Here is a 115,488-nt window from a genome sequence, read left to right on the forward strand (position 1 = left end):
TGTACTACTTAAATTTTTCAATTCCCCCTTTTTCTGAATTAACAAGACTTTTATCTCAGAAGTCTAACAACTGTTTTTTTATTTGTGAAAGCAAGACAACTTTTACATTAGTTTACATATCACTAACATCGGAGCTTAAAGGGGAACACCACCCAAATTAAGAATTCCAATATCCTCCTGAGACCATTGCTGTGTCTCAAATTGCATACTTCTGTACTTACATTTAATATTTTGAGTGCATAAGTGCGTTCACACTGAACAGTTTTCTGTGAAAACGGTCAAGAAGTTGAGTGTGGAACTATGGACACTTCTCGCCCTCAATGGTCGCCATCTTGGCTACATAGAAGGAAGGGGAGGGACCACTTTTCAAACTGGAAATGGCGGTCGAGGACTGTGCGACCATGAACGTCGCTGCATTGTACAAATGTAATGGTGTGTCTCAAATCACATACTTCAGTTAGTACACTTCTATGTAGTATACTATGTGCACTATGTACTCATTGGCGTAGTGCGCAAAATTCGACAGGGTAGTGTTGTCTCAAACCAAACATGACCGTTGTGCACTCACCGGAAATGACGACTGCAAATTAGCTAATTGGGAAACTAGCATTAGCATTTGCATTATCGTTCACAGTACCAAATCATTACAGACGGCTAAATTAACCCAACAAACATACTGCTGGCTTATATCCGACAACAGTATAGTGGTGCTTAGTGCAAAAACACGTGTATTTGTACACTTTAGCGGCGTTCACAGTCGCACAGTCCTCAGCCGCTATTTCCAGTTTGAAAAGTGGTCCCTCCCCTTCTGCTACGTCGCCAAGATGGCGACCATTGAGGGCGAGAAGTGTCCATAGTTCCACACTCAGCTTCTTGGCCGTTTTGAGTGCACCATCCAGGTACTCACAGTGCACTGCATTTTCCATACTTCTCAGTGTGAACGCACTTATGCACTCAAAATATTAAGTGTAAATACAGAAGTACATGATTTGAGACATAGCAAAACTTATACATGTGTTTTTTGCACTAAGCACCACTATCCTGTTGTCGGATATAAGCCAGCAGTAGCCTATGTTTATTGGGTTAATTTAGCAGTCTGTTATGATTTGGTACCGCGAACGATAACGCAAATGCTAATGCTAGTTTGCAAATTTGTTATTTTGTTAAAGTGCACAACGGCCGTGTTTGGTTTGAGACAACACTACCATGTCAAAATTCACGCACTACATCAATAAGTACATAGTGCACATTGTATACTACATGGAAGTGTACTAACGGACGTATGTGATTTGAGGCACGCCACATGTGTTCTTGTATCGAACATCACATTTTGGGTTTACTTGACCTTACACTTCATTCTACTTTACTCAGACCTGTTTTGTGCCATCTAGTGGTAGCTAGAGCACAGTACACTAATCCATGTAAAAACAAGATGGCAGCCATTTCTGCCAAGTCAGTCTGCAGCCAATCCCAGCTCAAGAGTGGATAAGGTCCAAAACCTGATCATATTTTATGGTTGACATTTTTTTTTATTTATGATTAATAGTGTTTAATGACAGTTTTATGACAACAAATCTGACCAATTTTAGCAACAGTAGGAAGCTAAGACACCGTTAATTAGAGAGTACTCGTTTGAGGCCATTGGGACATAATTATCGTTTAGATACACATCAGGTCCTACTGATCCCAAACAGCTAAGAGAAATTAAAAATGCATACCAAACAAAAGTTCAGGTCTCAGGAGAATATGTTATTTCCATGGCCTGGAGGAGTGGTTATTAAAATACTCAATAAATGGTGTCTGTAACTTAAAGAAGCCATCAGCTCCTCTATGAGAGAATTTTATTATTTCCAAGCCTAGAAAAAAACATCACATCATTCAGCCGGATTGAAAAGGTGGGTGTTTTTGGAGCTTTCTATGTGAACATTTTTCATGGCAAAATTAATTAATGTGATGATTTTTTTCCGATTCATAAACACTTTTGTCAGAATTCTGAGAAAATGACCTTGTTAATTCAGAAAAACAGAACATTTGTTTTCCCTTAAGTGAAAGCAATAAGTTTATGTAGGTTCGGACTACCTGTATGTTTCTTATATATTATGGTCTTGGGCGGATTTTGAGACAGTATGGGTCCCAGATCAAGGAAGGAGAGAATGAGAGAAATAAGAAACAGGCACAAGTCCATCAAAGAGAGTGGATTTTATGAGCTTGTTAAATGTAATTCTTCATCTGCAAAGTGACTGTGGTCTATTGTTGGCTTCTTGGTTAAAATGCATGACATAAACATGATTGTGGCATCCCTGATTCAACGCCAGCCGCAGTCTTTTGTTGCACGATCCCTCCCCCCTGTTTCCTGTCACCTTTCAACTGTTGACTGTTGAATGGGGGGAAATGCCTGTGATAGTTTAATCTCCCACTACTGCTTTAAAAGTAACTAAGAGAGAAGGGGAAGTCCCTGAAGAATAAAAATAACCATGTAAAGTACCTCAGAACTGTAATCAAGTACAGTTCATTTTTTCCACCACTGTCAATTACATTTGAGCAGCTTTCTTCTTTCCTCGTGGTATCATAACTAATCCCTTCAGTTTTCTGCATTGTATATAAAAATGTTGATGTATGTCAGTTTTGATTGTATTTAAAGCACACGTCAGTATTCTTACTCTGTAGGTTGAATCTTCATTTTTAATTCACTGTTTCCTTTTGTTTGACGTCAGGTTAATTTCACTGTCACATTTTGTTTAAACAACTCAGGAGAGAAGAGAGCTGCTTGAAGGCAAATATAAGAAGTAGGTGCTTTTACTTTTCAGAGGTGTGGACTCGAGTCACATGACTTGGACTTGAATCAGTCTTGAGTCACAAATATTGTGACTTTAGACTTGACAAAATCAAAAAAGATTTGCAACTCTACTTGGACTATAACACCAATGACCTGTGACTTCACTTGGACTTGAGCCTTTTGACTTTAAAATACTTGAAGATTAACAAGTATATTATTGAAAAAGTGCGCCATTTGCTGAATCAACTAACGTTAGCCTATGCATCGCCAGCGAGTCGACGCTTAATTCCCCAGATCTACTTTGTTTGAACAATCCAACATCATCCAGTCAAGTTGCAGGGGAATACCATGAAGAACTAACGTTATGTTAGCACCAGTGGGAAAAGAAGATACCAAAGATAATTTTGTTCACGTACAAAAACTACGCTGTAGTAAAAAAATGAAATAAAAAAATTGCGATGTTCAAAACAAGTGGGTCAAAAATTACAGACAGAGACACAACAACTTCCAACCTTGCTCGACGTTTGAAACTGCATTAAGAACGGAGGAAGGAGTTGAGGGTACTATTAACATAGTTAGCGAGCTGTGGCGACCTCTAGCTCAGTGATTCCCATGTGGTCCAGCCACAAGGGTCCATATGTCTCCTTAGTCATGAGTTCAAGGTCCACATAGTTTAATATATTCTGCGTCATACTTGCATTTGGCCATGACATCAAGCTAGTTTGCTGTCTCTGTCAAGTAGCTGTCTGTTAGTCACTCACTCTACAGGAGGAAACTGCACTTTGAAATAAAAGCTCTACGCCAGAAATTAAATAAAGTGTGGTTTTTTTTTTACTACTTGACACATTCTCGAGTCACTTGCAGTCCATTCAGAATGGATCTGTGATCCACCAGTTGGGAACCACTGCTCTAGCTCACCTGGTAGAATTAGCATCCCATATAGACTGATTTCTTTGCAATGGCAAGGATTTGAATCCAACCCGTGGCCCTTTGCTGTCTCACACTTGTTTTAACAAATAAATACACATTTTAAAAAAGCATTAACAATTTTTATACATTTAAAACGGCATTTTGGCGAGGAGCACATCATGACCTGTTTAGGACTCGATACTCAAAGTTTAGGAATTGGGACTTGACTTGAGACTTGTCACAGACTTGGTCCCACCTCTAGCGATTTTTAGATAGGAATTGTGCAAATTTGCAGGAAAGCGCAATCAGTCTTCTTTCAGCATTGGCAGTATAAAAACAAAACCGGGGAGTGCAGCAAAATGCTGCCTGCCTTATTTTGTCAATACAGAATGTGCCTTTTTCGGGGCAATGGGGGGCATGAGCAAGTAACAAAACGTGTAGCTCAGCGTGTGACGTAAACAGTGACGTGTGAGGGAAGCTGCGCTTGGTCAGTCTTTCTGTGATTCTCTCGTAAGTCGGCCCGTTCTTCACCGTCCCCGTCATCTGACAGTTAATGGCCTCTTCGTTTGCGAGGACAAGGAGGGCGCGCAGTTCCTTCGCAGCTTGACGGCAAAACGTCCCAACATTCGCTGAAAATCTGGCAGTGTAAAAGGGGCTACTGTTACTTTGTGATGTCAGAAGCTATGGCAATAATGACCAATTACATTCCTTGGGCCAGGATAACACACACATACCCACATAACTGTTAAGTGTAACAACTGTAGAAATACACAGTCCCTCAGTTTATAATGATTCTACTCCAAGATACACAATTTAACTCCTAAACCTTTTTTATGCATCTGACCTACTGACCTTGTCTTCTTCCTCATCACAGCCAAATCTGCCTTTCAGTACAGTACAGCAATGACAATGGCAGCCCCAGAAACACCACCACCAACCTCCAGCAACAATGGGCTGTCAGGCTCATCTTTTATTCAGAGGACGAGGGCACGAGGCCCACAGGCAGCCCAGTTCACCACTCCAGTGAGAGGGCAGAATCCAGTCACAGAGACAAGATGAAACTATGACTGGTTATCTTTGTTTTTCCTCCTCAGTTTGGCACAGGGATGACAGGGGATGAACCTGTAATTTAGGACGGGCTGTTTACACTTGAGATTGCTGCAATAAGGTTTATAGAACTCCAGTGGCCTATCAAAAGTGCAAACTCCTGTCTCATAATGAAAATGAGCCGAGGAAAGAGGGGAAAAGATAAGAAGGAAATAACAGGAAGATCGCACGGCAATCAGAGATGGAGCAAGAGTGAAGAGGCAGGCGCGAGGAAAAAGTGGACACTCTTTCCTGTTTACACAAATGGCCGAGCGTGTGGAGGTTAGCGTGTGAGAAATGTGACAGGCCTGTTTGTATAACATGTACAATCTGCTTTCCTTATTAGATGGGTTGCGTGTCGCAGTGTGCCGAAGCGTGTGTTCCAGCGGTCATAGTTTCCACTTTGTTGTATAGGGGTCATTCTGTTTTTTCCTCTCAGCGTCACAGACAGCTGCCCGGTGGCTGGGTTCTCCATCGCCATGGTGATGAAGATGCTGATTGCCCTCCATGCCCTCCACACCTGTTTCACATGACCAAATAAATCTTTCATGTTTGGGCATAATACCCACCCTGCCAGGGTTACCAGCCGGCCAGGGTGATATACTATTACATCTAATGTCTGAAATTCTCTGTTATTGCACCGTGAATTACATCATATGACAGTTTGTCAGGGTTTGTCTACCTGCCCTGACGGTAACATGAGAAAAAATGATTGTGATACCATGGTTGATTTTCTCGGATCAAGATTAACGTCATGGATTTGAACTGATAGCATTAAAGCCTGGACAAACCAGCATCTGAAATGAGGAAATGCTGCAATGAGTCAGTTTAAGTGGAAGTGGTCACTGTGGTCCTGCACTATTTCATACTGATTCCTTTTTGTTTGACATGAGGCACAAAAGCCTACAGTTTTGCTAAATCAATGTCCCATAAGTCACTGTAATCACGTTTGAGCAACACATTCTCATTCCGACCGTGTCACATATCGCCATTTGGTCATTTCAACATCCAGATGCGACTTGAAAGGCACCCTGGGTGCGTTGGTTGTTGAAGTTCTGGGAGACCATGTCAAGTTCTGCCTGTTACATGCATTTTCTTCTTTCAAAATACAGCACCATTTTCACAAGAAATTTACCATTTACATACAGTCTCTTTCAAAATAAATGCACTACAACAACGCACACTGACATTTTTTTCCTCCAACAACAAACACACGTGGTTGGGTTTAGGAAAAAAGAACAGGGTTTGGCTTAAGAATCCTACAGGACACAAGCACTGGTCTCACAGGTGAAACTCTGTGTTTGTTGGACCAATCCATCACAACTCCCACTTGGACTTTCGTTCTTGTCCTGCCACGTTTCCTCCTGATGCCGCTGAGCACCGACCGGCCGCATATCATGCCAACGTTAAAGGACAGCTTTTTTCATCAGTGTCTGACACCGCAAGTCACTGCCATAGCGCTGGATTTCGACGACTTCGACTGGATTGGTTTGAACTATACCAAAGAATTCAGAGTTTTGCAAATTCTTTTTTTTTACAATACATTTTTTAAAATAAAATGTTCAACAGGAAAATCAGAAACAAAATGAAAAAAAATGACAGTAGATAATCTAGCGAGTATTGACAGACATTAATACAAGAAAGAAAGCTATTTAGTCACAGTAATGTGTCAAGCATTAGTGTAAGATGTCACTCACAAGTGTACTACACTGCATCATCAGTGTCCTTGCATGATCTGATTGTTCCCTCCTGACATACATCCGCTGAAGTTGTCCCACTGTTCATTAACCATGTCATTTTTTCAGTTGTCTTCCTAACATCTCAAAATTCTTTGGAATTTATCTGAATCAGCTGCTGCAAAAATTAAGCATAGTGTTACTTCAGGCAGGACACATTGTCAAGCTCAGCTCACATCCCAGCTACATCAGCTGATCTCAAACAGCCCAGTCAACTGATGAAGCAGCTGATTGGTGGAAGGGAGTCAGCTGACAGATCCCATGATTCCTTTCTATGCAACCAATTGGCAAATCTCATTCAGGGCGCCCTATTTAAACCACTCTGTCCTGCCTACTGTTGCTGCTTCCTCTGCAAGCTGTTTTGCAACCTGCCTCCACCCCAGCTCCTCCTTTTCATGCTGTGTCTGACTTATCAATGTCATTTCTGTTTGTCATTGATGCTGCTCTGTTCTGTTCCAGGGAGTCTTTGCAGCTGCTCTCCCTGCTTTAGGCTTTCTATGTATGCGCATGGAAGGGCAGGGAGGTTTGCTCTCTGCCTCAGGATTTCCTTGTTTGCATGTGGAAGGGCAGAGAGGTTTGCTCTCTGCCTCAGGCTTTCAAAGTAAGCACATGAAAAGGTAGAGATGTGTGCTCTCTCTGCCCTCTCTGAACAGTGCTAAAGAAGGGAAATAGCCCATTGTTTAGCACTGTTTATGGAATGATAGCTGGTTGGGAATCCTAGCTCCAATAGCTGGAGCTGGCTACATCTACTTTGGTGAGATTGTTTTGTCAATTTCTGTTTCCGAGTTCTGTTTCCTCCTACTATGAAGTCAATGAACTTACAGGCCTTTAATTCAACTTGTCATCCCTTATGGCAGATCCTAAACCCACAAGGTTGGGAACAACTGCCAAATAGCTAACTCACTGGGCCTATTTATGTAACCAGGGGGTCATAAAGAAATAAAAATGTAAAAACAAAGCCAAAAGGTTATTTTGAAAAAAGAGAGCTCTGTTACTAAAAAAAAGTCAAAACAGACAAAAGGAAGCTCTATTTTAAAACAGGACGGAGAAATTGGAGGAAAAGGAAATGTACTGTGGATCCCAAGGCAAGTGCTTGGGAGTGATTTATCGAGGACGGCGCGAACATTCTCAACCAGTGTGTGGTGAAATGGCAGAGACAGAGAGGGAAGGCCCAGTCAACAACTGAATGACAGCCAGATCACCTCCCACAGGCGACCATGTGCGCCGTAAAACAGAAAACTGCAGCTCATGAGAGCAAGTTGCGTGTGAGCAGCAGAGTGTGTCAGCAAGTGTGTGTTTTTGTCAGACTCATGTGGGGTCTTGTGCAACGTGCTCAAGTCTGAAATGTGACTGTATGTGTTTGCGCGTGCATAAATCACACATGGAGCTGCTTATTGTCATCTGGCATCGATTTTTGGGAGTGCCTTGATGTCCCAATGATTGCCCTCATCACTGATTTCCACCCCCCACTGCTCTTAATGCCATTAACGGGAAGACTGCAGCAGTTCTTACCCAATCTGGGTGCGGAGAGGAAGCCATACATGTGCAGTACGAACTGGCAATGTGGTACTGTACATTTCTAAAGCCCCTCCATCTCCCCCTACCACACAAACACAAATGCTCACATTTTTCTCTCTTAAAAGATGACATCAGAGTTACCTGAGTAGATGCAGCTCTCTGTGTGGTCATGCCTGTTAAAGAGACAATGTGGATTTTTGGGTTTGTTTGCTGTAGCAGAGACAAAGTGCCTCAATATAAACATAAATTGGATAAAATCTAAATTTGTTGAAATGTTTGTACTGTTGTCTGCCAGAAAACGGTGGATTGTCCCCTCTGGATTGGGAGAGACTTACTGCCCCAAGCAAGGAAGTTCAAGTACCTCAGGGTCTTGCTCATGAGTGAGGGCAGAATGGAATGTGAGATGGATCAGTTGTTTGGCGCTGCGTCTGCAGTGATGTGGGCGCTGAAGAGATCTGAGCCAGAAGGCAAAGCTTTTGATATACTGGTCCATCTATGTCCCCAATGCTCACGACCAAAAGAATGAGATCAAGGATACAAGCTGCCGAAATGAGTTTCCTCAGTAGTGGCTGGGGTCAGCCTTAGAGATAGGGTAAGGAGCTCAGACATCCAGAGGGAGCTCATAGTAGAGCCACTACTCCTTTGTATTGAAAGGGGTCAGTTGAGGTGGAACGGGCATCTGAGCAGAATGCCTCCTGGACGCTACCCATTGGAGGTGTTTTCTAGGCACATCCTACTGGTAGGAGAAGGGATTACATATCTTGTCTGGCCAGGGAGCTCCTCGGGGTCCTCCAGGGGGGGCTGAAAAGTGTTGCTGGGAAGAGGGACGTCAGATGCAGAAACGGACCTTTCAACTGAAGAGTAAGATCCTTTTTGTTTAATCCAAAACAGCCCCAAAATTGTTTTTGCCAAACCCACCAGATTCCATTTAAATAAACAATAATTTATCATTGTAAAACAACACTTTATTCCAAATGAACAGAAACATATAAAACACTCAAAGGCTGTCTTGGTTTGTCTTTCCACTGTCCCAACAATCATCAACTCTGGTTTGGTTGAAATAAACCCTTACATCATCCAGTTAGATGTGAAAATAAGCTGCCTCTATACACGCTAAAATTACTGTTTGTATATATGGAGTCTGGTGGGATTGGCGATAGCGATTTTGGGGCTGTTTCTGGTTAAACAAAAGGTCTACCTCTGTAGGGATCCTCTCCGTAATGTTGTCAGATACTGAGCCTGACAGTGGTAGAAACTAGCTGAAGTAAATGGACGTGCATAAATGCCCCAATTGCTTACAATGCATCCAGAAATGTCAGCAGTGCTATTGTGCAATGCTAGACCAAATACAAAAAAATGTTGTTCCCATCAGACACTCCGACACAAAAACATGGGGGAAAAGGGTCTGTTTGAAACATCGTGAACGTACCCTTTAAAGGGTCACAAACCTTAAAGACTTTTCAGATGTTTCACTCTGAAATGTGGTGAAAAACCCCCACAACAGAACAGATTATAAAACTGCTTAATAAATGAGCAAATGTACTTTTCTCTTGTGATAAAAAACACACTGGACCTGAAAGGAGGAGGTCAAGAATGCAAAGAGCCTCTCTGCCTCTATGAGTGTCACATGACTGCTCCACGAACACTCAGAGCTTACTCTCTAGTATCTGTTGCCACATGCAGTAGTAACTAATGTTTCTCATTCCTTTTCTGCTATTCATCCATCTCTCGACATCTTTCTGCTGCTGTCATGCTTTCCCCCGTGCCTCGCCATATTTTTCACTTCTTTATTTGCTGAGCCACAAATGCTCCCAGGTTCCCTTTTCCATGTTACATTTCTAAATCCCACTTCAAGCTGCCAGCAGCCTTTGCCACAAAACTCTCAGCCTTAAGTATTTTCACATTCCCGGACTATTTGCTTTCTTTCTCCATTATTATCTTTATCTGGAGAAGGAAGAAGCGAGCGCAGTATATCATCAGCGTCCGTTATCTCTGTGCTGGTCTTCTCTCATCCTCACCTGATAAATTCAGAGGCCTGCTTGGCAGTTTCCCCACATTCAGTTTCACTGATCTCTCGTCCAAGTGTTTTGGAAATGCAGTAGGTTTCTGTCACGCCCTGGACTTGATTTTAACAAGTTAAATGCAATGCAAAAACCACAAAGGCGCTCATTTGAAAGTCAAAGGCGATGGACGGGAAGAGTTTTCTGCTCACTGAGGAAGATAAAGAACAGTGGAGCAGAGCAGATCCTCACAACAGCAGGGTTATCAGCGTACATGTTATCAGACTGCTCAAGGCCTCGGGAGACACAGTTTAGGATACAGTTTAAATAACTGGAGTTTTATTAGCTGTGTGGGTGTGTGTGTGTGTGTGTGTGTGTGTGCCAAGGCTTCAGATATTTGATACATGAGACTTGCAAAGCGGCGATGTCTAAACTTGCTGCGGATCTGTTTAAATCATGTGACTGAGGACGTTTGAATGTGCCTGCTGCTTCTTTCCAACCTGCGGCTGGTTTGAACTGGTCTCAACCACAACATCCTCTGTTGCTCTGTTGTAAAAGCACATCCTGCACAGTGGTCCAATTACAGAGAGCGTCCTTTAACACCTTCGAGTCTCATGAAACCTCGTGTCCTCCTTGCTTTTCACTGGCTTTCATTTCCTTTCTGTTTGTGTATTTCCTATTTTTATCACACATTATTCCCACAGCAGCATCCTACACTCCCAAATATGTAAAGAAATAGCTAAATAAACTCCAGATATCAATGTTTTATTCATACATTTTTCTTGATTCACATTTTTTTTTTTTTTACATTTTTCTTACTGACAGCATCCTAATAAATGATAATAAATAAATAAAATACAACATACCACACTTTGTTTGGACAAAATAATGAAGCCCCGGATGTATCCAACACTGTCCCGTGTTTATATTTATACAGTTTAATGCAGCTGTGATTTAATTTATAATCCGTTAAAGGAGCAGTACTGGTATCTAACGGTGATGACTGCAGATTACAACCAGTTGAAACTTCTCCGTTGTACAAAGCGTGAACTCTCGGTTAGGATTCCTTAAGTGTTTACTGTTTAGGAGCTGAATTGACCCTTTGCAAATCCCACCCCTCGAATGCAGACTGGCTAATCATAGCTTAGCATCAGACAGCTCCAACAACACAGCTGTGCTCCACTGACTCTAATGCAATCGTTTCAGATTTCCTTCATTTTCAGGCTGGTTTTGTGGATTTGGAGCTAAATGTTGTGCCTGGGGCACGTCATGTATTAATGATACTCGTTACCTGGAGAGGTTGGAAAAAGATATACATTTCTTCCCTGTTCCAAAACCAAAATCAAACCCTGAAAAGTGCAGGGTTAGCTAGCTAGCTACTGAAGATATAACCTACTGAATGTATACACATGCTGCTTTCGATTTTTAATGATTATAACAGTGAAACAAAGACCGACCCTGCTGTACAGGAACCAGTGAAGGGAAGCAGGGAAACTTTGCTGATATTCAACCAGCTGTGTGTCATTACAGTGTGCGCGGATGAATGTTGCTAGGCTTCCCTCAGGGTTCTCCGCCCATCTGGGAGCAGAGGTCCGCTGGCTGAAGCCAAATACTGTTCACCTGCGCACACTATGGTTCAATATCAGCAAAGTTTCCCTTTATATTCATTGTCTTGTGTGGTGATCAGCAGTGATGTGGTGGTTCACTTTTACACTGTGATCTGTAGCCTATAGTTCGTCTTTAGCTTCTAACTATCTTTGTCTTTTTAACCTGTTGTTGCTGCTGAGTCAGTTTGACATCCTGGATATATCCTTCCAACACAGACTGTAGACCCCTCTGTCTGCTTCTCTGGAATCACTCTTTCATTTTCCCAAAAATATATTTCTTCAGGGAGTGCAGTTAGTTACAGTGTGGGCTCCAGGCTTACTGCGACAGCTTGACTGACCAATACAAAGGGGCGGGGCTTAGCGAAAAGTCAGTTCTCGTCATTAATAAAAAAGTAAAAACACTGAATACAGCAGTTTCATGATGCAAATAAGTGTCGTCAGCTCGTCAGGGAGGGACTGTTACTTACAGTGGCCGACGCAGAAATGCAAATATCCCTTTCTAGAACTAGTGTTTAGTTTGTCTGTTCTGAGCTACTGTAGAAACATGGCGTTGTAACATAGTGGACTCAGTGGACGAGGAACCGCTCCTTGTGTAGACATAAACAGTTAATTCCAAAGTAATGAAAACACAATTCTTATTTTCTGTGATTATACACTAAAGAAAACATATTTATATTCCATTTCTACCAATATATCCTCCTAAATCCTACACACTGGACCTTTAATTTCATTCAAATGTTAAGTGCAGCTGCAGAATGATGGGGCCTGGTAAGGAAGTGACGTACAATGATTTTGGAACCGCTTCTTCAAACTGTAACAGAGCAAACAAAGTTAAGATGGACTTGTAGGGAGAGTTGATGGTTCACCTTTGAGGGAGGAAATCTGAACCATGCTGCAAGGAGTTGCAAAGACAAGTTGGATTATTGTAATTTGTTTGTTTCCATAGATTTGTATTTTATCATGTACTATTTTCATCCAAGACCACTTTGGGCAGATGTGTTTTTAGGAATGCTTTAATGTGCTATCCTCTGGGGCTTTTGTGTCATGATAATTCTTTAACTTGTTGTGCTTTTAAATTTCTAATAGAAATCATCAAATCAAAGCCATGGACTTGAATCTCTGGACAGGGATGTCCACATACTTTTGGCTACATTGGGTATGTTGTGTTCAAAGCAGTGAATGTGCTCCAACTGTACTTCTTTCTTTATAGCGCCCCCTTTGGCTGAAACTGGATCATTGCAGCTCACAATTAAGACCACAGAAACACAGTTTGTGTGTGCATAAGACAAAAACGCAAATACAAGATGTTTAAACTTTTTTTTAAATATTATTTTAATACTTTTCTTAAAAAAAGATGTTGTACTCCATAATCTGAACAAGATGAATCTATTGACCTCAATGCCTCACTCACCAACATACCAACAGGTTGTTCTGGGGTAAAATAAATCAAGAGGAAAAAATAGCAAAGGGAAAAGAGAACAAAATAAACTCAAAACAATCAAATATGAAAAGGGAAAAGAAATGAATGAAACATTAAAAAAAAGAAAGAAAAGAAAGCGATTATAGAATCGAAAACACTCACAGATCTCTGGGCCAACCTACGGAAACTGAGAAAACCTCCCGCTTCCAGAAAAACACAATGGCACACGACATCCCAAAAACAGATTATGGACGATGAAAACATTTTTAAAAATAAAAACTAAAAGACAAGAGAGACAAACAAGAACCTATTATACAGACTGGAGAAGCTGTGAGGGAGATAGTGGTGGACGAGATGGCTAAGAGAGACTAAAAACATGTACATGATGAAAGGAAATAATAAAAAAAGAGAGAAGATGCAACTAATGAAAGAGTTAAGTGCAGCTGCAGAATGATGGGGCCTGGTAAGGAAGTGACATACAATGATTTTGGAACCGCTTCTTCAAACTATAACAGAGCAAACTGCTGCGTGACGTTGGATTTAAAAAGGGGATAAAGGAAAATTAAATAGCAATAAAAACATAGCCTTTAATATAAAGTGAAAAGAAGATGCATTTTACATGTAAAAAATGTGAATGAACTTTCAGCACTCAATAGATTGGTTTTGGCATAGAGTTGAGAAAAAAAAAACAGAAAAGGTATGAGAGAGAATAAGACAGACGAAAAACAATCCTCTCAATAGAATCATAAAAAAGTTTTTTTTTCTTCTTTACAGTAAATTCTACAAAATCAAAACCAGAGCTCAGAGATGAACACAGAGACGAGCTTTGCTCCCCGAAATCCAAATTCCTCTCATGTTCGTTTTCGTTGACATTTCGTCGTATATAATATATATTCATGTATCTATTTATATATATAATATGTATAATTTGTAGGGTATGATTGTTAGTTTACAGGCCAGAGCGCTAAGGCAAAGGTCACACTCTGAAACTTTTAAAATGCCATCGTTTCCCTCCTCATCGCCCCCGGGATGTTCAACAGGTCGAAGCCTCCACCTCTCCAATTAGTGACTGAAGAGAGAGAAACAGAAGGAGGTGAAGGGAGGAAAGATGCCTTACAAAAGTGTGTGAATGTGGCCGGGGTGTTGCGTTCCCACTGTGTCCTGAGAAAACAACCGACTCTCAGATGACCACTGGACCTGACAAACTAGACCACACCAGCCCGCCCCCCCTCCCAGTTAAAATCCAACTTAAAATAAAATAAAAACAGAGACGAGATTAGGAGAGAGGAAAAAACAAAAAGTGATCTGTCCATTTGTAATTTGTTCACCCGTTCCTTTAAAACCCTCTTCTCTTCTCTTCGACATTAGAGAACAAGGTTTTTCGTAATTTTTCCACACAATTTCTTAAATTAAATCCTCTTCGCCGCCATTATTTTATTTTAAAAATGTAAAAGTTCTGTCCCCTCCTTTTCATTCTGCCTTTCTCGTTTCCCCCGAGGGAGCCGACTATCTGATTATTTCGCTCTCCGTTTTCCACCTGTCGCTCCGGGAGACCCAGAACCAGCAACCATAAACGCCAAGCCAGACACCAAAACGTATCTGAGGTTGGAGGAAAACAGGGCTGCTTATTTCAGTTTCACTTCCCCCCTCTCATTCACATGACACAAGCCAGCTGTTTCAACTACTGAGAGAAAGGGACAGTTACTATCAAGTCTGTGAGTGTGTGTGAGTGTGTGTGTGAGTGTGTGCGTGTGTGAGCAGCGACCGTGTATATCAGAGCATCGTGGTTTATATGCATGTTTGTACTGATGTTATTTACGTATGTGTGTCTATAGGTCCGTCTCTCACTCCTATCATCTGCTTTTTCCCTTTCAGAACAGATTCTCTTCAAAAATGGCCATCAGGTCGCTCTGGAAGTTGATGTCAATGGTGTCGGCCATCTGCAGGACAGAAGAGAAGAACAAGAAGTGTTAAAGACTTAGTTTAGAAATCAAGAATGAGTGTTTCGTTTTTTAGTTTTGTGCGTACCGCCTCTCTCCTGCGCCTCTCCTGCTCGCGGCGGCGTGCCATCTCCCTCTGGTCGAGAGTGTTCTGCGTCGCAGAGGAGGGTGTGGGCGGCACCTGTGGCTGTGTGGGTGGGGCCTGTGGGGAGTGAGTGGGCGGGGTGGAAGCCGGAGGTGTGGGAGCAAGCGGTGACTGTTGCTCCTGGCGACGGCGGGCATCTTCTTGCGCTCGACGAGCTTGCTCCATGGTGTCCTCGTCATCACGGCTATTAAAAGCAAAACAAAAAACAGGAGTAAAAAGTGAGACCCCGATCATACAGAAAGTGTTTCAGCATTTTTGCCAGAGCGCTCTGAACTCCATGAACTGAAAAAACTTCAACTCAAAGCGGAAAAGCGCCCCACGCCATCTCTTTTTTGGGTCATCTTTTTTCCCATTGTCTGATCGGATGATTTGAGAGGCGGGCCTTCTGTGGTGGTCACGACAAGTTTATAGTTGGTAAACAATGGAAGAGAAACTTGTGGTAGTAGCTGCTGGATACCCAGAGCTATACAGCCCGACGATAGACAGCAGATTGTCAGACTGCCACCAAGTCATCTGTAAATATGCCTGGAAACGTCCATCATGGAGGAGAAGCTCCTGGACCAACTGGTTGTACTCCCCATGATCCACCCTCTTTTTTAGGGTCTCATGTACCCACACAGTTCTCTGTTTCCCTGTGCCCAAAAAACTATTTGCTGACAGCCTCTCACCCTCAACCAGAGCTACACCAAGTACCCTCTGCCTCAACATGTCAGGAACTAGCTACTTATTACTGTGAAATTAAAAAACGGTAGATTGATTACACGGGAGGGTCAATGTAAGGACGTGATGGAGTGGTTGCCGAACCAATACTGGATTTCTCAGACTGACACATAGGGCTGTGAAGGTATGGATTTTACTACTACTACTTACTTACTGTGGTTAAAATGCAACATTACACCATGGTTTGAAAGTTAACTGCCTACACAGAGTGTTACACTCATGTACATCATGAATTTAACTGTACAATTCTCTGACTTATCAGTGAAGTTTAAGAACTACACTGCAGACTGGATGTTCCTCTCTCAGTGACAGAGTAATGTGACGGCTGACTCAAATGAAAGGGTCCAACCTGGGTTGAGTACACATTGGCAGGTCTGCCTCATGGATGTGTGGTATGAACGGTCATCACTGCACTGTATTTTAATGAACTGGTCATTTGGTCGCATCTCTGGCTTGCGTCAAGCCCCAGTTTCACTCCCTGTTCCTCTTCTTACATTTCTCATACTCATACGCCTGCAGTTACATCTACGAACTTCTGTTACAAACAGCAGCACTCCTTTAGTGTGGAGGATTGTGATGTTTACTACAACTTCGGTAGTATCTGCTGCCTTAAGCTTGACACAGCTCTGCGCAATCACCGGAGCAGCAGCTCCAGCCTCTCAACCTGACTGTGGCACGGCAGCCTTCACTGCTGACAGGCTATGTCTATATAATATTTAACAAAATAAAGGTGCGACCAGCTGAGAAAGTTGTGGGAAAAGTTAGTCTGGAGTCCTGTCTCCTGGAAATCACTGACTAAAAGTTGTTTTGGTATGTATAAATAGATCGATTTTTCAAAGCACAACAGTTTTCTTTTAAATTTTACACACTGCAAGCAGCTTTTGCTTTACAGTCTTTCAGTGCAGTATTAAAATACAACTCTGATGTGTCGGCTGATTTGAAGCTTGAAGAACTTGAGTTAAAAGCTGCAGATGAAAGTGTGATTTGTGGGGAATGTCTGGCATTTTGACCTGCGTAAACAATGAGGGCAGATTTATGACCCTTTTTTAAAATGAACACGCAGTGACACTGGACAAGAAGTTCACTGAGAGGATTACCTATCTCAAGGAATGTTCAAGTCTCCGAGTTGTGTTAAATTCTTTACTGAAATTAATGAAAAGCAATCGCTGCTTGGAAAGAAAGCAAGGCATATATGAAAAAATAAAAAATTAAAGTACTCATAAAAAAATGGAGGTGGCTTGTTGAATGTGATGGTAACTGGTGTAATTTTCAAACCTCTGATCATTTCTCAGGAAGTCTCTATCTCCTTCTGAGACAGTGACTCATGCTGATGACTCATTACACACTTCTCCATTGTCCTCCAACCTACCGTAGCTTTTCTTGCTCTCTCCTGGCCTGTTCAGCCTGTGCTTTCAGCTGCCTCTCCCTCTCCTCCTTCTCCCTGGCGGCCCGTCTGAACTGTTCAAAGCTGTCGCTGGAGGAGCGCACGGAGGACGCCGGCGTGGACTGAGACCTCTGAGCCAGGCTGGCCCAGGAACCCATGTTCTTTAACTTCACATCCTGTGAGCAGACAGGAGACAGAAGGGGGTCAGAGAATGACAGCAAACACACAAACCAGAAGGAGTTGTGTGGATCTTCTCATCTCTCACACTCACACACACCTGTGTCTTCTTGGGAGCAATAGGAGTTTTGGGCTCTTGCTTGATTTTGTTGTCTTGCTGGGAGCAGGGTGGAGCTGGGGAGTCAGGGAGGCGAGAACTTGGGCGAGATCCATCCAGTGGCTTCAGGTCTAATCCTGAGGGAGACATAAGTGGGGATTAACAATACATACAGATGTAACTTAAATTATCAGAGAAGGGATCATAAGCAATAATGTCTCCTAAAGTAGCTGTTGTTAAGTTTGGTAGGAAGCACACAAATTTTTCTGAATTCAAAGTAACAAAAAGAATGACACGCCTTTGACTGCAGGTAGCTTCTCGTGCTCTCTGACATGTTCTGACACCTCACTCAGCTCTGGTAACCAGAATTTTGATAAAACAAGATGTTGCTCTCACTGTGTTTGTTGTCGTGTTTGTGTGTGTCTTGACGCATGGCAGGGCTGAACGGCGAGGGGGGCAGGACAGGCGACTGAGAAGGCTTCTCTTCTTTGACTGCCACCAGGTTGGACCTCTGCTCCTACAGGCAGACACAGAGCACATTAACAGACTATTATCAAGACTCAAAAACAAAACAAAAACATGTTTTCAGCATTAAAACTGAGGACTTTTATTAAACCTTCAACTGGCTCAAAATACACCCATGTAAATGAGGCACAGCAGATTTTTTCTGCGAGCACACACAGTCAATACACACACACAGCATTAAAATAAAGGTGCTCGCTCACATGTTTCTTGGTCTGTGAGGGTGACTGCTGTCCCATTGTGTGGAACTGAGGCATCTGAGGAGAATGCATCATCAGGGGAGAGGGACTCTCACGCAGGCAACCTAGAGAAACAGAACAAATATTGCAAAAACTCCTCTTTTTAACTCACAGCAAACATTAAATGTGCAGTACCAGGTATGATAAGACTACGTCTAGTGATTCCAAATCATAATGGTCAATTTTGTAAACAGAAATAATCTCAATCTCAGAATAAAATGATCCAAAAAAGCATAAGTGCTTTAATATTAAAGTACCGTTTACCACTGCAGAGAATACTGCAGTGCTTCAATAGAGACCATCGGCTTGTAGGTTGTAGCTGTCCTTTTTGAGGAAGCTAGCTTGCTCCACAATGTGGCCAGACGCAGGTATGACACAACATATTTAACCTAAGTTTTACTGTCACGGACGACAAACAAGACAACACTGTGCTGTATTTATTAAAAGTAGAGCCCCACTTAGTTCTCCTTGCAAATGCTTTGGGTGGTGTTTAAGATTTAATTTTACTACTTTGCTGCAAAACTGTTCACTTCACTTAGTCTTAACCCCCATCAGCAACTGTTTATTACCTCCACCAAGGAGGTTATGTTTTCGCCGGCGTTGGTCTGTTTGTTTGTCTGCAAAATAACTCAAAAAGTTCTGAACAGATTTTGATGAAATTTTCAGGAAAAGTTGATAATGGGACAAGGAACAGATGAAAGGTTGAAGCGAAGTGGATAAAATAATAAAATGGCGGGAAATCCGAGCTGCTTGGCGGAGGTCTGCCCTCTCCGAGTGCTTTTCTAGTTTATAACCTGTATTCCTGCTTTTACTTCAAGGAACAGTGTGTTAGATTAAGGGGTATTTAGTGTCATCTAGCGTTGAGGATTACAAATGGGAACCAGGTCAAACTTCTCCACAAAGGTCTCTTCCTCTCCAAAACAAACAGACCCAATGATTTAAACCAATAAAAACACAGAATACACTGTACAGCAGATTCATATTACAAATCAGTGTCTCTCCTATACTTTTCAGCATATCGGAATTGGGCCACTAACCCAGCACCTGCCAATGTGCGCTCATCTTCTTACTGAAAACTTTTTACTGTCAGAAAAAAAATATTTGTGGAACAGAAACATATGTTTTTATTCACTCTGATTATTATAACCTCTACCACTTTATAGACTTCTTACCTGTTGAGAAAGGCTCTGCTTTGCTGCGTGGCGATGGCTGTTGTTGATGTTGCATCTGTTGTACCTTCTGCTGCAGGGCCACCCCCTTCTGCTGCTGTGACGCTGACGTATGTGTAGGTGGGAACGGCTGGCGCATGTGCGCGTGGCCTGAGCTGTGTCTCTGTGTCAGGGCGGGGGTCGGGGTTGTCACAGCCTGTGTGTGCATCGACGCCATCAGCTGAGAGGCGCCCTGCGCGGGCGAATGCGTGTGCGTATGCAGCGGCTGCGTTGGCGCGGTGGGTCGGGCCTGGAGTGACTGCAAGAAGGTGTGAACTTGACTGAGGGGCGGGGTTTGAGAACTGGTGGGAGTTGGCTCTTCGTCGTCCTCCAGCAGGGCTTGGGGAGGTTGTGCTGAGAGGGTGCCCAAGATGCCGTGCGACGGGGGTGAAGGGACGCGAGGGCGAGGGACGGGCTGGGGCAGAGTGAGTGGAAGCGTAGGCTGAAGCTGGGGCGAGGTGGCTGGTGGCAGGGAGGGGAGCGAGGACGCGGGGGGCTGTGAGGGTTTTGGAGGAAGTGCTGCTGCTCGGTTGCTAGGTCTCGATGGTTGCTGGGGAAGAGCATTGTGGATCGCTGCAAGAGAGAGATGGAACATGGTCAACAGCAGAAGTAAAATGAATAAATGAATTGCTCTTTAAAGGGTGGACTTCCATAGTTATTTTTTATTACTGTATCAGAAATGGTTTTAAAATGAGTTTTTCACAATTATTTTTGAGATATTAAATCGTGCAACAAAAGTGATTACTGTGAGTCAACAGATTGATGATGGAAATAATGACTGCAATGCAACCCCAAAATGAATACTGTCAGATTCTTGTCCGTTTCTAAAATTAACTACACAGACAGAAGTTGAACTGAAGTCACATACCTGGCGAAGGTATGATGGGATGTTGGTTTAGGAAAGGGTGTGTCTCAGTGGGCGTCTGGCCGGTGGGTGTGTTTGCATTGAGGAGGCCAGACCCGACGGGGGCACCAGCAGTAGTAATGGTTGGATTGGGCTCTGTGTTCGACTGCGTCAGGTGAGGGTTCATGAACTGAGCCAGAGGATCAAATCCGGAGCTCATTAGCTGTGAGGAGTCTAAAGACTGAACAGGAGGAGGGGGGACAAACGGTGGTTTGGACTGGACCACTTGAGGCTGAACCTGGGGCTGAGGCTGAGGAGGGACTGGGCCCGCTCCGCTACTGTGGGTCATTTGGTGCAGCCTCTTGGTGTCTTTGTTAGACAAGACCTTCTTCTGCATCTTGGGAACCAGCCCTGGTGGACGAAGGTATACAATACATACAGAGGAAATGTGAGGAAAGCTGATATGCTGAAGAATTGCTGCTGCTGTTTCTCAAAAACAATACCCTAACGATGTTGTGTGTGCACGACGTTACCATTCTCAGAGTCTTCACTGTCAGAGGAGTCACTGCTGCCTGAAGATGAGGATCCTGTCTTCATCTTTGTCACATTTGTCATTTCCAGAGACTTCTCTACTGCAACAACACACAACCAAAACATTCAGCAACCATTCTGAAGAAAAAAGAAAAACACTGGGGAAAAAGTCTCACTGGGGAGGTCTGTGCAGTGATTCCTCACATTGATTACATTCAAGTAAATGCAGGGAGTTATATTCCTTTACAACACACCCGATGGCTTGTTAATAGGGCTGTTGTACCTGGATGAAATCAAAATAATAATTTAAAGCAAAAGTTTGACATTTTGAGAAATAAGCTTATTCGCTCTGTGGTGGAGAGTTAGATGAGGAGATAATACCCAGATATCAGGATATAGCCAGGACAGAGCCAGGCTAGCTGTTTCCCCCCATTTCAGATCTTTATGCTTTGTAGCCAAATCCAGGGTGTCTACAGGTATCAGAGACTTCATTCAAGACATTTTTAAACCAAATTTAAGACAGATTTTTGGACAAATCATCTTTATCTTAATCAAGCACTGCAGGTGAGTATAAAGCCAAGTAATATAGCCTATATCTAGTCCTGTGCAGAGGAAGGATTTATGTGGGAAAGTGGTTATTTGAGTGTTTCAGCTTGATCAACAATTTGCCATCACGTAAGTGCAAATATATAGAAAAAGACAGGATTACATTCAGTAGTAGGTTTTATAGTTTGTAATTTTAGAAATGAGGACTTTCACACAGAAGAGCCTGAATCATGTTGCGAATTTTTTTTTTTTAAATATATGGATAAATGAAATTAAATGAAATGTTTGTGGAAACTGAGACGTCAGAAATTAAAGACTAATAAATGACTTTTGAGGATTAATATGTATAAATTGAATTAAAGACATTATAAGACAGTTTAAGGACCTGCCGACAACCTTTTATAATTAAAATACAGATATGAAAGTAACACTAATCTTATTATCTAAAGGTGTTTTCACATATAGTCCTTTTTAAATGAACCAAACTCAGTCCTCTTAAAGTGCACCAAAAAATGGACTGAGAGAAAAAAGACTCCGTTCTTTTTGTGTTCACATTATCAGTACATTTAAAAGAGGACTCAGTTCTCTTTCTGGCAACTTCAGCTCTGATGAAGCCTCAGTCCTTTTTCTGTTCATACTATAGCCTATGTATCATATATACTAACATAGTTCTGTTTTTACTTTGACGTGCCACTGCAGTGCGGTTATGAAACCCCTTACTTTCAGATGAACTTAAAATTGGAGGACACCCGTAGTGTTTCTGTGCTGTAGACTGTTGCCATTTGATGTATTTTACGTTCCACATCTGGAGACGTGCAGTATCTTTCGTGGACCAAACTACTCCTCATCCTGAGTCCTTGCGCACGTTACAGGCCGACGTAGTTTCCTCTGTTTTTTCAAGTGTCCCAGTGCATTAGCGTGTGATCTAGAGGGCTAAACACAGCGGCAAAGAGCAAAGTGAACCTGGAGCACTTTGTATTCACAAGGCACAGGTAAAGCGAACTGCACCTTGTAGCGAACCGAGGGGTCTGAGTTCATCTGGAGTGTCCACATAAGCACAAAAAATGCAGAGTCTCCGCTCTGAGTCCGTTCAGAGGGCTGAAAAGGACCAAGTGTAAAAACACCCTTACCCTCCCAGAGAACGCAAACAAGCATATTTCGCAAACTATTTGCAAATATTCCTTCAACATTTTTCAGATAGCATCATACTGTACATAACAATATAGCAAACATGTACTTAATTACACGCAATGTATTCAAACTGATGTTCAAGGAAACCGTGTTCCAGCATTGTCTGTGACATGACAGCAAATGTGTAAATGAAAGTGAAACTAACGATTGTGTTTGCTTTGACTCACTTATTTGGATCACACAAATTGCATTCACAAGCAGTCGATCCTGTGAGATGTATAACAGGATTAACAACTCTTTATACAGTATGTAGCCTTCAAATGTTTCTCTGCCAAACAGTGACATCCCCTTAGAACAGGACCTTAATGTGCTATGAATCAGGTGAGAACTGTCAGAATCACAAAAGTCTCCTGACAACCATACAGGAAGTGCTGAGCACTCATACAAACAGCCTACCTGACGGCTTCTTCTTCTTCTTGAGGCAGCTGGAGACGTATTTCTCCAGCTCTCTCAGCGTGGAGGGCTTCAGCGTCTCGAAGTCGATCTCGATCTCGTCCGGGTTGGAGTTCTTCAGCGAAGGCTCACGCGTTTGGATTATGTGCACCACGCGGCCCAGTTTGTCACCGGGCAGCTTGTTGATGTCCAGGCTCAGCTGGCGCTTCTCCTCGTACGACATCGGCTTGCATCTTTCGACTGACACGCCCCCAAATGCTTCTGGTGGGGAAAACATAACAGCAGGTTGATACTGGGTCATGGTTGAGGACACTTTCAAACAAGAAATCCTGCTTAACACATCTCTCATTACCTATTTCATCTTCTGCTTCAAGAGAGGCTGAGGGGACGAGAGGAGTTGGCACAGGCTGAGGGGGCGCAGCTGGACGACTGTTTTTAACTCCTTCTTTCTTACTGTAATTGTAAAATGATAAGATTAGCTCCAGCTGACACAGCTACAGTAATATTATTTATCTTATTGCCTCTGTGACACCTACCCCGTCTTTTTTCTTTCCTTCTTTCCAATTATTGGATCCTTGCTGCTCTTGCTTTTCTTAGATGTCTGAAGCATCACAGACGGAGGCGCCTCCACAGGTTCCTCAGATCCCATCTTCTTCTTGTGCTTTTCTTTCTTCTTCTCCTTCTTCTCCCGCTCCTTCTTCTTGGGCTTGCTGGCCGGGGGCTGTGAGAGTGCTGCCAGCTGTTCATGGACAGCCTTGAGCTAGAGGACACAAACACACACACACAGTGGGGGTCTTACGAGACGAAAAGACAGCATCCTGCACATTTGCGTCTCCATGTCGCAGCATTCACCCACATTCGGCAAAGCTGTTCTGCGTGGCCCACCCACCTGTTGTCTCATAAGCCTCCCTCCCCCTTCATTTTCCATCCTCTAACCTGTTCCTGTAACTCAGCCAACCGATGTTGCCTTTCGTGTTCTGAGTCTCCTCCCGAGGACTCCGATTCGGACGAACTGGAGCTGTCGTCTTCCGAGACAGCAGAAGGAGGCGGGGCTTGTCGAGTGGAGGGGGCAGGGTGGAGGGCCGATGACGGGGTGGGAACAGGGGTGGGCTCCTCTGGCTCATCAGGCATTTTGGCAAAGCGCATCTCAAAAACGTCCTGTTAGGATAGAGGACAGCAAGACAAACTGTGAACTCTACATGAAGCACAAACCAATACGTTCAATACATACATGGGAACAATGAGCGAGGGTATTTCAGAACTGGATCTAAAATGGAACCAGTTAACAGTTCCCAACCATTCACACTTTTATTCTAGTGGTAGTTTTTGTCATAATTGCTGAAAGTTTTACGATATACACATAGTAGTATGAGACAGTCTGTGGAAAAAAATCACGTTCGTCTGCCTCCTCATAATGCTTCTAATGGCTTTACAGCACATAAATGGAAACAACCAATCAGAGCCATAAACCCTTTTTAGATAGGAACTGTGCAAATTTGCAAGAAAGCCCAATCAGTCTTTTTTTAGCATTGGCAGATTAAAAAAAAAAAACAGGGAATGCAGCAAAATGCCACCTGCCTACTTTTGTTTATACAGAATGCGCCTTTTTCGGGGCAATGGGGGGCGTGAGCAAGTAACAAAATGTGTAGCTCAGTGTGTGACGTAAACAGTGACGTAGGAGGGAAGCCGTGGCTGGTCAGTCCTTCAGCGATTCTCTCGTTAGTCGGCTCATCCTTCACCGTCCCTGCCATCTGACGGTTAATGGCCTCTTCGTTTGAGAGGGCAAGGAGGGCACGCAAATTCTCGTCTCCCCAGTTGCTCATCTTTACAGTGTCTGTCAGGTTTGCGTTTCCCTCTAGCTACTAGCTGCTCGCTAATTCCTGCTATCAGCTGTTTCCTGTTTATCCACCGCCAGTGGGTCACATGTGCGGCGTCATCAACAGCTCCTCCCACAAGTCTTCAACAGCCCCTCCTGTCGCAGAAGGTCGCCTTGGTCTGTTTAAACTACGAGGCGGAAAATTGGGATCAACTCACCAATCCGGCTGTGTGTGTCTAAATGCCCCCAAGCTGCCGGCAAAACGGCCCAACATTCACGGAAAATCTGGCAGTGGAAAAGGGGCTAATGAGTCATTCATGTCAACCACTGCTCATGAACTGTAGCACTGATCAAATATGAATCAAGATTCTGTTATTGTATTGTGCCATTTTCATCCACTTATCTGGGGCCTAATCGCGGGGGCAGCAGGCCAAGCACCCCAGACATCCCTCTCTCCAGCAACACCTTCCAGCTCCTCCTGGGGGACCCCAAGGCGTTCCCAGACCAGATAAGATATGTAATTCCTCCAGTGTGTTCTGGGTCTGCCCGGGGGCCTCCTACCGGTGGGACATGCCTGAAACACCTCTAACAGGAGGCACCCAGGAGGCATCCTGATCAGACGCCCGAACCACCTCAACTGATCCCTTTCGATGTGAAGGAGCAGCGACTCTACCGCGAGCTCCCTCCAGATGTTGGAGCTCCTTACCCTATCTCTAAGGCTGAGCCCAGCCACCCAATGGAGGAAACTCATTTCGGTCGCTTGTATTAGAGGATCGCGGATGTTGAAAACAGTAGAGCCAAACTGAAGCACCGTGATTCACATGATTACAGTGTGTTAGAGACAGTGGATTTTTAATGGCTGATATAATAACGATAGTTTGGATCAGGAAAAAGCTGATAGCCAATTAATCAGCCAATAACACAAAAACAGAAGTTTCTTATCCTTGTACCATGTAGGTCTACAAGGAACTTATGTGGCCTGCTCATAAATGACGGGTAAAATCATTTTTATGTGGGACTGCACTTGAACAGCATGAAAACAGTCTATTGTCCGATAGTTTCAGCAAAAATGACAAAAAGTTATTTTTTATAAAAGTTACCAAGTGTAGCTTTAATTATGTAAACACAAACAACTTACAAATACATACACAATGCACATAGTGTGGGACAAACAGGAGTGGAAGGTAATCTGACCCTGGTCATACAGTGTATATAATATTCATTATGGATTGCACTACATGTGTGACATGATGATTACCTGTAATTTGCGTGCCATGTTGACCACATCATGGTCCGGGGGATTGTACTTGTAACAGTTGGAGAACATCAACCGAACGTCTGCTGCAAGTTCTTGAGGGTCTCTGTATTGTCTGTTGTCTAGCTTTTTCTGCAGGAGACAAACAAACGCACTGCTGTGAACAAAACTTATCCAAATTCTTTAAAATGTATTCTTTATTTGTTGAACCTAAAAAAAAGCTGTGCCCTGCTGAATCAATCAATCAATCAATCAATTTTATTTATAAAGCCCAATATCACAAATCACAATTTGCCTCACAGGGCTTTACAGCATACGACATCCCTCTGTCCTTTGGACCCTCACAGCGGATAAGGGAAAAACTCCTCAAAAAAAAAACCCTTTAACGGGGGAAAAAAACACTACAAACCTCAGGAAGAGCAACTGCTGAAGGAATGGAGTATATTTCAACCTGGATATTTTCTTTGTACCAACCAAACAGCATCTATAAAGTTGACAAGTACCAAAAAGAGACACTGTGCTTTGTTAAAATATGGACCCTTGGGAAACTAGCCTTGAGCTAAAAGGAATACAAATAAACCCCATTTTGACATGTGGATCAAAACCTAGGTATTGTCTTGGCAGCTGAACCTGCTCCATTACATGATAAACCAATCCTAATAAAATCACCTTGATGGTGCTGAGATCCATGGGGTGCTTGATGATGTCGTGGTAGTCGTGGAGGCCAAGAGCTTTTACATCAACAGGCTTGTAGAAGGGCCAAGCATATGCTACATGTTTCTTAGACAGCATCTCTCTGACGAGGCGTGCGCAAAAACGCAACTGATCCTGTCGCTTCTGCGTAACTGTCCCTCCCGTCTCCAAACCGCCTCCCAGGTGATGCTGAGAGTCCGGCTGCGAGGTGTCTTTTTTGGGTGTCTTAGACGGGCGGCTGCTCTCTCGCCGCGGCCGAGTCTCAGCAGAGACGGGAGATGATTCACTGAGCTGGTCGTTGGCTGTGGGCGTGGTGGTGTCTGCTTTCCTCTTCTGGCTCTTTCTTTGCTGTTGGAACATCAGAGATCAGAGATTAGAGAATGACAACACCTGAGCTTGTGATTAATTATTAATAAATAATGACTTCTCCTTACCTTGACGAGGGCGGGGGAGCTCTGCAGCATCGGGGCAGGATGGAGGCCTGGGTGTGTCGGGGCTGGAGGGGGAACAGAGGTCATGCCCTGGGCCAGGACGTCAGGTGTTGAGAGGGGAAATGGGGGACCCAGATGGGGTGCGTGGGAAGCGGGTGTAGGAGGCACACGCGGGGGCTGAGCCTGGGCCAGAGCCATGGGCAGAGCCAGAGGCTGAGCCAGGGACAGGGCAGGAGGGCCTTGAGGGGTGGGTGCAGTCCGGGTGTGCGGGGTGGTTGAAGGGGATGAAAAGCCCCGTGTGTGTGGGGTGGTGGAGGGGGACGATGAGTCTTGGCCTGACTCTGACTTGCTGATCACACCTGGAAGGGAGAACATAAACACAAGAAGATCACAAAGATGAAATAAAGGATAACTAGAATTACCACCTCGCTGCTGTGCACCTCCGTGAACCATTCAAGTTACAGTTCACATTCAACTCTGTCCAGACTTATGTGTAGCCATGACAGCAGATGAGGCTTCAAATATGAATGTTGCTGCAAAGAAGCCATCTCCAACTCGGCAGCATCAAGGTTCTATACAATCAGCAGTTTCAAAGTGGACACCCAAGATTAGTGTCACCAATTCAGTATCAGACCAAATGTCTCCCCTTCTGTTTCTGAGTTATGGGGTTGACTATAGGGCTGCCATGATTAGTCGACTAATCGATGACTAATCGACTATTAAAATAATCGGTGACTATTTTAGTAGTCAACTAATCGGTTTGAGTCATTTTTCATAGAAAAGCACTATAAAAGTACCCCAAAATACTCTTACTGCAGCTTCTTACGTTCAGATATTGGCAGCTTTACACACTCTCCCGTGACAGTGAACTAAAACCCTTTGGCGTGAGTATGAAATAAGACATTAGATGACGTAATTTTGGGGTTTGGGTGAGACAGACCGACATTTTTTAACATTTTAACACATTTTTTGATGAAATGACTAGTCGACTAATCGAAGAAATAATCGACAGATTAGTCGACAGTGAAAATAATCGTTAGTGGCAGCCCTAGTTGACTAATGGCTGAAAAAGGGGTTTGGCATTACACTATAATATCACAGTGCAGCTGACCTGTGACCTTTTGGATATAAAATGTCATCATGTCCTATCACCCATTTGTGTTTTGTCATTTTTAGCATATGCATTCTAGTGTTATAACACAGAACATGTTTTGTGGGGTCACAGTGACCTTTCATTAATTTTTTTTATTCATTCATTTTCCATAAGCGCTTATGCTGTTAGGGGTTGCGGGGGGAATGGAGCCTATCCCAGCTGACATTGGCCGAGAGGCAGGGTACACTCTGGACAGGTCGCCAGAATATCACAGGGCTGACACAGAGAGACAGACAACCATTCACACTCACATTCACACCTATGGGCAATTTAGAGTCACCGATTAACCTGCATGTCTTTGGACTGTGGAGGGAGTCCGGAGCACCAGGAGAAAACCCACACTGACATAAGGAGAACATGCAAAGTCCACACAGAAGGGCTCGAACCCCTCATCCTGAGTTCGAACCAGGAACCCTTTTGCTGTGAGGCAACAATGCTAACCACTGCACCACCGTGCAACCCATCCAAGTTCTCATCAGTCCATCCTTGAGTCCTAGTGGACGTTTGTGCCAAATTTAAGGGGATTCGTGGAATTCTTGTGTAACCTCTTCATGAAAATGGGGTGGACATGAGGTCCCAGTGACCTTGACCTTTGACCCTAACCATCAAATTATATTCAGTTCATTCTTGAGTCCAAGTGGATGTTTGTGCCTAATTTAAAGAAATTCCGATAAGGTGTTTATGAGATATTGTGTTTGCGAGAATGAGATGGATGAGAGGACAACTCAAAAACAGTATGCCTCTGGCCACAGCAGCTGTTGGCACGGAGACATAAAAACACTTATCCACACCTTTAGCTTAAAACTGTCTGAGGGACTACAAAACGTTCAACAATGGTGCAACAAGCCTAAAACAATCAAGGTGTAGCTGATGAAGAGGGAAAACAAGTACAGAAAGCATAAAAACTATACATACAAACTTGGCTGGTTAGGTAAGTACCAGTTACTTGGAACAAAAACAATCACACCTGTCATAACCTTTGCTTCTTAAGGGAGGAGGGATGATTTAACGCAACAAATACAGCACTGACATCCTACAGCCCATATTACATCCTTAACTCATACCTCCTTCTCGTCTGCCTCGACGTCCCTTGGTGACCACAGTGATCTCCTTCTCCTCCTGCGGCATCTCTGTGATCTTGTGGAGAAAGACTTTTTCCAAGGCCTCCGCCATTAGGACAATATCATCCCCAGGCTAAACACACAAACACATGCACATTTTTAGATGGCATGAGCTCTTTGGGCAGATGCTTTCCTTGGGAAGGAAAACATCTTGCTTCATTACCTAAATTCCAAGTTCATGGAAGTCACATGAAACCAGAACTCATGTGGCTAGTGGCTGACCTTGTTGTAGATGTAGCAGTTTGTGAACATTGTGTTGAAGTCTTGGATGCACTCCTGGGCATTCCAGTAGTAATTGTTCTCCAGACGTTTTTTTATCGTGCCCATGTCCATCGGGGTCTTGATGATCTTGTAGTAGTCCTTCGGGGAGGAGAGCAGGTAGAGAGTATTAGATTTTTATCTTTTTCTGACAAAAGAATGTGGAAAAAAGACGAAGTTTGCTTTGTCAAAACTATCATTTATGAGTTGAACATGCATGACTTATATCAACCTTGTCACCAGAACACCAGGTTAGTTTTCGCCAAAACTTCGCTCTGCTGTGCATGTGTTGTGTCCAACTTTAGTGTTGGCTAGTTTGACCATGAGATGCAAGTGCCAGCTAGCTTGACAGCAGTCTTTTTCTCATCAGCAGAGCTAGATCAACTGGTCCTCCTGTGCCTCTGGGTTGGTCCATAGGCAGCGTCGGATGTTTCTGCATCAAGCCAGCCGTCACATACATCTCCGTGGTCAAACCAGCTGCCACAGACTGCCCCCGTATTCTAACTACGTCTGCTTTTCAAAATAAGGTTTTAGAACAGTGTAAATACTACATGGTGATAAGTGAAACTGAATTATTTTCATGGTATTGAACATTGTTGTCAGGCCCTGCAGTCATGCAGAAGAGGCACTTTTAAAACAGCAAAGGTAACCAAAAAACTAAGAAACTGGACACATGCCAGAAGTGACACAGGAAATGATGTAATACCATGCATGAGACGGAATTTTTTGTTGTCACTGGCACACATGTTCACACAATAGCCCATTTCCCCATCTTTACTATTTATAGCCTGGCTCTCCTAGCTGCAACAACAACTTTGGTCCATATTGCAGATGCAACATGCAGGCTACAGTAAAGCTCCTATTGTTGCGGGCGACCCTGCCCTCAGGTTTACCCTCAACCTATGCCTTGCACTCTCATTGGCTGTAGCTTGCTGACAGGTCCCTGAGAGGTCCAGATATATAGCCTGCTAGATATATAGGAAACGTCTTCAATGCATCTGTGAGCCGAGTCTTTGAAGTGTTCACACTTCACATAGCCAACGCCGATTTGCTTCTTATGTGAGGCTTTTGTTTTGGAGCTCCATAAAATGATATTCAAAGAAATTCTGATGCCATCAAAGTGTTTCTGGACTTTCATTACAGGCACGCAAACACACAGACACACAACTCACAGGTAAATTGAGTTTGATGGCATCTACAGGAGCTTGAAAGGGCCATGCAAAGTGGTGTTTCCACAATGTCTTCAACACCTCTTTAAGCAGGAACTGAAAAAGAGCACAATCATACAAAAATCAATTAATTCAAGTCCACACACCAGACACAGTTTACACATGTACAAACACACAAACAGAAATCTCCGTACCTGTAGCTGGTTGGTCTGTCGTTTGGGTCTGGAGGGGTTCCATGTTTCTGGGGGTGGAGGGTTGAAGGAGAGAGTTGGCGGGGCAGAGGGAGGGTTCTGGCTGCTGCCAGCCTCCAGTCCGTCTCCCATCGCGGTGGTGGGTTGCAGTGACTGATAGGACAGTTTGAGTAGATAGGACCTGGCTGGGGCAGGTGGGACCGGGGGAGACCCCCCTCAGGCCATTACACTCCTCACTCAACTATCTGGAAGGACAATCAACAAAAGAATCATCACGGCTGCCACTACTGTTACCATTACTGCGCTTGTTAGTGAAGCCAACTCTGATTCAGTGTCCTCAAAATACAAACCACAACCAATATTAAGCAGTTTCCTTCACTCTCAGTCTTACTGTCACTCCGCAGTGTTTGCATGTTGCTTTAAGACTACACCTTCAATGGCATTGGGTATGTGAGAGGGAGACAACCTGGCAAGGTCAACACCATCTCATCTTTGGGATTGTAGCTGCTCTGAGAGCAACTGAATTTGTCTTAATGTGGTTGAAATTCTCTTCCTTGTTGTAATTCGTCTTAAAAAAGGCATCATGTGCTGAAGACACACGTCTCTGTTTACATGTGCCAACAAATGGATGAATTCCAGACCAATTACAACCTGTTAAATCGATGTCAAAAGCTCAGCATAAATACTGACTCATGGCGTAAGATCAAATAAAGACTGTTCACATGCAGCCTTTCTGCCTCATCAGATGGAAGTGCATGTAAAAAATGTAAACATATTACAGATTTCTACACTTCTACCACTCGAGCTATGAGACATTAGGTATGAATATAACGCCATCAAAATGCAAAAAACACTAACTCTGGTTTACAATAAGTCATACTGTATTACATTAGACTCAAAGTGCACAGATAGTGTGAAGCCACTAAAAGAAATAACAGTGCAGGTGACTATACGATGATGCTGTTGCATGTAAATCATCATCAAAACTTAAGTGTATATCGGTGAACATCCTGTGTTAGCATGAAATTTCCACAAGATATGATTTCTGATCCTTTATGTTACTGTTCATTTTGATGTATTTGTTATTGAATTGCAATACAAAAATATCAATATCATCTAGCATCCCAATAATGTTCAAAATGATCTAAGAGCTTAATACGAAACAAAGAGGCTGGATAAAATAAGGTAAAACCTCACGTTCATAACACACGCAACACTCAGATGCTGTCATATGCAATAATGTATGGCAGGGTGGAGAGTAGAGACTGAAAGGAAGTTGGAAGAGAAATGTCTCAAGCTTTCTTTTTGAAGATCAGTTGCCAGGTAACATTTGAAATAGGACATTAGTTATAAATATGGATGACACAATCTTAAAACAAATAGAAAACAGCTGAACGTATTCCATGAAAAGTAAGAGACTGTTATTTTACTAGTCAGTACAATGTTAGTGGTATCAGCATGCCGTCCATCTGGTAAAGACAGTCATTCCATGTTTGGATATCGATCAGAGTTATAAAAGAAGGAGCCTGGGCTGTAGGTCGACAAAATTTGTTTTTCCAATGGTAATTGGTGAATAAGAGCGTCACTTATCAAGTACATATTAACACGCAATTACTGTGCTGGATAATACCTCTATTTACAAAGGGTCCGCCCAGTTATATCATGCATAAGCAAGGTCAGTCTATTCAATAGTACTATAGCAGAATGTTACAATTTACAGTTAAACCTCAGGTAGACAGTTTTGTTTTGGTGTCACTAGGCCAAAAAAAACATAATTAACTTTGAGCTTATTGTAATTCAAGAGGTCTGAGAGAAAACTAGACTTCTGCACCTCCTCTTGGCTCTGTTTTTAGGCTACAGAAAATCTAGGCTATGATGGGAGACTGGGAAGCTAATGGCAGCCAATCACAGGTCATTTCCGAAGGTATCGGGTGTTCCTAAAGGCCGTTCTACGAATGCACATACTTTCTGTAAAAGCCTGTTTCAATGGTAGATTGATTATTTGAAAAATTGTCGAATACTTGCCACAATTTTTGAATAGTGTTTTTGCTTGTGTTGCCCATCCCTAGTTGCTAATAGTTTAGCCTGCTGCGAACCATAGCCAAAGGCTCATGGCTGCAAATTCATGTTCATGTTGTTGTAGCTAATGTTAACTAGAGCCTCGAATCTCAGTGTGTCCTCCGCCTCGCTCCTTGCCTCTATAGAAAAACGTGCTGGGAGAAGAACATGCAGCAGCTCGAGAGATGAACCCCCAGTCAGCAGCTGAAGAAATCAGAATCCAGCAGCTCAAATCCCAGCACCAGGGGACCGGCAGTACAGACCTCCTGCCTGATCAGCAAACTTTCTGTTGCTGCCATTACACAGGTTAGACCCAGCGCTGCTGCTGGCCACCAGCCCGCTGTGACACCTGGTGCCAAGGGGTTTGCACTGGCCCAATTCGAGCCTTTATAGCTGCCGACTAAAGGTCTAAGACTCCGGAGCTGCTGCCTGCTCTCCTCCAGTCCACAACAAGGGTGAGCAAAGCAGACAAACTGTGGGTTCTGATAAACAGAGACGGGCAAGGAGAGGCTGAGGGGAATGCGCTTCAGGCAACTCTACAATGAAATAAGATTTTTTTTTTTTTTTTTTTTGTTTGCCTTTTCCAGATTTATGCCTACTCCAGCTTTAATGTCAGGTAATCGTGTATTAGTAGAAAGTCTATGGAAATTTTTAACTAGGAAACAGATACTGACCAATCAAAAGCCTTAATAAGGAAAAATAATTTAGCGTGATAACATGATCAGTGCATCACTGCATTATCCAGATGTACTGACGAGGGTTGCAGCGATATACAGGCTTCAGGGTTTACTGTGATACAAAAGTTGACGGTTATCAGGCTGTACATTTGCTTATCTATCATACTGAAAAATAAAAAGGGAAATAAACGAAGAATCAACAAGAAAGAAAATGTTGCCACTGGTGAGCGAAACATTTTCATTATCAAGGCCTTAGTAGACCAAGTAGTCAATTCTGACACATCTGAATGTCAAAAAGACAAATGACTTTCTGGACACTCACGTTTGTTGCTATGCAGCTGCGATCTAATCCAATTGCGGGATCATATCTCAGCTGACAGGGCGACGATTTCCTGAGGTAACACTGGAGGTTTTTCAGTGACACGCTGGGGGGCAAGGAAACCACAACACACAGATAGAGGGCCGAGTGTCACGCCTGAGAGAGAGATATAAAGAAAAGATGGTGCCGGATTAAAATCGGCCGAGTTGTTTTCAACTAACCTCAGAATACACTACCAGGTAAACATTTGGCCAGGCTGTGGGTCCCTAACCCCACTATGGGTTGCCAAAGCTTCATGAGGGAGTCAAAAGGCCTTCTTGATTTTAAGAGGTTAAAGAGGACTTTTTAAAAATATATACAGTTGGCCAAATCTCAGCCTTTCATTAATTTCTGTGAAGAAAACTAAATGAAAATGTTATTTTTAAAGTTTAGTTTGTTATTTAACATATAAACTTAAAATAAATCTTTTTCTTTGTCAGAAAGAGAAACCATTAACTATGTATGGTTATTAAATAAAAAAATACACAATACAGAGAGAGAAAGAATCATATAAAAAGTTACTAAAAATATCAGGAAAACATCTTTCTATTTACAGGAAATAATCTGCTCAAAATTCATTCAAATTGCTCCTTTTACACACACACTTCCTGCAGTTATTGCATTTACTATTTGGGTTAACTGTACAGTTTATCAGTCATTCTATATTGTTGCCATTATGCACTGAATATTAAATGAAAAATCCATTATCATATCACTTAGTCAGGGGTTGTCAGCTTATTTAATAATAGAATTAGGTCTTTTACGGGAAAATGTTGGGAAACATTGCTCTAACCAGATCATTTGAGGCTGCACCTCTTTTCCATTCATCCTGTACAATTTTTAAAAGGGATCCACCAACAGTTAATCAGAGTTAATCAAAAAATGTTTGTGAATTTCTCCTGGGAATGACCTCTCTCTAACTGGAACTGTCCAGATGAGCTGAGACTTACACATTTTGTAATACACAGTACACAATTCTTAACCCAAGACAGCATCTTGACCCAGCTTTGATGCTTTAATGGAGGTTTTTGAGATGTCATAACCCTTCACCTTGCACCCTATCTGATGTTTCTACACCCCTGTAGTGTAATTATCCATATGTTGTGCAAGCAAGAGACCCTTATGAACGTGTCTCCTGATTCTGCTGACAATCTATGTCTTCTCGGACTTTGTTACCCAAGTTAAGGTGCACATATCATGGTTGAATATGGAATGTTTTGGTATGTTCTCTTCATTATTCCCCAGGGAATCAGATAGAACAATGAGAAGGTTTGTAAGAAGAACATTATTATCAGTATTTTAGTGGCTCTGTCAGCTTCGTTTTCAAATATGCATGTAAAAAAATTGTTGGCGTATTATAATTTTTGTGCTATAGTATACCTTGTGTGGATATATATTTTAGTTTTATGAAAAGCTAGCTGACGAGGATGTGAGTTCTGTAATTTCCACGGTCTTATGGATGCATACACTGAACCCTGACCTCGAACCGTTACTGATCTGGATGCCGTTTGATACACAGGGCTCAAAGGTCATTTTTTTGGAAGTTCTCTGAGAGACAGTCTGTCCAGGTACAAGCAGAGACAAGAGCTTGTCTTCAGCCTGTCGTGAGCCGACATTTTCCTCCCTTAATAAATGCTAAATTTCCTCCACAAATACCTAAATCTTTATGTTGAAAGAAAATTAAATTTGTTTATGTGTATGCAAATATTGTGACATACATGCCCATCTTCTGCTACAGGTCCATATCACAAGCTGTTAAAGACATTTTAAATGCTGGGAATCTGGCAAAACAAACAGTGTCACACCAGATAAGGAAACTGTTGTCGTCAACAAGCCTCCAGGCATTAATCTACACCACAAGAATCTACAATAAGCTTCTTAGATGGACTGTGCACGGAAACAGACCTCTTAGTACACAATGTCCAATGTTGTGATTTATGCCCATTTTAACCTGAGGTACCCTTCTACCTTACTGTTAACATATATTAATGTAAATGTGAACTGACTTGTAGACTGTGGCTGACGCTTTAGCCTTAAGGCTTTTAAAAAATCCAACCATACCTGGAGAAGCTACACAGTCTCGACACGATGCAAATGCGTTCACATAGTGTAGAAATGTCGCAGTTAATTTAAATAAAACACCAACGGTCGAGACAGTGAAGCGAAGAAACGCGCTTTGACCCATTAATTATTCTACAAAATTTATCAGCCATTTTGCTACTATTTCGTATCACGTAGCAGATTCTTCATTCCACAGGTGACGTTAGCTAGGAAGCTAACGATGCTAAGTGCCATGAATAACGTTACTTATCGACACAAGTGGACACAAAGACACATTTTTTCAGAAACAACTTCGCTCTCTACCTTCGCCTTGCTAACCTTCCATGACAGTACATCGCCATGTCCACTGTGAGCAGCTGACAGCTCCGCACGTAAATGGCCTTTCAGAATACAACTTGGACGGGATTGATATTCTCGAAATGACGTACGTCGCACTCCACATGAGCTCCTGCGCCATCGCGCGTAAACTACGCTGCCAAGAGGACGTAACTTATGTCACGAATACGGCCTACGGGGCTACAAACAAACAGCCTAGCAGCTAACTGGTTAGCATGATACCGACCTGCAGCTAACGTGCACACTGACAGCACGGAGGGTCCCGTGCCACGAAAACGACCTTAACGCAAGTACCGCGAGGAGGAAGACACAACATGGAATATGCACAATAACACCAAATCGCGCTGATTTAAAAGACAAAAAATCATCTATCTCGTGTGCCCGAACCGGTGCAAGGCCTGCGAAGACAGCTCATGCTCCGCTTGCCGAAGCGCACACTGACAGCGCGCGAAATACGCCCCCGATGTCCGTTGTAAACGTTTTACCGGATCCCCGGGGTTGTACGCTTTCGTTTGATATACCAATGTCATCCATGGAAAGGCGTAAAATGCTATTTTTACCTTCTTCAGTCGGTTGTCAGCGCTCGCAGACCTTCCTCGCCCCAAATCCAGAACAAACAGTCCTTTTCGACGTAAATGACGTCAGACGCACGGGGGCGGGCCGAAGGTGTTGTCAGCAGAAATGTCACCCGCAGCCCCGCCTCCTCCCCCGGGGCAACATCATGCAATACCTCGTAATGATTTCAGCGATACTCAGGTAGGTGTCCTCCACACAGATTGTGTCTTTGGTCCCTTTGCTTTAATAAAGATGCCAGAAATAAATAAGAGAATAAAGATATATTCATTATGCATGCTTTTATTGCGGTTCACCACAAACGTGTGTGGGGTGACTGAGTGCATGTGGTGCATCGCCATTTCTATTTTTCACCTCTTGAAGAACTCTTTATTTAATGTAATGACTTACAACCCACAGAACATCACAATACAGAGAAAAATATATAAATATAAATAGTATGGAAATGTAAAAAAAACAGAAAAGCAATATACTCCCTATCAGCATTTACAACCTATTGGTTCAACATTGTATCAACTATTGCGCCTTCATTGAAAACATGATTAATATTTGCTTTTTTTAATGTTGTTGGTGTATTTAAATCTGTTCATACAACTTAGCAAATACAGTTACAAGGTTGATGACGTATGCTTGTATGAACTGATGTATGAAGCAATTTAAGCCATCAAATTGTCAGTAGTAAACTACATGACAAATAGAGGCATAAGTGTATACATTTAGTGGACACCTCCTTTACCTTACATGTAGAGATTTGTCTGGCAGCACTCAATCTGCCATTGAATATTAATGAAAAACAATGTCAGAAGGTGTTGATGTGCCCTTTCTAAAATCAAATCATTTCATGAAACATTACTCCTTGATTTCCAAAATGTGTTTGATACTTGTGTTTGGGGCAGAGGGAATTGTTATGCCACCTTGTGGTCAAGAATGGTGCCAAATTCAAGGATGCTGTCATGACTAGATATTAAATTAACATCCACATTAATGTAAAGCAACACCAGCCCAGGAAGCTTCACCTGTGGATGTAAATGCGCACCATCACTGCCAACTGCAAGCTTAAGTGTATTCAAAGTTATGTGTTTCAGACATTTTTGACATAGCTGATTTAGTGTCTACATTTTTCAGAGAACCTAGCTTTGAACTTTTGACCTGGAAGGCATCCAGTTTGTTGCCAGTCCAGCTAGTTTCTTATGTTGACTTTAATCAAGCACACGATGTGTTACAATCTTAAATACAAAACATCAAAACAGAGATTTATTCAACAAGTTTATTTCTTACTCAGAGTGAAACAAGTTTGTTACATGACTGATATCCATTCTAAATATTTCACACTTATTCTACAGACAGTCCCCATGATCATCTCAATCACCCCAGCTGTAGAATAAAAAGCCCGCCATGTTCTAGATTTTACCAACAGGTTGGAAAAATCATCCATTCACCGTCATCAATACTGGCAATGGACAGAGCGCTATGACACCATGTAAACTCTGATAAGAAGGAAAGGACACAATATCTCATGACTTTACAATACTCAAGATGTCTTGAACAATTCTAAACCAATTAATCCAGAATAAGAATACTTGGAACAAAAAGGCACAAGAAAAAGTATTAAGAGGAATAGTTTGACATTCTGGGAAATACACAGTCGACTAACACCTCTGAAGAGAGTTGGTAAGCGTACATAACAGTTAGTATAATGCTTTATTTCTTCTTGTTTAACTTAAGAATATTAATAAAAGTATTTCCCAAAATGAGGAGCTATTCCTTTAACAAAAATAAAATGATTCTCAGTCATTAGACAGTGAAAACTGGTGGAGCAAGTATGTGTATTTCTTAATATGCCTGGCAATGAGATGGGTTGAACGGGACTGTGGGGGTCACTGAAGAAGTCACACACAGGTTGCAAGTCATTCATCATTCTTGCCTTCCTCCTCCTCCGCCTCTGCAGCCTCCAATCCTTCCTCCTCTGCAGCCTCCAATCCTTCCTCCTCTGCCTCCGCAGCCTCCAATCCTTCCTCCTCTTCCAGCTCACCTTGTACTCCCTCCTCGCCAATCTCATCGTGCACCACATATCCCTCTTCCTCCTCCTCCTCCTCCTCTCCAACTTCAAAACCTTCCTCCTCTTCCGGGTTCTCCTGATCTTCTCCCTCCTGTCCCTCCCCTCCCTCCTGTCCCTCCATTCCTGGCTCCTCCTCCATCTTTTTCTCCTCTGCTGCTGCTGCCTCTGCTGCTTCTTCCCCCTCAGCCACCGCCTCTTGGCTCGTCTCCCCCTCGGCCACCTGCTCATCCTTGACTGCCGCTGCCTCTGTCTGGCTGTCTGCTGTCTCGCCGGTTAACTCCATCTCAGACACGTCCATCACCATAGAGTCCTCTTGATCCTGGTCGTCTTGGTTACCAGTGAATGGATTTTCACCCTGACAAGGAAAGAACATTTATAGGTACAATTGTTTGTCTATGAGCCCCAGCATTCATGATTAGCTGGACTGAAATCAGGGATATTGATGTCTCTACATGCATGCACACACCTCAAGGGCTTCTTGCTCAAAAGCTCATCCTTCACTTGTGACTAGATGATCTATAGACACATTAACATGGACCTGGCTTTATTTGTGCATGCAAGATGTGCTCTGTATGTAAAATGTACTCTGTTATAAATGCTAGCCTACTTCTTCCCACGGCATTGAAAAATATGCTCAGATTATTTGTGTTGCAATATCACATGATTTAGAATCAAAGCTGTTCTGAAATGGCAGGAGCATCAAAGTCAAAGTGTCATATCATGAAACCAGTGTGGGGTGTATACTTGTTTCGCTTGCACTGTGGTTAAAAACATGCATTTTTTCTGCGACCACAAACTCTTATCTTTACATCAAGTTGCAAAACAAGAGCACTGGTAAGTTTAGTGCAACCGTTCACGCCATTTGTTTTGATTGCTAGCTCATCCCCAGGCACGAGACTCTATACATACCTTGAGGTAGCTCTCCAGCTTCTTGCCAATGAGTTTGTGGTTGAGGATGCTACGTGCTACTGACAGACTGGCCCTCTTGGACTGCTCCATCATACCCTTGAAACACAAATAGAGCAGTCCCAAGTCATACACAGAACAAAGTACAAACATCCAACGAGCAAACATCATTACAGAACATCAACCAGCACTGAGCATCATTTGGTGTGTGAAGCATTATGGCTTTAAAGTTAATGATGATAACTCTGCAATTAAATTAATGTAAAAACACAAGTTTAAGTTCTTCTAGCATTAAATTACAATATTTGTGTGCCCTCTTTGTACAGACACAATTATGTCCCTTGAGTCACTGTATAAAGGAGCTGTATGAGACATTCAGAAGATTGATATGGCAGCAAATCACTATTTACTATGTAAAGAAAGTGCAAATTAAGTCATACTCTGTCTGTTGTAATCTGAGCGTCTCGGTTCTTTGTTGTGGCAGCCGGTCTAGCAGTGCATGTGTGTTAAGGCCCTGACACACCAAGCCGACGGTTGGCCAACAGTCAAAGTCGGGCTGTCGGCGTCAGCAGCTTTTTGACCAATTGAGCATGTTGAATCAGCGGCGGAACTTGTCAGTGAGAGAGATCACTCTGATTGGCTGTGCAGGTTTTATTTCCTCGCCCCTGTAGCGAGTGAATCTGCCTGCAGTGAAACCAGGGCTAACTAGTGCTTCCTCCTCAGGCTCCACTTCACTCAGCTGCCTGACAGACCCGCTGCTTCTTCCCACTTTAACCTGAATAGCCGCAACATGACTGGAGGGAAGCACAGCCTCTGTAGTTTCCCAGCTAGCCCTGCCTCTCCATTTGGATCCAACCGGAGCACCGTGCCCCGGTTTGTTATTCAGGTTAAAGGTCAGGGTTTGTCGGGCAGCTGAGTGAAGTGGAGCCTGTGGAGGAAACACTGGGACCGTCTGGATGTAATAGTCCGTGGAGGTGCTGCGGTGCTCGGCTACACAGATAGTAAACCCCTCGGCTGACAGGATGTATCACTCTCTCATTCCGCTACTTTGTTTATCTCATGCATTCCTCTGACTTCCTGTTATTTCTTCACGCAGGTGCAGAACGTATGCGCTACTTGGCCGTCGGATGTAGTCTTTGTAGTAGGGCTGGGCGATAAATCGATTTTATCGATTAATTCGAATTTGTAGTTTAAGCCGATTTGTTTTAATGAAAATGGAGTTTCTATTTACAATACGCCACCACCGCTCCACGCTGGGCTCCCGTAGTTCATAGTGGGCTCACCCCCCCCCCCCTCAGGGCTGAACTCCGCCGTGCTCGACACAGAGAGCAGAGGAGGATTTTAGACGCGCAACGTGTAGGGACAGAAATGACATGCCATTGTGTCAATAAGATAAATAAGTGTTCCCAACGCCAAGCTGGCAGACCCCCGAACCGTAGTAAAGGGACCTCCGAAGACCATTAGCTCCTTTAGCTTGTGTTAGCTCGTTATGGCAACAACAAATAAACAACGGGACTTTATTTTCAATACTGCAGGGATGATGCACGGCCTCTCTCATCAGTGTCTGACTTTTACATAGAGGGTTATAACTCAAAAACAGCATGCAGAACTGCGTAGGCTTCTTCACTGTGGCTGCTCGATGTAAACAACATAGCACATGCCTCACTTTCTTCCTGGGGCGCATCCGTCTGATATCACACACCACACCCGGCGCACTAACATCTCATATCTCCTACATCAACTACACACACACACCAGGCTCAGCCTGTAACATAAGGCTATTCAGTTTGTTTAATAAAAGGACAAGGTATAGACCTGTTCTATAGGAAAGGTAACCTTAAATGACTTCTGTTGTGATCCAACATGATGGTAGGGGAAACACTGCCGTATCATAAGAAAGGGGTCTGGTGGAAAGCGATGACAGATGCAGTCGCAATGTATATTGCAAGAGATGTGGTGCCCATATATAGGCTACTGTGGAAAAGCTGGGGTTTATTCACATGCTGAAAGTTTTGGACCCCAGGTATGTGCTACCAGGCCGCAAATATTTTTTTATAAGTAGGAGGAGAAAAAAATCAATTTAAATCGTGAATCAGATTTTTTGTGAAAAAATCGGAGATTTTTTTTTAGGCCATATTGCCCAGCCCTAATTTGTAGTGTGTTCAAATGCAACTGACAAAGGGTGACGTGAGGCAACGTAGACGACGCAACAGTTGGCTTTTGTCACCGCTAGTTCTTTGATGGCAGTTTGGTGTGTCAGCACCTTCAGTGCATGCAAGTTCCTGTGTGTGTATCCCACTGGTTAGCTAATTACCACGGCCCTGCACTGCGCTCATGCAGCAGTGACCCATGACAGTGCCACCCCGACCCACAGTAGCGGAGTGGCATCACAGTGGAAATGTAGCACCCATCCTCCAGTTCACGACATTTAACTTTTATATAAAATATTTAGCAATTTAAGGGAAATCTGTCATACCTTCCGGTTGTAGTTGTGGTCTGGAGACTTGATGTGCTTCTGTATCAGATGGGGCTGCATGGGAATGAAAAGGTCACAGGCTGCACAGTGGGCAGCTTCCACCTTCCTCATGAAGTGCTCCATACCGAGCTCTACACAGACAGTGAGAAATATCCGCAATGAGCAATCACTTACATTCTCCCCTTCTTTCACACAAACACACAAACATAACACTTGCTGTTGCTGCTTACCCCTGGTGAGGTCCTGCTCCTTGTACACCTGGCAGATAGCAGCACTGTGGTTTTCCAACTGGCTGACCCTCTGCTCTGTCTTCTTAAATTTGTTCTGCAAATACTCCTACAGAAACAAAACCATAAATGTTTTATTAGTGACCCCCAAATTGTCCAAACAAGAAGTTTAATCCCAATGAGTTATACTGGATAACTGACTGATTACTTTTAGTATGGCTTGGGTGTTTACTTCTCTTTAAATAGGAAAATACCATCAACAACTTAAAATATCATAGAATTAAATATAGTAACCTGGCAAAGAAAACTACATCTATGAATATTTTGATATTTCTGTGCAGACTTGGAAGTTAGGATCTGGGTACAGCCCTGTCCCCTGCCTTACATGATTATCTATACCCTCATTTTAGTGCATTTACAATTGGCATACCCCTTGAATTTTAAGCCCTAATGCAAAAATACAGTGTCCAAAACCACATTTCGGTGTCTGAATGTGACGTTTGACAAATGTCACTCACCTGTAGGAAGTCTGTAGTGGGCTTTGACAGTTGGCCAGAGAGGAACTTAAAGTGGTCCTTGTGGAAGCGACTCTCAAGGTGAGTTTCCATTTCCTCCTTATAGAAGGAACGGAACTTGCAAACAGAGCAGGCAAACATCACCCTGAAAAAAATAAAAAAAAGATCAGACCGAAGATCAGAAAGAGGCACAGTATGAAAAGAGGACGAGTCAGATAACCAAATAATCCAAATTATTACATAATCATAGCTCAGTGATTGCAAAAAAGCCCAGGGGTCAGGGATCTGTAGTAGGTTCTCTCACCTTTCCAGGAAGCCCCTCCTCTTCCTCATTTTTGGGTGCTTCTCCTGACCAGGGGTTGGGGTCTGTTTGCCCTGTGGACTTTTCTTTTCCTCCTGTTTGGGTGAAGCTATGCACAAGTACAAAAGCAAATGTTACTAAGTTCAGGACAAGTAGCTGATGTACACTCACAACGTATATGTCATGAAAGGAGGGGGAAAAAAAAAAAATCAACGAGGAGTAACTGTAGCCTACCTTTATCTCCATCTGCAGGTGTTGTCTCCTATGAGGAAAAGTTTCCCATTACTCATCTTTTTTAGAAAGATTCATTAACAACTTGTAACATGCTACATCTTTTATTCAAAATTAAAAACCAGTCAGAGTTCCTGTCACACAGGCTCAATCTACTCACCGCAGCTGCAGTCTTTGGTTCACTGTCATCGCCATTTTTCTCTGCTTGCTCTATGGAAACAGAGCACATCAACATTAGGCCAAAATCGTCTGCCGAGTAATTTTTTTTTTGTAGTACATTAAGACCTAATTAAAGCACCTTGGGTAGCCTCTGACCCTGTACTCTCTGTCTTGTTCATCTTTGACTCTGGCTCATCAGCTGCAGTAAGCGTCTGCTTTCTCTTCTTCTGGACATCCCGCTGTGGCTTCACCTGCTACAGTAAACAAAATCAAGTTGCACTCACAAATACATTTTCTGATTGAAAATAACATGTGGGCAATACAATCACAACTCATCAATACATCAATTAATTCTACACTTAATGCTTGTCAAAGTTAATTAGCAGACTTGATGTCTTCCTTTTCTGGGCATTCCCTCATTAATAGTGTTAGCCTTATCTTAAGACTACCCAAGAGTGGGGCAAAAGGAAAGAAGGGAAAAAAAATCAAAACAAAATCCACAAAGTGAAATCATTCAACACCCCACAGGTAAACGGGACAAAGAATTGGGCAGGGAGTGTGATCACTTGCCTTTACTGTACAAAAGGGGCAGTTCCATGCGGTATTTCTGACCACAATAAATAAGGGCTGGGCAGAGTTAGAGGGGCAAGTGATATATATCGAATGTGTGTCGGGGATTATTTGTGACAAATTGCTTTGCATAACACATAGCAGGTACTTGCACTTTAGGCTGACTTGCCGGTTGGTTGAGGATATGAAAAGGAGGGAATCAGAAAGGGCTTAACTTTTGCCCAGTGTCTGAGGAGGTCTTATTTGGCTGGAGGTACTTACTTTGTTGAGGGGTCTCTTGCGGCCTCGCTGGCGGCCAGCCCGTGGGCCCCCTCCAAAATGCCTCCCAGGAAAGTCGTGAGGCCCTTGAGTGGAACCCTGGTGGAAGCCCCCACTCTCAGGGTACATGCGGTTGGACAGGAGGGATGGGAGCTTGCCTCTACCACCTCCTGGAGAGTGGCCGCGGTGGGACTGGCCACCACTACCACTTCCCCGCCCGCCTCCGCCTAATGGAGTGGGGTCAGACCTGCGGTTTCCAAACCCTCCTCCAGCTCCTCGACCCCCGGCACTTCCACCCCTTCTGGGGGAACGTCGGCCTGCTCCAGCCCATCCTCCACCTCCAGAACCTCCTCCCTGGCCACTGCTGAAGGACTCCCTCATATTCTGTCGCATTTTAGCGACTCCATAGGAAGAGGAGGGGCTGTCAAAGCCTCCTCCTCCCCCTAGCCCAATTCCCCCTCCGAAGCCCGAGCCTCCTCGCTGACTCAACAGCATGTTGTCCTCACGGCCATTGCCATAACCATAGCTACTGCCGCCAGATCTGTAGAGATCTCGGGAGGAGGAGAGAGCAGAGGTGCGCGAGTCGAATGACTCGTAGTGGTCATACCTGTGGGAGGGAGGGAGAGGGTTGATAGAGAAGAGCAGAGAGCAAGGGAGGCAGGGAGGGCAGTCAGGTTCGGATTTCTCCACCTGCTTTTCCTTCTCCTCCATGGTCTCGCTTTCTCCATTTGTTTTCTTGTCACTCCCAGCTTTATTTCAGAAACCACATTAGATCACAAATGGATGATCCAAAACAAGTGAACACTCTGCTTGTGGTCTTTTATGAAATAGTAATGATTTTTCTCTTATCATTAAGTTTAAAGAAACTCATCCAACCACATTCTTTGTTGGAGGTAACAGTATCCTGCAGATTAGGGGAAATGCAGTTTCTTAGGCTGTGAAACCTTAGACATGACCATGGTCCATCAGAACCAGCAATGTCTTAAGACACGTGCAAGAGGTGAAATATCCCGGAGAGTGACTGGATCATGGCAAATACTCAAGAAAAGGGGATGAAACATAAACTGGGGCTTTTTTTTCAGTGGGCAAGAGTGTTTTAAAGATACAGCAGGCAGCTTTGAATTAACAATTGAGCTTGACAAAATAACAACCAAGCTAACACCTTCACACTCATCTCTCTTGCGTAACCTAAAGCCAGAACACAGGGTTAGGTCACATGGAGGATGAGAGAAACAACGTGTGGGAACAAATAAAAACAAAGGCAAGACAGAGGCAATGTACACAGAGTGCTAGGTAAAGATGGACTGGCTTCATGTGCAAGGGTGTCAATCTGTTACAAATGGAAAAGCTGGTCTTTAATTACACCTCCAACAAGGGGTCATGCATTTTCATGACATCTAAGAATCCAAGCAATTTTCTTCCCAGCAATCAGAGAAACCACAACAAGGCAAATGGGCAGCAATCAAAGCTTCTGCATACGCTGAGGCATTCAAATGCAGCCTGAGAGCCACTCATACTCCTCTCATCCCAAACAGGAAGTGATGCATATATTTTTTTTTAACCAAGACTGGGTGTAAAGACCAAGTAAATGCCTTAGCAGGCTCAAACAGCCCAATTTACGTTAGAAACCAAAATGTTCTGAAACAATAACAACCAACTTTCCAATTACACTGGCATGGACGTCATTTTTTACTTTTTACATTTATTTTACAGAACTATGTTCTACTACAGGGATATTTCGAAATCCCAAACTAGGACAAAACCTGTTTGACCTTTTAATTACCAATGGCATTAGAAGGCCTGAGCATATTTTTATATCATAGCAAAATGTGAATAAAGAAATCTACTGTGATTCTCCTTCATGTGAATCAAAAACAAGCAATATTTAACTGGTTGAATATTGTCCGGGCATGCGGCAACATTCGAACACAATGTCCTCAAGCAAGCCGCATTACGACATATGCTTTGCTATGTTTTTTATCCGTTTAACACTAAAGACACTGCTAGAAAATGTTATACTCTAACTGATACAGATGTGTGTCAATTGTATCTGGCTGTTGACGATAATATGGAGAAAAAAAGGGGGAAAAAAAATAATATATATATATATTACCTGTCACCTCGAGACCCTTTCAACCCCCCCTCCAACTGAGTGAGCATGTCGAGGCGCTGGTTAATCTTGGCAATGACTGCATCCGCATGTGTGCCTGTGGACGAGAGCAGGGACGATCCCGAGAGACCTCTCTTCATGTGGCCTCCTCCTCCTCCTCCATAGCCCCCAAGCCCGGACATTGAGTCCTTATAACCTCCTCCATACAGGTCAAAGCCACCAGAACCTAACAGAGTGAGTAAAGTGTTAAAATGAACACTACATTGAAAATAAAAAGCCTTAAAATCAACTCTACATTCTAAAGATAAAGTTTGGGTATCCTTGTGTCATTATGCAGAGCTAAACTATCTTCACTCATTTCCTCACCTCTGCTACCTGATCCACCACCACCCCAACTGGAGTAACCTGCAAATGAAGAAAATGCAGTAATATAAACAAACTGAAAGGTGACTGGGGCAAATATTCAAACTTTAACAGCCCTGGCATCTCATTACCTATAAGACCACATATTGTGTAGTCACTCATGCAAATACCAAGTTGCCAATAAGTAAGAACAGAATGTACGAGAATTGTAGGTGAACAAAAGAACTGAATAAACGCCTCATGGTTGTTCAACTCCTCTACAGCAAGCCGGCTGGACTCTCATTAGATTCTTATCAGACAATGAATCTGTTAGATTTCTGTTTCTATGGCGTAACTTCGTGCAAATGAGGAAATCAGACCTGTTTCAGAGAACAAAACCGTATTAACGACGATCTTGTAAACGCCATTGCAATATATAAGTTTTGGAAGCACTTTTGCTGAGGCGGCCATTTTAATAACAAGCCTTTAAAAGTCGGTTATTCCCACACTGACTCCATTTTAACGGAATTAGCCAGCTAACTTTAGCATAGTATTTAACACACCCTACAACAACCCAACAATGGGCCACACAGCCCTCGATGTTAGCATATTAGCAATTAAACAGCCTGATGACGGAGAGACTAACGTGGCTATTTTTCGTTCATGTTAGCTAGCGGGCCTGCTTTGCCGTTAACATTTTGTTCGTTTATTCTGAAATGAATACATGAAATTGAGTACCACAACAACAGTTATGGGACTATAAGCTACTTAACAGTAAGCTAATGCTTCTTTGTTCCAAGCTACAGCCGGCTTCGTTGTTGGTGCTAGCAAGCTAACTAGCTAACAGCTAACATGCTGGGGCTACGTTTCACGGTAACAAAGCAAATGGGTAACCAGAAAACTAACGTAATTAATAAACGTAGCCATGCTGAATGTATCTGTAGCACTGGTTGTGATATTTAACACCAATGCAATGCCAGTGAATAGTTAACGTTACCTGAACCGTATCCTCTGCTGTCCATGGTATTTTAGTACGTTGTTCAGTACAGTCCGATTTCAATGAGCAACAGCAGCCTCAGCGGCAGTTACGCCTGAGGAATACTTGTCGTGCAGAGCAAAGAGACGAGATGTACCCGCCCTACTCTGTCTTCCTCTGTCTCTGATTGGCTATCTCATTACTCATTCTTAGATCTAACCAATCCAACAAACGAGGATATTGAGTACCAGCCAATCAGAGTGAGAATACGACGGGTAAGGTAACGCCTCGCCATCCTCGGGGAAAAAAAGAAAAATGTTTTACAGGCCTTACCGTAATTTAAAATAAAATAAAATAAAATAAAATAAAATAAAATAAAATAAAATAAAATAAAAATAAACAACACGCGATCACCATTGACCCTTGCAAAATGTCACTTTAGTTAAGAAAAAAAAAACACTTTTTAGAAGTTGTTGGATTTGGGGTTTTTGTTTTGTTGTTGTTTTTCAGAAAAAATGCTCTTGTCAGTGTTATCTACATATGCATTAATATAAAAGCAGGATTTTTGTTGCAGTTATGAAACGGAGAAGTCTTTTTAATTTATAAACTGGTAGATTAACCCACAGCAGTGCATTATAAATTCATCATATACGTTATCTTAGGCTGTATAATAACATAATCTGCAAAGCAACAACTGCTGTTAAATAAATGTGGTCAAGCTGAGTAAAAAGGAAAACATTTAGCTGTGGTGGAGTAGAAGTATGTAAAAAAAAAAAGTGGAAATACTCACCTGAAGTAGGTACGAGTAGGCCTGTGTCATAAGTGTACTCAGTACTTGAATAGCCTTTTAAAGTTACTATAATTTCTAATGGCAATTTGTCTTAATTATGATCAACATGGAATAACAGAAACAGTATTTGAATGAATGAATGAATAGTTTATTTCGGTTACAATATACAATACTTAAATTGTGTGCAATCAACTGACAAAACATTTACATACATATTTGCACTACACATTTTCTCACAACAAAATTTAACAAGCTTTTTCAAATTAAAAGTATTCTAAATTACAGTAAATTCCAATGAGTAGCTTTCCATAGCACTGAATTACTTTTGATAGTCACACATTTGATACAGGCATATGGTGATATCTGCAGATCATGACTTAGTATTGCACATTGTGAAAACACACAATGAAACACTTTTCTGTTTTGTAAAAACTTGGTGTGTCTGTGTATATGAATGCATGCATGTTCCGAAATATAGGGTACAAATAGTGACTGTGACTTTCAGACAAAGTTAGCACAGTGTCAGTCAGTCTATAAACAACCAATACATCCAATCAATGATTAAAGGATTGGCCTACATAAAGTGATTGAAATCTTGACAAATGAGCTGAATGGAAATCTAACTGAGACAATCAGAAGGTTGAAAGCTCCCCCGTAAATTAGTTCAGCTGATGTGTGATCTTACTTTAATCAACTATTTTACCATATGTCCATCATTTTGGTGTTTTTAATTTTGTTTGTTTGTTTTTAACTCACCACATGATAAGCAATTACAGCCATCCTAATCATTGTCCAATGAGTCTCTGTATCATAGTTCCACCAAATTCCCATATTCAGAGGCAGAAAGTTGAGCAGCTGGACAACTGATTAGTTATTTATTCATTTATTTATTTGGCAATGTTTTGAGAAAAGTTTACAGTACAGTAGCTTTAATCTCTGCAGAATTAAAACATCACAGTAAAATACATGATACAATAATAAGAATAAACTGATATTTGAAGGGGAGGGAGGAAGCAAAGAGGCCTGTACAAAGCCATCTACTGTAGGCCTATATAAAAACAAAAAAATATGCCATTCAATAATGTATTTACACACATTATTATCAGACAAACAAGACACAACAAACAAGAATAAGTAAAAACATGTAAAATATAACAACAAAATGATTTAATTGCAACATGAAAATTGTTAGGCTATAATACAAACTGAGTGGATTTGTTGCTTAATGATGGCAGCAGTATGCAACAACTCACTCCTTGGTTCACAGGAGGTTAACAAGAGTGTGTGACATACAGCTTTATAAACACACAGTCTGCCTTTATGAACGGATGTGTGAATCAGATTAGAATCTTGCATCCAACCCCAAGTGGTTGCTAAGGCAGGCAGCAGTAGATATAATAAAGGACAAGGATAACATTTTTGTGACCTCCGGGTTCGGCTGCACAACATACTGAACTTACAGGTGCCTTTGCAGACAGACGTTTTATCTGCACTCCTGCGAAGTAACCCTTACGGATTTCTGAAATCCAAGCTGATATTACACAGTGTGCTCCTGGTGCTCTGCTGGCTCTTTCGGTGCTGCAGGATTCATGGTCTTGAATGTGATTCTCTCATACAGTGAGTCCGCCTGAAGTGAGAGAAAACATATGACAGTGCAGGGGGAACACACATGGACACACGAACAGTTATTTCTAGGTCTCAGGTTTTGGACTCACCCGTCCAGTTCGTGCTTTGTCACTTTGCTCAGTGGCGGAGCTCAGAGTTTTCCTCCTCCTGGATTTTATTAGACATATTGAGCACATTATTAAGGCTAAAAAGGGACATATTAAGGCCAACAAGAAGATTTTGAATTCAGGGAATTAAGGTGCAAAAATGGAAATTTTTAAGTCTTTTACCTCATCACCATGTGGAAGAGCAATACAGCCGGCAGGATCAATGATACAATAGTCAGCTTTAGTGCGTTCAATACCACTATTGATGTCAGAGCTGGAGAAAGATTGATGCAAGATGTGAGTTACCAGTGCAACATATTTCAAAAAAGTAAGAGACAGAATTGTATTTTGTAGCTTTTGGCCATAAATGATAATCTGTGTCCACCTGCTTTTACTCGGTCTCCCTCTACCAAATGTAAAAGAAGTGTCCTTGGAGGGTGGGTAAAGTTACAGCACCTTACTCTTCTGATATTGACCTTTGAGTACAGGGGAGCACAGTTATGTTGATATACATTTCATCAAAGTCAGATTGAGCGGGTGATTGATGTATCCTGCTGCAGAGTACAATTCAAATAAACACAAGAAGTTTGTGCTCTAGAGAAAGGATCAGCACTCAGTGAATAACCTCCTAAGCCCTATGATAAGCTATTATGGCAAGGCTTAACTATACAGACCAGTGAGCAGTGATAACTAGCATGTCTTTGGGGTCATCAGGTGGGAACCTCCTTTCACCAGTGTTTCGTCTAGTTGGTCCCACGACACCTCCAGGAGGCTAGACAGTGATCTCTGGCGTCCCAGAGACACTCCCCTAATGCCAGGTCTCACTGCTCCCCGCACCAACCCAACAACCTCCTTTACCTTACTTACACATGGCTTTCTCAGCCCAAACAGCACTGCCACCTTCAACAAACCCAGGCTCTGTAGCTCCAGGTAGAGACAGTGCTGATACTACCTTTCCTATCACATTCACCATACTCTATTTCACACGCTACATAGCATAACTCCAATATAAGCTAAAGTTAAAGGAGATAGATAAACTCACAGGATCAGCAAACACACTCACCTTGCAACATGGTCTCAAACAAAATTCAAATAGGCCACTCCCACACTTAAATAACCTTCCTCTTCCTGGAAAAATCAAGGCATTTTGCTTCAACTGTAAAAGTGCCTCAAAGCCAATTTAAGATTTAAAGCCATACTCACGATCGACAATGAGAATCTCCACAGGTGAGCTGATGTTTTGGGGGCTTTCGATGGCACATGAGTAGTTTCCTTCATGCTGACTGTTGACTGAGTTCAGAACCAGGTGTTTGTTTTGGTTCTCTGTCAGGGTCAGAAGTTGACTGTTAAAGAACCACATGTAGGTTGTGTTGTCAGGCAGAGGACAGCTGGTGCTGCAGGTCAGTGTGACTCTCTGGCCCTCTGTCACCACTGCAGAAGGAGTCATTGTCACTTTCAGACCTGAAAAAAGGTTTGATAGATCAATTAACCAAAAAGACATTTTTAAGCTTTTGCATGCCTATTGGATAAACTGGCTTGCAACCATCAAAATACCTGATACCAATTATTTCAGAGGACCTGTGAACCAGACCTACATTGTCTTATCTCAACATTAATCTGCTGACAGCTGCTATCAGATTCCCCATTGATAAAGAATAAATAAGATAGGTATTAAAGCTTCAGTATTACCGGTAACAACTAAAGTGACTCCAGGTAAATCAGAGTGTGCCCATTCATGGTTGAGAGTAAAAGTGTATTCTGCTGAGTCATTCTTCTTCACGTTGTTGATTCTCAGCGTGTGGTAGTTGTTCAAACCGGCAAGAAACTCCACACGGTCTGCATCCTCAGTCAGAGTTTCAGCATCCTCCTCATCACGTCTTTTCACTTTATGCCAGTGACCTTTATTACGGCGTTGCAAGCTGGGCCGCCAGTATTTACTTATAAGGTTCACTGAAGAATCTTCCAGAGCACAGAGTCTCCTGCTGGCATAATTCACAATCCAGTAATCTTTCATAAGACCTGAAATAAAGAGGAAAGACTTTTCGTAACAGCTTAAATTTACCCTGAAAAATATTCAGCGTCTAGGGTTTTAACCAGCCTTAAATTTTCTTTATACAAATCCTGTGCTACAGTATTTATATTTAGATTTTTTTCAGGATAGGCTTTTGTTTGGCACAAAACAGACTGGGAGTAATACACATTTGAGGCTGAAAAACCAGAACTTCTTGCAGGAATATCCGTAAATGACAAAGAACGTAACAGCCCTGACTTTCAAACAGTGAGTGGGATTTCAAGGTGACATAAGGAAAGGTGCTAAGAGGGCAGAGAATCTCTGCTTGAATTGTGCTGAAAACTAAGCGAGAGGAAAGCAAGAGACTGAAAGATAATTTAAAGTAAAAGATAATGGGATATTTGATCAATAATACTCGAAAGCATTTATGTGTCTTATTGCCTGACTGTAAACTGGTTCATACTCACATAATCGATCAGAGTGCAGACCTTCATGGCCTTTCACAGCACAGGAGAAGGCTCCAGAAGAAAGGTGCACAAATGTAATGTGTTGACTCTCACAGTGCCTGTACAAGTCTTTTTTCCAGTACCACCTAAAGGCGGTTTGAGGGTCGGCCATCGGACAGCTGGTGTTACAGGTCAGTGAGACAGAGTTCTTCCCAAGAGTCTTTTGAATATGCATCTCTGTTGGGAGATGATAAAGACATGTTTCATCACTTACTGTGGGGAGAGAGATGTGTTTCTATGTTTGTAAATGTTTGTGGAAACTTAACCTCTGGGAAATGTGATGGAGCAGGGCTGGTCCACTGATGTCTGCTTATAAGAACACATTTTCCCCTTAGCGTAGGTCACACTAAAGCAGGTCGATGTGACAGAATCTGGAGAAAAAAATGGCATTCAGTGTTGTGATTGGTGATCTTAATGATATTAAATTTATCCACCTCCAGCTGAATGTTTCAGTTTTTCTTGTCACATTAGGGCCCAGACACACCTCAAAGAACTAGTGGCAACGAAGGCCGACTGTTGCATCGACTCATGTCACCTGAGTCTCGGTGAAAAAGTTGCCCTGAACACACCACAAAGATTACAGCCAATGGCCAACGAGCACATAGATTTTGTAACTGCATGGGAGGAAATAACTCTCCAGACCAGCAGGCGGCGGTAGTCTGTAAAAAAGGGTAACTGGAACATCGACAGAACGCTACTTAGTCAGTTAGCCCCATAGATTTATAATAATAACTAGATACCGGACCCCAAGATGGCGCCTATTCAATCCTGCCTCCAGTTTCTGCTTGGCTCACTGACTTTACATTGTGATGATGTCACAGATGTTTAAATTGCTTTTCTTGGCTCAAAGAAAGTTTTACAAATATCAAACCTCCATGGAGTCATGACTGACTTTTTTTTTTTTTTTTTTGCAGTCCGAGGTGTCCTGTCAACAGTTTTACGTACACTTATTTTACAACGGTGGTCTACAGAGAAAATGCTTTTTGGACCATAGAGGATGCCACAGGGAAAAATTGAAAACAAGGCTGAGCAGCATTCCTGGGGGCCTGGTTAGCACATTAACAACACAACCGGATGTTGAAAGAACAAACGAGTTTTACCATGCACTAGCAACCAATTACAAAAACAATTACGAAACATTTCTGTGAAGGAGCTCAATAGCTAAAGACATAATCTTACAAAATATAACCAGTTTGTTTTAATCTCATGCCCGCTTGACTATAGCTGTTTGTTTACTTTCCTCACTTCTGTTTCTCTTTTCGTGCTCTGAGCTGCTCTGACACACCAGATTGTTGGGCCATTCTAGTTTTGGTGTTGTATCCCACATCACTGGTTCTTGGCAGCCCTTGTCAGCCTTTTTTTCAGCTGATTCAGCAAGTTAAATCAGCATCGGGCACGGCAGAGCCTGTCGGTGAATGAATTCCCTCTGAGTGGTAGTTCAGCGTAGTGCACGAGAAGAGAAACACAAGTGAGGAAAGTAAACAAACAGCTAAAGCCAAGAGGGCATGAGATCAAAACAAACTGGTTATATTAGGTAAGATAGGGTTTTTTTTGCCATTGAGCTTTTTAGCAAAAATGGATCATAATTATTTGTGTTATTGTTTGCTAACGCACAGTGAATATGCTTTGTTCTTTCAACATCCAGTTGCATTTTAATGTGGTAAGTGACTATTTGGCTAACTAGTGTCCTGAATCCCACCTGTCAGTCTTTCGGTTTCCCCAGTACAAACTACCGCCGCCAGCTGATACTGCAAGTTGGTGTGTCTGGGCCTTTAAGCCAGAGGTTTTGGACTCACCCACTGAGACTTCAGGAGCTCTGAGATGCTCGTAGCCTTTGATAGCACAGGAGTATGTGACTGCTTCCTCACTGCTGACCAGCTCTTGGTACCAGGGAGACCAGTCCTCATAGAGAAGCTCTCCGTTCTTGTACCAGATGTAGACTGTAAGGTTTTCAGTCAGAGGACAGCTGGTGTTGCATATCAGTGTTACTGTCGGTCCCTCTGGAGCAGGAATCACCTGTACCTGCAGGTCTGAGATGATGGTAAATAAGATAAGAATCCATAAACTGATGTCTGTCTTTAAGTGATTAAAAAAATGGCAGCCACTGTACCTGCAACACGGAGCTCAGTTTTGTTTCCCCAGCAGAGTTCTGGGTCGTCTCTGCAGCAGTAAAGATTTTCATCGCTCTCTTTTAGATCTTTGATTGTTAGAGTGAAATTGCTCTCTTCAGACGTGTTGTACATTACACGGTTTCCATCTGCAGGGACCTCATTCAGGACATTCTTGGAGGCATTTTTGTACACAGTGTACCACTGCATGCTCACAGTGGGACGTTCAGCTGAGCAGGGCAGATCCACTGATGAACCCTTTAATGCACAGATTCTGTTTGCCCGTCCAGAAACCCCTTTAACAGAAGATTTTATCAACAAACATCTGGATCGATTTTTGCATGTTTACTAATTGTGACAATATGATATGCTGTAATTCAAGGGAATTTTCAGAGCTCATTCCAGTTGTTTTTATGGGGTGTGTGCATTTTAGGCATATTTGAAAATATATATTATAATTAGAGTAGTTCTCTCAGTCATCTGACCATTATATTTTAAAGCTTTTGTGGCAAGTGATTCTAGACTTTTGAGCAATTATGTACAGGGCCGGGGCAAAGTGCCAAATTCTGGGCCCTATACATGAGCAGTCTCCATGGGTCCGCCGCACTTCTTCTCTTGATCCATGTCTCTCTCACGCACCTTGTGGATTATCATTATTATTATTATTAAATTATTTGTTCATTTTCTTTATTTTTTTATTTTATTTTTTGGGATCCTGATTTTCCTTTCTTGGGGAAAGACATGACAGTGTAATTTGGCGCTCCAGCAGCACGAGCAGTCACTCACTCGGCTTTAGTTGTGTTTAGAGTCAAATCCATGTGCAGAGGTGGACAAAACCATTTTGTGCTTTAAAGGGGTCTCAAAGAGCTTCCACAATTTTGTACACAAAGTTCAGTCTTTTAACCAATTTAGTAAGCCAATTTTAATTTAGTTATGGCACTAATTACTATAAAATAGAAAACTGCAGACAAAACCAGACTTTTTATTCCAGGCTTTTTGAGGGCCCCCCTCCTCTTGGGTCCATGGGTAATCAGTCCCACTTCCCCCCTACTACTATACAGTACACCACTGGTTATGTAAATTTCCATAAAATGTGTTCAATTCTTTTACATTTTTGTCTTTCAAAAAATATGGTTAATTTCTATGTGTTTTTTTTTTCACAGATTACAGAGAACAATCACACATGAAATTGTACATATCATGTTCATAGTGTAGCATCATGTCAGAGGGGATAAACAGTCAGTCATACCTGAGATGCACAGGATGAAACCCAGAAACACACATCCAACTTCTGCCAGCAACATGGCTGCTGCAGTCCTTCAGTTTCTGATCATAGAATTGATTGAATAACAGTATTTGTATCTGCTCTTATACAACAGCCAAATTATGACCACAGTTAAAACATTAAAAATTTAACTCACCCGTCCAAACTGAAAGCAGTCTTTCGACAAAAGTGAAGGCTGAGGACGACAGAGCGTGGAGCACAAACTGCACGCAGCTCTGACATGAAAATATCTCTTCCTTTCTCTGTGATTAACTTATTCTGAAGTGTCAGTGTTTTTAGATAAAAAATGTTGATTCTATCAAATGTCATTGCTTTATCTCTTCACACATCACAGAGTCAAACATTTTCCAGCCATGTGAAGCTGAGTTTTATCTGTGGTTTGTTTGAGGGTCAGAGAAAAAAAGAGGACAAAGCTGTGAATGTAACCTTACTGATCGTTCAATGCACGTATGTTCATTAAGCCGCTGTTTGCTCATATTAATGTATCGCAGCATTATCCCAGTGATTTATTAAATGGAGCAATCAACGATGAAATAACAGGAATATTTGTGAAAATTTTAAATTTTTTTAATCCAAATTAGAAATTCTTTATAGTCAGACATTTCCAACAGAAAACAATCTAATTCTTCAGGAAGCAAAACGACGTTAATCACACAAAAAGACTAATTAAATAAGCAGTCACAAGAAATAACCATGGTCAAGAACATACATTCAAAATAAATACAAGTTTAGAAAAACATGAGACATACAATGACAATAAAAGTTCAAAATGTGAAATTTAAACAAACTATAAGGAAAGACAACCATTTAACTCTTTAATAGAAATTGTTTAGACGCATTTTAAACAAGACAGGTTAGCTGATTATTTATCAATGAGAAAGTGCCAGAGAAGCAAGTCAAGCACAAACAGAAATGGAAAAGATGATAATGCCATTTTTTAAAACTGTTCCAGACCCCTCTATATATTTGGACTATATCATCTGAATGCATTTTACAGGAAAGTACCTCTTAATTAATCTCTAGTACATCTCCACAGGCCCAACTGCCAAATACAGACAAATTTAACTTCCTTGCAACTGTTTGCAGTTGCTCCATATTCACTTACATATCACATATCAGCAACATAAGCTAAATACACCAGCCTTATCACCCTCACTGTGGTTAGAATCCATGGTGCTTTACAGAGACACAAATAAACATGATGATGTGGGACAAAGTTATGCTGCTGTTTTTTCTTCACGTTGTCACCCATCTACCTGTCATGTGCTGTCACATAACAAAAGAAAAAGTCAAAACATCTGTATCCAGTTTTATGCTTTTCCCCTGAACGTTACAATGTAAAACACGTGTTCATTTGAGCTCGACTTGAGCAGAGCTCAAACACACACGTGTGCCCAGGGATGCTACTCTGCAGCGCATGAGACAGTTTGTACTGACATATTTTAAACTGTAATGTTTTACCAAAAATGCATTGAAAGTACTCCGCCTACGACTGGATAAATGAGACTTGGATTATACTGCACAAGTTGTGTAATAGTGCTGTAGTTTTGCTGTTGTTAAATTCAATCCCCGTTCACAACAATTCATGGAGAATGTTCTCTGTTTTGGGATTTTTCGTTCACCGTGGGGGCAAACGAGAAAATCCAAGTTTTCTTCACAACTTCATTGTAACACTGTGAAAAACTGATATACAAATGCTCATTTTACAGGTGAAGTATTCCTTTAAAATAAACAAATCTGGTCATCTCTAAGGGTTAACCCTCAAAGATGATTTTCACATTTAAAGCTTATTTCAACAGAGTGGACTCCTCTCCTAAGTCCCCATTATAACCACTAGAGGGAGCCAGTGATCACAGACTGAATGGGGCTCAATCCTACTAGAACTACACAGTTTCATACCAGAATAAGAGAAAAATATAATACAGTGCAATACAGTTAACTGATCTAGATCCACTTCTGTTTTTTGGCTCTCACATAGCTATATTGTGACTTTTACTTCAACGATTGCAAGATCACATTCAGATTTATCAAGGACAGAGTCGGTGTATGCTCACATTGTGTGTTTGAATTTAGGTCTGTTGGTAACTTTCAGCTCAGTTACAGTAATTTGTAATTGAAGGTCTTCATGTACTGGCTTTAGAAAAATTGTTTTTGGTCACACTGGTGACATGGCTCTAGGGATGACAGTGTCCGGTCCATGGTGAAATATCTTAAAAACCTCTGGATGGATTACCATAAAATTTATAGTGCAAACATTCATAGTTCTCAAAAACTGTATCCAGTGATTATTATGATCTATTACCAATACAGGAAAATGTTTTTGCAACTATCAAAAGGAAAATGATAAATACATACAGTCCCTCCTCACAAGATGAACTGTAAAAACTAAAGTGATTTATCGGAAAACTTGGCTAAAATCAGCTTTTTGTGATCTCGATATTTCGCTGTACCACATAGGTATATACTGCATCAGCTCTGAGCTTAAAATGTGACTCTGGAACAAAAGCATGCAAAGACACCTTGAACCACCCAGGCAGATGCTACACAGTCACTTCCTGCTGCTCAGTTGGTCTCTTCTTGCTGCAGTCCCAGGATTTATGGCCATGAGTGAGATGTTGATACACTGCAAGTCCATCTGCAGGACAAAGAGGACAGCAGAAGATGACAGAAGAACACACACACACACACACACACACACACACACACACACACAGAACCGTGCACTGCTATACTTTTGAGGACAGTCGTAAAAATGTATTCCCCAGCTCCTCACCACAAACTTAAAGCAAAACTTTGCCGATTTCCAAGAGACACAGAGCTGGTTGAAAATTGGCTCAGTTTCCCTCACCTTAAAGCTTAACTCCAACCCTTAGCCTTACCCTAAACAGTGAGTCCCGGTGCAATATAAATATTCTTTTGGCGAGATATCTCTCTCCTACGAAACTCAATTCTAACCTGATCCTTAAAACCAAGTCTGAACTATAGACTGTATGTAAGAAGTGGATGTAGCCACTGTGACATGATGGCACCCATGTGTACTACCATTTTTAAGGCTTGAGTTTGGCACTTTAGTTGTTGCCATCTTGACGTTGCGGAGCTGGAAGGGTGGAGCTGTGGAGCAGTGAAAGGTCTGCCGGAGCAGCGACTTGTCAATTACAAGATAGCCATGCCCTGAAGCCTCCAATGCTTTATTATCTATTTTACTCTAACTGGGACCATCATTTACCAAATGAGCATCATGCTGTATTGAAGGAGGCTTTATTTGGCTCACAGGATGTAGACTGTGGGTATCAAGCCAGTCATTTTGTTGTCTATCTCAGGCAGTAAGCATTTTCAAAATCCCTGTCGCTAGTGAAACTAGACTGCCATAGACAGACCCATCTCTACATTTTGCTTTACTGCTGTTCGTAAAACAACAACAGCGCTCGCAAGCTACATGTTAAAATGTCTTTTAATGTTTTATGTGTCACATTCTTTTGTGAAGAGTTATTCATTTTAATGCCGGCCCTCGCCACTCCACCAAAACAAGCTCCGCCCAACACTATTTTGCAAGGGCACTGTTGCTGCATTCTGGGCTTTGCCCCGCCCATGACGATTGTGACTGGTTTAAAGAAATACAAACAACTGAGAGAGTTTTTTTTTTTTTTTTTTATCCTTCGTGGTTCAGCCAGACCTTTCTCCAGTACTGGCACAGGTAGGCCTAGCTACTATTTTCACATATACTTTGGGTCCATCCCAATACTCACACTTCCCCTCAAAATTGACCCTAGCCCTTGTTTTTGCGCGTTCCCATGAAGGGCTAGGGTGTCCCAAACTTTAGGGAAGTGCTTTTCAGCCCTTAAAATCCCCACTTAATTTGAAGGGCCGTGCGATGCACACTTACGAACCCATCTCAACTGAGGGGAAGATTGAATTTCCCAGGATGCATTGCGAAACTATCCAGCCAGGGGAGTTTTCCAGGAAGATGGCAGCCTCCATGAGAAAGCCATCGCACAATTTAAGTACTATTTTTGCAAATAAGCATGCAAAAATTCCGAAATATGTCAAAATGTGTTATGTTATGTAAGCCTACGTTGACGATACACGCGACGTAGGTGAACACGTCTGTTACGCTAATTTGCATGAAGTGGCGTCTCAATTCGTAGGTGAAATTCCCTACCCCTCAACACTACCCCTTTGTCGCTGAGGGGAATCTATTTGGCGAGTGCACTTCAAACCGGGGTCATCCCTATGTTTCCCGGGTTCTGTGTTCTCCGCTTACCACCCAAAAAGGTTCTATGTTTCCCGCTTACTAAAAAAAAAGGTTCTATGCTCCCCGCTTATCCAAAAAACCCGGGGAACATAGAACCTTTTTTGCAGGGTTAAGTGTGGAACATAGAACCCGGGAAACATAGATACACTCCCCTTTAAACCAAGGGGTAAGGTTAAGGGAAGAGAATTGGGATTGGCCCTTAATTGTACATCTCTTTGCACCCAGTGGAGTCGCCTCCTGTTGGTCATTAGAAAGAATGTAGGTTTAGGCACTCCAGCGTTAGCCTCACTTTTCAGATTGGAGGACACGTCTACTTCTTTAATACAGTCTATGGTCTGAACAATTACACGTGCCTTTGGAGATCTAATTGAAGGCAAGAACCAGCCAAAACGTCCTCACTGTCCAAAAATGTGCTCACTCTTGAGGTCTAAAACTCAAATTTGGATATTACAAAGATAGCTGTTAAAGCATTCACACACATACGCACGACTCACCTGTCCAGTCTGTAATGTGTCAGGTTCAGCAAAGGAGGCCAGAATTTTCTTCTTCCTGGATGTTATTGATCAGATTATGCAAATGACTAATGTTAGAAACAAAGCCACAATGACTCAGTGAGAAAGCACCAAATACAGGAAGTAAAAGTACAGAAATTAAAATAGCTAATTCTAGTTGATGTCATTTACCTCATCCACAGGTAGAAGAGAAATGCCAGTAACACAACATTCAGTCTTACTATGTTAATTATTGCCACTGATTTAAAAAGAAGACACAGGACGGCCCCTATCATTCATGTCCCTATAGTGTAAGTCCCCAAACAGAGGGAAACACAAACTTTTACCTCTCAGATTTTGTCTCACCTGTCACCATGTTATTGGTCAGACAATTCAAATAACTACTGTTAAAAACAAAGTCACCAAGAAGATGTTGTTTATTAAAGGTAAAGCTAAAAACAGTCTTTTACCTCACCCACAGGTGGAGGAGAAGCAGAGGAATTGGGATCAGTAACGCAACTGTCAGTCTTACTGTATTAATTATTGCCATTGACTTCCCTCGAGCTGCAGAGAGACAGAGATAGAGACAGAGATGAGACAGTTCTCACAGGTTGGAGTAAAAACAAAGCTCCTAATGTCTACAAACTTTTCACTTACAATGTAAAGGCATGCCCACCTTGAACAGTGAGAGTCTCTTCAGGGGATGTGATGTCTCTCTGGGTTTTGATACCACAGGAGTAGTTTCCTGCATGCTGACTGCTGGCAGGGTCTAGCACCAGGAGTTTGGTTTGGGTCTCTGTCAGGGTCAGAGGTCGACTGTTGAGGAACCAAATGTAGTTTGTGTTGTCAGTGAGAGGACAGCTGGTACTGCAGGTCAGTGTGACTCTCTGGTCCTCTGTCACCACTGCAGAAGGAGTAAACTTCACTTTCAGGTCTGAAAGATGAAGAAGACACATGTTGGAAACTTTTGTGTGCATATCGGATAAATTCATAAAAAGGGGGACATACTGGCAAAACTGGAACATAATTTATGAAGTATATTGTCTTAAGAATTGGTGTGTTTTCGTAGTCGTCCACATAGTCCACATAGAGAGCAAGTCTTCGTTCATGAAGTCCGCAATGTTGCGCCGCCATGTTTCTACAGTAGCCCAGGTTGGACAAACGAAAAACTGGCTTCATATAAGGCCAATCACGATTTTTACAAGCCCATTTGCAACAAGCAGCCCCTCTGTGACGACATTTTTTAACAGGAAACTGCTTTAAATCATTGGGTCTGTTTGTTTTAGAGAGGACGAGACCTCTGTGGATAATTTGGCTCCCGCTGAAAACCTTCTGAATCTCTGGATTTTAAGATATCACAGGAAAAAGGTGAGCACACAATAGCATGTGGTGGACAAGCCGCCCATCTCTGACATGCTAAACAGTGTCGGAGAAACACTGATTTGTTACATGAAACTGCTTTATTCAGTGTTCTTACCAGGTCTGTTTGTCTTGAAAAAGAAGAGACCTCTGGTGGTAATTTGGTTCCTGGTAAAAACCTCCTGAACAATGAACACTGAAGGAACTCTAAGCAGGAGTAGTTTTAGCTGGTTGCAATCTGCAATAGATGACACACATTACACACTTAACCATTAAAGGAACAAAAAAACGGCCTTGCATTGTTTAGGAGGTTTTTGTCGGGAGCTGAATTATCAGAAGAGGTCTCCTGCTGGACACCTGGGGTTGCTAAAACAATTTGTAGGATCCATACAAAAACTGCATGTACAGAGAAAAACAAAAAATGGCGTGCACCAAAAAAATATTCAAGAATTTCTAATATCAGGCCTCCACCTCACCATCTGCATCACCAATTTCCCATCTCCAAAATGCTGGTAAGCATGGATCAAAGTTTCTCCCATCAGGCCTGTTTTTATAGATCACAACGTTTGCATGGGAAGTAGCGTACGCCTCTTTCGGGCCTCGTTTTGTGTGTACGCAATGTTTATAAATGAGACCCCTGGTGATATAATCTGCTAAAAATACTAAATAAAGCAGTTAACGTTTAAAAAACAGTGGTCTGACAGAGGGGCTGCTAACTATGGTGGCTGACACAAAAACCATTATGGCCCGTTCTAGAGCCAGTGCTTGGTTTGTCCATTTTGGGCTACTGTAGAAACATGGTGGTGCAACCAGGCAACTCAATTCTTATTCTCAGGTTATTATACACTAAAGAAAACATACTTATCTTGCTATATAATGACAAAAACTCTGTGTGTGTGTGTGTGTGTGTGTGTGTGTGTTCCACGTTTTTCTCCTCACTGACTTGGTCAATCCATGTGAAATTTGGCACAGTGGTAGAGGGTCATGGGAGGATGCGAATGAAGCAATATTAAATCAATTGGCCAAAGGGGGGCGCTATAGCAACCGATTGAAATTGCAAACTTTTTATGGGCATATCTCATGCCCTGTATGTCATAGAGACATGAAACTTTGCACAGAGATGCCTCTCCTCATGAGGAACACATTTGCCTCAAGAACCCATAACTTCCGGTTCTGTAGATTTTCCGCAATTTTGAATGTTTTGAAAAACACTTAAAACGATCTCTTCCTAGGAAGTTTGAGCGATCTGCATGAAACTGGGTGAACATAATCTAGGGACCAATATCTAAAGTTCCCTCTTGGCAAAAGTTGGAAAACTTATTAAAACTGAGCTTCTATAAGGCAATGAATATTGCGGAGGGCGTGGCTCATCACATAAAGGTGTATAACATCTCAAGGGTTTCACCCATCACCACGCAACTTTGTAGGCATATAACCACACATAATCTGAGGTGACCCCTCCATTATTGACCCCATCAAACAAAATGGGGGCACTAGAGAGCTAATTTCTTATCTAGACCTAACCACCATATCGATTTTTACTAAACTTGGTAGATATGTAGAACAGGACGCCTCAAGGTGACTGGAGAAATTTGACACACACACACCATGTGAAACTGTACGTGGGCAACTGTGCACTCAGTGGGTATGGACCAGTTATATTATTTTCCATGTCTGCCAATATATCCCCTTAAATCCCACATCGGACCTTTAAGTATGAATGCAGTATTGTATGCATTAAGTTACCTGTGACAATCAGTGTAACTACAGAGAGACCTGTCTGTTTCCATCCTCCTTCATTTGTTATGAGTCTGAATATGTATTCTGCTGAGTCATTTCTCTTCAGGTTTTTAATTCTCAGGATGTGGTGGTTCTTTTTGTTCTCATGATACTCCACACGACCTGCAGCCTCAGTCAGCCTCTCTGCAGCTTTCTTGCCCATTCTCTTTATTTTATACCACAATTTAGCCTTGGGCTGCTGGTTGTCAGGATACGAGTATTCACTTGTAATGTTCACTGAAGAACCTTCCAGAGCACAAATCCTCCTGCTGTCATAATTCACACTCCAGCAGTTCTTATCCTTAACACCTGAAAAAAAGTACAATTTTACTGTAGCTGAAGATATTGACTTTATTATGCATGAATGTTTCAGATGTACCAGCTTCAAACTGTAAATTCAAGTTGAGTCTTCTGTCAGTGTGAGCCAAGCAATCCTCAAATTCATGACTTGAGCCTGACACAAGTAAAGCCATGTGACATGCGCACCAAACCTCTGCAGACTTGGATGCATATGCTTTCTTTATATATAGTGTTTGAGAGTGATACCCACTGTTACAGTAGCAGTGAAAACTGTAGGTCACACACAGACAGACAGCGAGGCCCAATGTGAGGACTGGTTACAGACCATGAGTTGGTTCGTACTCACAGACTTCAGCAGAGCGCAGGTCCTCGTGGCCCTTTACAGCACAGGAGAAGCTTTCAACAGCATGTCTGTTCTTGTACCATTTATAGGCAGTATGACGGGCAGTCACAGGGCAGCTGGTGTGACAGGTCAGTGTGACATGGCTCCCTGCAGGTGTCCTCTGAACATGGACTTCTGTTTGAAAATGATATATGCACTGACTTGTGTAGAACTTGTGCTAGATGATAACTCAACATTTATCGACTTAAAGTAGGATTGTACCATGATGAAATGATCACATCAAGTTTTTATCCAACAAATTCCTGTTTTCCAAAAGAATAACTTTAAGCAACCTGTAGTTTAAATACAAGCTAAACTGGTGACTGAACATTTGATCTGACACATATAGATAACGGTAGATCATTGCTTTAAAAATCAGTGTGAAATGTGTAATAGAACCTAAAAAATAGCTAAAAATAAAATGATTAACAGATATAAAACCATGTTGTGAACACCAGTGTGTAAATATTCATTTTTGTTTGAAACAAAAATGAAAGGAACAAGCAAAACAAAATATATGTATACTGTATAAAATATACATATATTTTGTTTTGCGTGTTCCTGTCATTTTCATTGTATACATCTAAAGGGAACCGTACAAAACAAGTCATGTAAAAAGGGCGGTGTAATAAGCTCAGGCTTCAGCCCACACCTTTTCAGTCAGCATGAACTTGCTTTGATATGTCACTGCTTCAAAAGTAATGGCTCACTATTACTATACTTAATTTGTTATTTTTTCTTATCTATATTTGAGTTGTATAACTTGGAAAATGACCAAAATAAACTAGAAATTAAACTAAAAATGTATGTGACTTTGTTCACATTTGCCATATTAAAAAATATTTATATCCATATTGTGATTGATTTTAATCACATCACTCTATTCAGAATGATATACTTTTTAAAAACGAGCCCATCACAGTTACTCTCCAGTACATTATGCTTCATTCAATAAATATTTTCTGTTGCGGGGAAACTTCACCTCTGGGATATGTGATGGAGCAGGGCTCATCCGCTGGTGAGTGTTTGTAAGAACACATTCTTCCTTTAGCATAAGTCACATTAAAGCAGGTTGATGTGACAGAATCTGTGGAGAAAAACAGCATTCGGTATTTTCAGTGGTGAAACTGGTCACAGTATTTCTAAAACGTTGTAAGGCTTCAGTGAGAGTAACTTCACATGCTTAAAATCTTTTGTTTGCTGACCCCTGGTGGTATAACCTGCTGTAGAGATGAAGGCAAAATGTGTAGGGTTATAGTTAGATTACTGAATGGGCCTACTAGGCACAGGCCCAGGGGCCCAAAGTGTCAGAGGGGCCCCTAACACTCACTTGAAAATGTCATTCACCTTAACACATCCTGACCAGGAAGAGACACAAAAGAAGAGACACAAAAAACCCCACAAAGGAACTGACTCAAAATGATTAAAAAAAAGACATAAAATTTCCCCCGAATAACACAAATCAACCACAAGGAGACCAGAATGACCCCAAAGAAACACAAAACCACAAAAATGGGCAAAACTACTACAAAGAGAGACAACATCACAACGAAATGTAAAGGAACTGCAAAGATACATGAAAAGACCAAAAATACCACAAAGACACACAAAGCAACCATAAGGGGACACAAAATCATTGCAAAGTGACTCAAAATGACAAAAAAAGACATAAAATTTCCCCCAAATACCACAAATCAACCAAGAGGAGACAAAGAGACACAAAACCACCACAAAGAGATGTAAAGGAACTGCAAAGAGACGTAAAATATCTACAAAAATGGTTACAGCTACCACAGTGACACAAAAACACCACAAAGAGATATGAAAGAACTGCAAAGAGACATAAAATATTAACAGAAAATGACTGAAACTATCACAAAGACGAACAACACCACAAAGAGATGCAAAGGAACTGCAAAGAGACATAAAATATCTAAAAAAAAATGGGCAAAACTACCACAAAGCCATTGCAAGGTGACTCAAAATGATTAAAAAAGACATAAAATTTCCCCCAAATAACACAAATCAGCCACAAGGAGACCAGAATGACCCAAAAGAAACACAAAACCACAAAAATGGGCAAAACTACTACAAAGAGAGACAACATCACCACCTCAAAGAGATGTAAAGGAGCTGCAAAGATACATGAAATATCTACAAGAATGGGCAAAACTAGCACAAAGAGACACAAAACAACTGTAAGGAGACACAAAATCATTGCAAAGTGACTCAAAATGACCAAAAAAAGACATAAAATTTCCTCAAAAAGACACAAATCAACCACGAGGAGACAAGAACGACCACAAAGAAACACAAAACCACAGATTCATAACGACCATAAAGAGATGCAAAGGAACTGCAAAGAGACACAAAATATCTACAAAATGGGCAAAGCTACTGCAAAGAGACACAAAACCACCACAAAGAGAAACAAAAATACCACAAAGAGATGTAAAGGAACTGCAAAGAAACATAAGATATGTCCAAAAATGGACACTTGATGGCCAGTATGAACAGGAGGAATGATGACAGAGACCGATAACTTGTGCTGCCTACACATGGCATGTGAGCGTCGTATTAACATAAACTTGAAAGAAAAATAACACTGTGTCCTTTAAGATTTATCTGAAAGTTGTAACTTAAATAAGGTGACAGTTTTTCATAAGCTTCTATAATCAGACAGCAGATTTTGTAACATGATAAGCTAAATGCTAATCATTGTCACTCACCCACTGAGACTTCAGGAGCTCTGAGACGCTCGTAGCCTTTGATAGCACAGGAGTATGTGACTGCTTCCTCACTGCTGACCAGCTGGTGGTACCAGGGAGACCAGTCCTGATAGAGGAACTCTCTGTTCTTGTACCAGATGTAGACTGCAGGGTTTTCAGTCAGAGGACAGCTGGTGCTACATATCAGTGTTACTGTCTGTCCCTCTGTGGTGGGAATCACCTTCACCTGCAGGTCTGATATGATGATGTATAAAATAAGAACTCATGCACTGATTATTGTTAAAGTAGTAAATGAATACACTATTGCCAACCACTGTACCTGCAACACGGAGCTGAACAGGACTTTGCTTGCAGTTTTCTGGTTTGCTGGTAGTTTCTTTGCAGCAGTAAACCTTTGCATCACTCTTTGTCAGATTTTTGATTTTTAGAGTAAAGTTACTCCCTGCAGACATGTTGTACGTTACACCATCTGCAGAGAGCTCATTCTGAACATACTTGGAGCCATCCCAGTGTACAGTGGACCATGTCATGTTTGAAGTGGGGTGTTCACCTGAGCAGGGCAGATCCACTGATGAACCTTTTAAGGCACAGATGCTGTTTGCCTGTCCATGAATACCTTTAACACAAGATTTCATCAGCAAACATCTGGACAGATTGATACTTCTGAAATCATACATGTTGATACCAATCGTTTTTTGTAGTAATAATATATAGCAAACAATTTGTGTGACTACTCTGAGAGCTGATATATGAGTTTTCTGTGCTGCTTTTTTATAAATCTTATAGATCATTAATATTTTATTTGACACACATTATTACTACACAGTTTTAAAAAAGATCAGATCTCAGATCAGAGATGTCCTGACTTTAGTTTCTAGATTTGGCCGAGCACAAAAAGGCTGGATCCTACATATCATTGATTGTTATCACTTTAAAGGGAAAGTTTGATATTTTTCAACCTGGATCCTATTTCTCATGTTTTTGTGTCCAAGAAAATAATTTTTGAAACTGGTCCAGTATTGATTGAGACAGTTGCAGCCAGCAGCCACAGAACAGGCTGCAATGTAATCACTTAGGGCACGTTTGCACCGTCAATTTACGTCCACTAGAAGTTGCTTGTTTTTGCCACGGACAGGCTCATTGTTATTCTAAGTGTCTGAATAGTTATGGAAAGGATTCCTGCAGAGATAGATGTTTTTGTTAACGTGTCAGGTTGTTTTTGTTTACCTCAAAATTGCTATCACCAATCTCACCAGACTCCACTGACATAAAGAGTAATTTAAGTGTGTATAGAGCCAGCATATTCTCACGTCTAACTGGGTGAATTCAGGGTTTATTTCAACCAAACCAGAGTTGGTGACTGTTGGAACAGTGAAAAGATAAACTCTGCTTTTTGTTAGTTTTATTTTGTTTCTGTCAACTTTGACTGAGGCGTGTTTCACGATAATAAAATTACTGGTAATTTAGATGCAGTCTGGTGGGTTTGGTGATGGTGATTTTGGTTAAACAAAAAGGATCTTACTCTTTAAAGGAAATGACCACTTTAGAATGAAAATACAGACAGTACTTACTCACCCTCATGCCGACAAGAAGTCCAGTGTAGTTTTTTAATCCACAAAACTCGTTTGGGGTAACGGAGGATAACAGCTAGCCGGATTTTTCCATACACTTGAAGTGCATGGAACCCACGTCCAAAATCATTTTGAAAATGTAATAAAACTCCACTAATGCATTTCAAAAACGTTAGAACGGCTCGTCCGTCGTAATCCAAGTGCCCTGAAGCCGCGGCATGCAACATTGACTTGAAAAGACATCATTTACTCCACTTTTATAGCATAATTTCTCACCGTGGTCAGTTAGCCTGCAGGCGTGCTGTGTTTACATAGAAACTCGTGCGAGACTCAAGAACGTTCAGAGACGTTCTTGAGTCTCGAGTCTCGCAAGTTGCAGGCTAACTGACCACAGTGAGAAATTATGCCATAAAAGTGGAGTAAATTATGTCATTTCAAGTCAATGGTGCATGCCGCGGCTTCAGCGCACTTGGATTATGACGGACGAGCCATTCTGATGTTTTTGAAATGCATTAGTGGAGTTTTATTACATTTTCAAAATGTGGGTTCCATGCACTTCAAGTGTAGCTGTTATTCCAGCTAGCTGTTATCCTCCGATACCCCGAACGAATGTTGTGGATTAAAAAACTACACTGGACTTCTTGTCGGCATGAGGGTGAGTAAGTACTGTCTGTATTTTCATTCTAAAGTGGTCATTTCCATAAACAAAAAGGACCGTCTCTGTAGGGATCTTTTCCATAACTTTTAAGACACCTAAAATAATAATATGAACCTTTCAGTGGCAGAAACAAACACTTTCAGTGGATGTAAATTGATAATGTGACCATTCCCGCGGGTGATTCTAAGGGCTATATTATAGGCAGCTGGACTTGCTTGAGTTTCTGCCCCATGTGGGTAAGGTTTTAAGCCTGCAACTCCCCACCAGTCAGGTAGAACTGAAGAAGCTTCTTGAATGAGAGGTGAAACATCTTCAGCACTACCATGCCCCGCGTGGTTACAATGCAGTCTGTTTTGCTGCTGCCAGCTATAGTGGTCTCACTCAATACAAAACCAATTTTAAAAACTGTTGTTTCTTTTGGTCCAAGGGTTGGCAACCTTTCGTATCAAAAGAGCCATTTTTGGCCAAAAAACAAAAACAAAAAATCTGTCTCCATCCCCTCTAAATGAGCATTTGTTAATATGTTTTATAGCTCTACATTCTATCATGATTTGGTACTTTGAATATGCACAAGGTCGATAAAAGCACGCACAAGTAAGCTCTCTATTTTTCTCCGAGACTTTTCATTTTTTGGATTTGGTATCCATAGCAAGCCTATCTGGGTTGTGATGTCCACATGAAGCTTCATGAACCACCAGCTGCATTTGCTGAACCCACTAGATGGCGCTCTTGGTGTAACAAAGAAGGCTCAAGGGATGGCAGTGCAATTTGGTTTCAACCCTTTGTTAAACATAGAGTGCCAGAGTGGACCCAAACAATAAAGAAAATGGTTCATGAAGTGTTATTTGGCCATTTCTAGTTGAAACCAAACTGCATTGCCATCCCTTGAGCCTTTTTCATTATACCAAGCGCGCCACCTAGTGGGTTCAGCAAATACAACTGGTGGTTCATGAAGCTTCATTTGGACATCACTATATCTGGGGAAACTTGAGACTAGACAACACGATTGAGATTCATCAAAATTCAAAGGAAGGAGGCGCCAGGTCGTAGACATGTGATGCACATTGTAGTTAACAAAATATTAAATTCATTTTTGTGTTCAGTATATAGGCTACAATTGTTTTTACAAATGGAGAATGTGAGAGTCACTTTAGGGCTACAACAATAATAAAAATCTTAAAATAACCTTTAATCATTTCCATTTAATTTTTTTCAGAGCCACAGTGAACCACTGGGGAGGGGCTAAAGAGCCGCATGTGGCTCCAGAGCTGCTGATTACTTCCTCTGCATTGGTCACTTGACACAAAATCATGAGACAAATGGGTGCAGGTTAAGAAACACTGAACATACCCTTAAATCATCACTTAATTTTTCAGCTAGTGCAATCATTTGATCAAAATTTCCACTAGTCCTGTACTCTGATTATGACTACTTGCTAAACAAATGCAATTGTTGGTGAACATTACACCCTTTTAGCATTAGCATAACATTGTCATAGTGAGCATGTTGGTATGCTGATGTTTGTGCATAAATAGGACCTTACAGAATCACAGGGAACATTATACAAACGTTTTCACAGGCTGAGCAGTACTCCTTGTGATGAGTCAACCTCATGGATAAAATTGGTGGAGTGCCCTTTAAGAATCATATGTTAAACCCACTGCACATAGAGCATCATGCTAGAAGTTTAGCATGGCATAAAGATGAATAAACACACATTCATACTTGAGATAGACAGGATGAAACATGTCAGCACACACCCAGCTTCGGCCCAAAGCATGGCTGCTGTCGTCTCTGTAAACTCGGAATCAGAAAAAAAAATTAATAACAGTATTTATAGATGTCTTTGCAACGATGCATTGATGCAAATCAAATTCATATATAAATATTACTCACCAGTCTTTTGCTGCGTAAAGGCTGAAGAGGACAGAATGTACGGTTGGTCAGTGTGCAGAAGGTGATCACACACAGCATGTAGCTCCGACATCCTATCTTCACTTCCTTCCTCTGTAAGTGGTTAAACTCTTGATTCTATCTGCAGGCAGCTCATATATTTATCACTTCACACGTTATCATTAATGATGATTTCTGATGTTCCGACTTTCTATGTAACGCAGCACTATTAAATAACAACACTGAAGAGAGCGTTAACTGTGGTCAGTTTGAACAAACATAAACTTACTGACTTTATAAACTATATTATGACTTTTTGAAACAGAAAATTTCCATCCGGAGCCATCTGTTTGTTCTCCTGTTAGTGCTTGATGTGAATTCAACACAACTGAGTCTTGTTATTATATGTGTTGGAGAAAATAACCACAAAGAGCAACATTTTTTGGATACATTTTCAATTTTGTAAGCATTATAAGCAAGTCAAAGCAAAATCAGTCACAACAAATAATGATGTTTATTAGTGTCCCCATTAGCTAATGCCCTAGCATCAACTCATCTCCCTGGGATCCAACACATAAATTATACCATTTAATAAACAATTATGTACATTACCGTAAAATTCAATTAATAGCCCGGGCTATTATTTGCTTAAATCACTGAAATCAACAGGCCTATATTTGGGACAGGCCTTTAATTCCTTTTACACAAAACTGTTGCTCAGCAAAGATGGGAAATGCAATCAAATTGTTTATTCAAACTAGTATGAATATCACTTGTATAAAAATTAGGCTGCAGATAATATATCAGTTATGAATCGTTCATTTGATCTAGCTCTGACAGACAGTGCATTAAAGGGGAACTAATGTTTTTTTCAACCTGGGCCCTATTTTCCGATCTACTTTTGTCTAAATGAGTGATAGGATGTTCAATATTTGACATTTCTCCAGTATGAAGCTAGCTAGTACGAAGCTAGCAGCCCACAACCCGTGAGTGCGCGCTATTTTAAATAATAGGGCACTCAGACAGCGTCAAACAACGTCAAAATACGTCCACTAAAAGTGCATTTTTTTCACACAGATAGGCTTGGATTGTTAGTATAATTATCCGACAACATAACGGAAAGGAGAAATGAACGTCTGTGTTTACCTTGAGCTGGCAAATGGCTCCTCCAGATCCAGTTGGTCAAAATAGGGTAAAAATTCTGACATGTTTGTTGTGGCAAGTCAAAACACTCACTCAGAGAGTGAAAGTCTGGCTCTGAAATTTGAGTTGCTGCAGGAAGTTACTGCTGGAGTGACCTTACAAACGTGAGGAGTTACTCTGTTTGGAGTAGTCATGGCTGAATTTTTACCCGATTTTGACCAACTGGATCTGGATGAGCCATTTGAATTTGATGACCGGACACGGATGCAGAGCTCATGAAACTGAAGAGCTGACGAGGTGAGAGAGGGAGTAGCAACAGGCAGAGGAACATGTCCGAATCCAGCTCAAGGTAAACACAGATGTTCATTTCTCCTTTCCGTTATGTTGTCGGATAATTACACTAACAATCCGAGCCTATCTGTGTGGGAAAAAAAAGCACTTTTAGTGGACGTATTTTGACATTGTTTGACGCTGTCTGAGTGCCCTATTATTTAATATAGCGTGTGCTCACAGGCTGCAGGCAGGTCAGCCCTAGCTTCGTACTGGAGAAATGTCAAATATTGAACATCCTATCACTCATTTAGACAAAAGAGGAAGATAGAGAGAGAAAATAGGGCCCAGGTTGAAAAAAAACATTAGTTCCCCTTTAAAGAGAGAGAGAAAGTTACAACACTTGACGATTACAGCACCCAGCTTGTCGACACAACACCACTTTATCCTGTTAAAACGTTACTCACAACTTGAATTAATTTTTATGAAAAACCCTTTTGATTCTTATGATCTGAGGACCCTTATGGACTAAAGGAATATATATAACTTACATGGTAACTGAGGAATGGACACATAATTTGAGGTAGCCAACAACCCGCCATTATACATCCGAAGAACTTCTATTAAACTGAAAGTTGTCAGAGCAGCTCTGAGCAAGGAAGGGACAGAAACGATTACCTTAGTGTGGAGGTGTGGTCGACCCCACTGATAGGTGTATGATGCATTGTTTTGACAGATGTGATACATATGTCACATACACGCCCCTTTGTGAGCCTGCCTTTTGTGATCACTCTGCTGATGGAAGGTTGAGACAGACTCAAGTCATCACTGCTGCACTGCTGCATTTTTCCAGTTCTCCAAATATCTTAGTGTTGTGATTATTTTATTTCTGGCATTTTATCGTTAGGTGGGAGATTTGTGTGTATCCCCAATGAGATCAACCACACATATTATTCCCACATGATATAATCTGTTGCATTTACTCAATATCATCCAGCGTTTAAAGAATACTCCTCCTACCTCTCTGTGTTTCCACCATTTTCTCCTCTCCTTAAGAAACTCTTAAAGCTACTCTTACCTTTCTTGCATTTCACACAACACTTCCACAACTCCACCTCCCTCCAAAGTCCCATCCCTCTCCTCCTGCAACTCCACCTCCCTCCAAAGTCCGATCCCTCTCTGCCTGCAACTCCACCTCCCTCCAAAGGCCTACTCCCTCCTTCTCCATTACGTCCTCATTACGTCTATGATAGACATAGGTTTTGGCAAGGTCACGTTAGATACACGGAAGAGGAGAGCGAGTGTAATGTTACAACCAAGACAGTCAAACGCAACCCCGGAGTTTTAAAACTCAACCGGAGTCAGTGATGACTGAAGAGTTTTAGAATAAGGTTACAGTGCTAACGTTAGATAGTAGCGTTAACGTTACTAGTAAGTGGAAACGCACAAGGAAGATAACGTTAATGTTTCAGAGGCTACGCTACAGTAGGCTAACATTAGCCATTAGCAACTGGATGCTGATGTTATGCGAGTGGTTATGTCAGTCGGAGGCCTCCACGTGGGGAAGACCAACAGCGTAAAATTTCCAGAAAGGTAAGTGTTGCTTTAAGCCTCTGCTCCTAACAGCTTTTCATCTTAGAAGCTCTTTAAAGGTCTAAGACACTTTGTGAATAACTTTTATCTTTACAAGGATCTAGTCTTAACTTTAAGGTGCAGACACACCAAACCGACATCAAAGAACTAGCTGCGATGAAAGCCAACTGTTGCGTCGTTGCCTCACGTTGCCCTGTGTCAGTTGCATTTGAACACACTACACGGACTACATTCCATGGCCAAGTGGCACGTACAGAACATACGTGCGCCTGCGTGAGAGAGAGCGGAGTGAGAGCGTGGTAGTACATCCTGTCAGCTGAGGGGTTTCCTATCTGTGCAGCCGAGCACCGCAGCACTTCCACGGACTATTACATCCAGAAGGTCCTGGTGTTTCCTCCGCAGGCTCCACTTCACTCAGCTGCCCGATAAACCCACTGCTTCTTCCCACTTTAACCTGAATAACAAACCAGGGCTCGGTGCTCCGGTTGGATCCAAACGGAGAGCCAGGGCTAGCTGGGAGGCTAGCGGAGGCTAACTGGCTGTGCTTCCCTCTGGTCATATTGCAGCTAACGCTCCGCTAGCCGCTCCCAGGTAGCTCCAGTTTGTTATTCAGGTTAAAGTGGGAAGAAGTGGTGGATCTCTCGGGCAGCTGAGTGAAGTGGAGCCTGAGGAGGAAGCACTGGTTAGCCCCAGTTTCACTACAGGCAGATTCACTCGCTACAGGGGCGAGGAAATAAAACCTGAACAGCCAATCAGAGTGATCTCTCTCACCGCCGAGCTCCGCCGGCAATTCAACATGCTCAATCGGCCGAAAAGTCACCGACGCCGAAGTGCTGACGGTGTGGGACACATCGCAAAAACTTGGGTGACAGATGCTCACCGATGGCCTGACTTTGGTCGACGGCTGACAGTCGGCTTGGTGTGTCAGGGCCTTAAGGGAAAATTCTAAGAAAATGTCACAATTCTAAGAATTTTTTTTAGAATTTCATCACCAGAAGCAGCTTTGCGAATATGGCCCCTGGCATCTAATTGGTCTCATGCATTTATTTGTCAAAATGTGTAGCCACACCAGGATAGTAAAAGGGACTGGATGTTTTATTGGAACAAGGCTTTTAATGAAAGTGTTACAGTATATACATTAAAATATCACATGACATACAAAAAGAGGAAAAAAATGATTACATATTAGATGTTTGACAAGAATATGAATTAAAATCTGGTGTACATTCGGAAAAACATAAGAGATTATACAACTTAAGAGAAGCTATTAAATGGATTTCATAATGAACTGATACAGCAAATATAAACAGACAGTAGAAAAAGTTACTGAATCATCATATGCCAGAGTTCTATATTCACCTATTTTTTAACACCCAATTATGTAATTTCCTGCTACATCTGTGGAGCCTAACAAAGGACTGATAAATACCTATCTTCCCCAACTGTATGTGGCCATCTGTTGCAGCTGCAAAATACATCTTCACTACATAAACATCCCAGCTAATATTAAAGCAGCTGTTAAAATGACAATGACACAACAAACCTTAAATCAAGCTGCATTCATTTGTTTTGCCACTCTGGGAAAGAACAACTGCACAACAAGCTGACAAAGCCAAAGCCCTGACTTACATTCACATCCATCAGACACACATTAACATTATAATTCATGTAAAGCCATCATTCACTCCCAATCTGATTTAAGAGGTGTCTTTGCACTGTTCAGATCATCTCAGCCCAGCTTGTACCTAAATGATAAAGACAGGCAGCTGCTGCACACTGTGTGGAGCATCCTGTGTGGATGCTTAGCCACACAGTACACAGTGTCTTCTTGGAGTGTGCTGGGTCCCTCTGTGCTGCAGGACTCATGACCATGACTGAGATATTCTCACACTGCGAGCGCGTCTGCAAGGCCATTAAAACGGGGAGGATGACGCGGAGGGAAACAGACTCTTTTAGCCTCACCATGTTATTGATCAGACAATTCAAATTACTGTACTGTACTGTAAAAACAAAGTCACTAAGGAGATGTCTCTTACCTCATCCACAGGTGGAAGAGAAGAAGAGGAATCGGGATCAGCAACGCAACCGTCAGTCTGACTGCATTAATTATTGCCATTGGAACATCCATCTTTGGGCCTAGAAAGATGGATGATACATTTCTTCCTGATTGGAATACTAACAAAGCTCCTAATAACTTTTCAGTTAAAATGTAAAGGCATACCTACCTTGAACAGTGAGAGTCTCTGCAGGGGATGTGATGTCTCTCTGGGTTTTGACAGCACAGGAGTAGTTTCCTGCATGCTGACTGCTGACTGGGTCTAGCACCAGGTGTTTGGTTTGGGTCTCTGTCAGGGTCAGAGGTCGACAGTTGAGGAACCAAATGTAGTTTGTGTTGTCAGTGAGAGGACAGCTGGTACTGCAGGTCAGTGTGACTCTCTGGCCTTCTGTCACCACTGCAGAAGGAGTAAACGTCACTTTCAGACCTGGAAGATGGTTAGAGATGGTTAGTTATCTTTTAAACTTGACTGTGCCTATTGGGTAACCTAATACAGCCATGTATGTACAATGTGGTGTATTAATTTCTACATCATGTCTGAACCAGCTTTCTGTCCTGTTGCTCTCTTGAATTACCTGTGACAACCAATGTGACTCCAGAGAAATCAGACAGTTTCCATTCTTCACCTTTACGCTGGAGTGAGAATATGTATTCTGCCGAGTCATTCTTCCTCAGATTTGTAATTCTCAGGATGTGGCTTTTGTTCATTTTGTCATGATACCTCAGACGATCTGAACTGGTTGTGAGATGTTCAACATTCTCTCCACCACTTCTCTTTACTTTATACCATAATTTAAACTCTGGTAGCCAGTTGTCTTGATGCGAGTATTCAGTTGCAATGTTCACTGAAGAACCTTCCAGAGCGCAGATTCTCCTGCTGACATAATTCACATCCCAGCAGGACTTTTCCTCAGCACCTGAAATATAGATGAAAGATCAAATTCATCACATTAAATAAGTGTTTAAACCTGCAATCACTCATTTCTTCCATTGAAAAACACAATAGTTAAAGCTTAAAAACCCAAAGGCTGCCTGATTAGAAAGTGGTATTGATGTTTTTGTGGTTGCCCTGGTGATGTTCAGTGGCACCACCAAGGGGTGGCCATGCCCAGTGGTTAGCAGTGTTGCCTCATTGCAAGAGGGTTCCTGGTTCGAACCCAGGGTGGGGGGCTCAAACCCCAGGTTGGGGGAGCCCTTCTGTGTGGAGTTTGCATGTTCTCCTCGTGTCAGCGTGGGTTTTCTCCAGGTACTCCAGCTTCCTCCCACAGTCCAAAGACATGCAGGGTAATTGGTGACTCTAAATTGTCCCTGTGAATGTGAGTGTGAATGGTTGTCTGTCTCTATGTGTCAGCCCTGTGATAGTCTGGCAATCTGTCCAGGGTGTACCCCCACCTCTTGCCCAATGTCAACTGGGATAGGCTTCATGATAGAATTCTTGAAATTCAGTTATGGCTTTTGGTTTTGGTGTGCCACCCTAAGATTTTCAGTGGCCACCATCTGGCCACCCATCTGAAAAATGTCTGGGGTCACCACTGGTGATGTTCAAACATTATTTAAATGATGCTTATTATTGTTGCCTTTCAAGCACTGACACAAATGTTGTAACAGACCAAAAACTGCTTCATACTCACAGACTTGAGCACTGTGCAAATCCTCGTGGCCTTTTACAGCACAGGAGAAACTGTCACCTCCTCTGGGAACTGTAAAGTGTTGACCCTCAAAGTTCCTGTAGAGAAGTTTAGTCCTCTGTCTTCTAAAACTAGATCGTTGCCAGTACCACCTATATGCGGTCTGAGGGTCAGTCAGAGGACAGCTGGGGGTACAGGTCAGTCTGACAAAGTCCTCATCTAAAGGAGTCCTTTGAACATGTACTTCTGTGAAGAGATGACAAATACACTGTAGTTACTGTCCAATGTTACATTAGGAAAATTAATTAATCAAATACACAACTTATTTGATCGTTGCAACTTTAAGAAATAATGACTTATTTTTTCAAAGCCCACTTCAGACCAAAAATTCGCAACGAGATGAAACTGTTTCAGAACGTTTCAGAGAAAAGTTGCAGCAGTGTGAACTGGCCTGTATGAGCTTGACTCAAGCTGGCTGATAGCATCAGCTGCAACTCTGGTCAAATTGCCAGCGGCTGGTTTTTAAAACATGTCACCTGTTTCTACAGTCAGTCGGCTTGAAGTGAAATCTGCTGGTCAAATCAAAATGACTACAGATGATGTGTTCACTTGCTGCAGCAGGTGCTCCGTGTTGGGTTGTGTGTTCTCACATGTTCTTATTCTGTACTTTTATTGTGAAGCCGTGCACTCGGTGGAGGTCACATGAGCCTCTTGCGCCAATGAAAGTGATTAGTGCGTTTTTGTTGTTGTTGTGTGTGGTGTCATATTGCCATGTGTGAGTTCCAGCAGTGGCCATGTGAAAAAGGATGTGAATAAAGAAACGAAAGAAGAAATGATGTTGGTTTTTCCCGTCCTAAAATGGACGGAACAGCAGAAAGCTTATGGGCCCAGGTGCAGTACAGGAGGATGGCAGCAGAGACTAGTTTTCGACGGAGACGAAGACAAATACGAACTTTGGGAGGTAAAGTTCCTCGGCCACATGAGAATATTAGGCCTGAAAGACACGATCCTCGCCACTGATAACGTCGGCGCAGAGATTAAAGGCATACTGTACCCAAAAATGAAAATTCAGCCATTATCTACTCACCCTCATGCCGAGGGAGGCTCAGGTGAAGTTTTAGAGTCCTCACATCCCTTGCAGAGATCCAAGGGGGGAGTGGGTAGCAACACAACTCCACCTAATGGCTGACGGCTTCCCTGATTTAAACGTCCTAAAACACATAATTGAAACCACAAAATATCTCCATACTGCTCATCCGTAGTGATCCAAGTGTCCTGAAGCCCCAACGTAAAAAGTTGTTTGGAAAAACGTCATTTGAACTCTGTTTTTAGCCTCATTGTAGCCTGTAGCTCTAACCTGCCTCTCTGTGCACCGCGCTCAACTTTTTACGTTGGGGCTTCAGGACACTTGGATCACTACGGATGAGCAGTATGGAGATATTTTGTGGTTTCAATTATGTGTTTTTGGATGTTTTAATCTGGGGCGTTGTCAGCCTGCATTAGGTGGAGTTGCACTGCTACCCCCTCTGTGAGGACTCTAAAACCTCACCTGAGCCTCCCTCGGCATGAGGGTGAGTAGATAATGGCTGAATTTTAATTTTTGGGTGCACTATCCCTTTAATGCAGAATGCTACGCAGAGCTAATACAGTTCCTCGACGACCGAAGCCTGTCGTTGGTGATGAGAGACGCCTCAGACAAGGGCAGAAAAGCACTACAAATATTACCGAACCACTACGCCAGTCAGGGTAAGCCCAGGATTATTACCCTGAACACAGAACTGACTTCGCTAAGAAAGGAGCCAGAAGAAACTGTGACAGACTACATCATCCGGACTGAAAAGGTAGTAACATCACTGCGAAATGCAAAAGAAAGAATTAGTGACCGACTTATAATCGCAATGATTTTGAAAGGACTTTCAGAGCCATATAAGCCATTCGTTGCACACACAGCACAAAGCAGTCAAGAGTTGACTTTCACTGAGTTCAAAGGTAAACTGTGAAGCTATGAAGAAACAGAAAAGTTTGACACAAAGATAAAGTCAGACAATGTAATGAAATTGGACGTGTTGTCTGTGACATGTTATGGATGTGGATACTGCGGTCATTTTGCACGAGACAGCCGTCAAAAAGAAGCCGCGAAATGGTGCAGCTACCACAAAAGCTCAACACACAGCGATGAGACATGCAGGAGGAAAACGCTGCACAAAGATGACGCAAAACAATCTGCAGAGAAACAAGAAGGTCGTGACGAAGAACAAACCTTCGTATTCAAGATTAGTCAAGAGTTTCTCCCAGACATTAAGGGAAATGGACTGATGGTGGACTGTGGAGCAACATCTCACATGATAACAGAGGAAAGTAAGTTTACAAGATTTAACAAGACTTTCAATCCACAACAACACTTTATGGAGCTTGCGGATGGCACCAGGGAGAACAACGTGGCTCTCAAGCGAGGAGACGCAGAGATGATGCTATGGGACCAAAAGGGGAGAAACGTCATGGTAACACTGAAGAGGGCCCTGTTTATACCATCGTATCCTCAGAGCATCCTCTCAGTAGAGGCAGTAACAGCTGATGGAGCCAAAGTGATTATCCGGAAAGGGAAGAATGAACTGACAACCAAAGATGGGACTGTTTTCCACATCAAGGAGTTGGAAAGACTATACTACATTGAAACCGTAAATAACAATGAAAAATGGGTTGATTACTCAGTCAATGACATAATGTCCAAGGACAAAGTGAATTTAACATGTGATGTCAAAACATGGCATGTAATACTGGGACATTGTAACACTGATGATGTGTTGAAACTACCTGATAGTAGTAGGCATGAAAATCACAGGTGAAACTAAGGTAGACTGTAATGTTTGCACAGAGGGAAAATTCACCAACAGTAGAAGTAGGAAAAGGTATCCCTAAGAGCTAGGATGCACAGGGCCTCTGCTGTCCCAGGACTTACAGCCATGATAAAGGTAATATCAAGCTGGGGCCCTGTGAGACAATATTCTCCCCTAGTGCTATATCTACAGCCACACCACATAGACCAGATTACAGAAGGACAGTTAGACTGTCCAATCAGAGAAATTTAATCCATATCCCTTGTAAGAAGATAATGTCCAGTCCTACTGAAACTAATCTGAAACTTGCTGTGCTTAATGTCAGATCCTTGTCTAACAAGTCATTTTTAATTAATAATTTGATCTCTTTGTATAATCTTGATTTTATGTTTTTAACTGAAACATGGCTTGACAAAAACACAGGTAATGCTGTTCTAACGGAATCAGCTCCACCCAACTACAAATTTGAATCTGAAACACGAGAAAACAAAAAGGGTGGAGGTGTCTGTGCAATATTTAAAGACCATATGGTTATGCACAGGTTGTCATTTGGGGTGTTTTCATCATTTGAGTATGTATTCTTTAAAATGGAGCTAAAACAGTCTCCGTCGATACTCTATGTAGTTATATACAAGCCTCCCCAGCACCGTCAAAGTTTTATTGATGATTTTACCAGGATGCTTTCAATTGTATGCACAGACTTTGATGGTTTGGTCATTACAGGTGATTTTAATGTACATGTGGATAATGTCTGTGACAGAAATGCTAAAGAGCTCAGTGCTGTCCTTGAAACCTTTGGCCTGACTCAGCATGTGTGTGAGCCCACCCACAGCAGAGCGCAGCACACTCTGGACCTGCTCATTACGAAGGGGGTTAATATTTTAAACGTCAATGTGGTTGATGTTGCTCTGTCTGATCATTTCTGTGTCTTCTTTGACCTGTCTGTTTCTCCCAAACCACCGGCTGGTCCTGCAGTTGTTCGGAGGAGACACATAAATAACAGCACAGGTGCTCTGTTCATGGAAATGATAAACTTTGAAAATGCCTCATGTTCTAATGTTGATGATTTGTTGAACTCTGTTACTTCGAGTGTTTTGAATGTTCTGGACATCATTGCCCCTGTGAAGGTTAAAATGGTTAAAAATAAGCAGAAGGCGCCATGGAGGAATGACGACTCGGTCAGGGCACAGAAAAGGGAGTGCCGGAGGGTCGAGCGGAAATGGCGCAAGTCAAAGCTTCATGTTCATTATGAAATTTATAAAGAAAAGTTGTACGTGTTCAACCGGATCTTACGTAGAACAAGGGAGAGGTACTTTTCTGAAATTACTGGACACTGCAGTAACAACTCGCGTGTCTTATTTGCAACAGTGAACAGATTAACAAACCCTCCAGCTCAACTGCCGTTGGAACTGATCTCCACATCTAAGTGTAATGAGTTTGCAGTATTCTTTTGCGACAAGGTTCAGACCATTAAAAATGCCATCAATTCCACAACACCAATAACAACCCTGCAGCCACCTAGACACTTAGAGCTGACTCATTTTGCACCTGTAACTGACAAAACTGTCCAAGAGATCATCACCAGTCTGAGTTCATCTACATGCTGCCTCGATGTGTTACCCACTAGATTTCTAAAGTCTGTGCTGAGCAGTTTGTTACCACCACTCACTCACATAGTTAACATGTCACTACAATCTGTAACATTCCCAAAGGCCTTGAAAATTGCGGTCATAAAGCCTCTCCTAAAGAAGAGCAGTCTTGATGCCACAGTATTGAACAACTACCGGCCCATTTCAAATCTGCCGTTTTTAGGCAAAGTCCTTGAGAAAGCTCTACAAATAAACTTGCCTTGCCTAGGAAGGCTGATGTATCACATTGGAAAATTATGATGGAAGTGCCAAAATTCGAATTAAAATCCCCTGATTCACTCAAACTAAAATACGCTCGCTTTAGCCGGGTTTTGGTTGATTCGAAAAAATGTTGATTCGCAAAACGGGGGATGGAAACAGTTATGTTCAAATTAAGTTTGATGTAGCGCACCTCTCTCCATGGTGATATCCACACTCCGGGGTGGGAAGGCGGTAATGCATTTACAAGCTGGTTGCCAACCACCAGAAAACCTAGAAGAAGAAGAATGCGAGACGTGTTTTGTTTCCGGTTCTGCGGAAAATTCGCGCAAGTTTGTAGTTTTCACCAAAGTCTGTACATTTAATGGAAACACACAGGATTCGTATTTCTTTTAATGCGCATTTCCCAATGATTCGAATCACTTTTGGATGGAAACATAGCTACTGACTCAGCAGGTCCAATAAAGCCAACTGGTCAAGATGGGCACAAATATGCCATCTCATTCACAGATGATTTTTCAGGGTCAGTGGCTGTTTACTTCCTTAAAAATAAGAGTGATGCAACATTGGCCACAAAGAAGTTCCTTGTAAGAGTGATGCAACATTGGCCACAAAGAAGTTCCTTGCGGACAGTGCACCTTGTGGTAGTGTCAAGTGTATCAGATCAGATAACGGTACAGAGTACACAAGCAAGGCTTTTCAGGCACTGTTAAGAGATAAAGGTATAAGGCACGAGACATCATCCCCTTACTCTCCTCATCAAAACGGTACAGCTGAAAGACAGTGGAGTGAAATGGGGAGGTGCATGTTAATAGAAAAGGGGTTACCAAAAGCATTGGGGCCTTATGCTGTTCAAAGTGCAGCCCATATCCCTAACAGGTGTTACAATGAGAGAACTAAAAACACCCCATACTTTATGCTAACAGGAAGAAAGACAAACCTATCAGAAATGTGGGTTTTTGGATCAGATACAATCATGATCACAAGAAACTTGATCCCAGATGTAAAAAGGGAATATTTGTGGGGTACAGTAAGAACAGTCCAGCCTATCTGGTTTACAACCCTCATACAAGAAAGGTGTCAAAACACAGACTGGTAAAATTCATCAAAATGAACAGTGTTGATCAACAAACCCAAACTGATGAATATGAACCAGAAACCCATAGTTTCAGAGACCAAAAGTCAGGTCCAATAAAGCCAACTGGTCAAGATGGGCACAAATATGCCATCTCATTCATAGATGATTTTTCAGGGGCAGTGGCTGTTTACTTCCTTAAAAATAAGAGTGAAGCAACATTGGCCACAAAGAAGTTCCTTGCAGACAGTGCACTTTACGGTAGTCAAAACACAGACTGGTAAAATTCATCAAAATGAACAGTGTTGATCAACAAACCCAAACTGATGAATATGAACCAGAAACCCATAGCTTCAGAGACCGTAAGTCAGAAAATGAAAAGAGTGGCTCTGAATTGCTACAGAAAGAAGATAGCATAGAGAATCAGATCTTAAACAGAAATGATGATGACACAGACAAGAATGAAAATGGACAAAATGATGAAACTACAAACGAGGAAGTAGTTCAGGATGAAAACAAAAACAGCTTAGGTTCAGAACCTAGTCATGACCAAAACCCACGCTACCTAAGAAGAGAAAGAAAAGCCCTGAAACACCTAGAGGATTACATACCAGACTTAAAAGATAAAGATGTAACCCATGCTAGTGTTGATTATTGTTACAGGGCAGTGTGCGGAGTCCCCCAAACCTGTAGGGAAGCCCAGATGTCGCCAGAAGCACCAGCATGGCAACAAGCCATGAAGGAAGAGATGGACTCACTTAAAGAAAAAGAAACATTTGAACTGACTACATTACCTGAGGGTAGGAATGCAGTGGGGGGAAATGGGTCTATGCCATAAAGTAAAACACTGAAAAAGGAAATGTTTTCAAAGCTAGGTATGTTGCTAAGAGTTACAACCAGACAGAGGCCATAGACTATAATTTGCCCCAACAGCAAACATCTGTTCAGTGCGAGCCCTTATGCAAATTGCTGTTCAGAAGAAGAGATGGTGTTGGTTTTTCCCTCCTAAAATGGACGAAACAGCAGAAAGCTCAAAATCTGAGGTTACTGTTTTGAAGGTTGTGAGGGTGGGAGATATGTTTGTGTGGGTAAACCTAACCTGTTGGATACGTGATGGAGCATGGCTCATCTGCTGACGTCTGATTGGGAGGACACGTTCTCCCTTTAGCGTAGGTCACATTAAAGCAGGTTGGCGTGACAGAATCTGAACAAAAATAATTAAAGACAAACTTAACACCCTCTGAAAAACTTGTTTCACCTTACAGATGTACAGGTGTGCTCCAGGACACTGCGGCATCACTGTTTGGTGTTGTTAGAGGTGCAGCAAAGCACACTTGATGGCCAGTATGGACAGGATAGATGATTACAAAGGCCAATAACTTGTGCTGTAAGTAAGTGCTGTAAGTAAAACTTACAAAAAACCCATAATGTGTCCCTTATGATTCATCTGACAGCTATAACTTACAAAGAACATATTTATCCAGATGTTTCATCATATAAGGAGTTAATTATTGTCACTCACCCACTGAGACTTCAGGAGCTCTGAGATGCTCATAGCCTTTGATAGCACAGGAGTATGTGACTGCTTCCTCACTGCTGACCAGCTCTTGGTACCAGGGAGACCAGTCCTCATAGAGGTACTTGTTGTTCTTGTACCACATGTAGACTGCAGGGTTTTCAGTCAAGGGGCAGCTGGTGCTACATATCATTGATACTGTCTGTCCCTCTGTGGTGGGAATCACCTGTACCTGCAGGTCTGAGATGATGATGTATTAAATAAGAATTCATATACTGATGTAGATCTTAAGGCGATAAATTACTGACTCACTGTACCTGCCACACGGAGCTCTGTTCTATAGATCCAGCAGCGTCCTGGGTTGTCAGTTATGTTTCCACAGCAGTAAAACTTTTTATCACTCTCTCTCAGATCACTGATTGTTAGAGTGAAGTTACTCTCCGCAGACATGTTGTACCTTGTATGATTTCCATCTAAGAGGTCATTCTGAACGAAGGGAGGCCTAAACAAAGATACATTCCAGTGTACAGTGTGCCATGTCATGCTTGAAGTGGGATGTTCAGCTGAGCAGGGCAGATCCACCGATGAACCTTTTAAAGCGCAGATCCTGTTTGCTCGCCCTTGAACCCCTTCAACAGAAGATTTCATTAGCAAACATCTGGATGGATTTATACTTTTCAAATCATTTATGTCAATACTAATTACTTTTTTACTCCTTGCATCCTCATAAGAAGACCTTACATTTTGGGTTTGCTGCAACTTATACTTCATTTTGCTTAACTTAGACCTGTTGTCTAACCTGGAAATCCAGATGCCCCGCCCCTAGCAAATTCCAGTTTGCACTGCACGGGGATCTGGCCCTGACGAGCAGAGCCCGGTGAATCGCCATCGGACCAATCAGATCAGTCTATCTGACAGAGGCGGGCTCTGGGCGGCATAACATGATGTCAACAGCACCGTGCCGTTGGAGTTGAAAAGTAAACAGCCAAGATGGCAGCTGCCGAAGGACCGCGTCCATTCAGTTTAGCTTTGGAAGAAACGCTAAGTCAACTACACTTATCTTTTTCCTTGAGAGAGGAACAGAAGACTGCCCTAGAAGCCTTTGTTTCCAGGAAGGACGTTTTTGCTGTTTTGCTGACGGGATACGGCAAAAGCATAATATATCAGTTAGCCCCACTGGTCGGCAAACCAATGGGGCTTACTGCAATGAATACGTCACCTTATTTTTTGCTCTGATTGGCTATCGTGCTATCCAATTGCATGCAGCGGCATTTAATATGCCTCAGTTAGTGCTGCCCCTTGGGTACGAAGGGTGTATCGGTGAGGGCCAGACTCAAAATCTTTCTAGATTTGAGTCTGGATTTCCAGGATACCTGTTGTCCTTACTTGTGGAGATTTTTTTGTGGCATCTAGTGGTAGCAAACTCACAAAACACTAATCCATGTGTAAACAAGATGGCAGCCATCTCTGCCAAGTCAGGCTATAGCCGACCCTGACACAAAAGTGGTCAAAACCTGATGAAATTTTATGGTCAAAACTTCTTAAACTGATTAATGCTTAATGACATTTGCATGAGCTAAGATGCTGTTTATTAGGTGGTACTTTCTTGAGGACATTGGGACTTTATTATTGTATTATTCACACAGGCCAGTTAGTTGTGACAGACTGTTTACGAGCGCTGTCTCATTCCAAAGTTGTTGAAATACGGTGCTTGGGCAGTGACTTGTGGCGTCAGAAACCAACAAAAAAAAAGGCATCCTTTAACATCCGCATGATACGCAGCCGGTTGCCTTTATAATTTAACGGCACCCGGCACCATCAGGAAAAAACGCTGCAGGACAAGGGCGAAAGTTAAGGCAGTGAAAGTCTGAGTGGGGAGGGTGGGAGGGGTGATGGATGGGTCCAACAAACATCGACTTTAACCAGAGAGAGAGCGGTTTTTGCATCCCGGATGATTTTAAAGCCAAACCCTGTTCTTTTTTCCTAAACCTAACCACGTGCTTTTGTTGCCTAAACCCAACCATGTGTATTTGTTGTTGAAGGAAAAAAAAAGGCAATTCGCAGTGGTGTACCGACATAGTGCATTTATTTCCTGTGAAAACGTAAGTGTATTTTGAAAGAAGACAATGTATGTAACAGGCAGAACTTGACATGGTGTCCGAGGACGTCAACAACCAACACACCCAGGGTACCTTTAACGTCGTATCTGGACGTGGAAAGTCCATGACCAAACGTCAATATGTGACGAGGTCGGAGTGAGAATGTGTTGTTCCCACAGACAAAAAGTACTTTCCTAGCTTAGTATGGAGCAATGAAAATTCATACAGACCTAGAAAATAAACACATCACAAGGCTTTTACATACGTTGCATTGTTTGCCATGTTCAGGCATTGAAAGGAACAGTTTTGAACAGTTTTAGACTTGAACAGTGACCCCTAAGCCATAGAATTACAAAACCTTAACAACTGTTGCATTGTTTGCAATTTTGTTTTTGCACAACAATGTTCAGACATCAAAATAACCAGTTTTATATTGATTACACATTTAGTGGTAAAATGGACTGAACTTGTATAGCGCTTTTCTAGACCTCTGACCACTCAAATCGCTTTTACACTACATATCAAATTCACCCATTCACACACACTGATGGCTGAGGCTACCATACATGGTGCCACTTGCTTCTCAGTAGTCATTCACACACACTCACTCACCGATGGAACAGCCATCAGGGGCAATTAAGGGTTCAGTATCTTGCCCATGCTTCGACGTGTGGACTGGAGAAGTCTTACGATTGGTGGACAACCCACTCTCCCTCTGAGCCACAGCTGTCCACATTTGTGACTATTAAAAATAATCCCTGTTTTATGAGGACATGTTTCCCCAAAACTATTTATTGTTCAAGGACAGTACTTCCTCTTTTTTATACTTATCAGGTCCTACTTATCCCAGATAGCTACCAGAAGTTAAAAGTGCCAACCAAACAAAAGCTCAGGGCTCAGGAGGATAATAACAATATAGTGCAAAGCATTTGTGTGACTACCTTGAGAGCTGACACGCAGTTTTTCTGTACTGCTTTTCAGTTACCCCTTACAGTTAAAGGGGTACTACTGCAATGTAGTTGCACTTCTGTGCCACTGGGAGTCTCTGAGACTCTAGAATCAGCCAAGCCCCAAAGATGCAGGGTCCTACGTTTCATGAATTTACACTTTAACTATCACTTAACTTTTCATCTAGCATCATCATGTAGTCAAAATGTACTGATCCAATGTAATATTAGTCCAGTAGTACTTGTCTTGATGAGTCAACCTCTTGTGTGAAGAATCATGTCACACTTATTGTACATAGAGTATGATGTTAATAATTTAAAATGGTATAAAGAGGAATAAGCAGTCATTCATACCTGAGATGTACACGATGAAATATGCAAATAAACATCCAGCTCCTAGCAATATCATGGCTGTTGCAGTCTCTAAACTTAGAATCTAGAAAGAAATTGAATAACAGCTTTTGTATTGATGTTTTCACAATGCAAATCCCCCAAAAATATGAAAAAATGTATAAAAGTGTAACTCACCAGTCTCTTTACAATGTTAAGGCTGAAGGAGACAGAATGGAGTGCTAGTCAGTGTACAGGAGGTGGACTAACAACACGCAGTGTCACAACCAAATTTCACTCTCTTCCTCTTTAAATTGCTGATTGATGAAAATAGATTTATTTTTACACGGAACCCTCTTGATTTTATCTACAGACAGCTCATATAGTTATCTCTTTACTCTTAATCTTATTTAATGCTTTGCCACATTTTCACGTTGTGTAACTGCTTTCCATGAAACACGCAGCCCTATTAAACTAAAACACTGAAGAAAGTGTTAAATGTGGTTGGTTTGAATTCGAGGGAACGGTGGACATTACATCAGTGACCACCACCTGACAATCATGTCCATCAGGAGCAATCTGTGTGTTGTCCTGTTGGTCCTACATTTTTAATGTTATCACTGCAATGTCTTAATGTTATAATTGATGGATAATATAACAACATTTCATTTTCTTTCAATCCATGGATGACTTCATCATAGTCACATCATTTCATTAGAAAGCAGATTCTCCAGGAACTAAAGAATTAAACAATATAAACAAGTCCAACCAAATAAGCACTAAAAAATAATGATGCTCAAGAGCATGATTTCAAAATCTGGTATAAATTAAAAAACTATTGAATGCACTTTATAATAAAATTCGAGCAAACAATTGAAAAGGTTACTGACTTACTGTAAATCATTAACGTGACTCCACAATTATCTCTTCCAACACACAATCATTCTTAGAAAACATCCCGTTACTTAATTTCCTAGTACTTTGCTTGACTCTTAAGTCTATTTGATTTCCTGACAACTGTTGGAGCTGTTTATATAAATATACATATCAGCAAAATACATCTTTAGGTTTCTAAAGCTGCATGCAGATGTTGTCAACATGTCACGTATTCAACACAAGACTTACTGGCTCTAAGGACTATGAATGATAATATCTGAATGTGGAATTTGAACATGACACAATTACCGAACATGAACATTTAATTACTGCCACACACAAACAAGCCTGATAATTTAAAATAACTTAACTATGACAAGCTCTGAAATTTTCTCCTGTAATACCCCAGAAACCATGAACAGAGAAGATATTTAATCCCTCAAGCATGTTCTGGGTCTCCCTCAGGGACTCCTACCAGTTGGACTTGCCTGTGAAACCTCTCTCAAAAGGTGCCCGGGAGGCATCCTGATCAGATGCCTGGACCACCTCAACTGTCCTCTTTCGATGTGAAGGAGCAGCGGCTGTAGTCCGAGCTCCCTCTGGATGCCTGAGCTCCACGCCCTATCTCCAAGGCTGAGCCCAGCCACTGTTTGTAGGAGCTCAGTTTGGTTGTTAGTACCTGCAAGTTCATTCTTTCAGTCACAACCCAAAGCTCATGACCGTAGGAAAGGGATGGGTTGTGGATGGACCAGTAAATTGAGAGCTTTGCCTTCTGGCTCAGGTCCCTTTTCAACACAATGGTCCACCGCAACGCCTGCAACACTGCTGATGCCATGCCAAATTGCATGTCCATCTCACGCTCTATTTTACCCTCACTCATGAACAAGACTCCGATATACTTGAACTCCTTCACTTGGGGCAGTATCTCTTCCAACCCAGAGGGGGCAAGCCACCGTTTTCTGGCTGAGAACCATGGCCTCAGACTTGGAGGTACTAAGGGTGTTTAACATATGGTTCTCTTTAAACAAACCAAACTCAGTCCTCTTAAAGTGGACCAAAATGTGGACCAACAAAAAAGAGACTCAGTTCTTCTTGTGTCCACATCATCAGTAGCCTGAGCATAGACATATATACATAGACGCTGCATCGACTGCCTGAGCGCGTCCTCGCCGGCCGCCATCTTGGATGGGTCTCGCTTCGCCTCCACAGTGCATTCACTTCTATTGAGGAAGGAGCTGTATGCACAAGTAAAATAGAATAACTCACTGAATCAGTTGAAAATTCAGTGAGTTCCAGTTCTCTTTCTGGTCAGCTTCAGCTCTGATGGGGCCTCAGTCCTCTTTCTGTTCACACTGTAGCCTATATATAATATATGTTGACATAGTTTTGTTTTTACTTTGACGTGGCACTGCAGTGCGGTTATGAATCCCGTTGCATTCAGATGAACTTAAAATTGGAGGAAAACCTTAGCGTTTCTGTGCTGTAGACTGTTGCCATTTGATGTATTCTACATTCCCCATCTGGAGACGTGCAGTATCATCTGTGGACCTAACTGCTCTGCGTCCTGCATCCTTGCAAGCATTACAGGCCGATGGGGGTTTCATCTGTTTTTTAGCAGGCTGAATACAATGGCAAAGACCAAAGCGAACCCAGAGTGCTTTGTGTTCACAATGCACAGGTTCAGTGAACTGCACAGATGACTTGAAGCATCAGAGGGGTCTGAGTTCTCTTGGTGTGTTCACATGTGCGCAAAAATGCTGAGTCACCGCTCTATAGGTTCGTTTGGAGGGCTAAAAACAGTTGTATTTATCTATGAAGCCAGCAGAACTGTCAGCTTTGTTCTCCTGTGCTTTCAGTTGTTCTTATGCCAGTTAACTTTGTCTCCACGATCGTAGTTATCTGGTATCAGATGCTCCAGTTTGAGTACCATTATACAGACAAAGGTTTGTTGCTTTTCAGAGTATTAACCCTTACATACTGTTGAAACATTTCAACAACAACTAATGTTTTCTTACATAATCTTGTGCACTTCCTTTTCACACTGTTCGTGCATAAGGTTAGGAGATAGTGAACAAATGTTAGGAGACATGATCTGGAATGTAGAAGATAATATGTCCTAAGTCAGGATAATGTCTTGTGTGTAGGAGATCATATCTTTTAGTGAGGAGATGAACTTTTGGCCAACACCAGCCTCAAAATAAATAAAACAATCCTCAGCTTGCCTCTCAGTCAGAACACCTAACATCTGGCTTTAATCTGTCTGAACTGACAGATGGGCTGTAAGAGACATTTGGGCAGCTGTGTATTAATATGTCTCATTGACTATATGAAGATTCTGCTGCTGTCCATTCATATTGGAGCTGCTGTATATTTGGGCCGATGGCGCCACCTGCAGTGTGTAGGCGGCACTGGGTGGATGTGAAGAATGAGACTTACGTGAGAGCACCTGTCCGTCACCGCCCCTTCCTACCTGTTGGCACTTTAGTTTCACTTTGTGTGCTCGTCGTCGTGTCGCAGCTTCTTGTCTCCATCTAAAGGTTTGTAAGCTTTGACACTTTTCACTGTTTGACTCTTGAATGACTCTTTGTTAGTTCAGTTCCTGTAGAAACTTGTTAAAGTGGAGTTCAGTTTCCACCATGAGAGGAGGATCAGTGAGGACCGGACGGACACGTCCCTCCAAACCCTCTGAAGAACAGAAACTCTTCAGTCCGGACTTTAACACTCTCCACTTCTTACTCTCACAGTTTGTCACCAACTATTTAGACTCTAAAAGAAAAGTTAGAGGTCCACGCATGCGCACAGTAACGTGTTTTTTTTAGTAGAGAGAGGCTGCTTAGTTATGTGCACGCGGGTGTCAGTGTTTTTAAATAAACAGATAAGGGCGCGCGCAGGTCGCAGTCAGTTGGGCCTAATTCCAATCTGATCCCTTACAGACTCACTGACTTAGAGGCGCGTTCATGTGAAGTGCGTGAGTGTGTGAGGGCTGTCCCATTGTCAAATCGTCAAGTCAGTGAGTCAGTGAGTGAGCCCTTTATGCCCCCTTACCGTAGGTCAGCATCGATGCGGACTTACGGTAAGGAAATTACCCACAGTTCATAGCGTTGTGACCTCAAATACAGGGGTTGCCCTCGGAACACCGGAAGTAACACGGTCGGCAGATATGCAAACCTTAACGTTATGGAAGGAGAGCGAAAAAAACAGATAGATAAACAATGAAACATTACATTAACAAGGATTTAAGATGGTACATGAACACACATGAAGTCAGAGGAATACCAGTGGTTATATTCCACACACAAAGAATATATATCTATAAGCCTATATAGATATAGATAGATAGATCTATCTAGGCCTATCTATCTATAGATATATATAGATATATATTCTTTGTGTGTGGAATATATGATGACAATAACCGATAAATGATCACGCCCAGAGCCACCAATGTTAACAACATTTTGTAGAGAGGGGGATAAGTGCTGTCCCATTCCTATTTGTAGCATCCGGAGCCCTTTCAGACTTTCACACTCAATCACTTACAGCTGACGTCAGTTAAGTCAGTGAGGGTTCAGGGCTTGAGTCTTTAGGGGCCAGATTGGAATTGCGCCTTACTTTCGGTTCAGTGCGTCGGGGTCGGGAGCGCACCTGTGGCGCACTTGGGCGCGTGCTGGGATCAGAGCTCTCCGCGTCATGACGCACGGACACTTGGGATCCTTTTTGTTCAGAGGAAACTTTGGGTGCGTTCCGAATCACATCCTTTTTACTTTTAGTAGGTCCTGCAGCTGCCCTTACAAAGTACCTCCTGTTCCACGCAGTCTGCACACAATCAGGACAGACTACTGTCTCATAACAGGACGCCCTGATTGATTCATACACACACATTAAAGAGGGTGCACAAATTCATGGTGTGAATAGCCTAATAATTTTCTGAGGAGAAGATGTTTTTGATGTGTTGTTTGGTTTCATTTTCAAATCTACCAAATGAGCGTCTCCTGTTGTTGTACTTAGACTTGTGTATATTTTTAATTTTTAATTTAATTTTAATTTTATATACTTTATTAATCCCCGAGGGGAAATTCAATCTTTTTCACTCTGTTGTCAATCAATTACACACAGGTCCAAACACACACATGCACAAACAGGACCTATACATGCATTAAGTGGAGAGATGTCAGAGTGGGGCTGCCCATGACAGGTGATAATAATGATAATGAGGAAACAAACAGGGAGTGCTGCACTGGGTTAAGGCTCTATGTAGTTAGCTGTAAAACATCAGGTGCTCTTGGAGGACCGGGCAAATAGTCACATACAGATAAAAAACAAGGACTGTCCAGCTCACTCAGTGTAAAAGTCCATGGTACAGGCAGGCAGTCCAAAAATGCATATTTTTCATTTTCTGTTTGTCACAATATAGAACAATTCTTACTTCATCTCACTGTTGTTTCTTTTTATTTGGCATTGAACCTGTTGTTTTGTTACTAGATATGTAAATTACTCACAGTATACACTACATTTACTTCATTTTCATTTGCACTTTCTTTCTATGATTTTTAACTACAGTTAGAAAGCCTGGGATACATCTTTGGACTGCCTTTCAACTTGACAAGATAATGATCAGCTGGGTAATATCTGTGTGTCATTTTAAAGGACACTTCCCTTACAGCTGCAAAGCTGTCATCTGTCTGCGGCTCAGTCGATGTGACGTATCGTCCGGTGTGCAGAGGATTGTGGGTCAGAATAAACTTTTACTGGTCGATGACATTTAGAGAGAAACTGGTTTTATGTTTGTAAGTGACCGTCTGCATAAAGAAGGTGTTCAAAGCACATCAGCCATATTCAATCAGCACAGAAATAATGATGGCTGTTATTATTTTGGGTGAACTGAGTGTGTCAGCTCAAAGTGACATGGTGCAGTTTTCCTTCGTGCCACCAGAGGGCCACAGATCCACTAACAGCCTGACTGAGAGGAGACATTAGTGGTGGATGTCACGTGACTCAGAGTCCATCAGTGATAATCAGGAGGTTGAGTCCAGGAGAAATGATGTAAAGGATGAATGAGTGATGACGTGCTGATCAGTGATTGGACTGATGCTCTCAGTGTTTCCTCTACAGATGAAGGTAGAAAGTCTCTGGGAGCTGATGGGATTGATTTTGGATGATGTGACAAGCACATTGGAACATTTAAAATGTTGAAGAGCTTTTCAGAGTCGCTCAAACAGAAGTGAAAAGTGAGGTCATCCCCAAAGACAGACAAAGACAAAGCAACATGAAGTGTGTCCCTCTGGTGTAGAAGAGGACACATTATGAACTCTAACAGAGGCTGAGAAAACCTTCTTCTTCCTTCACATCATTTCACTCACTGTTGTTCTCTCTCTCATCGAGTCTCTGTCCATAAATGTGCTGCCATGTGTGAATGAAGCTGTAAGAAACATCAGCGTAAATGTCTCCTCTGTCTCAATGAGCAAATATCACTTTAACAAATCCATGACGGCAGCAGTGTCACATATTTACTGTCTGAAGAGGGCTTAAAAGACCCAGTCTGCCTCCAGTCTGAGTCCTGATGGAGCACATGGTCCCACTCAGATCAACAGAAAACTCTTTGTGTCCACAGACCTGGTCCAGACAGCAGAGAGCTGCAGAGTGATGAAGTCCATGAGAAGAAACTGAGTAAGTGGACCTTTGATTGATTCCAGTCTCTAATGCGTCTCTGTTGGTTCCTGTGTTCACCTCCTGTCTTTGATCCAGACTCCACAGCACAAAGTTTATCTGACAACAAACACTTTAAAGTCTAATGATGAACCTGTCTGTCTGTCTGTCTGTCTGTCTGTCTTCATCAGGAGGCTGCAGGTTATCACCAACATGAAAAGGTATCACACTCAACACTTGACATCACATTTGATCCTGTTTCACCTTCAACATGTTCATCAACTCTCTGTTTCCTGTTTCTCTGCTCTCTCACCTCAACACTGACTCATAATAAACCTGTAAATGTACTCAAAGAGCCACAATGTGTGAATATAACTTCATTTAAATATCATACAAAAGTCATTTCCACACATTGTATAAAACACATACAGTTGATACTGGACTTCAGTCTGGACTCTGATACTTGAATTATTTTATCAAGGCTCATATTTCATGTTTATTGAGGCATCTGTTGGTCAAAGTGCTCTCATAGATCAGAGGATCATTTCTACTCTGTTAATTAATAACTGAATCAACTCAATAACAATGTTTTATTATGATGAAATAACCAGTCTATGAAGGAAGGACCACTGTAGTTATTTTACATGATCTGAGCTTTGAACTCTGATAATCTGGATTTGTGTGTTATCTGCAGTCACAGAGACAAAGGTTTTCAAAGTGAATCCAACAGAAACAAATGAGAGCATCTGTGAGTGTGAGGACGATCAGCCGACGGTTTCATGTCAGAATAATATGAGCCGTGTTCACACTTTATTCTTTGTATGTATGTATTTGTGTTGTATATATAGTGAACGTTACATGATGTGTCTCTGTTAAAGTGTCTGAAGCAGCAGACTGAACACATGTTGCAGAAACTGTTGATACAACAACTGTTGGAGACAAACTCTGAGATTAATCACAGGTTCAGTTGTTTGTCATATGTCATGCTGTATCCATGGCAACGACTGTAGTCCTCATGTTAACCCTGTGGACTCAGCAGTGTCACAGTGTTAACAGTGAGAATTTAAATACATGACAGAGTGAGTGAAATGTGGGAGGGCTCAGTGTGCAGGTCCACAGGGTGGAGGTTTAGATTGTGAGCTCCCCCTGGTGGTCAGTGAGGTTTACAGCTGCTCTCAGTGTTCCTGTCAGTCTGCAGTCATCCTGTAGGATTCTACTAGAGTCCACAGGATGGGACTGCTGCAGAGGTCTGGTGAGCAGCTCCAGAGTTTTGGGACTAGTGTCAGAGGTTTGTGAGGAAGCTTCAGAGCTCTGCGAACAAGTTGTAAAGGTTTGGGGACTCATGGTAGATGTTTGTAGCTTAGCTGCAGAGGTCTGGTGACAGACCTCAGTTTGATGAAGAGTCAGTAGTGTCAGAGAGTTGCCTGTTAAAGCGTTGCCCTTGTATATCCTAACATTTTGTTGGTCACTTGGCTTTTTCAAATTTAAATGGATTATTTTTGGGGTTTGGACAATTTGAAGACATCATCTTCGGCTCTAATTGACAGTACTCGGTAATAATTTACTCTTCTTTCATTTGTACATTAAACTGTTTTTCGAGAATATCATCTGCAGATTCATTGACAATGAATTAATCATTTGTTACAGCATAAAGACAAGTATACATGTATCTCTGTGTCAGACATTAGCTTCTTTGGTGCAGTGTGCACCTCACTGATTAAACATTATCAGTTCAAATCCCAGCTGTGACAGAAAATATAGTGTTGAGTTCCCCTTATGTGACACATAACTCCATCTTGTTAAACCATAGTCCTCAGCTGTCAGCACTCACACACATTTTCTTCAGTAAATTCCGTTCTAGTTAAACGTTGCTGTGTTGATCCTTTTCCCGCTGATAGCTGATAGTTTCTCCAGCAGCTGCTGAGGCTGAAGACTAAAAACTGAATTTCCCTCCCTGCTGGTCTTCCTCTCTGTGTGCTAGGATCCATCAGAGACCAGACTCACCTGGACCAGAACCTGAACCTGACCCTGACCCCAGCTGTGCGTCCCCCAAGTCTGACCTGTCACATGAACATGGCATCGATGTTAAAAGACGAAAAGACTCTGCTGCATGGTAAGCTGACATTAAATGTCAAGTGAAGCTGACAGCTTCCCAGTATAACTGGTCTCCTACTGCTGATATTTAAGTTTAAGAAAAGTGGGCAGTGGAGGCTGCTGATATTTTGTCCTGTTGGGTGAAAAGGACCATAGAGTAAAAGTAAAACTACATGTCAGGTCATCAGTCACTTTCTGGATAAAACATGAAGCGAATCTATGATCTGATATGTGTCCAAACTACAGTCATCACAGTCTGTATGAATATAGGCAATCAGTGAGGGACAGAGGACATTACAGTCCACAGTGACTGACAACAGGTTCAATCAAACTAAACAGCATCAGGTCGATGTCATCAGAAAATAAAAGTGCATCCCTCTCAAATAAACAACTGAACATGTGTCAGAGAGCTACAGTTCAAGTGATGAAGGTTTTTATTTTAACAGAATTGAGATGTTTGTAAGAACTTGTCAGGTGTGTGAAGATGTAGAGTGAAAGATGGTTTTCAGATTGAGGTGGAAGATGTTCAGTGACTCTGCTGTCCTGACTTCAGCAGGAAGTTCATTCCACCACTGTGGGACCAGAACAGAGAGGAGTCTTGACTGAAATGAGAGACCACAGGGTCCTCTGAGGGACAGGGTGGACAAAGGTCCAGAGGTAGAGGAGGAATGTAGGGTCTGACCATGGCTTCTTAATATTAAGGACCAGGTCCCTTCACTTCCATCACGAAATACTGTCTGTCTCCACCCAAGCAATGCTCAAACATCGATCCAAATTGATCTACACTGAGTTTGAAAGAGAGACTGAACGTTTTCAAAGGTCTCCATGCTCCTCTCTGATGTTTACATGTTCTTTTAGGGCAAACTAAACTTTAGTTTGAAGTGCTGTGGCAGGTCAACAGTGTCAAGCCTTAGCACATTTGGACGTGAATCTGTTATTCAAGAATAAAATTGGCAGATTCATAGACATTTGACAATGACAAACAAGACTTAACGCAAAGACATGATTAAATGGCAAATAAAATAAATTTTACTGTCCAATAAAACCTTTGAAATCAGAGACAGAATTCTTGTATGTTTAGTAAATGTCAGTGTTTCTATCAGTTTCCAGCAGCAGAGAGAAAAGTCCCCTGGACCCAGCTGTGTGTCCATGAAGAGTGATGTGTCTATGGGTCGTCTGTTTGACTTCAAAGATGGACGTCCTTCTTCTGACCTGCTGTAAGTGAATGAAACTGTTGATTGAAACAGATGAACTAACTGTTCTGATCCTCAGTCATGAGACACAGAATCAGGTGTCCATCATTTACAGTGTTGTTTACATCTGGTTTTCATTCTGATTAATCATGACAGAACACGTCTTTAACTAACTGGTCTGTGTGTGTTTTTGTAAATGATATAAGTTCTACAGTCTCCTGGTGCAAACATCATGTGAGCTCACTGTTGATGGTTCCTCCACAGAGTGGACCAGGAGAGCTCAGAGGTTCCCAGTGGTCAGTCTGCCCAGCAGCATCAAACACACCTGGACTCCATATTTATGGTCTGTACATGTACAACAACTATTTTGACATCTATTCTGTTCACAATCATCTCCATGCTGCACTTTTTACACCAGTGGATTGTCAGTCTGTCCAACATGGATCTGATGTTTGAGTGTGTCATTCATATAATATTCTGTTCCAGCCGCTGGAGGAGAACATCGTCACTTTTGTGAAGAACGAGCTGAAGAAGATCCAGAAGGTTCTGAGTTCAGATTACCCAGAATGCTTAGAGAGTCAGAGAGAGGATGAGGAGGTGTTGGAGGGTGAGGAGGAAGAGCAGAGGAGGAGCAGCAGAGAGGCATTTCTGAAGATCACACTGAACTTCCTGAGGAAAATGAAGCAGGAGGAGCTGGCTGACTGTCTGCAGAGCAGTAAGAGGATTTCTATAAAGATTTAACATAATGGATAAACGGGACGTTTACTAATGTATCAAGAGACAGACCAAAATATATTCATATACTCATTCTTTGAGGAAATGACATGTTGAAATATTTTCTTTGTCTTATTGATCTTCCTTGTTGTGTTCATTCAGGAAGTTATTCTGCAGTCTGTCAGCGTAAACTGAAATCTAACCTGCAGAAGAAGTTCCAGTGTGTGTTTGAGGGGATCGCTAAAGCAGGAAACCCAACCCTTCTGAATCAGATCTACACAGAGCTCTACATCACAGAGGGAGGGACTGCAGAGGTCAATGATGAACATGAGGTCAGACAGATTGAAACAGCATCCAGGAAACCACACAGACCAGAAACAACCATCAGACAAGAAGACATCTTTAAAGCCTCACCTGGAAGAGATGAACCAATCAGAACAGTGATGACAAAGGGAGTGACTGGCATTGGGAAAACAGTCTTAACACAGAAGTTCACTTTGGACTGGGCTGAAGACAAAGCCAACCAGGACATACAGTTCACATTTCCATTCACTTTCAGAGAGCTGAATGTGCTGAAAGAGAAAAAGTACAGCTTGGTGGAACTTGTTCATCACTTCTTTACTGAAACCAAGGAAGCAGGAATCTGCAGGTTTGAAGAGTTCCAGGTTGTGTTCATCTTTGACGGTCTGGATGAGTGTCGACTTCCTCTGGACTTCCACAACAATGAGATCCTGACTGATGTTACAGAGTCCACCTCAGTGGATGTGCTGCTGACAAACCTCATCAGGGGGAAACTGCTTCCCTCTGCTCGCCTCTGGATAACCACACGACCTGCAGCAGCCAATCAGATCCCTCCTGACTGTGTTGACATGGTGACAGAGGTCAGAGGGTTCACCAACCCACAGAAGGAGGAGTACTTCAGGAAGAGATTCAGAGATGAGGAGCAGGCCAGCAGAATCACACACATCAAGACATCACGAAGCCTCCACATCATGTGCCACATCCCAGTCTTCTGCTGGATCACTGCTACAGTTCTGGAGGATGTGATGAAGACCAGAGAGGAAGGAGAGCTGCCCGAGACCCTGACTGAGATGTACATCCACTTCCTGGTGGTTCAGACCAAAGTGAAGAGCATCAAGTATGATGGAGGAGCTGAGACAGATCATCACTGGAGTCCAGAGAGCAGGAAGATGATTGAGTCTCTGGGAAAACTGGCTTTTGATCAGCTGCAGAAAGGCAACCTGATCTTCTATGAATCAGACCTGACAGAGTGTGGCATCGATATCAGAGCAGCCTCAGTGTACTCAGGAGTGTTCACACAGATCTTTAAAGAGGAGAGAGGACTGTACCAGGACAAGGTGTTCTGCTTCGTCCATCTGAGTGTTCAGGAGTTTCTGGCTGCTCTTCATGTCCATCTGACCTTCATCAACTCTGGAGTCAATCTGGTGTCAGAAGAACAAACAACATCCCAAAGTTCAACAGACAAACAGAATCTTAAGTATCTCCACCAGAGTGCTGTGGACAAGGCCTTACAGAGTCCAAATGGACACCTGGACTTGTTCCTCCGCTTCCTCCTGGGTCTTTCACTGCACACTAATCAGAAACACCTACGAGGTCTGCTGACACAGACAGGAAGTAGCTCACAGACCAATCAGGAAACAGTCCAGTACATCAAGAAGAAGATCAACCAGGATCTGTCTGCAGAGAGAAGCATCAATCTGTTCCACTGTCTGAATGAACTGAATGATCGTTCTCTAGTGCAGGAGATCCAACGGTACCTGAGTTCAGGACGTCTCTCCACAGATAATCTGTCTCCTGCTCAGTGGTCAGCGCTGGTCTTCATCTTACTGTCATCAGAAAAAGATCTGAATATGTTTGACCTGAAGAAATACTCTGCTTCAGAGGAGGCTCTTCTGAGGCTGCTGCCAGTGGTCAAAGCCTCCAACAAAGCTCTGTAAGTACAGAGACAGTTGGATTCGTATATCATAACTTAAATGCTCTGTTGTCTTTGAACTTACTGTCTTTTTCTTTCTTTATTATATCGTCTCACAGACTGGGTGGCTGTAACCTCTCAGAGAGAAGCTGTGAAGCTCTGTCCTCAGTTCTCAGCTCCCAGTCCTCCAGTCTGAGACACCTGGACCTGAGTAACAACCACCTGAAGGATTCAGGAGTGAAGCTTCTGTCTGATGGACTGAAGAGTTCACACTGTACACTGGAAACTCTCAGGTCAGATCAAGCTGCAGACCATCTGAAATGATTTCACATATTTCTCTAAACTCCATACAGTTTAAACATTCTCTCTCATGTCAGAATTTCTGAATCTGACAAATGTTCAATCAGGATTTGAAACTTCACAGTTCAGAAACTCTTTTCTGGTTCAATCCCACCTACTGAACTAAATACAGATATGAACTCTGGCTGATATAGAAAAGACCATTATGCTTTCATATCATGTTATTTGGATTGACTCCTTATTTATGAGTTAATCATAATTAACTGCAAGGATTTTAATCTGTGCTCAGAAGAGATTATACTGTAGATCACCAAATTTGGTGGGTCCTCACTTGTTACCATCTGGATGAAGTTGATATTTCAGTTTTACTGAACAAATTTAAAGTGTTCTTCTTGACTCAGTGTTATAATGCAGGTCTGTTTGATTTGACTTTAGTCCAGACTCATTAATCAAAGAGGATTACATTTGAACACAAATATTTTTCTTCTTGTTGATTGTTGTCTCTGTAGGCTGAGTGACTGTAACCTCTCAGAGAGAAGCTGTGAAGCTCTGTCCTCAGTTCTCAGCTCCCAGTCCTCCAGTCTGAGACACCTGGACCTGAGTGACAACCACCTGAAGGATTCAGGAGTGAAGCTTCTGTCTGATGGACTGAAAAGTTCACACTGTACACTGGAAACTCTCAGGTCAGGATTCATCAACATGTTCAACTGATGGCCACTTAGATCATGATTTACATTAGTTGATAAACTCATAACCATCACAGGATCGTCTCTGCTGATATGATTTCAAACCAGTTGTGTTTTGTGTTTCAGTCTCTTTCCATCAACATGTTTTATGTTGTTTTTTTCTCCGTTGTTGGAACTTGAAATGTCAGAGAGGAATCAGTGATGTTGTCAGATAGTTGGTGGACATTAGTGGGTGTTTGGTTGTGACTAGAAAAAAGTCAGTAATAATGTTGATGTAACCCCACAGTAGGCGACAGTATGGCAGTACGGTGGTACTCACCCTCACATTATGTGACGTGTATTGTTTTGTGTGTTTGCAGTCTGTCAGGCTGTCTGATCACAGAGGAAGGCTGTGTTTCTCTGGCCTCAGCTCTGAGCTCCAACCCCTCCCATCTGAGAGAGCTGGACCTGAGCTACAATCATCCAGGAGACTCAGGGGTGAAGCTGCTGTCGGCTGGAGTGAAGAATCCACACTGGAGACTGGACACTCTCAGGTATGAAGAGGCCTGCTGCAGCCACACACACTCAGTCTGATAGAGGAGGTAGAGCTGGAAACTTTGTCTCTGTCACACTGTCAGCCTGGCTCATATGACCCTGACACACCAAGCTGACCTCAAACAACCACAGCTGATAAACACTGACTCATCAAACTGTTTGTGTCCCACATCAGACCATCAATACAGACACAAGTAGTCAGGGAGCAGTAGCCAGGATGTGCCAAAACAGGGAGGGAAGGTGATGAAATGTTTCTGGAGCGTTGTCTTGTTTCAGCATTGGATAATAGGACAGTGGTGTATCCTGACACGTTGTAGGTTCATGGTGGGTTGACGTGTGTCAATGTCGTCATGCTGCAGGTTTGTGGGCTCATATGAAACAATAGTGGGGAATGTTTTGGTCTTCATCATCTGCCACCAGTGGGTGTCATCATAATGGGAATGTTTCCTGACTTAAAAGGAGTTTAGCTTCACCTGGATTTGGTTTGTTTTGCACTGACAGAGAGTTCTCTGGCTGATAAGAGTCGACTGGTAGTGGGACTCACCACAGAAACTAAAGGTGACAGTCAGCCACAGACGCTCAATGAAGAACTAACAGCTGATTGTGGACGTGGTGTGTCAGAGACCAAAGAGGTTTATTTAGAACTGGACCAACATTATGGGGAAACAGGCAGTGCACTGTGGCTGCAGATGGACTTTGACTGTAATATTTTATATCCAGATTACAGATGATAAAAACCAGTGCTGACTGTTGCTAGGAGACAGGATGTGAACAGCAACCCTAACCCATCCAACCATCCACCCCGACCTCCTCCATCAGAGGTTGTGTCTCCTTTACTTGTGACAGACAACAGTCATTATGACACAAACAAAGGAGGTCACTCATCAGGAGTAAAACAGGTGGTTTCAAAGCTCCAATAATCAATACTTGTATATTGACAATGGATCAGCTGACTGTAATGGTGAAGTGTTGTGTGGTCGTGATGAACCCACAGTAAACTGTTGAAACACCACCTGCTCAGGTACACTGAACTAAAACAATATCAGCTGATTAATAATAAGTGATGAACATGTCAGTCCATGTGTAGACAATAACAAAGCTGTGTGTATGAGAGTGATGTAATGTCTATGTTTCCATGGTGAAAGAGGAAGTGCTGCTCTGACCCCCCTCCTCCTTTCAGGGTGGAGCCTGCTGGAGTCCGATGGTTGAGACCAGGTCTGAGGAAGTGTAAGTGTGTTTTTCATTTGATCTTCAAACTGTGACATCACTCATTCAAATCTCTGATGTCATCATCAGAGTGATGATAGATGAATAACTGCAGCTGTATTGTGTCTTCTTCTCTCCATCAGATTCCTGTGAACTCACAATTGACGCAAACACAGTGAACAGAAAGATCAAACTGTCTGACAACAACAGGAAGGTGACACATGTGAAGGAGGATCAGTCATATCCTGATCATCCAGACAGATTTGACCCCTGTCCTCAGCTGCTGTGTAGAACTGGTCTGACTGGTTGCTGTTACTGGGAGGTCGAGTGGAGAGGAGGGGTTTCTATATCAGTGAGTTACAGAGGAATCAGGAGGAGAGGAGACAGAGCTCACTGTGGGTTTGGAGAGAATGATCAGTCCTGGAGTCTGACCTGCTCTGATGGTGGTTACATTGTCTGGTACAATAACACAGCAACATTCATCTCCTCCTCCTCCTCCTCCTCCTCCGGTAGAGTAGCAGTGTATCTGGACTATCCTGCTGGCACTCTGTCCTTCTTCACAGTCTCCTCTGACACACTGATCCACCTCCACACCTTCAACACCACATTCACTGAACCTCTTTATCCTGGGTTTTGGCTCTGGTCACCTGATTCCTCAGTGTCTCTGTGTTCTCTGTAGGAGGGAGAGTCTCCTCCTGTTAGAGAAACTTTCTCACTGCTGAACTGATAGTTCAGTCTGTACAGGATCACACACAGATGATGGTAGTTCAGAGAATGTGTGTAGGATGTGAGTTTGTCCTGAGGGTGGCGCTAAAGAAAACACTCTGGACTCCACAGATGATTCGTTTTCTGCTCGACTGTTTTTATTGATGATTTTTGTGTAAACTTTTAATTTCTTTTCATTCTCCCTCCAAAGTTTTCCTCCAGTGGTCAGAGCGAGTAACTGCAGCTCTCTCCATACAACACTGTTCATATTCATATACACAACTGCATACTAGCATTTCCTATGAATCCTTTCAGAATAAAGTGTTTGAATTCCTGTCTGTGTTCCAGTGAGTCATTTACTCTGCTACATTTACTGTAAATGTCTTGCTTTGGCTAACTCACTGCATGAAGGCATGGTGGCTTTATTTAAATAGCGTGCACATCCCAAACAAGTCCTTTACAACAGTCCTTTAAAAAGGCAACAAAACATCAGAATAACACATAAAACAATAAGTAATAAAAAAAGAGAACAAAATCATTTGAGATAATATCCAATTTAAATTAGATGAAATTAATTACAATTTGGATGGATTTACCAGAAACACAGTTACAGTGCTGTAATAAGTTGCCTCAAATTCAACAAAGGAAATATAGGTGCAGCAGAGACACAGATCAATTGAAGGCACAGGAGAACAGCTGAAATTTTAGACTTCAGATGTGAAAGTGGTTATGAATGTAGCCCAGTGGAAAACACAATGTCCCTTTGGGTGTCCCTAAAATGACAGAAGATCTGGAGGAAATACTGCAAAAGGAAAACAGGAAGTGAAGAACTTTCCTTTTCGTGACCCACCTGTTGTCCTCTGGGGCATTTTGCTATTCCTCCAGTAGGTAAATATGTTTGAAATGTTATCTCTGTGCAAAACAATCGAAAGATGTGCATCAATATGATTGAACAGAAGTACCAAATGTATTATGTGCTGCAGATGATGATTTAGGCCGTCCAGTGTTTACAGATTGTTTCCATATGCACCAGAGTAATTCATGAGAGGACTGCAGTGTTCCTACTTCCTCAGAGTATTGAAAGTTCATTTCACAGACATATATTTTGTTATCGTTCATGCTTGAGAATGTTCATTGTGTGTACAGTACCCGAAAATGATGTTTATTTTCATCATGTAGTGCTGTATGAGGTTGATGACTGCTGCCACTGCCATTACCACATGTGTACCTGAGTTAGTGCAGAAAGACAGAATGGAGTGAGTATATTGAGATATACTGCGTCACTTCACTTGATGTTAATTCACAGAGTGTTTCTTATTTTATTGAAGTTGACTGTGTGTCTTTTCATTTATTTTATTTTATTTTGAACAAACAGAAGAGCTGCTGCCACAATTGTTTATGAACTGAACTGAACTGGACAGATTTATTGAAGTAGTTACAGTTGAGGTACTTTAAGATAAGATCTAAGGGTTCCACTGGGTTTATATTCTTCCACAAAAAGGATGGAAATACTTTTAACTTTTAGTTTCACACAGGACACCAGCAGTGGTCTCCTGAGTGAAAGTCCTGTGTTTGTGTAACATTTTGTAAATGAGGGAGAAAACTTCCCAACATGGACACTGGTGTGTGAGCTGCTTTCATTTCTCCACACTGTCACACTCTGAAACATGTACACATGTATTATCTGTATCTATCTTCAGGATCATAAATGATCATACTGACACTGTTGGTGTTAAACACAAGAAGTCCTGAGGGGCATTCAACAAGTATTAAGAAGTAGAAGTCCTCATTTGTTGATGAAACCCTCGTCGTGTGATGTCAGTGTGAAGAAACATGAAGCTCTGCTGACATCTTGTGGCAGCTATTATCCATGTGTTTTGATTCCCGTCAGCTTTGTTCTCCTATGCTTTCAGTTGTTCTTATGCCAGGTAACTTTGTCTCCACGATGGTAGTTATCTGGTATCAGATGCTCCAGTTTGAGTACCATTATACAGACAAAGGTTTGTTGCTTTTCAGAGTATTAAGCCTGACATTTGATGACTTCTCCTGAGGTGACCCAAAATGTACAAAATAAAAATATTTAAAAATCTTATTTACATACATACTCTTGTGCAGGTGCTACAGTTTTTTGTATATTGAGGTTGTTCTGGGTCGAATTTAACTTTCATCTTTTGAAATGAATTACACATGACATGTCTGTATATATATTTTATTAGACAGTAGCAACAGAGTTCAAGGGGAACCTTTATAACGTTGCCCAGTATCAAGGTTAATTTCCGAGGTTCTCACAGAGACAGGTACCTGTTGGTCACCAAAGTGTCGTGGGAAAATCTCAAAACAGTGAAAGAGTAAAACTGGTCATCAGGTGTCTTGACATGATACACACCAGGTGGCGACAGTTGTTGATACAGTGGGCAACAACCCAACTCATCAAATACCGCCACTTTGTAAATGACGCCGCCGCACAGAGGCACCCTTCGCAGCGGTATGAAACACACCAGCCAGCAGCAGTTTGTAACACCACTGTTAATTACTGTCATATAAAGAATGTGAAAGTCCATATAGTGTGGGAGGGAAGGGTAATGGATGGGTCAAACAACCTCCAGACTTTCACCCGGGAACACACTGTTTCCGTGTGAAACCAAAAGTCAGTGAAGTTATTTAAATAACAACATACTGTGCTAGAAATGAACACACCTTGTTCTTTTTGCTCCCCTCCAGAACCCTCTCATCAAGACACCCTTCAGCAAAATGTACCAGCATGTGTGCACGTACAGGGACATATACTACAAGACATCTGACCTTCCTGTCTGTCTTCCCACTGTGGACCATGTGATATTCTGTCAAGTTTATGTTCATGTGTTTGTGTCCACTTCCTGTTTTATTTTGAAATGTGTTCTCATTGTGTTTAGTGTTTCTTTTACTTCCTGAGTTTTCCCACCTTTGTTTATGACCCCATGCGTTTCACCTGTGTCTTGTTCCACTCACCTGTGTGTAGTTAGGGATCAGCCCTTGTGTATTGAAAGCCCAGTGTTTCCCCCAGTCAGATGCCAGCTTGTCACTGTCGCCCTGGTGTGTTTATGCTTCCCAGACCTTTCCTCTTGTTTGAGTTCTTGGATTTTGACTCTGCTCAGATTTATGGACTTTGCTTTTTGTGTATTAGTTTGTGTGAATGGACTTTTCTGCCTTCACTGACTGCGTTCAGGTGTTTGACCCCTGACTTCCTAAGTAAAGATTTGGATTTGATAAATTGTTCTTGTGTCTCGTGTTTTGTGTTTCCCTGAATCCCAGTTTTGTACCAGGTGGTTACAGATCAGACTGTCAACTACCCTGTGGCTCTGAGCGCCGCTGCAGCTGCTGTCTCATGGACACATCTGACTGCACCTCTGAGAGCCTGCAGCCCAACTTGTGCATGAATGACACCCTTCTACTACTAGTCTCAAGTAATAGCAACGTAAAGCACATTGAAACACACTATACACATAGAAACTGTCCTGACATAAAAACCGTTACATTTACCAGTAGAAAAAGGTGAATGAAAATTGTTTTGTCCTGTGCAATTACAGGGGAAATACAACCACAATGGAAACTTCCAATTCAATTCAATACAACTTAATTTACCCCAAAGGAAATTCTTGTGCTAAAGAATGCTTCAGATTACAGCAACACAAATTGCAGTAACAACACTAACAATCACAAACCAGTAACAACCAGTGGGTCAGGGTCACATTCTGGGCCTAGTTTTTTAAACAATAGCCTATTTAATATGAATATTCAAAATATACAAGATATTAAGTGTTTAAGGAGAAACAAAAGTTAAGTTATGTACAAGAGTAAACTAAAACTGAACTGAAATGGAGGGATCAACGTTATATTGTATATAACAATGAGAAATAGAATTGCACATGATATTGACAAGTGATTATGATACTGAAAAGTAATATTTCACATGATGTTGAGAAAATATTGCACACAATATTGAAGAGTAGTGTAGTTCATCATGTCAAAGTAATAATGCACCTTGTTGTCAGTGTCCCTTGTTTCAGCTCTCCTCTGTCCATAAAGATAAAGACTGTTAATCACTGTATTTATCAACATACATTTTCTTGTCACATCCAGTGAGCACCAAGCATCACTTTAAAGTGTGTTACATGACGCAGTACACATCAGATCTCACCTGTCTTTGAGGACATGGTTTGTGTGTTTTATTCACACAGTAGATTAAGTTTGATATTGAGGTTATAAAACAGGAACATTGACCGAGGTTTTCATTAATAAATTAGGTTTTATTTTAAAGAAGCAGGATTGAAAATTAAGCCGGGTGTTTTGGTGATTTGCACATGAAAAGATGTGTAGATGTCTCTCAGGATAGATTAAATACTTGTTTTAAAGACGTCTATTTTACATGCCAACCATTGTTCAAACAGCATATCAGTGATACTGTTCAGATTAGCTAGTGTCTGAATACAAATGCTGCACCTGCTAGAAACATCCAGTAGTTAAAATGTGTATGCATGTTATATTTACATCAAAGAAAGATTAAAAAAGAAGGTTTCTCGGTATGGCCAGTTAAAAGAACATTAAGCATTAACAAAAACATCAGACTCATTTCTAACTAGTGTCTTACACATCTATGTATCTTGACTACTGGTCTCAGCTGCTGTGTAGAACTGGTCTGACTGGTCGCTGTTACTGGGAGGTCAAGTGGAGAGGAGGAGTTTATATATTATTGTGTGATTTTCTCCATGATAATAATTTATTTGAGGAATTTCAGTCAGGATTTAGAGTGCATCATAGCACTGACACAGCACTAGTTAAAATTACAAATGACCTGATTGCTTCAGACAAAGGACTCGTCTCTGTACTTGTTTTATTAGATCTTAGTGCGGCGTTTGACACTACTGACCATCAAATTCTACTGCAGAGACTGGATCACTTAATTGACCTAAAAGGTTCTGCACTAAGCTGTTTAAATCTTATTTATCTGATCGTTTTCAGTTTGTTGACGTTCATAATGAATCATCCTTACGTACTAAAGTTTGTTTTGGAGTTCCACAAGGTTCTGTGCTCGGACCAATCCTATTTACTCTATATATGCTTCCTTTAGGTAACATCATTAGAAATCACTCTATAAATTTCCATTGTTATGCAGATGATGCACAGTTGTATTTGTCGATGAAGCCAGAGGAAAGTAATCAATTAACTAAACTCCATAACTGCCTTAAAGACATAAAAACCTGGATGAGCACTAATTTCCTGATGTTAAATTCAGACAAAACTGAAGTTATTGTTCTTGGCCCCAAACAACTCAGAGACTCTTTATCTGATGACATAGTTTCTCTAGATGGCATTGCTCTGGCCTCTAGCACTACCGTAAGAAACCTTGGAGTAACATTTGATCAAGATTTGTCTTTTAATTCTCATTTAAAACAAACCTCATGGACTGCATTCTTTCATCTGCGTAATATTGCGAAAATTAGGCCTATCCTGACCCGAAAAGATGCAGAAAAATTGGTCCACGGATTACTGTAGCTCTCTATTATCAGGTAGCTCTAGTAAGTCCTTAAAAACTCTCCAGCTAATTCAGAATGCAGCAGCACGTGTACTAACAGGAACTAAGAAACGAGATCATATTTCTCCTGTTTTAGCTTCTCTGCACTGGCTCCCTGTAAAATCCAGAAGTGAATTTAAAATCCTACTGTTAACTTATAAAGCTCTAAATGGTCAAGCTCCGTCATATCTTAGAGAGCTCATAGTGCCATATTATCCCACCAGAACACTGCACTCTGAGAATGCAGGGTTACTCGTGGTCCCTAAAGTCTCCAAAAGTAGATCAGGAGCCAGAGCCTTCAGCTATCAGGCTCCTCTCCTGTGGAATCATCTTCCTGTTACGGTCCGGGAGGCAGACACCGTCTCCACATTTAAGACTAGACTTAAGACTTTCCTCTTTGATAAAGCTTATAGTTAGGGCTGGCTCAGGCTTGCCCTGTACCAGCCCCTAGTTAGGCTGACTTAGGCCTAGTCTGCCGGAGGACCCCCTATAATACACTGGGCACCTTCTCACCTTCTCTCTCTCTCTCTCTCTCTCTCTCTCTCCCTCTCTCTCTTCCTCTCTCTCTCGCTCTCGTGTCCTATTACTGCATCTTGCTAACTCGGCCATTCTGGATGTCACTAACTCTGCTTCTTCTCCGGAGCCTTTGTGCTCCACTGTCTCTCAGGTTAACTCGTAATGCAGCGGTGCCTGGACAGCGTGACATGTGTGGTTGTACTGCTGCCGTGGTCCTGCCAGGTGCCTCCTGCTGCTGCTGCTGCTGCTGTCATTATTAGTCATTAGTCATACTTCTACTGTTATTATACACATATGATTATTGTCACATATGTATACTATCAGATATTAATATATACTTTCAACATATTGTACCACAATAGCCAGCACTATAACTATAATATTATTACTTTCATTAATGTTTTTGTAAACTACTGTTATTATCGTCTGTCCTGCATCTCTCTCTGTCTCTCTCAGTCTCTCTCTGTCTCTCTTTCTAACTCATTGTGTCATACGGATTACTGTTAATTTATTATGTTGATCTGCTCTGTACGACATCTATTGCACGTCTGTCCATCCTGGAAGAGGGATCCCTCCTCAGTTGCTCTTCCTGAGGTTCTACTGTTTTTTTCCCCGTTAAAGGGTTTTTTTGGGGGAGTTTTTCCTTATCCGCTGTGAGGGTCATAAGGACAGAGGGATGTTGTATGCTGTAAAGCCCTGTGAGGCAAATTGTGATTTGTGATATTGGGCTTTATAAATAAAATTGATTGATTAATTGATCGATAAAAAGGACTATATGTGAAAACACCATTGGAGGTATTTCAGGTGTTTTCACATGTAGTTCTCTTTAAACAAATGGAACTCAGTCCTCTTAAAGTATAAATACAATAGCAAGGAGCAAAGTAAACCTGGAGCGCTTTGTGTTCACAAGACACAGGTTAAGTGAACCTCACCATGGACTTGAAGCAAACTGAACTCAGATTACCTCCCAAGGTGGTCTGAGTTCTCTTGCAGTGTTCACATATGAGCAAAAAATGCTGAGTCACCCCTCTGAGTCCACTTAGAGGGCTGAAAAAGACAGTGTGAAAACACTCTGACCCTCATCCTGACCGCCTCACACTCTACAACAAACCTCCCCAGTGCTGAAGGTCATGGTATGATGAGGCCAACAGAACCACATCATCTGCAAAGAGCAGAGATGCAATTCTGAAGTCCTCAGACCAGACACTTTCCTACCCCCCAGGCTCAGACAAGCTCAGACCATTTGGACTTAATATCACAAAAATATATTCCTTCCACATTCATGGGTTATGTGAGTTGAGGAAACATTGGCCAATAACAACATTTTCTATTTCGCTTTCTATTAAAGGTTACTTTTTAAATTGATTATAAATTGTAAGTAATGTGTTTATATATGTTAATTATCATAGACCAAGAATAATACACTTCAAAGGACATTTCCTTCATATGGTAGAGCATGGCGTCAACATTAGCATGATGTGATTATTAGGAAGATAATGAGTCATTTAAAAAGGTCAAGGGGGATATCCACAGACCAAAGGAATTTTTCACTACCTAGCAACAAAAAAACGTTTACTGCTATAAACAGATTATGAATGATATCTAATGCATTCATAACATATTTATTCAAATGATTACATATTTCAGTTTCAAACCCATTATGAATTATGCCAGATTAGAAAGTGGTTCAAATTTTAGGTGGGGGTAAAGCCAAGTAGAGTTTGATTTGGTCTGTTATTATTATGTTTAGGTCAATCTTATTTATTTTTATTTTTTTCCACTTTTGACTGTGTTTGCGCAACCTTTCCAGGCTGCAAAGACATTTCTCTCACCAACAGTTTGTACAATATCCTCTATCAAATACCATAAAACGTCAATAAGTAGCCCAGGCTATTACATGCATACATCACTGAACTCTGCAGGCTCATATTTGGGACAGGCGGCTATATGAGACAGGCCTTTAATTCCTTTTACACAAAATTGTTGCTCAGCAAAGATGTGAAACATGACCCAATGGTAATGGCACCTGGCATACAACACCACTTTATTCTGTTAAAACAATACTCACAACTTGGATTCATTTTTATGAAAAACCCTTTGATTGTCATGATTGGTTGGTCCTTACAGACTAAAGGAATATAGATAACTTACTGGGTAATCGAGGATTGGACACATATTCTGACTTAATGGCCGCTTCAGAAGAAGGGAGTCACTGCTTTTTTTTTTGTTGTGCTGGTAAATCTGAATAAATTACAGTCTTCTCTGGTGCTCATGGTTTCAGTAAGCTAACGATGTGTAGCATCTCCATATTGACAGAAGTTTAAACATTTATATTTGCATGTGCTATCTAAACAGCTAACCAATGTCAGTTCAAGTGGTCAACAATCTGGTTTTATACATCCAAAGAATTCTTGCTTGGCAATAAGACCAGGCATCTAATTAAGACAGGCCTTTAATCGTCAAAATGTGTAGGTACACCAGGCTAGTAAAAAGGACTGGGCATTTAATCGGGATAAGGCTTTTATATGAAGTTTTATGGTATGTCAGTGGTGTCTACATGAGGCATTTAATCACTCCATTCCTATTCAATCAGCCCGGTCTCACTCTAAAGTTGATGAAATCCAGCGCTTGGGCAGTGCCGTCCTTTAACATTGGTATGATACGCGGCCGATCATCATTATAGTTTAATGGCATCAACATGCCTCAAGGAGAGACATGGCGGGACAAGAACGAAAGTTTAGGCAGCAAAAATCCAAGTAGGGTGGAAGGGTCCAACAAACGCCAATTTTCACCCAGGAGAGCAGTGTTCACGTCCCATTAAATTATAAAGCCAACCGCTGTTTTTTTCCCCTAAACCTAACCACATGTTTTTATGGCCTAAACCCAATCATGTGCGTTAGTTGTTGGAGGGAAAAAAAAACATAAATTTGCCTTGTTATACTGATGTAGGGCGTTTGTTTTATGCATGTCAACGTTAAATTTCCTGTGAAAACAGAAGTGCAGTTTGAAAGAAGACAATGCATGTAACAGGCAGAACTTGACACGGCTTCCCAGAACGTCAACAACCAACCAGGGTACCTCTCACATTATATATGGATGTGTAAAGTCCATGACCAAACATTGATATGTGACGAGGTCGGAGTGAGAACGTGTTGATTCAATACCAAGCACTGGTCAGCAGATGTCACTTTGAAAAAACACTCCCAAATCAATAAACCCATTTGCAGGAATAATTAAATTAATAACAACTAATACTTGAACAAATAATAATTGGAAAAATTATTGAATTGTTTTCCTTGTTATTGTGCTTTTAACACATTTCTTTGTCTTATTTTAATTACTTTAAATTACCCCTGTGTTTGACAGATGCTATACTGACAAACTTGTATTGCCTTTGCTGTTTTCCTAAAACATAACTCTTGATTCAAAGACCTTCATGATCATAAAGAACATGAGAAAGGAAGAAAAAGAAAGAAAGAAAGAAAGAAAGAAAGAAAGAAAGAAAGAGCATTAAAGCTACATAATTTTTTATCCATTTAGGGGCAGAAAAGCTTAACAACAAAATTACAAACCCTAAGCCCTGACATATTATCGACTTGTTATTTAAAAATTCAGATGACACAGAAAAGCATTAGCGTTCATTGAGAATTGTGTCTCTGGCCACCTGTCTAGTCAAGTCTAAAATCCACTCTCAAAATAAAGATAAACTTCTGCAAGCCTGCGAAAAATATAATAAGCCTCTGAGATGAGTGCTGTATCTGTGTACATGGTTTTATTTTCTATCACACATTTTCTCTCCCTTTTAGAAAGATGCTGTCACATAATCTAGTAAATCTCATGACCTTCACCAGTATTTTTAAATGTGGACATATTAGTTTAAACTTCCTTGCAACTGTTAGCTCTTGATTCACGTGCACTTACATACGGTATCATGCAAAAAGCATCTTTAGTTTGTTAAGACTTCAGACATCGAAGTTACATTGCAGCCGCATACGGATGTGGTGACACTGAAGCTATCAGCAGTCTCCATCTGTCCCCATCCAGGATGTCTGTTTCGATTATGACATGACAACTGTGGACCACAACATCTAACCATGA

General features: G+C 41.9%; 5 protein-coding genes across 12 annotated transcripts; 1 reads left to right on the forward strand and 4 right to left on the reverse strand.

Annotated features, from left to right (window-relative positions):
- Window positions 1-14,655: 14,655 nt before the first annotated feature.
- Window positions 14,656-37,213, reverse strand: LOC117255244 (bromodomain-containing protein 4-like). Of its 6 annotated transcripts, none has more exons than XM_033623945.2 (22): window positions 37,127-37,213; window positions 34,134-34,286; window positions 31,080-31,321; window positions 30,889-30,981; window positions 29,681-29,818; window positions 29,402-29,531; window positions 27,188-27,543; window positions 26,730-27,101; window positions 26,064-26,192; window positions 23,926-24,147; window positions 23,526-23,749; window positions 23,342-23,442; window positions 22,993-23,247; window positions 20,862-20,960; window positions 20,353-20,739; window positions 19,449-20,057; window positions 18,241-18,341; window positions 17,912-18,032; window positions 17,519-17,652; window positions 17,227-17,417; window positions 15,081-15,321; window positions 14,656-14,992 (listed from the first exon to the last, which is right to left on the reverse strand). In XM_033623945.2, exons 3-22 carry the CDS (start codon window positions 31,206-31,208, stop codon window positions 14,924-14,926), a joined length of 4,101 nt encoding a protein of 1,366 aa, XP_033479836.1. In that variant the 5' UTR covers window positions 31,209-31,321; window positions 34,134-34,286; window positions 37,127-37,213; the 3' UTR covers window positions 14,656-14,923. The 6 variants fall into 6 exon arrangements, with proteins under 6 accessions (XP_033479836.1, XP_078022501.1, XP_078022500.1 ...); XM_078166375.1 differs by having other exon boundaries at window positions 15,081-15,324; XM_078166374.1 differs by having other exon boundaries at window positions 15,081-15,324; window positions 20,862-20,957; window positions 22,993-23,250.
- Window positions 37,214-38,392: 1,179 nt separating this feature from the next.
- akap8l (A kinase (PRKA) anchor protein 8-like) lies at window positions 38,393-48,422 on the reverse strand. Its single transcript, XM_033624649.2, has 13 exons — window positions 48,291-48,422; window positions 47,318-47,356; window positions 46,955-47,177; window positions 44,845-45,448; window positions 44,153-44,267; window positions 44,015-44,064; window positions 43,858-43,885; window positions 43,627-43,732; window positions 43,326-43,467; window positions 42,811-42,916; window positions 42,581-42,711; window positions 40,108-40,203; window positions 38,393-39,553 (listed from the first exon to the last, which is right to left on the reverse strand). Exons 1-13 carry the CDS (start codon window positions 48,313-48,315, stop codon window positions 39,047-39,049), a joined length of 2,172 nt encoding a protein of 723 aa, XP_033480540.2. The 5' UTR covers window positions 48,316-48,422; the 3' UTR covers window positions 38,393-39,046.
- Window positions 48,423-49,225: 803 nt separating this feature from the next.
- On the reverse strand, window positions 49,226-56,927 carry LOC144462590 (uncharacterized). The gene is made up of 11 exons (XM_078166753.1): window positions 56,818-56,927; window positions 56,646-56,722; window positions 55,399-55,692; window positions 55,085-55,318; window positions 53,555-53,659; window positions 53,250-53,465; window positions 52,461-52,790; window positions 51,975-52,232; window positions 50,955-51,045; window positions 50,775-50,832; window positions 49,226-50,686 (listed from the first exon to the last, which is right to left on the reverse strand). Exons 2-11 carry the CDS (start codon window positions 56,698-56,700, stop codon window positions 50,597-50,599), a joined length of 1,731 nt encoding a protein of 576 aa, XP_078022879.1. The 5' UTR covers window positions 56,701-56,722; window positions 56,818-56,927; the 3' UTR covers window positions 49,226-50,596.
- A 390-nt stretch (window positions 56,928-57,317) lies between these two features.
- LOC117254538 (uncharacterized) lies at window positions 57,318-86,913 on the reverse strand. The gene is made up of 20 exons (XM_033622880.2): window positions 86,378-86,913; window positions 86,067-86,300; window positions 85,644-85,748; window positions 78,789-79,031; window positions 77,733-78,074; window positions 77,327-77,584; window positions 77,138-77,237; window positions 76,971-77,003; window positions 75,873-75,934; window positions 72,099-72,119; window positions 71,928-71,996; window positions 68,293-68,589; window positions 67,974-68,207; window positions 66,227-66,331; window positions 65,209-65,379; window positions 64,530-64,871; window positions 62,101-62,358; window positions 61,895-61,988; window positions 61,428-61,482; window positions 57,318-59,316 (listed from the first exon to the last, which is right to left on the reverse strand). Exons 1-20 carry the CDS (start codon window positions 86,829-86,831, stop codon window positions 59,230-59,232), a joined length of 3,564 nt encoding a protein of 1,187 aa, XP_033478771.2. The 5' UTR covers window positions 86,832-86,913; the 3' UTR covers window positions 57,318-59,229.
- Window positions 86,914-92,749: 5,836 nt separating this feature from the next.
- LOC117268653 (NLR family CARD domain-containing protein 3-like) lies at window positions 92,750-105,657 on the forward strand. 3 transcript variants are annotated; one of them, XM_078166376.1, is made up of 13 exons: window positions 92,753-92,849; window positions 95,924-95,979; window positions 96,150-96,179; window positions 97,940-98,071; window positions 99,156-99,269; window positions 99,510-99,588; window positions 99,732-99,960; window positions 100,122-101,913; window positions 102,012-102,185; window positions 102,702-102,875; window positions 103,238-103,411; window positions 104,593-104,639; window positions 104,762-105,657. In XM_078166376.1, exons 3-13 carry the CDS (start codon window positions 96,172-96,174, stop codon window positions 105,295-105,297), a joined length of 3,459 nt encoding a protein of 1,152 aa, XP_078022502.1. In that variant the 5' UTR covers window positions 92,753-92,849; window positions 95,924-95,979; window positions 96,150-96,171; the 3' UTR covers window positions 105,298-105,657. The 3 variants fall into 3 exon arrangements, with proteins under 3 accessions (XP_078022504.1, XP_078022502.1, XP_078022503.1); XM_078166378.1 differs by lacking the exon at window positions 102,702-102,875 and having other exon boundaries at window positions 92,750-92,849; XM_078166377.1 differs by lacking the exon at window positions 95,924-95,979 and having other exon boundaries at window positions 92,784-92,849.
- The last annotated feature ends 9,831 nt before the right edge of the window (window positions 105,658-115,488 follow it).

Source organism: Epinephelus lanceolatus, chromosome 3 (genome assembly GCF_041903045.1).
Source record: "Epinephelus lanceolatus isolate andai-2023 chromosome 3, ASM4190304v1, whole genome shotgun sequence".
NCBI classification, from domain to species: domain Eukaryota; kingdom Metazoa; phylum Chordata; class Actinopteri; order Perciformes; family Serranidae; genus Epinephelus; species Epinephelus lanceolatus.

Coding starts and splice junctions, on each gene's coding strand:
- LOC144462590 (XM_078166753.1), bottom strand. CDS start 56,700: ATGTTGCTGGCAGAAGTTGGATGTGTGTTTCTGGGTTTCATCCTGTGC. Junction 55,693..56,645: donor TTTCATCCTGTGCATCTCAG/GTATGACTGACT, acceptor CTTCTGTTAAAG/GGGTTTCTGGACGGGCAAAC. Junction 53,466..53,554: donor CTCCATCACATTTCCCAGAG/GTTAAGTTTCCA, acceptor ATCTCCCAACAG/AGATGCATATTCAAAAGACT.
- akap8l (XM_033624649.2), bottom strand. CDS start 48,315: ATGGACAGCAGAGGATACGGTTCAG. Junction 43,886..44,014: donor AACCAAAGACTGCAGCTGCG/GTGAGTAGATTG, acceptor TTTTCCTCATAG/GAGACAACACCTGCAGATGG. Junction 40,204..42,580: donor ACCACAACTACAACCGGAAG/GTATGACAGATT, acceptor TTGTGTTTCAAG/GGTATGATGGAGCAGTCCAA.
- LOC117254538 (XM_033622880.2), bottom strand. CDS start 86,831: ATGAAGTATAAGTTGCAGCAAACCCAAAATGTAAGGTCTTCTTATGAG. Junction 75,935..76,970: donor GTGAGAATATCTCAGTCATG/GTCATGAGTCCT, acceptor CCACACCGTCAG/CACTTCGGCGTCGGTGACTT. Junction 66,332..67,973: donor AGCTCCTGAAGTCTCAGTGG/GTGAGTGACAAT, acceptor TTTTCTCCACAG/ATTCTGTCACATCAACCTGC.
- LOC117255244 (XM_078166372.1), bottom strand. CDS start 31,208: ATGGGAGACGGACTGGAGGCTGGCAGCAGCCAGAACCCTCCCTCTGCC. Junction 29,532..29,680: donor ACTGCTACATCTACAACAAG/GTCAGCCACTAG, acceptor TTGTGTGTTTAG/CCTGGGGATGATATTGTCCT. Junction 20,058..20,352: donor TCCCATCATACCTTCGCCAG/GTATGTGACTTC, acceptor TCTCTCTTGCAG/CGATCCACAATGCTCTTCCC.
- LOC117268653 (XM_078166376.1), top strand. Junction 98,072..99,155: donor CGAAAAGACTCTGCTGCATG/GTAAGCTGACAT, acceptor TGTTTCTATCAG/TTTCCAGCAGCAGAGAGAAA. Junction 101,914..102,011: donor AAAGCCTCCAACAAAGCTCT/GTAAGTACAGAG, acceptor ATCGTCTCACAG/ACTGGGTGGCTGTAACCTCT.